We start from the raw sequence: 134434 nt of genomic DNA on the forward strand, positions 1-134434 counted from the left end.
ATTATGGATTTTCTTTTTCGAATTTAGTTTCATCTTGTCATTGTCAGAACACTCTTCAAAATTGAGTTTTTTATTTATTTAAAAAAAATGATGCAATTTGGTAAATAATGCGGTTTCAATATAATCATGATTCTAATATTGGTTTTGTAACCGTTGCTATTGAAAATGACGGTTGTTTATTCAGAAATCAAATGTGCATGTCTTATGCAAATTAATTAACATTTCTGTAAATTAATTAACACTTATATAGTTAATACAAAAATTTATGAAGATCTAATGGTTAAGATATGATATTCAAGATCCAATGGTTAGGAAATAAAATATGAGATAAGATGATGTGAAATGAAAAAGAAATAAAAAATAAAGAGGGGAAGAAAGAATGGGTCATCAGGAACACACCGGGATTTTGTTTTTTACACACTTGATACTATTATAAAAATTTAGAGAAGACGATTTTAACCACACTATGAAAAACCACTGAATGAGGTCGTAATTGATTAATGATTTTGTTTTGGGTTAATTTTAGATTAAAGTATTTTAGGTTTTGACTAACCCCAAATAAAATCACTAATCAATTATGACATTGTTTGGTGGTCTTTTATGATGAAGTTAGAATTGTCTTGTTGATATCTTTTTAATTGTATCATGTGTGTAAAAAATAGAGCCTATGTCCCCGGTAACCCTTTCTTTCCCTTCCTTTTCTTCTTCCATTTCTTTCTCATACCATATCAGCTTATCTTCCCTCTTATTTCTTGGCCAATAAATCTTGAATTTTATATCTTGACCACTAATCTTCATAGAATTTTATGTTGACTTCTATGTATATTAATTTTACTTTTGATTTCTTGAATAAACAACCGCTATTTCCAATAAAAATTGTTAAAAAGTCAATATTTAAAATCACAGTTATGTTAAAACTATGTTGTTTTTCAAATATCTATTTTTATGCACCATTTTATCAATATTTTTACTATTAAAAGGGTAAAATACCCTCAAATTAGGGGTGGGGTAGCTGACCCAATCAACAAAAGTGTTTAAATTTTCAATATTTCTTGAAGTATATGCATTCTTTAATTAATACTATAATAAAATAATTAATTTTCTAAAGTTTGTCAATAAATAATTTAAAAATACATTAACATAATTTAAAAGCAATCCATAATATAAAATAGCATACAATAAAAATATAGTCGTTAAGAATATGATTGCTGAAATATAACTATCATAATATTTGAATTTTAAAAAAATAATTCAAAATAATCGATTCAAAAAATAATAATAAAATATTCATGGCTTTCTGTTTTTAAGAGCATGGGTGTGACAATATTTTTTTTTACAAAGTTAACTAAAATTACTTTTTAGGTATTTTAACTAAAAAATTAAAAAAAAATCATGGACATGGATGCTTTAAGACTTCATGGTGCAAACTTAGAAAGTTCGCACAAATATTATCTAAAATACCTTTGAATCCACATACAAGATAGAAACAATTTAAGAAAGCTACAAAAAACTCGACCTAATAATTACTTAAATCAAGGAGCTGAAGTTATTGAATGAAAAACCTCAACCCTTTAATTATAAAGAATTAAGAACTAGAAGTATAAGAAAAAATGTTACAAAGACAGTTAATCTTCGATAAGTCCTGAAGAGTTTGATGAAGAATCAAAAGTGTGAACAACCTCGCCTCACATAAAATATTATTTTTGAATAATCCAAGTCTTCCCAAAAGATTTCTAAATAAAATAAAAATAATAATTATAAATTAACTAGAAAAACAATGCAATCCCTGTATAATAGCTTTTGGGCTTTACTATAAGACCTTCTCAAACTCTAATTGTTACAAAATTTAACCCTACAGAAAAAAAGACTTTTATAATATTCTGAAAAAATTTTAGCCTCATTCAAATATTGGATCTAAAGTTATATTTATTAGAGTAAAAATATGTATTGAAAAAATAAACCAAAAACCGCTTCTAATGCCCTTGAATAATAATGATTATTTATACATAAAGAATCCTTGCAAAATAAAGATTGTTGCCTAGTTAATCTTCTTAAAAAGTAAGTAATCCTTAAGGATTTCATATGTAATTAAATCATTCTTTACAAGAATGCACAAATCATATGGAAAAAAGTTTTTTTTCAACTTTTCTTGTTTGTTGGTATATTTTAAAACTTATTTTAAATCCATCATTTTCTTTCGTCTAGATGAGTTACTGGATCTACTATATATGAATGCAAAACTTGAGATGTATAGTTTCTATACCCACTAAGATCACAACAAAAATTCACATTTAGCTTTAGATATGACCAAAAAAGTACACGAAGGTCCATTCTAACAAATTTATAACTTTTTAACCCAAACATCGTGACCTAGCCCATTAAATTTATTTTTGATCTTTTTAGTTTTAGAACTTGTAATAGATTCAATTGATACATCTAATGGATTATTTAATGATGTTCGTTGATTCTCATACTTATTAATGATTAACTATCTCAGTAGTTTTTTTTTTTGTACTTCTAATTCTTGATTTTTTTTAATTAAAGATTATGATTTTTCATTCAATAACTTTGATTTTTTCATTTAAAACCTTCAACTAATTATTGGGTTGAGTTTTCTATCAATTTAGTTTTAATTTTCTTAGCTTGTTTCTATTATATTTGTGAGGTATTCTTTCCTCGCATCACTCTCTCCATCTTCCCAAATTTTTTTACCATGGTCATGCTAGGGCCAATAATGTTCACTCAAGTTCCTGAAAGGGTAGTATTGCAAGATTTATAATAGTTAAGGTGTAACATTGTTGAGATTATAATTATCAAGGACTAAATAGAAAACTTCAATCAGTAACAAGAATAGTTTTTTCTTTAAGAAACGAGGCTTAAAGTATTAAACCCTAAACCTCAAAAAATCCCAGAAGCCCAAATGTTGATAATCTCCCTCTGTCTGTAAATTGTAGCAACATCAAAATGGCAGCAGCCATGAAAATCCTATTGTCCCAGCAGGGTAGCCGCAGGTGTTTGTGGTTGCCCAGCTCCTATTTCCGTAGATATTTTTGCTCTGAACCAAAACGACACCCAGATCCCTTAATAATCGAACCAGTCTCTTACCCAGTAAGATCTGAACATGAGAGCCAAGAAAATTCCCAAGAACAAGAACAACAGCAGCAACAACCTCCCAGAAGAAGAAGTCAGCAAGAACAAGGTTGGAGTCGGGAGGACTTCCGTTACATGAAGGACGCTCCTCCATCCATTTCAATAACCCCAGTGTCATACGCACCACGGGTTGCGCCGCTGCCGGAGGACAGGGCTCAAGGACGGGACGCACACAATGTTGATATGGAGAGAGAGAGGATGAGGATTGAGGCGCGGAGGAATCTGGGGAGAAGAGCTTTTAAGGTTGTGGAAGAGGAGGGAAAAGTGGTGCTGCCTTTTCCTAGATTAATCAAGCCTGTTAAGAAGGAAAAGAACCCTCTTTTTGACTTGAATGAGGCTATTAAGCAAGTCAAGGTCCTCTTTTCTCATCATTTTCGTAGATAATAATTTATTTACTAAGAGTTGCTAATTTGTGTAGTAAATTGTTGTTCAGGCTAATGCCAGGAATACTTTTGATGAGACTGTTGAAGCACATGTAAAATTGAGTATAGATAAATCTCGATCTGACCTGGTATGTTATATCATTTCTTCCTGTGTTGTCTTCTTTCTCTGCAATGGATTTCAATGTCTTTTCTTATACACATTGCAGATAGTTCGCGGCACCTTGGCTTTGCCTCACGGTGGTAAGAAGGTAGTTTCTTTTTCTTAAACTTATTCTGGACACGGGTCTCTGTTCATTTTAGTTTTTTGATCATACCTGACAACTGTTGCAATTGTTTAGACTCTCAGGGTGGCTGTCTTTGCTGAAGGTGCAGATGCAGATGAAGCAAGAGCCGCGGGAGCTGATATTGTTGGAGGTGTTGAACTTATTGATCAAATTGCAAGTAAGAGGACAATCCTGTTATTTCTATATGGTGCATTTTTTAGTGTTAATGATAAGAACAACTGAGAATTTTCACGGCTATAATGCCATCTCTACTATGCGAAATTTGAGAGGGTTTGAAAGTTTCTATGTCTAAGTTTCTTCTAGCGTGTCCCTTTTGGGTCCTTTCTTCCAGTTCGATTGGTTTCTATTTCTTATGTTTCATTGAATACTGTTATTCCTTTTGTACAAAACCAAGATGGAACCATCTCACCTCTCTCTCTCTCTCTATACTGAATCTCAATTCGAGATATATTTTCTGACTAACTAAATCTTGGAATTTACACAATGCAGAAGCTGGCAAGATTGACTTTGATCATTGTTTCACGACTCCACAATTTTTCCCTCGCATTGCTAAGGTCTTTACATCTGAATTGTTCTTGCAAATTATTTGATTGGTCAAAATTATGGCTTGTTTGTTTAAACAATTTTTTCCCTATTCACCAGCTGGGGAAGATTCTTAATCGTCAAGGTTTGATGCCTGATCTTAAAGTGAGTTTATCATCTTTCATGCATCATTTAATGCAACTATCATTTATTAATGATCACTGATTTGTGCCATTCTCTTATACACTTCAAATAATTTCTATTGTAGCAAGGTACTGTTGTCAGTGATGTTTCTAAAGCAGTAAAGAATGCAAAAAAGAATCAAATTAAGTTTAAAATGGACAAAACAGCAATTGTGCATGTGGGACTTGGAAAGGTACGCTTATCTTGCTCCAAGACAACTTCATTTTAAAGGTATGTTCTCAAAACTGAGTTTGGGAACCTGTTTCCCTTTTGATGTTGTTACAATGCCATTCTGCAGGTGAGTTTTACAGAAGAGTCTTTGCGCGAGAATGTAGGTGCATTTATGAATGCTCTTCTGCAAGCAAAGCCTGCAGGCTTAAAGAAGAGTAAGCAGCATTTGTTCTATTGTTGCGTGTCATTTTTTGTTTGTGGGGTAAAATGATCTTGGGTGCATTATGAAATTAGGTGAATGCTCAATGGAAATATGATACCTTATCATGTTAGCCAAGAAAATTCAGGATCTTGAAATTATAGGGAAGAGGTGAAGGCAGTTTTTGCAAAGCTGTAATCAACCATTCTGTAGCTGGTCTTTGCCAGCTAGATGGGTTTTTGCCTCAAGCAACCCTAGTTTCCCAAACATAGGAATCCCGTTCCTTTAGGAGAATTAGTTTCTTAATGACTAACATTTACATGTCTTAGGAGTGTGCTCAAATGATTGTAACAGTTATTTGACGGCAACATTCCCCTGTTTTTGTCTGCTCTTCTTTGTGTAAATAAAGAACAGTTATGGTGCTGCCTGTTGCCTATGGCCAATACATTTTTAAGTATTTTAACAAAAATATTTCTACTTTCTCACAGCTTCCAAATATGCTGGATACGTCAACTCTTTCCATATTTGCAGCACTGTAAGCGTATAAACCCTTTTCTAAGTTACTTTGGAGTACTTCTTGATTGATTTTGGACATGTGTGTATGTGATCTTTGTAGGTTTGAACATAAATTGTTTTTCGAACTTTAGATTTATTCCAACTGCCTGTGTTCATGAAGTATTGTTTCGTAGCTCTAAGTTCTGAAATCTGGAATGAAGAGAAAGTTAATCTTTCACATCAGATGTTTTGAAAAAAGCAGCTTAATTGGCACTTGCTTTTTATTGCACTAGACTAGAACATTGTATCTGTTCTCAAGGTTGCGGTTTTATTTGTTATTAGCATGTTCAATATAGGGGAAAGATGGGGGCCTGGAGGGGTATACACTTGTGTACAGATCAGAATTGTTTTTTTGAAGCCGGACAGCTTTTAGTTTGTGTCTCACAAAGGTTTGAATTTGTGAGCTATGGTTGTAGTTATGGGAACTAGGGTTGGTTAGAGGCCTGATTATGAAGAATTAGTGAGTAGGAACTTGAGGTTACCACAGCAAGAGAGAAATAGGAGGAAAAGCAAGAGCAAAGTTTCACTTGGGAAAAAGAAAAGAGAGAATATTCTAGGCTGCATCTCTCAAACTAAACCAAAATACTCATAATTTCCCTTTTTATTACTACATGGAATAGGCGGTGCTTTTACAGTTAACCCCTAGTAATTCTAAACTAATAGGAACTAGCAATCCAAATAGGAAAAGGAAAACTCAAATAATAAAAGACTTCTAATTGATATTCCAAATTCCTAATATACTATAATTTTTTAACAGTAGTAAGATTTCTAATTCAAAGTAAGAAAAATTCTTAAATTAGCCAAGTTTATGAGAAAAACTAGGATACACGGAATTAAAACTCTAATGTAGTAATTTAGAAACTTATTTCTCTTTGGATGCATCAACTATTGGTGTAGAGAGTAATGTTCTGAAGATCCTTTACCAGATATAGATTTAGCACGTTCACTGTCTTGTGAAATGAGAATCTTGTTTTTGTGCTTCTTGGACCAGCATTCTTCATTAAAGTTTTTACTTAAAAAAAGGCTTTGGCTAGTGCAAAAGGAATGGAATCGGAGGGCTTTTGAGCGGATGACCTCTCTAAATTGCTTTTGGTGTAGAGCAATAATAACACACACTGGCATCAAGTAAAAATACTCCCTCTGATCAGCAAAGAGTATCCTCTCCTTCACATTGTGTCCCAAAATATATGTTTATTATCAAAATTTCAAAGTATTAAATCTCCTTTCTCATTTGCCTCATTGAAAACTAAATTTCTAACACTTTTGTCTCCTAACTATTTGTAATTTCCGAGTAACAATGTTGAGGTTTCTCTAGAAACCCTAAGCTTTATTCTATTGTTCCAGTTTCAATTTTCTCCTGGTTTTAGCCTATATAGCTACAGTTATTTGCCTGTAGTATTGTTTTCTCTCTCCACACTACATCAAAAAAGTAAATATTCCTTGTGATTCACACATATAAGATCGAATCACAGACTAATGAAACAAAATAATATTGTGTTCTTAGTGTATTTAGTAGTGTGGTTGGATATGTAAAGTAAAACCCAAATAATGAGAAGTGCAAGCTGCTTTGCACAAAAACAATGAACAAAACAAGAAAAACCTTGGTGATGAGTTTATAAATAGGATAGGAGATAAATCTATTGTTAAATAGTGAACTAGGCTCGGCCAGTTGTTGATGATGAAGATCATACTGAGGCCACGAGCATGACTCCGAAGCATAAAGTAATAAGATTTGTACTTTTCATAGTTCGGACCTTTCATGGAACCAACCACATGACCAACCATGCGCTTGCTGGAACCATGCCACTAAAGGGGTCATCTTTAGTGTTGTGCTAGCTCACCTATTTACAAGTTCTTAACAAAACTAGTTCCTATTTACAAGTTCTTAACAAAACCATTTCTATATTGCTGAACTGCTATAACAATTGAATGCCGGTGTCCTCCAGTGATATAAACAGACATTTTGAGTGTTTTTTTATTGCATTGTAACTTGTTTGTGTATTTTTCTTGTTATATAAATAACCAAAGTGGTAAAATTTTTCACATTGATCACAACAACGTCAATAAGTTCGTGGTGAAACTAAACGTGTTTGTTTTTCACTAGCTTGCTTCAATTAGACAAATCTTGTTCCAACATCCTCCTATCCTGACAACTAGTTTGATTTTATTTGTGTTGTGATGAATATTTCGCCGTCATTTTCTCTCTCTCTATCCTAGGAACTAGCTGATTTGTCATGACTAGATGATTCTGCTCACATTCCTCCCTTTGATGGATTCTTTTCTGATGAATTCCAATTGGGATTTGATACTAGCGCCATTTATCTGAGTAGACTGTTCTAAATACTGGCTTGGTCATTGCACTTGGAGCTTATTTAGATGCTTGTATTTTGAAATCAGTGAATTTTCTTAGTACTCCACAATGCGGTCAAGTTTTTAAGTTACTGGCAATATCCATGTGAGGGGATAAGAGGAAGAGGGCCATGGAGATGTAGAATCTTCTTATTATACTACCAATGTGGAATGCAAGTCAGGAAAAACAAGGCAGTGGGCCTGTACAACTCTAGTACCATTTATAAGCTATGGGCCCCATCATCCAAAATACGTTTTGCTTCTGGGATTATTAGGCGTGAATGATATATTAGATAGCTTCCAGTGTGCTATCAGTTTCGAATACGGGTTGCAAGAATAATAATGTACTTGCAAGAACAATAATGTACTTCAATTATACGATGAGTTTGTTTTTTATTAATAGTTGTGTATATCTGCTCGCTCGCTCGCTTGTGTGTTTGGTGTTCTGTTCCACTGTTTGATTTCAATATTCTGGATGTCTGAGTGATAGATACATGCACTGTGTGCATATTTAGTATGTAAAATAAATACAGCCATACATGACACTGGTCTTTTCTTTTGGGCGTTTAGTTTTCTAACTAATTGAACCAATTTCCTTTGTTTCATGCAGATGGGGCAGGGATTCCCTGTTTCAATACAGTCATTATCCAAAGCTGTAGATTACTACAGCAAAGTGCACCTGAAGTGATCTGGTCCCAGCACAATTACAGCACTCAAACTTGTTGGTTTTTGTCAAGAAATTATTTGGTATAGAAAAGCTGATTTAGTTTCACATGCATTTCGTTCTAGAGGTTTTTTTTAAAAAAAATCGAAATCATTTTGTTGGTAGGCATAATTTTGAGTTTTTACAAACCAGACAGTTTCATCCGAAGTGCTGCGCTTGATGGAATAACCGGGAAGCTTTGCAATGACGGTCTGCAGTGAAATTGGCTGTGACGTTGGCTTTAGAATTGGTAATGGGAGAAAACATGGAGCAAGCTCTAGCGAGATTAAAAGATAGGCTGGTGGGTTTAATTTCGAGTCTTGAGTAATTTCTCAAATGGGTTCTGAAAACTGAATGCAATGAATTAATTTAAGACTAAGAGTCTTGCCTTTTCTCTAAGCTTATCAATTTGTTTTCCGAATCTAGTTTTCATTTATTTTTAAAATATCTTTGAAGGATGGCCAGAATGTAATTTCATGGCCATGGGGATCAAATCTCTCAAAAGAAAATATGGAGCAGAGGATTACAATTACATGACATATAAAGCAATGTCTCGATCTCTGAAGGGAGCTGAGAGTTTTGGGAAATAGCATGCTTAGCCCTTTATCAAACATGGGTCGGATAAATTTTGATTTTTTTTATTTAGAATTAATTTTTTTTGTGTGTGTTTTTGAATTGTTTTAACTCGTTTATATTAAAAATATATTTTAAAAAAAATATTATTTTAATATATTTTAAAATAAAAAATATTTTAAAAAACAACTCTCATTATATAACTATCCTAATAAATTACAAGTGTTTTTCTTCAAATCATTAACAATTATTTTCTCACAAGTTAATGATGTATAATTTTTATTCTTTGCATCAAATTAATCTTGTGAAATAAATAAATAAATAATTATATTGTAGATTATCAACTCGCGAGGAAATGATTTTCGATGAGAATTGGGTTCATATTTATCAGTTATATTATTAATTATTAAGATCGAGCGTTGCTATTTTCCTATAACCTTTTCGACCTTTTCTAGTTTTCAATTATTATTATATATATTTTTTATCTTATCGTGCTATTTTAAGAAATGACCCATTAAATTGTTGCTTGTATTTTGCCTAAGCCTAACTTCTTCAAAGCTTTCAGACCTTCGACTAGCCTCAGTGCCATTATAATATTCCAGTAAAGTAGCTGCAATATTTTCCAAATATTAATTAACTCTTAGTCTGTAATAAAAAATAAAGTCCCCGAGTGTCAGATGTCCCTTTTAATTAAATAGAGGTTAACTTGGTTATACAATATATGGATCGATAGATACTATATGAGTTAAATATAGGTAACAATAGCAAGACATGTGATCTGAATGATCTGGAATATAGTTATAGAATTTAGCCCCATCTATAATATAGTTCAAATCTTAGATTAGAGGGTCAAATTTGGTTTACATGTGTCAAGTTTTTTTAAAGAAAAAATTAATATTAAAATAATACTATTTTAAATTTTAAATAAAATCAAATGAGATTTTATATTGGTTTTAACATAGTTAACCAGATCTGGTTGGATCTATTCCCTACTCAGTTCAATATAAAACCTAACTCGAGTTAAGTCTAGAGTCTATAATTATTAAATTAAACTAATGAATTAGAAAAAGTTTTATAATCGTGATTTAAATGAGGTTTTTTTATTATTATTGAAAATGGAATGGCACTTTATGATTTAAAAAAAAAAAAACATTTTAAAAAATAAATTAAGTTACATTTTTTAGACATTAAAGCTTATCTTAGAAAAACAATTTTCTACACTCAATTTTCTAGGAATGGTGTCACTTATTTTTTATTTCTTGCAAATATATCAATTTAAACATAAATTAAAAATCACAATTACAAAAAAAAAAAACATTTTTTTTACTGTGTGCACACTATTTCCCTTCTCTAAAAACCACTACGAATAACACTGTTTGTTTATTTTATAATGAGTTATTTTTTATTTTTATCTCCAAACTTTATTTTTTTATTATTTTATCATCACACTTAATGTTTTGCATCAATTTATGTGTTAGGAGTACTTAATCAATGAACTATCATTAATTTTATAAAATAAAGTTTTATTTTATTGCTGGAACATAAATGAAAGAACAATGACCCGCATTAAGAAAAAATAAACAAACATTTTAGTTTTTACCATTTAAGAGACATGAAATTTTAGTTTAGTCCCTAAAGCTTCAACTTTGTACACATCTAATCCCTGTTGTCTTAGAATTTTATTTTTGAATCCTAAACTTTATTTTATTTATATTCCAGTTCTTGAATGTCAAGAGAGAAAGTTACAAGAGAGAAAAACAAGAAAAAAAAATGTTCAATCAACTATATTCCAATCATAAATTTTTTTTTAAAAATACATATTTTTGCTTTAAAAACTCATACTCTAATTTTGTGATTATATGATTAGATAATAAACCAGTGAATGACAAATCATCTGCATAGATAAAAAACGCGTTGAATGTTATAATAATAATAAAAAGGATAATGAGTAACACAAGCCTAAGTCTTTATTTTTAAGCTATGTGTAGTATTTTCTGGCATGTTTTTTATACTACTCATCATCTTTAACTTTTTTAATTTAATTATTTAAAAATTAAATTAAATTAATGAGATAATATTCACAAATTGTCTGATTATGCCATCATTTTATCCAACATTATAACTTTTATGATAATATTAATAATTATTTTATAAAATTATACATTAATTTAATTCACATAACTTTTTTAAAAACTTGTTACTAGGACTAAGATATTTATTTTATTATCAATTATTTATATAATTTTTTTGAATTAATTATTCTTTTTTTTATACTTTCACAAAACATCAATGTATGATTTTTTGTTCTATAAAATTATGATAAAAATTTAGATTTAATAAAAAAAAATCACGTTTTCATTCCAAAAAATGAAATATACAAAAAAAAAACTGAAAAATATATTTTTTACCTAAAAACATGGATCATAAAATTGCTATAAACATTTATCACCGGACGACATAAATCATAGAATTGTTATAAATATTTATTTTAATCACTATAAAATTATATACACCAGTAAAATATCTATGATAGTTCAGGAAAAGATTTAATTTCGAAATCCGAGAAGATTGAAATGTTCATCCACCAGGCTCAAAAAGACAAAAAAAAAGAAAAAAAGAAAAAAAGAAAAAAGAAAAAAGAAAAAAGAAAAAAGAAAAAGAGATATGTACTGTAAAGTAATAGTCAGTAGTCGGTGTATTGTCCGCGCCACAGACAAGGCAATGGTTCTCTTTCCACAGGCAACACAGTAGAAAGAAAACGGCTCAAACTCCAAAGCTTTCCAAAGAAAGTACTCCACGCAATAAATTTCCCTCCCTAGCTGGTATCAGTTTCTACTTCTAGGGTTAGGGTCTGGAAATGGAAACAGAGAATGGTGAGTATGGAAGGCAAGAACGCATTGCTCTGGTGGCCATTGTGGTGGTGGCTTCACTGACAGTGGCTTCCCTGCTGGTTGCATTTAGTTATTATTGCTATATACGTAACAAGCTCTCCAAACGCCTTAAAAACCACAGTAGTAAGTCCCCTTTTGTTTTCTCTTCTGAAAACCAACTCTCGCTCTTTGTAAAATTTGCGGCCTCTGTTTGGCTGCTGGAAAATGAAAAGAATTAGAGAAGATTTTTTTTTCTTCTGATTTGTTAAAGAAACGCTGGCATTGTTTTGATACTTTTATGTATTTGTACTTGGCTTCCTAATTTATGCTTGCAGTTAGCATTGCTATTTATTTGTGTGAGGATTCATCTTATTTTCATAAGCATCCAGATTTTCCCATTTTGGGTTAATTTATTTATTGTAATAACATAAATGTACATTTGTCCATTTTCTTTCAAGGGGAAGGGTATGAGGACAAAGGTTGCTTTACAGATCTCGAAGTTGTTGCCGGGAAAGGCCTTAACGTGTTCACATTTAAGCAATTGCATTCAGCTACTGGTGGTTTCAGCAAGTCGAATGTGGTTGGGCATGGTGGGTTTGGATTAGTGTATCGTGGAGTCCTTAGCGATGGAAGGAAAGTTGCAATTAAGTTAATGGACCAAGCAGGGAAGCAGGGGGAAGATGAATTTAAAGTGGAGGTTTGATTTTGATATGTTTATTTTCTGCCATGTTTGCCACCAAGAAGTACGAGGGAGGAGAATTTTTCTAGTTTGGTTGCGAATCCCTTAGAAAAACAGAAAATGAATTTCATCCGAATAATTTTGCAGGGTCTGGTTTAGTTCACCTCTTTATTGTCTTTCACACAGAGGACATTTATCCACACACTCACAAACACAAGCAAATGGGGGAAATATTTAGTAAAATTTATGCATCACGTATTATCCCCGCAAGTGCACATGCACATGCGCAGAGAGCCTCAAGTTTCTTTTCTTTTTCTTCCTTTTTTCACACACTTAGCTTAATTGATCTTTAATCTCCAGGTTCTAGTAAATAGCTTATTCATTGGCTGTTGATTTTTATTTCTAGGTGGAATTGCTGAGCCACCTGCATTCTCCTTATCTGCTGGCATTGCTTGGGTATTGTTCAGGTGACAATCATAAAGTGCTGGTGTATGAGTTCATGCCAAATGGTGGTCTGCAAGAACATTTGCATCGTATCACTAGTAAGTTGTCTTAATTTCTATTTGCGGTTGTTTAAACATTTCTTAAATGGATGATAGAAACGTTTGCTAGAGGTGAGGCATATAAAAGATATATAAGTTCTATCAGAAACAACAAGAAATAAAGACAACGCCAGCCAGTAATTCTTGTTATATGCCACAAGGTTTTGGATTACAGCTTTTGAATTTTGATATATTTTTATTGATCCCACCATCCACTTCCTGCCATTATTAGGAAAGCTTAAAGTAGAGGGCAAACAGGGTTAACGTACGGTAGCAGAAAAAAGGCTAGCCTAAGTAAGTGTCTAACTTATATGATTAGTTCTATTGAAGAAAAGTGACTTCTTATAAGAACAAGATTCTTCTTTTATATTATTTGGTGGCGACGCTGCAGTTGAGAGTTTTACATCTGATCTAATTTAGGTATGTCTTTGTGCAGCAGGAATGTTAGTCACTTTAGGGCCACATTTGGGACCAAACCCTGACCAAAGGCTTCAAAAATATTTTAGTGACATGTTTTTTATGTCATATGTACCGTATAAATACTTTGAAATATCTACTATTATGCTACGAAAAGACAAAATATTCTGTATGTGTATGTGTATGTAAATGTGAAAACATGTAATCTTATCTATAGTTCTTGAGCTAAATAAATTCCTATGTAAAAAGGCTTTAACTATATTTTTTATATAATTTTGTTCCCCTTGTTCTGCTAGTATTGGTTGACTACCATGCATATGCGAGCAATACTAAAACTTAAGAGCTATCTATCATCAAGGTACATGCACATTGTTTGGGACAAGTATGTTTTTGATTGCTCATATTCAACTTGGTCAATGGAGATCATCTACGAGCCTGGGCTTCACATTGGCTCTAGCAAAGCCCCTCCATGCTCTCATGATTGAATTCAAGCTGTCGGATTAGCTATAGCATAGCTGGTAAATTCACTTGATGTCGTAAGAAGCAACTAGAGATTGAATTCTGTTTACATCAAGGATGAGGGGATGGCGGGAGGACAACTGCCCTTGTTTTGTAGGCTAAGGCCCATCAGATACCCCAATGACAAAAGAACAGATTAAGATCAAATCAGGATCATCCACTGTGTTTGAGTTATCAATGCCTTGCATTCTTATTGTTCAAACTTCCTTAATGTGGGTGCAACGTAAGGCTGATTTTTCTGTTAATGTCGGACTCACTCTTCTAGATTATATATAAAATGCTTTTAGGAAAGTTAAAGAAAAGGAACTTTAAACCAGCTAAAAAAAAGTTATGCGTGATAAACCTAAGAAGTTTCTGTTGTCTGAATTTCCTGTAAAAAGGCCTTCTGCTGAAGACTTACATAAGGATTATGTTGGTTGAACATGCAGGTTCCAATACTGTTTCCATAAGTTTGGACTGGGAAACACGTTTGAGAATTGCCCTCGAAGCTGCTAAGGGTTTGGAATATCTCCATGAGCATGTTAATCCTCCAGTGATTCATAGAGATTTTAAAAGCAGCAACATCCTCCTGGACAGAAATTTACACGCCAAAGTTTCTGATTTTGGATTGGCCAAGCTTGGACCTGACAAAGCTGGTGGACATGTTTCTACTAGAGTGCTGGGCACCCAGGGATATATCGCCCCTGAGTATGATTTAATTACACCCTTAACATTTTCTCTACGTAAACGCATTGCTTATCTATCTATTGTTCTTTGAAGCAAAGGCTAAACTGTATTACAGTTCCACTAATTCAGTCCTTTTATTTTCGCCCACATCAACCAAGAAATAACTCATTCAGATGGTATTTTTATTTTATATGGTGCTGCATAGGTACGCATTAACTGGCCATTTGACAACAAAATCAGATGTCTACAGTTATGGGGTTGTTCTCTTGGAATTGCTTACTGGCAGAGTTCCAGTCGATATTAAGAGACCTGCTGGGGAAGGAGTTCTGGTATCTTGGGTGGGAATCTTATCTCTCCTTTACATTTAACTAGGGTGTAGTTACAGTAAAACAAATACTTGATCACATGATGATAAAGTGCTCGATCCTATTTATTTGAGATCAGATCTGTTTTGTACATGTATTTTAACTGTTTAACACATTCACCTGATCTGCTCGCATGCATGAAAGGCACTGCCACGGTTGACAGATAGAGAGAAGGTTGTGGAAATTATGGATCCGGCATTGGAGGGCCAGTATTCAATGAAAGAGGTTATTCAGGTGGCAGCAATTGCTGCAATGTGTGTGCAACCAGAGGCAGATTACAGACCGTTGATGGCAGATGTTGTGCAGTCACTTGTACCACTGGTAAAAACGCAGCGGTCAACTTCAAAGGTAGGAAGCTGCTCGAATATCCATGCAGACCGGTGTCACACGCCGCAAGACTTGGTAGAGAAAACATGAAGCTGGTTAAAAGCAACCATAATTAATGTTCTACAAGAACTTAGATTTGGTGTCCATTTAGGACATTATGTTGTCTTTGGTTTGTCACGTTAGAGGAGCTAGATTAGTTTGGATCTGTGGTCGGCGGCATTTGAGATGCTGATTCTCTCGCTTTGAAATACTGTGTTAAAAATGTTTCTCCAATATTTTGATCTCCGACCACCCTCGTAGTATGATTTGGAATTTGCAGAGTTTAATTAGTGCCTAGTTGTTCTTTCTCTGTCTGTTATCTTTTGCCATCCTGATGTACGAAGAGTTCGTATAAAAAGCTAATCTGTAACTCATTTTCCCCCTTATGTAATGTAATTATGGTTGCAGATTACATTAATTATGGTTGCTTTTAACCAGCTTCATGTTTTCTCTACCAAGTCTTGCGGCGTTTTGCCTTGAAAACTCTTCATTTCAGGAATTTTTTCAGCAGTTACACTTTATGAGATTAACGAAAGTAAAAAACTACATCTCTCACATACTACTATTCAGTGAGGTATCCTTTCAGATAACGTAAAGATTATTTTGCCTTTACAGCTTGAGATTAGTGGGCAAGATGGTCTTTTCACTTGGATTCATTTGCCATTGTTAAATTTACCCGGGAAAAGACGTCTTTTTACATTTTTGTTGCATAAAATATGACTTGATTACCCTTTAAAGTATAATTACTCCACGTTGGAAATTTTTTTGACCGCTCTGGTATAACGTTAAGCTTTGTGATTTTATTTTTTTTATTAATTTATTTTAATTCCATCACTTATATTTTTTTTATATTTTTTATTAGCTAATCCTGATCTTAAAACTTGAGTTATATCAGTTTTGAGTTATATATTTAATATGTTCACTTAGAATTACTCAGGTTTTTTTTTAATTTGTTTTTCAAGTTTAATTAGCTAGAATTTTAGCTTTGTTGTCTTGTCATTAATTATTTTTTTTATTATCTAATTAAGTTATACTATTTTTTTTTTTACATGTCTATGCTCTAAATTTTTTTTTTTTTTACTTCTGTAAAACATTTTTTTTTTCACCCCGAGCATTTTCTCTTTACGCTAATAAGAAATTGTACCCACAAATCTCGTAACAACTATCATTCGATCCTGTTTTCTCCAGTTTTGAGTAGACGCCATCCAATTGTTCCTTTTTTTTTTTTCCCCACCTCATCATTTCTGGAGATATTCCCTCGTCTCTCTCTCCTCTCAAAATTATAGGAAAAACATGTTGGAGGTCGCTTGAAAATTTTAAAGTTCAATTAAAACCTAATTTTAAGAAATTAAATTTAAATTTATAGTTAAATAAATTAAAAGAATAAAGACAAAAAAAATTTATGGTTACTATTCAAAACAATTAAAGTTTCAATTTATGCATTATTGATCACCGAAGTTTTAAAATTTTATTTTTTGATCGTGAACTTTATTTTTTTAAGTTTTAGTCCATTATTGTTGAGAGAATATAGAGTATCTAGAAATGGAACAAAAGAGAAAGAGGTCGGTCATGTAGATCTCAGTTATGAAAAAAATTGATTTTGATTTCAATGTGTTGTTGTCCATAGAAAAGTTTATTGAAGGTGATTTGAATTTTTCATCTTTTTAGAAAAAGTAAATTGAGGCTTAAAAAAGTATTTTTGATCCGGTTTAATTGAGTTCTTAGACCAATTGAGGGTTTTTATTGTTACAAATGGGTTTAACGAGGTCTTTATGATTTGTTTTTAGATTTTTACATGTGACAACAAGTTGAAAAATGAGTTTTTGAGGTCTAAATACTTGGGCCCTGTTTATTTGCTGGAAAGTAGTTTCATTTTGGAAAGTGAATTCCGGGGAAAGTGAATTCCGGGAAAGTATTTTCCGATGTTTGGTAGTGTAATGAAAAATAAGTTGGAAAACACTTTCTAGTATTTGGTTATGTCATGGAAAATGAGCTGAAAAGTAACTTATTAATGTTTTATTTTTCTCAAGTTTATTAAAATAATGAGGAACAAATCTTACAAATTAAAAAGTTGAATGAGAATGAAATTGAAAAAAAAAATATAATTTCATAAATTATCTCAAATAAAATAAATAATAATCAAAATAATAGAGATCAAATTTAAAAAATTAAAAAAAGATGAAAGATGAAGAAATTAAAATAATAATAATTAACATTTCATAAATTATTTCAAATAAAATAAGTAACAATCAAAAGAATGAGGACCAAATTTGATAGATAAAAAATTTCAATAAAAAAATGAAAAGGAAAAAGTAAATAACAATTATAAAAATAAGAACCAAAATTAATATAAAAATTAAATTTTAAGAGATGAAATTGAAAAATAAATATTCAAAACAAATTATATATATCAATCAAAAGTTTGAGGATCAAATTTGATATAATCAGCAAATAATGACATTTCTAAATTTTTCACAATTTCCGGAAAGTGTTTTCCGCCCAAATTATCCAGGAAAACACTTTCATGAAAACCAAGCTAATTTTCTTTTGACTGGAAAGTGTTTTCTGTTGACCAACTTTTCTAATAGCAAATAAACACAGGAAAGTTTGGAAAGTGGTTTCTCGGAAACTACTTTCCAGAAAACAAACACAGCCAAAAGAAAAAACACTTTCCTGAAAACCAAACCAAATTTTTCTTTGACTGGAAAGTGTTTTCCGTTGACCAACTTTTCTAATGGCAAACAAACACAAGAAAGTTTAGAAAGTGGTTTCTCGAAAACTACTTTTCGAAAAACAAACATGGTCTTGAACACCAATTTTCAAACACCTATGACGGTTGAATTTTAAATCAGCAAACAACACGTTGTTCATCTTATTAAAAAAAAATTAGAGTATATGATGCATGACGTGTTGATTTAAAACGAAAGTCTTTTCAATTATTTTTAAAATTAAAATTACATCATTTTAATTTTTTAAAATCAAATCAGATTTTAATTCCATCACAAAGATAAGTTTTTAAATTAACTCTTACTCAATTGAAATCCACCATGAACATAAGCCAAATTAATAAATCACGCCGGACACATAATTATTAGAATGATGATAACCATTGCCTCGTAGCGTAAAGCAGATAATAACATTTTCATTCCATTAAGAACAATAAAAAAGGAAGAAGTGGTGATTATTAGGGCTGGACGAATTGAAAAATACCATTATGACCTGTTCAGCTAGTTAATTAATTAATGGGTAAAACAGAAGATTGGGGGATAATTATTATTATAATCCCTAATTGATAGCTAAAATTTATTTTTCAGTTTATATACTTCTATATATACATACATATGTATCTTTTTCGCCATTCCTAAAGAAATAAACAGAAAAAACTCTTGTGGGTATCATCTCAAGCTACATTTTTAACTCGAGAAGGTGCTCGAGCAATATAGTATAGCATATGAAGTTGTGCTATATATCTCGTTGCCCCGGCACCATTCGGAAGGTAAAATGCATGCAAAATGACTTCCAAAGACGGTGCTGCGCGCGGCAATTCTAGGGTAAAATGCAAAGTCACTTCCAAATATGCTGTTGCATTGCATGCACGATGATCTTGATCGGTGTCTGTCATACAGTCATCTGGTTTTTATCATAGGATTTTAAGTGAATGAAAAACGAGATGCATGCATGAATATCATTTGCTACACATACAAGACCATCATCAACACCATAAGAGTACTCCATGTAATGTAACAACATGCACGGAAGTCCCATCGCATTTTAATCATCATCATGTTGTATTGATGCCTTGAGCAGTTTGGGTGGGATCTGCATTTAATTAGTTCTTGTTCTTGTTGCTGGCAAATGTCAACCTGTTATGTCCTTAGCGTTGCGGGAGAGGGTTTTCGTAGGCATTTTCTCCTTGATTATGTTTAATTACTTGCTTGTTTCTATGCTCCAATTAATTCGCCTTTGAAATATTCCCCCCCTCCAACAAGATTTCCATCTCTTATAAATATATAAATATTTGTGTATTCTGAAAAGTCTACGTACAGGAATAAAAGCGGTGATGGCGTTCCATTTTCAAAGCCGCTATATTCTGACTTCTCGTATCTTGTTAAGTAATTGATGAATAGACGGATGTGTATTTATTAATGTTATTTCGCGAGAAAAATACGTGCCTAAGGGTATTTTATTTAATAATTTAAATTTGTAAGTTGAGATAATTTTTTGATATAGTATTAAAGTCTTGATGACCAAGTAGTTATAAGTTTGAATCTTATCATTTTTATTTATTTAATAAAAATTAAACTCAAGATAATATAAATTTATACAAATTTAAAGTTTAAAGAGGACAAATAAATTTAAGGGTGTGTATTAAAAAATAATATAAATTATTTCTTGAGATATTAACTATTTTAAATTTTTATATTAAAATGATTTTTCAAGAAGAAAGAGAAAAAAATCCTTTGGTTTTTTTGTTTTTATTGTTGTTTTGTAAGGATCTCTTTGCTTTTCTCCTTTCTCTACCTAGAGTTTTTGTTGACTGCATAACAACAAAACGCGGTTAGGCAGAAAAGGAGGAAACTCTCAATGTCCTTTGTTTTTCTCGGTGATATCTTAACCTAAAGCTTTTCTTCGAGGCATAGTGGAGGAAGAAGTCAACCACTCGTTAATTGCTCTTTACATCAAGTAGTGATCAACGACCTTATCATGAGCATATGCAGGGATCTTTCGATGGTTGACATACGGATTGATTGCAAGCATATTTCTCCATGCAAAAAGTGCTAAAGCACGCGTTCGGGCAGCAAAGTTGGAAATCTAGATAACGTTTTCACACCAGGCTTTAATTTTCCCAGGACGTGTGGATGTATTTCTGCATGGATGTGTATAATATGTGCTGTGAGGAACAAGTGCTTAAAGAGTTATATTATCATCAATATCACTCAAATAATGGTGTTTATGAGAGAAGTCAACGATTCCATCTCATGGGTCCAAGCAAAAAACTCACATTTTCTACTAGTCGGTGTGTATGATGGTTACATATATGGGTTAATTAGGAATTAATGTCCTAAATTATAGAAAATTGTATTTCTTTTTCCTTGTGACTCTGTCTGTGTGTATATTTTTCTACCTGTTCACGCATTTTACTGCTGTCTATATAAGGAACTCTCCAGTCATCATATGCTCACACCCCATTTTAGTAACATAAGCCTAGCTAGCTTGTTAACTAATCTCAGTTACAAGTAAGCAAGCTCTATTCGCTCGTCATGGGCTCTACTAAATTCTTTGTTACACTCTGTGTTGTACCGCTCCTAGCATCCTCCTTTTGCAGCGCACAGCTTTCTGCCACCTTTTATGCTTCGACATGCCCTAATCTTCAAACCATAGTGCGTAATGCAATGACGGGGGCTGTCAATGGCCAGCCTCGGCTTGCCGCCTCTATCCTCCGCTTGTTCTTCCACGACTGCTTTGTGAATGTGTGACATCTCTCCTTTTAATATCTTTCTTCCCCACCTTAATTGTTTAGCTTTCTTGGTTTGAGATTAATTAATTAATTCCCACCAAGAGTAAAAATGGGATTAAATGTTCAATGAGCTGCTCTCTAGCTAGTCTTCGAGCTTGCTTATATATATATATATATATATATATTAACTTTTTAAAATAATTTTCTTTAATTATTTCGTGTTGTTGCAGGGATGCGACGGATCTATACTACTGGATGACACTGCCACTTTCACGGGTGAAAAGAATGCGAATCCCAACAGGAATTCAGCTAGAGGTTTTGAAGTGATTGACACCATTAAAACTCGGGTAGAAGCGGCTTGCAATGCCACAGTTTCCTGCGCAGATATCCTTGCACTTGCAGCCCGAGATGGAGTTGTACTGGTTAGTTTTTTTTTATCAAATTTTCTGTTTTCTATCTAGCAATACTACTCCTTTTTCTTTTTTCTTTTCTTTTTTTGGGGTTTTGAGCTATCAAAGTTCAATTCTCAACACCGATTAATTAAAGAAAGTGAACTGTATACACAAATTCGTTCTCGGTTGACTATATACACAAATGCATGCACGCAGCGAGGAGGACCATCATGGACAGTACCACTTGGCCGGAGAGATGCAAGAACAGCTAGCCAGAGTGCAGCCAACAGCCAAATCCCATCACCCGCGTCTAGCCTTGCGACCCTAATCTCCATGTTTTCTGCCAAAGGCTTGAGTGCTGGTGACATGACTGCGCTCTCTGGGGGTCACACAATTGGCTTTGCCAGATGCACCACATTTCGTAACCGCATATACAATGACACCAACATTGATGCCAGCTTTGCCACTACTAGAAGGGCTAGTTGCCCTGCTTCTGGTGGTGACGCCACTTTGGCTCCACTCGATGGCACTCAAACCAGATTTGATAACAATTATTACACCAATCTTGTGGCCCGCCGTGGCTTGCTTCATTCAGACCAGGAGCTCTTCAACGGAGGTTCTCAAGATGCACTTGTCAGGACTTACAGCACAAACGGCGCTACCTTTGCTAGAGATTTTGCTGCTGCCATGGTGAAGATGGGGAATATCAGCCCCCTTACAGGGAGGAATGGAGAGATAAGAAGGAATTGCAGGGTGGTGAATTGATTCTATCTACGTTGTTTAATTTTGTTGAGATAATTATGTTGTGAGTTTGAATAATTTGTTCGCATTATTGAAGTGAAGATCTCTAGCCAAGTCCATGATGTTGAAATCCTCTCCCGGGCATGGTTCTGATGATCGTAAACCTCAAAAGCTTTTGTACTCACAATCCATCAATGAAAATCAAGTACTATAATGTACTTTGGTAAATGAGACCTAATCAAATCCATGAGAAACTTGAACAGTTCAACGTAAGAGATTTTTCATTTTTTTTTTAAAAAACACCATTTTAGTTTTTTTTTTAATGAAAAAATGAGCCTTTTTATTAAAAAAACAAAATAATATTTTTCATACAATAAATTCATATCTTATATAGACTTATACCGTTATACGTTAGGTAAAGGGTCCGATAACTATTGGAGGAAAGCTAAAGGCTCCCAATACCTGCAAGACAGCAAAGCTATTAAGGGGGTTTATTGGAGTCACAGCATTTATTTTTTAAAATATTTTTTTATTTAAAATTACATTAAAATGATTTTTTTTATTTTTAAAAAAATATTTTTAACATTCATAAATTAATATGGTATAAAAATATTAATTTAAAACTAAAAATTAAAAAAAAATTAAACCTTTTTTTAAATATTTTAAAAATACAAAAACAAATAAACCCTCTAAAAGTTCTCTAGTTATGAACTTGCAAGATACGATCACCTAAACTAAAACTGTTTATTATATGCAATCACGTGACACTTTAATTTTTTTTAATTTAATGTGGGTGTCCGGATCAGCTTGCATGTACCTCGACTAATCCTACAGGTCCTGAAATTAACGACCATGTAAGCCTTCAATGACCATCATATAAGCAACCACAAGGCTCGAACCTGAAATTACAGAAGAAGAAAACCTCTTAATCCCAAACACTTTACATGACACTTTAATTTAATATTACTGTTTGATATTCTCATTTCTTTCTCCTTTTAGATATTAGGTCTAGGCTGGGCAACCTTCCTAGGCTAACAGCTTCTTGTCGTAATAAATGATGTCTTTGAAATCTTGCCTTCAAATTTTGAAAATCACGCTACTATATATGTTTGATGAGTCTAACCACTCCTTGAATCTTTTTTTTAGTATGTATATATTTAAAGAGGTTTAATTACAAAAGAGATTATAGAGATTGATAAGATATCTAGACAAATCTATTTTTTTATGTTTCTAATTTTCTATTTAAAAATACTTTTAATTTTTTTATTTATTTTATTATAAAATTCTAATCAAATGCAAATTAAAAGATACTCATTAATGGAGTTCAAATAACCGTTTAAAAACAAAAGTCTTGCTTCTATATTAAAATGTGTCTTCCACCTTTCTCACTTGCTTTTTGAAATTATATTTCAAATAATATTTTATAAAAAAATTAATTTTTTTAAATAAAATATTTTTTTTATGTTTTCAAATTAATTTGATAGACTGATGATAAAAATAATTTTTTTTAAAAAAAATATTTTAATATATTTCCAAGTAAAAAACACTTAAAAAAACAATCACTACTGTAATCTGATAAATTCCTATAATTTAAATCTTCGGTGTCTGAGACCAATTGTTTTTTCCATATAATTTTCTTAAGGAAAAAAAAAAACATTCTTTTAAAAATAGATTTTTTTTTCCTACAAAAATAAGGCGGGGATTCATGCTTTCAAAACTCCCATACGTACCATAAGATCACCCCTGAAGAATGGTCTACATGAACCTATTAACAATACCTTTTTATTTGTATTCGACACTTGTAGGAGTGAGGGAGTAGTTGTTTATACGACCATGGAGTTATTCTGCGAACAGGATGACAATTACCAGCTCGTTAATATAGAGGATGCACAAACAACAGTTTCTAGCTCAATTTCTTCCCACTGAAACAGTCAATGCCATGCATGACCCAGAAAAATGGAGAAGCGTTTTTACCTATGTTAGTAGATCATGCTATCCCTAACTTCAGGAGCTCAATCCACATGTTTTTGTGTCCTAAACTTGTATTCTTATTCTCAATTGAGTCCTAAACCTACAGAGGTTATCAATTTGATCCCAAATGTTTCAAAATATTCTCAAATCAAATCTCTCTGTTGATGCACATCAATATTTTTGTCAATTTTTCTTCAAGGTGATGCCATTTTAATTCATAAAATATGCACACTAGACTAAAATATATAGGTTTGGGATGCTATTGAGAATAGGCATACAAATTTGGGGAAAAATCAAGGTTTCCCCAAAAAAGAAACTACGCAGCTATCTCAGATGAATTTAAGATGTCCTGATCATTAAGATTGTTATTATTAAAACCATTTTCACCTCAACCCTGTACTCTCGGTTTCTAAAGTTTAACCACCACCAAGGTATTCGGTTCGGTAAAACTAAACTTGTAAATATGTAAATTTTCATAAATCAATGTAACAGACATATCATATGTAATTCAATGTTGCTTCGTTACAGACCTGATGTTATCCACCATTGGTCTCCTCAACAGTTGTTGTGAGAACCTCATCGCAGTAAAAATCTTAAGCCACCCTTGGAGTGACCGTTTTATTGTCCTCTCCCTGGTCACAAAATAGCATGGGGGAGAAAAACTAGGAATTTATTTGCTCTTCTGACTATGTAAGTATGACCTCTTCAATGATGATTTGAGGTTTTGCTTCAGCGATGAGCCTAGGCAGAGCTCGTGACCTCGTTGATAGCATTTGCCAGATATCCAACATTGCCAGTGGTAATGCCTGCCATGCTGCATATGTATCCGAAAATTAGCAAGCTTAAAGATCCGCGTGCATGCACAACACACATCAAGACCAGGCATAACCAAGAGTAGATGTTAGTGTAAGATATTCATGAATGGGAGCAAACCTTATCCGACCATTGCGGGTCATATAGATATGAAATTCTTTTGTCAATCGGTCAACTTGTTCAGGAGTCATCCCACTATAGCAAAACATGCCAATCTGTTTGCAAGAAGCAGAATGCTTGGTATATACCGGTAACAAATAGAACAAGCTGGATATCAAAATGAACTACCAATATAGAGTCACGGAGAAATTAATAATTAAGTTAGAAATTCTGGCACACCTGATCAGTGATGTGCTTCCATGACAAAGGTGAACCCAATTTCTCAAGATTTTCTCTTAGCGCAGATCGCATTCCAATGATGCGATCAGCCATTACCTGATCAGAATATTGTTGGTAACAATCAGGTTCCTTTCTTATCAATAATATAAGAAAGAAGTACTGACAAAATTTAGGTGATCTTTAAAATGAAAGTGCGGGGCTGATAATTCTCTTCCAAGTGTGTTTAGGTTTTTAATCCTTTTCCTCTTTTCTGTTTTCAGGCTTTCAAGGCATTTCCTCTCAGATGCATATAAACAAATCAGTACAGATGGATGCTGCACTGCCAAAAGTCATCTCTTTGGCAGTCATGAAGAATCTTAGCATCAAGTTGCAGGTGAAATGTGAACAAATAATCATTCAGCATTACATCGATGAAAGAATTGGTGCATTCTAAAATTTTTACTCCATGGCTGGATCGTTATCTTTAATGCACAAGTAGATCTCAGATGCAGACATTTCCTCATGTGCATACAAAGTTTTAAAATACCACCATGCTATAATGAAATGAAACAAAATGGTGGGGGGAGAGGTGGGGGGGGGGGGGGATCCAGTGAAAATAAAATTACCTTCACTTCCTTGAGCCACAACTTCTTCAACTCAGGATCCCCAAGGATAGTTGACACAACAAGTGCACCATGAACAGGAGGATTGCTGTACATGGGTCTAGCAAGCTGCTGCAATTGACTCTTTACAGCCACCGCTTGTTTCTCATCTTCACAAAGCACACTGCAGGCAACATTTAACAGGATTAACCTTAAGATGTATGAGGGAACCCTTGCCTCTGAACCACTTTCAAAAAAGCTTCAGCTGTTCACTTAGATAACAAGTAACTCTAAAATTTATCTGAATATCAACATAAACATCTCTCATGTTATAATGGCACATTTGTTTTTTGCTTGTCGCAAATCTAGTGGTTTGACTTGCACTTTGGTTTGTTTCATGCATGAAGTCCTACATACTCAAGGAAAGGACAGATAACTTAGAATTTGTACAATTCATTATCTGTAGTAGAGACACAACAGCAGAGACCTTCGATTGTGAATGTTGTATATCAATCCCACTTTTATAGCCATAAACTACGCGAGAAATAGGAAGAAACCATTCTTCAAAAAAGATAATCCATGGGATTTAGGAAAACCCTTTTTTGTTATTAAACATGGCTTTCGATAGATAATCCCACAAATCTGGGATCATGACATTCATCAGATATAGGCAACCAATACATTATCTTTTAGGCAGGATGCTACAATTGATTTCATAAGAAACATATATAGTTTTCAAACACTTCATGCTAAAAGATCATGTCCAAAATCCTGCTAACTCCTGGAAACATGCAAAAGTCAGACAAATATGCACTTAATGTTATAAATTCCTCTGCTTTTGTGCAACCACCCTCTGTTTTTATGTTATAATTTGTAATGTTCCATTCTCTTTTGATAAATTAGCCATGAGCTCTTGTTTACATGGGTAAAAGGCGCCTCCCTTCAAGCCTTTCTTGTTTTTTTTTCATTACAAAGAGATCAAACTTGAGACCTCTTGGAAGGAGTGGGGGCATGAGTGTCAGTTGAGCTGCAAGCTCATTGGCTTTCAAACATCTACCTAAAGGCATCTTGAAAAAGAACCAGTTATTAACCCCATCAAAACATTACAAATTTTTGTCCAAAACAAAGAATAGAAGAGGAAAAACAGTTGCTGCAGCAGCACCTAATGCATGTATTCCGATGGTAGGAACACAATACCTGAGGCATCCTACTCTCTGGCCATAGAGTCCCATATTTTTTGCATATGATTGGGAAATACCAATATGATGACCGTCCTGGAGAAAAATCCTGATGGACTTTGCATCTCTGTCTGGATCACCACTAGCGAAACCTTGATAAGCCATATCAAAGAAGGCAAAATGACCTTTAACCTGAAAATTACATGATGCTTGATGTCAAAAAAAGAGGGGGGGAGGGGGACAGGAGAGGAAAATCATGAGTAAAAAGGCAAAAAAGTATTTACCTTGAATTGGTGTGAGATCTCTCTCCATTGTTCTTCTGATGGATCAACTCCTGTAGGATTATGAGCACAGGCATGAAGTAGAAAGAATGAGCCATTGGGAGCATTCTGCGAAGAAGATATGTGTGAATATTCATTTCACATAACAAAAAAAGAGGTGACTAGTAATGAGGATATATAAACATATCCTCATTACTAGTCACCTATGTAATAAGCAGGGGACTGAAACAGAACATGTTAACAACGGGGAAGGAAAAATAACATGTTTAACTTAGTCAAAAGATCAAAATCTGCCTCACACACCTTAATGTCATCCATCAGGGCAGAAAAATCTAAACCCTTAGATTCTGGATGATAGTAATGATAGGTCCTTTGAGGGACCTGAGCATCTCTCCAAATGTTATGATGGCTGTTTAAGTCTCATGTTAGAAGCCCATAACTAAGCAATTAAAAAGGAAAAAAAAGAAGCTGGAAAACAATTTTTTAACTTTATGGCTCATTCTAGTCCATCGCCATAATAATAACAACGTAAAGAACACTAACTTGGCCCATGTCGGGACCGGTATGTAGATCTGGGAATCAGGACGAAAGCGCTTCTGAAAGTCTGCGAAAAGTCTACATGCACCGGTACCAGATAGAGATTGCACTGCTGCTATCCTTTTGTCTTTAATGAACTCAGAATTCTCTCCATATGCCAACTTCAGTGTTTCTTCCACCATGTTCACACTACCTCCCATTGGAAGATACTCCCTATCCAACAAGAAGCAAAAATATACGATCAATAATCAGTCAAAATGATAAGAAAACTAAACAATGACCGACCTTTAATAGGACCTTAAAACTGTTTTGTTCTGTAAAAGAACACAACAAATTTTTAGACAGCAGAGGGGAAAAAAAACTTTTAAAACAGAACTGCCAATGAAAGATGGAACCACAAACAAGCATGTTCTCAAACTTCTAATAATCATGGTGGACAGCAACAAAGAATTGCCAAATCTTGGAAGAATGCACTTTTATAGTTTTCTGGTTTATATTAGCCAGTATACCTGCAATATGCCACGATGCCTTTTTCACAAATCTTTTTATTTAATTATGCAACGATCAAAATAAATATTCATAAGATATCCAACAACTTTGATTCTGGAAAAAAAAATTCTTTAGTTAAAATTCTCATTTCTTATTCATGTATTTCTTTTTTATTGACCAAAATGTATCCTTTTTATCAACATCATAAATATTTGAAAAGCAAGTTCTGATATAAAAAATATGCTTTCATAATTTTAAGCAGCTATATGATAAAGAAAAGAATAAATACTTTTAAAAAATTAAATAAAAAAATTACTATAAAAAATAACAAAATAAATATTTTATTTTTATTGAATATTTTTTAGCAATTTCTTAAAAAAAAAAGGGTCTATTTTATGAGCTTAAAAGATCAATGTTGCTTAGCAGCCAAGAAAGAAGAAATTGACATGTGATAATGCAAGAAATGCAGAGGCAGTAAGAAGCAGCAACAGTTATTGTGCAACAGCATGAGATTTGAGCACGTAAAGATAGTTAGAGCTAGTTGTTATTGGTTAAAAACTGTTAATGGTTAGTTAAAGCAGTAAATTGATAGTTAATGAAGTTAGTTACAAGCCTGCATATCATTGTATATAAGTTCGAAATAAGGAACTTGTAAGGCAATGAATAACATTGAATGATTGTATTACTGTTAATTCTCTATCTCTCTCAATTTTCTTCTAATTCTTCCTCAATTTTCTTCTAAACAATTGTCAATTGTTTGTTAAGAAAAGATCCTTAACAATCTACATGTTATTAGGTTCATATATAATTATTCATAAAGTAATTATTAATTACTAATTATTAATATTATCATAAAAAACTCTAATCTTGTTTAAAAATTATGATATAATATGATTGATTTTTAAATACTATATTAATAATTTTATTTAAGGAGATATTTATTTTAAATATATATAGCAATTAAAAAAAAAGGGGAATAGCCAAAAGAATCAACCCAGGCTCAAGCACTTAGCTTTAAAACAAAAGATTAGGCTCGCACACCTTATTTCTATTTTAAAACTAAGTTGACATGTTAGTTCACCTAAGTTTTTGTGTTTTTAAAAATAAAAATAAAAACAAAAAAGACAACTTGTCCTTCACTAAAACAAATTCCGTTCACAAAATCAAAATCAGGATTATTTGAACCTTAAAACCTAAATTTCAAAATGTTTTCACCTAATAGCAAAACAAATACAAAACATTTTAAAAACCTCAATAACCCCATTTTCAATTCCATAACATGCTCAAATTAATCTAAAAATTCAAAATTAAATCAAATCAAAACAAACTTCCTGGATTTTGATATACTTTTTCTGGCATGGTTCAAGACTCAAATCATCTACATAGACTTCTATTCTTCAAGACAAAAAAGTTGTCCATGCACTTTCAGTTTTTTTTTATCATTATAATTATAATTATAATGTTTAGTATTTTAATTCTTTAACACAAAAAAGTTGACCCTCCCTTGAACATTAAGTCAAAGTACAATTAGTACTTGAACTAAGAATTCTGGTTTTCTTTAAATTTAATGTTTATTTTTAATTTTCAATTTACGTGTTTTAAGGTTTTAATAGCAAAGAGAGACCAGTTGTCCAGGCTGTAAAAATTTTGAACTTGATCCAATCATCAATTAAGCCAAGCAATTACATTGTTGAGTCGGTGGTGGATCATTGCTTGGACTGCATGGTTAATTACAAAACACTTAAAAAGAAATAAAGATAATAAAATTAGAAAAACAAAATTAAGGATATTGCAAAACTTTTGTAGATATCCTCCATATTTTCTTCAATTTAAACACGACCGAGTTTAAATATCTAAATCATAAAAGGGTACAAAATTTATAATCACCAAGTTCCAAAGACTGATTAATCGTACAAAATCCATTATCTAATTCATCCAATATGTGCATTAATCTTTGATAAATGGCAAGATTCATGATAAGCTAAATCCTACGTCCATATCTCTATTAGTTAGACTAAAATAATGGCAGCAAATAATAAATTATTCTAAATCAAAAATATCAACGTGACTGAATGAGATTACAATAAATAATAAAAGAGAAAACCCTTTTTTTTTACCAGAGACAAAACAAAAACTTCTTTTATATTATTTTATTTTGTATAGAGTGAGAGCTATCCTGAATTAATTCTACAAAATAGTCATTGGCAATGGTAGTGCCATGGTGGCGATAATAATTTCTTCCTTTCTTTTCAAAAAGTTACATTATAATAATGCTCCACGTCTACTCTCACCATCTCCACCATGACCACAACAGTTACGATGGTGAATAGTTATTTTGTGATAACTATACAAAGGTTTAAAAACATACATCCACTATGAATGTGAACTACAACCTGATGTAAATCATCAGTATCATCATTCCAACTTCTTCTCAATGTATTTATTTTTTTACATTTGATTTTTTTTTCTAGTTTTATCTTTTAATATTTGATTGGTTAGGGATTCAAATTCGTACAAACTTATCGTTCTGTATTAGTTTTTTTTTAAATATTGTTTTTGTGATTATCTTCAATTTCTTTTCTATGTATTTATCTCGGTCTCATGATCAAAATCACGGATTTTGTATGTATTTTTTGAATATAAGTTTTTTTTAAAAAAAATTTGTTCGTGTTTGATTTTTCAAGATATTATTCTAGTTCACACACACATAAATTTTATTTTTCAAAATAAAAATATTTATTTTTAAATAATATTTCTGATTTGTAAAAACACATTAAAATAGCCTGTATACCCGATATATTTTTATACAAAATAATTACAACCCGCAACAGCGCGAGGTGGTGCAACAGCGCGGAGGTGGTGCAACAGAGGTCATGACATCTATAATCATGATGACGACTAGTATATAATACTAGCTATTCCCTCGTGATGGATTTGATTTTAATCTTTATTCTCTTCATCTTAAAAAAAAAAAAGTCAAACAAAATTTTGAATTCATTTCATTTCGAGATACTTTTCGAACATATCATTGAAATTAAAATGATATTCTAATTCCTTATTATTCATTCCATAATATTCTAGGTTTGCTATTCCGGTATCTAAACAACCCAAAGAATTTGCGACATTTAAGGGCCTAAGTCAAAAGTCATCCTCCCTTTTAATAGCTTTTGTTTTTATTTCTATAGATAAATAGTGAGTTTCAACATCTAAATAATTCGGGTGATGAAAAACCCACCAAATTCCACTTGATCTGACCAAAGTTGGTGACATAATAGAAGAAAAAAAAATTGGTGCCATTCCCACTGTATTTTTATTTCTATTTTATGAGTTGACCATAGTGTGCTTGATATATCTCAATAGAATTTAATATTTTAAATACTTTAATTAATTAAAAGCCAAACTAATTTGAACTTAAGAAATGAAAATAAATACTGCAAACTAAACTTGATGTTGCAGAAGAAGCAACTTTTTTTAGAAAACAATCGATAATTTTGGAAAATAAAGACATTTTATTAATAAATTTATTAATGAGTAAGATAAAAATTATTTTATACAACAAATTGTGTATATATAAATAATTTCATGAACTTCTAAAGTTTATAAGATTATCAAAACCATTTAAATGCTCGAAACTTCTGTTTTATATTGTACTGATCATAAGAAAAAGTCGGTGCTGTGGGACCAAATGTTCGAGAATGAGTAAAAAATCAGTGATAAACAATCCTTTCAGTAAATAAAAAATGAAGTTAAATACGCTTGCAGAAAAAAGAGCTACCTTCTTTTTTTTTTTTAGTTGTGTGCTGAGTTTAACTCTTGTATTTGAGATTGTGATAATGATTATGATTTAAAATGTTTTTTATTTAGAAATATATTAAAATAATATTTTTTATTTTTAAAAATTATTTTTGATATCAACGTGTAAAAACAATCTAAAAACATAAAAAAAATTATTTTTAATAAAAAAAAATATAATTTAAAAAAATATAATTTACACCACGTTATATAAAAGTGTTTCCAACATTTCATATTTGATAGAAATAGATTCGGGTATTCTTGTTTATAGTGACATCATCCACACCAAAAAAAAAAGTCCTGTCTTTATTTTTTTCATGGAAACAAACCAAATTGAATCATCCGGTCATTTTGCTGATTAAATCTGGTTTGATATCATGGTTTAATTGTATTTTTGAAAAAATTTTAATTTTTTATTAGATTTAATTTTTTTTTTATTTTTTTAGATTTTTTTGATATACTAATATTAAAAATAAATTAAAAAAACAAAAAAATATTATTTAAATATATTTTTAAATAAAAAAAATATTTTTTAAAAAAATTCAACAAAATACCAGGATTTCAAAACTCGAGTGTAAAAGTGTAGATGGCTTATGAATGGAAAAGAGAACTGTTCTTTATATCTGACACTTGAAAGCACGACGAGAAGAATAAATTAAAGATGGGCGACTAGAAAGAAGTGGCCAACTGGCCTTTGATTGGCACCTCCTATTGCATGTGGCCATGGACCAGCAGCGCATATATATTTGAATAATTACCAGAATAGAATCTCAAGTATAGAAAATAACGCAAAATAGACAAATATAATTCTATTAACTAAGAGTAAAAATTAATTAATATTAAAAATTAAATGACTCACATGTTCAAGTTGCCGGCGATCCTCCTCTCAGCTTCTCTGACGCATTGGAGAACAACTGGTTTTCCATTGTCATCTCGATACGCACCCTTTATCACCATCATCAAATTAAATCTTTCATTTAATAACGCATATCAATCAATCTCCTTCTTCTACTACCAATCCAAATAATTAGATAGAATAAAACACGCAACAAATTTCAGCTTCAATCTCAGTTAAGAGGAAAACAAGATATAAAATCATCTATAAATCTAATATTTCTCATTTCAGATTTAGTGAAAATTAATACTTCAAAAAAAAAAAACATCCGATTCAATCCAATCCAACAGAGAAGAAAGAAAAGAAAGGAAACGAAAGTACTAACAACTCCAACATTGACTTTGTCAGGACTGGGATCGGCGAGAAAAGCTTCCGTTACACCAAGAATAGGATCCTTGGGAGCAGGCTCAACGCTTTGCCACCATGACGACGAAGAAGAAGACATGAATCTCGTTCCTAATCTAATTCGCACATGCTGGCGACAAGCCATCGCTTTTCCAAACCCTGCCATTTTCTCTCGATCTTTGGATCTCTTCGATCGTGCTGCTGCTGCTGGTTATCAAGTGGTTGGCAAATTTAAATGGTGAAATGAAAGGAGTGCAGGTAGAAAGACAAGTTGCCTAAATGGTTACGCTTACCTTGAACTGCGTGAGAACGGAGTCGTGTTTTAAAGAGTTTTTAATTCTGAAATATATTAAAATAATATTTTTTATTTATTAAAAACATTTAAAAAATTAAAAAAAAAACACGGGCACTCGCTGCAAAGACAAATGAAACCTTTAGCTTTTTCAGAATTGCTATTTTATCATTTCTGGAATATTTATCCTTATGTTTTGTTTCTTTTTCTGTCACATCATTAACGGTCCATCAACAGATCTGTCTATATCTATTATCACATCCAAAAAAATAATAAAATCCAGGAGCAAAATCTAACTACTAGGAAGATCATTGAGTATATGTTTAATGTTTTGGTATATAATGCCCTTTTCATTAAAATATATTTAAATATTTTTTTATTTTTAACATTAATATATTAAAATTATTAAAAAAATATTAAAAACTATTAATTTAATATTTTTTTCAAAATAAATATATTTTTAAAAGACACGTAAACATAATTAAAAATACAATACTTATCAAAAATCAACTTCTTTACCAAATAAAAGAAATTGTCATATTAAACTTTTCATATAGATTAATAAATTAATTGATATAAGCGAATCATTATTTTGAATTTATATTTTTAAAAATACTTTTTTTTAATTGCACGTCTCTTACAAAATAGGTATTAATGAGGGATATTGTAAAAAACAAATACATGATTTAATTCTTGGTGATACAGTTACTTTGAAAAAACAAAAACAGAAAGCAAAATAATATATTTGGAACGTAGGGAAGCATTATTTTCCTTAAAAACCCAAAAAAAAAACCTTGGAAAAACTCGGCTCGGCTGACTCGACGGGTTGATCCGGCAAAACCTTGGCAAAAACCCGATTGCAACCAGTTGATTTTTGTTTTTTTATTACTAAAACGATGTTATTTTGATTTTTTTATAAAAAAAATAATTGACTCGAGTGACTCGGTCAAAACTCGGAACTCAGACCTTGGACCGGACCGGGTCTAAAACCTATGCTTGAAAAGAGAGGGAAAGGCAAGTTGTACACGTTTAATCTCCATTTCATGATAGTGATAGCATTTGCTTGGATTATTATTTTTGTTGTTATATAGTGTATATGCCTGGGTGGGTATTGTTGAAAACAACATGAGATAAAAATATAACGGATAAAGTTGTGAAAAAACTTTGGCATAAATTAGATTTTTCATGACTGTGTTGTGGGTTGTTGGGTTATGTGCTAGATGGGTTCAAGCGGGTGGCTAGATATTAGTTTCAAAAAGCAAGTCCCCGATAAATACGTTACTTTCCATGTTTAAGTTAATAAATATAAAATAAAAAAATAATATAGAAAAAATAAAAAATAAAATAATTTTGTAGGGAGTGCACATCTGGGTATAGCCTCTGTATATGTTGGCTAGAAATTGGATAGTCTGGCCTGCCTTTGGCTGTTAATGTACAGACTTTTATGTGCCTAGAACTTGTGTGACATAGATCTTGTTTGGCAGTATGGTTGCGGGTGCTTTTCAAATAACTTTTCGTGTTAAAATTCATGTCAATGATGTTTTTTTATTTTTTAAAAATCATTTTTGACATCAGCACATCAAAACGATCCAAAACGTATAAATCATATTAAATTTTAGCAAAAAAAAATTAAAATATTTTGGAAACGCAGGTTGAACCACGTTCCCAAACGCTTCCCTATTCTGATACCTTTGCATGACCGACGCTTCCAATATTTCTGGTTTATGGCCTAGCTTTCTATAGTTATCTATAGCTTTGTGTGGCCAATGATGGGGTTTAAATTTTGCTCGGTGAATGGGTGTATTCATTTACACAATTCTTGAACTTTTTTAATGGAGAAAGAGACATGTTATTGGTGGATTTGTGTACTTATCAATGTTATCTATGCTTTAAGTATATGAAAAAAACCATTGGATGTTGTGTTATAGATTGGATTTGTGACTCTTTAGATGTTGTGTTATGCGTGTCATTGATGTAAATATTGGTGATGTGTAGCTGTAGAAAAAATTATATACATGAAAAGTTTGTGTATGTTATTCCGGTGGATTTTAAAAAATAAAAAATACATAAAAATATGTGTTAGAGCAGAATTAAACACGGGACTAGAATATTTTTTTAATTTGTGTCATCTCCAACCAAAATTAATATAAAATAAAAGTGAAAACGCAAAAAAAATTATAGCATTTTATATCATTGACAAAAAAATAAAGGAGGAGGGGTTTTTACTGTACCTCTCCTCATATAATACTATTTACTTGAATAATATTTTTTCTCATTTTTTTTTCTAATTTATGTTTTTTTTTCTTTTTTTAAAATTAGATTTATTGAAAATTAAATTTCATAGTTTTTTCCAATTTATTCTTATGAAATTATCTCAAACTCATTACCGACATCACAAGTTTAACAAATTAACTCATTGGCTCGAGTTTTTTTTCCTTTTCTTGATTAATTTTTTTTATCAATTTCATCTTTCAACATTATGTTGATTGAAAATTAAATTTTGTAATTTATTTCAGTCTGCTTTTTATGATGTTATCCTCATTTCATGACTCGAGTCATAGGTTTGATGGGTTAATATTGGTTGACTTGAGTTGTTTTTTTTTATGTTTTTATTTTTATCTTTAAATACTGGGTTTATTGAGAATTAAGCTTTATAATTTATTTTAATTTGTTTTCTATTAGGTTATATTGGTTTCATGACTCGGATCATGGATTTAGTAAGTTAACTCGAGTTGACTCAAGTTATTTTTTTTATCTTTTTTTTAATTGAATTTTTTAATTCATCCTTTAATATTGGATTTATTAGAAATTGAGTTTCATAATTTGATTTGACTTACTTTTTATAAAGTTATCATAATCTCATGACTTGATAAGAGATTTGACAGGTTAACTCGAGTTAATCCAAATTGAACAAATATATTATTGTCTTGATATTTATTATAAAAAATCTCATCTTAAATAATTGTATTGATTCAAATTATATTTTTACTGGTCATCCAATTTGTTTTTAAACCTGCTAAGATAACCGAGTCACATCAAATTAATTTTTATACGGTTTTAATTTTTTTTTCAACTAGAAATAATATTAACAACACCTAAATATTTTTTTAAATTTTAAAAAAATTTGATCCAACAAAAGCGTCATGCAAGCCAATGATATAGTTTATAATCTAAATAAAATAGTACCCGCGAGGTATATATGTAACACTTTTTGTCGATAAGCACCGTTTCATGTCACTTGGTCGAAATTAACAATAAAGTAAAATCTGAACAGGGAGAGTGGCAATAAGAATCAATCCTGGAGCCAAAAAGTGCTTCCTTATATTCCCCCGTCTTCTATTTTCCCAAATAATTGCTCATTTCCTCGCGAAAAGAATCAAGAATATATCACATGCGATGCGAGTAGCATCAGCATAGTGAGGTGGTTTAATTGCATCCTCCTCACAAAATATTATTTATTAAAATAATATTTTATTTTTTTATTTTTTTTAATCTCATTCTTTAATGTTAAATTTATTTTTTATTAGATTATCACACTCTTGTGACACAGATTTTAGATTTATCAAGTTAATTCAATTGACTTGGTTTTTTTTTTAATTTTTTTTTTTAATTTTATCCTTTAATATTGGGTTTGTTGGGAATTAGATTTTACGATTTATTTTGTTTACCTTTGATTATGTTATTTCAGCTTCATGACTCGAGAATAATGCTTAAAGGATTAATCGTAGTAAACTCGGGTTGTTTTTTGTGTCTTATTTTTTATTGAAGTTTTTTTTTCTGATTTCATTATTTAACACTAAGTCGGTTTGGAATTAAACTTTATAATCTGTTTTGATTTGTTTTCTATAAGGATATCTTAGTCTTATAACTAAGGTCGTTGATTTTGGCATTTTAATTCCGGTTAAATTGAGTCTTTTTTATTTTATTTCTAAAACGTTATATCGATCTCATGACTTGGGTTATTAGTCCTTCAACATTGGATTTTTTTTATTGGGTTGTTCTTGTCTTATGACCGAGGTCACGGTTTTGATTAGTTAACCCAATTGACTAAGTTTTTTTAATTAACTTTTTTTCTCATTTTCATCATTGAATATTGTGTTTGATTGAGAATTAGATTTCATGATTTGTTTTAGTTTGCCTTTTATTGGGTTATCTCGGCCTCGTTATCTAGGAATAGTGCTAATGAGTTAACCCCGGTTGACTTGGCTCATTTTTATGTTATTTTTTTAATTAAAATTTTTACAAGTTTCATCATTCAACATTGGATCTAATAAGGGTGATTGAGTGTTGAACTTCATAATTTGTTTTGATATGCTTTCTATGAGGTTTTCTTAAACTCATGACTAAAGTTGTGAATTTGGTAGGTTAACCCAAGTTAAATTATGTCATGTTTTTTATTTTCTTTCTATGAGGTTATTTCGGTCTGATGACCCAGGTCATGGGTTTGGTGAATTGACTCGAGTTTCTTATGTTATTTTTTTAATTGATTTCTTTTTTAATCGATTTGCTTTCCATGAGGTTATCTTGATCTTATGACCCGGGTCGCATATTTAACTAGTTAACCCATGTCACTTTTTTAAGTTATTTTTTAGTTGATTTTTTTTCAATGTTATCCTTCAACATTTGTTTGATTGAGAATTAAGTTTCATAATTTATTTTAATTTGCTCTTTATGAGATTATCATAATTTCATAACTCGAGTCACATATTTGACTTGTTAACCTGGGTAGACCCATGTTAGTCCAATATATTGTTATCTTAATATTAAAAAAAATATCATCTTTAATTTTTTTATAGTCAAGCTATGTTTTCATGGGTTGTATTAATTGCTTTTGGATCTGTAAATTCTACCGGGCTATATTGGGTCAACTCTCATACAATTTAAAATTTATTTTTCCGCTAGAAAAAAAACTTTAGCAACACCTGGATATTTTTTTTACATCTAAAAAAACATTGACCTGACCCGCAACATAGCATGGGTCAATGATCTAGTTAATATTACACTAAATATTTTTTTTTAATTTTATCCTTTAATATTAGATTTTTTTATTAGGTTATCACATTCTCATAACACGAATTGCGAGTTTGACGGGTTAACCTAGTTGACTATGATTTTTTTTTCTTATTTAACTTTTTCCCCTAATTTCATCATTTAATATTGAGTTAATCAGGGGTTAGGCTTTATGGTTTTTTTTTTTTTTATTATATTATTTCGGTCTCATGATTTAGGAATAGTGCTTAACGAATTAACTCGAGTTGACTTAGGTTGTTTTTTTTTTGTTTTTTAACTGAGTTTTTTTTTAATTTTATCATTTAATATTGGATTAGTTGAGAATTGAGCTTCATAATCTATTTTAATTTATTTTATATAGGGATATCTTGGTCTCATGATCAGGGTCGCGAGTTTTGGTATTTTAACCCCGGTTAAATTAGGTCATTTTTTTTAATTTTCTTTCTAATAGGTTATCTCGGTCTCGTGTCCTTCAACATTGAATTTTTTTTTTACGGATTTGATAAGTTAATCTAGTTGATTTAATTGACTTTTTCCCCTAATTTATTGAGAATTAGGTTTTATGATTTATTTTTGGTTTGATTTTTATAAGATTATCTTGACTTCATGACCCAAAAATAGTGCTTAACAAGTTAACCTTTATGGACTTGACTCATTTTTATGTCATTTTTCTAATTAAAGTTTTTACAAATTATATCGTTCAATATTGGGTCTGACATGATTGATTAGGAATTGAGCTTCATGATTTGTTTTGATTTTCTCTTTATGAGGTTTTCTCAATCTCATGACCAGAGTTGCAAATTTAGCAAGTTAATTTGGGTTAAGTTAGGTCCTTTTTTTAATTTTCTTTCTATGAGGTTATCTCGGTCTCATTACTCGAGTCATGTGTTTAGCGGATTGACTTGGGTTGTTTCTTATGTTCTTTTTTTAATTGATTTTTTTAGCCTCATCCTTCAACATTGGACTGATGGAGAATTAAATTTCGTAATTTATTTTAATTTTCTTTCTATAAAGTTCTTTCGGTCTTATGACCCAAGTCACGAGTTTAACAAGTTAACTTGAGTCGTTTTTTTAGGTTCTTTTTTTAATTGATTTTTTTTCAATTTTATCCTTCAACATTGGATTGATTGAAAATTAGGTCTTATAATTTGTTTTGATTTGTTTTCTATTGAGTCACCATAGTCTCATAACCCGAGTTATGGATTTAACATGTTAACTCGAGTTGACTCAAATTAATCCAATATGTTGTTATCTTAATACTAAAAATAGATATCATATGAAAAAAATTTTAGTTAAACTATAAAACTCGAACCCTGATTTCTCGATTATCGAAGATGTGAAAAAAATACATTACATTCACATTTATTTTTTCATGTTTAAAAAACTAATCAAATCAACTAACTAGGTATAAAAAAACTAGAGGTGCTCAATGATTCACTTTGGAGTAAGACTTATTGTATTGTGGATTGTTATAATATAATGATGCTTTTGCCCTTCACAATGCAAGCTAAAGAAGTGCAAATTGAGGGGCAAAATAATTATTTCACTGGTTCAATTGATATTATCAAATTAAATGGGGGTAAATCAGTCTCTTTATATTTTATTGAATAGTAGAATTACTAATTTACCCTTAAAATTTTAAAAATATTAACTAGAGGCAAGGTGGCTTTTTACTTCTCATCTTTTTTTGCAAGATATAATTACCAAACTACCATTGACATTTTTATTTCCTTTGACTTACTTACATTGATGTTTTCATCGTTTTATTATGGTTTTTTTTGTAATTATAAAATAATCTCAAGGGAAATTGAGTTTTTTAATATATATACATATGTAACACCTAGAAGGAGCCGAGCCTTTTGAGTAGAGCATGCGGGCTCCTCCGCCGGCCAAACACTACTTTACGCGGTGACATTGAAAGCGCTTCATTGAGGGTTTGCTAGTGGCAGAGCATATGTTGGCAGCTGACCGTTGATGTGGCCTTGGTGAGTTTTTTCTTCTCCTCCATCTTTTCTCTCTCTTCTCCTTAATAAAATACAAAAGTTTTCTTTTCATTTGTTTTTTGTATACAATTTGATCATCATATTTTTATTGCTATTTTTTTAATCTTTAGCAAATTAATTTTTTTCTTCATTGTCACCCCTCACCATTTAATTTCATTTAATTCTTATTTTAAATTTTCTCATCATTCTTTTAATTTCTATTTTTTTATCATTTTCATAATTAATTTCTGTTTTCAATTTCATCACTCAACATTTAATTTTAATTTATTTTTATGTCAAATTTTGTCCCATTTCCCCCCTTCAATTTCGCCCCTCGCCATTTGATTTTAATTAATTTTTATATCAAATTTGGTCATCATTTTTTTAATCTCTATTTATTTATTTTTATCACTTTTCTAAATGAATTTTGATTTCAATTTATTTTTATGTAAAAATTTGTCTCATTTCTTTTTATTACTATTTGTTTTGTTTTAGATCATTTTCTCGTTGCTTTTTTCTCTTTCTCCAAGTTCATCCCTCATTATTTTCTAATTGATAATTTACTTCATTATGTTTTAGGTTTTTCCTTATATAGGGTTCGTTCCGGGCTCATGACTAGGGTCATAGGGGTTAACGAGTTAACTAAGGTTGACTCAATTTTTTCTCTCACTTTTCTCTTTATAGGGTTATCACAGTCCTATGCCCATAATCGTGGGGTCAATGAGTTAATTAAGATTGACTTGAATCTTTTTTTTTCTATTGATTTTTTTAAATCAATTTTCTTTTCATTTTCGACCTTAGATATTAAGTTATTTGATAATTGAGTTTCATTGATTTCTTCAATTTATCTTTGACAGGGTTACCTCGATACCACAACAATGTCACATATTTGACATGCTGATCAGTAGGGGTGATTATTTTCGGTTCGGTTTTTACATAAAAAATTAACCAAACCGACTTTATTAATTTTAAAATTTTAAAACCGAAACCGGTTCAAACCGACTAATTTTGGTTCGGTTTGGTTTTTGTTGTACAAAAACCGGTAAACCCGAAAAGCAAATTTCGGTGCCCAGTGCCCACAAACTACAAGCAAATCTAGGTTTTTGTTGTTCAGGAAAACAGATATGCCTAGTGCCCACAAACTACAAGCAAATCTAGATGTCCAGTGCCCACAAATTACAAGCAAATCTCGGTTTCTGTTGTTCAAAAAAACAGATCTACCCACAAACGACAAGCAAATTATAACATAAAAAAACCCCCACTAAATGCAGAGATGAACTTGAAATGGAGTTAGAATCTTAATCATCAAAAATCTATCTTTTTTGTTATCTACCCATGTAGTTTGATTAAAGTAAATGTTGATGCAGGGGTGAACTTAAAGAGATGAGAGATATAGAGAAAAGGAGGGGGGCTATGGGGAGAGATGAGAGGCAGAGAGAAAAAGGGGAAAAAAAAGAGGGGCTGTGAGAAGATGATGAGAGGTAGAGAAAAGGGAGGGGCGGCGGCTGCTGAATGTTACTTTAGGTCTAGGGTTTTTTCTATTTATACTTTTTTTTTAAGTGTTGGCAGGGTTGAACCGGTTTGGTTCAATCGGTTTCAAACTTTGAAAACTGAAACCGAATCGAATCAAAACCTTTTTGTGATTTTTTAATCAGTTAATTCGGTTTTTTTTTTCGGTTTGGTTTTTTCAGTTTTTTTTTCAATTTTTTCGATTTATCGGTTTTTTTGCTCATCCTTACTGATCAGGATGAGCTCAAGTCAGTTTTTTTTACCTTTTTTTTTGCCACTTTTTTTTGTTAGTTTCTTTATTCTCGTTGTATTTTTATTCATAATGTCAAAATTATGCAACTTTATTACATTTAATCAAGTTAATGATCTAAATCTTTTTTTTTTTTTTACTTTTTTATAAACATTTAGATCACCTTAACATCTTTTTTTATATGATGTTTGTTCGTAGTAAAGCAGAGACACCTATCTAGTTGATTTCGATTTGAGAAGCATTTCCTTTGTTTTTTTTCAACCATGTATGGCAAAAATATCTCTTGAATTACCAATATATATATATTTGAATATTTTTATGAGACTTGATAAAAAAAGAATCTTGATTTATAGACCTTCCAGCATTACTAAAAAATAAATAAAAAGGTTGCATGGTTGGAGTGTGCGTGAGCGAGTCAAGCAAGAAATATCCACAAGCTGGCACGTGCAAAGCCGTGAGAAACACAGTTGCCTTCCTTCCAGATTCATTAGACGTTCCTTGTGATTCTAGCAGAAGTGCATGGCTCAGAATTCGCCAACTCAGCATTCCTCTAAATTTCCCCTCCTCAAAATTTTCAAAATAATCCAATTAAATTAAGTACTAAAAATATCCCATTAAAAAAAGGATGGATCATCGTTCCCAGCAGCACCCATATTTCCTCGAAAGACCGACAGTGGAGAAAGCTCTCCAATGGCCCAGTTAATATCTCCTGTATGCACAGATGCACTTAAGATTAAAAAACCATCTAACGTTTTCCATATTTCTTCAAGAGGAAAGACCGCCCTTTATCATAATAATTCCCGGAGTGTTTTGAACTCTAAGAGAAGAGATTTTGGCAGAATCAGGGTTGCAGCCAACAGTTCAGCCTCTGCAGATGCTGTTGCCGATGATTATTACGCGGTCTTAGGTCTCGTACGTACTTGCCTACCTGCTCTTTACACTACTTTTCATTTCCTTAGTTACTGTTTTTCAAATAAATATAGCAATCATAACCAAATCCGTCTTAATATCCAGAGATTATATATATATATAACCACGTTGTTGATACTGATCATCAGTTGGTGCCGTTGGCTTATTGTTATTTTTATTATACATTATTATTATGTTGGCATGCATGCAGCTTCCAGATGCGACACCAGAGCAGATCAAGAAGGCTTATTATAGTTGCATGAAAGCATGTCATCCAGACTTGAGTGGCAATGACACAGATACCACAAATTTCTGCATGTTCATCAATGAGGTCTATGCGGTGGGTTGTTCATCCAGTATTGCTTGCGCTTTTTGAAAGATTTCTAATTTTTTTATGCGTAGCTTCTGCTGTTATTATTGTTAGTATTATTAATATGGTTTGTTGAAGTGCCGCAGGTGCTTAGTGACCCTTTGCAGCGCATGATCTATGATGAAATTCATGGCTTCGCATTGACGGCGATGAATCCTTTCTTTGATGATTCCAGCCCAAAGGATCATGCCTTTGTTGATGAGTTTAGCTGCATCGGTAATTATAATATATAGTTGAACTTTTTTGTTTTGTTTTTGCGTTAAAAACACATGATTAAATGCTAGTTTTCAGTGCCATTTAACTAATAATTTTATGGGATGTGGGTGCCAAATAAGATACAAGCTTATTGGCCTAGTGAAATATCCCTGTGGAAAACAATACTCTGGGATATTGCATGACATAGTTTTTATGGTTTCTGGGAAGGGATTTTTGTTACCCAAAATTAATTAGACCTTAATCAATAATTTTTAAGGCTGATATCATTGACTATGCTGTATTACCTCCAGGATGCAAAAATTGTGCCAATGTGGCTCCTGAAGTATTTGGAATTGAGGAAGATTTTGGAAGAGCCAGAGTTTACAGTCAGTGTGGAAATCTTCAATTAGTCCAGCAAGCAATTGAAAGTTGGTAAATATCCTGTATTTATCTGCTCCTTCAATGTTGTTATGACATGTTTAAAATAGTGCTTTTAATTAACTCGAATGAAATGTTATGAACAAATTCTTTCAAATTTATCTGCACGTCTGACAGAATCCTATATCAACATCTGAGCACACAGTGCTGTTAAGATGACTCGGGATTGTTAATTAACTTGTTGAAGGCTGTGAAGTGGAGACAGTTTCTGTGCCAGATGCTTTCACATTTTGCCCACATCCTTCTTGTTACATTTTAAACCTTGTATCTATATGCTGAAAATGATATTCTCAACTGACCAAACAGATATTGCACCTGTTCTGTATCCACTATGAATTAAAAAAAAAAAAAGGGCCGTTTGGAAGAAAACCAAGCAATCTTCGAACCAATCAATGGACTCTTTAACTTCAACTATTTATATGACAACAATTTTAAGTTGTCCTGTTTGGTAACAGGTGTTAGAGTTTTGTGAAGTAGTTCATTGTGTAATAGTGAGTGACTATAGTCCTGCTCGGAGAAATTGAAAGGTTGCAAGTTAGGTAATTAAAATACAATTTCTTTTTGTCAATCAGCCCGGTTGATTGCATCCATTGGACTTCTGCGGCGCAGCTTTCTTTGCTTGAAGATGAAATGCGCAGAGTAGAAAGAATAAATGTAAGGCACGCAACCACTATATAGTTTCTCCTTTGAAATTTAGTTTACTTCTCTACCTTCTTAATCTGATGTGAACATTTGAGTTGCTTAGCTTGAAAGCAAGCACATTTGACTTAACGGGCTTGAAAGTTTCTTAGAGTTGAATTTAAGAAGCCTGAAGATTACAGCAAGACTGCATTATATATCCAGATCCCATGCAGCAATCACTTGAGCGTCCCCTAAATTGTTGACGATAATATAATTTGAAAGAGAGAATGAATTTATGTATTGAATGGTATTCTACGTTCTGATAGCAGCTGTGATAAAAACGGTAGAGCCTAGTTGCTTGGCTTGGCTTATATTTTTTATTCCAAAACCTATTACGAATTTGAAAACTAATGGATGGTGATTGTGTAGATGAATGCTAAAAGGTGAAATTTCTCTAGAGGACAGAATAATGCACTTCTGACATCCAGACTAGGGTAATGTATACACTATGAAAAATACAAAGTGGAGACTGCAACAGCAACACGACCCTTCTCCAAATCAAGTAATTTATGTAGAAAACCTGAACCTGTGTTCTTTTTACCAGAACACAATATGTTAGCAAAATTAACTTTGACCTTTGCGTTCAAGCCATGCCCTAGTTCTGTCCTAGTCTACAATATGTTCCGTAATTCAAGCTTCCATACTTATAGCTTCTCTGTTACAACCATACCTGCATATCTGACCGACTGTTATGTGTGGTATTTTCACCTTGCCAGTCATTACAATATTGAAACTTGGACTGGTTTGAATGATTATCAGGTTGCACTGATGCTTTCAGGAATGGGATCTGCAGGAGCAGATGTTTTCAGAATGGTAAGCATGCTACTTATCTTATTCTTGCTACATTTTCAGCTTCCTGATTGGTTTGATTGCCACATGCTTCCTTGAGAATCTCACAAGATAAATTTGCAGTGAGCTTAGATTAATATCATCACATGCAAAGAGGAATAATCTTGTCCTTTTCCTTTAAGAAACAGAATGGTGTATAAAATCATGTAGAGAAATTAATGTTGAAGTTTTCAGTTACTTTGCTATATTTCTTCATCACCTGAATTGTCCATATCTGTGTAGGAACGCATGTAGAATTATTGTAATTGTTGATATCATCATAGCGTCACTCACTGCTTAGGCACTTATGCTGTGTTTCTAAAATGAAGATAATAGATGAAAGTAGTACTTGCTACTTAGACAGCTGCATTCCTAGAATGAAACAATGACAATACTGCACTACTGCTCTAGGGCTTGAAGTTTGCCTGCAGTCTGAGATTTCTGAATATTTAACCAATGGGCACGGAAGAGGTAATATTTTTCTGGTGCTAAAAGAGTCATGTACTTAGAGATATGGTTCCACCAAATGTGTCTTGGCCTCATGGGCGGGAGAACTTGGAGATGGTTCTACCCTTCAGTGGTTTTTGCATAAAATGGCTGCACTCAAGACTCAAACCTGAACTCCATATGGTTGCAACCCCAAGACTTTCACCATTGCATCAGACAGTTTCCCTACAGATCATGTTAACCATATCCACTTAACGATTTTCTTCTTATTTCGCTTGATCATTTTTTGGTATTTAGAACTTATCGCAGAGGAAAGTGAGAGGTTGAATTTGGGAGTCGAGCTGTAAGTTTTTTGAAAATAAATGGAATTTCAAGAGGCTTTTGCAAACTAATTAATTAAATTTATTTCCTTTATAATTTTTTTTTCCTCTTTTTAAGAACTGATCTCTGAATTCTTGAGTTGATTGCTTCAAAATCCCTTAAGGTATCATAACCGTTTAATTGCTAATATATTTCACTTTGTTATCACTAGTTGCTGAGCAGCAGCTATTAATTTACGCATAATTATGTGGCAGGCATGTTCTCGATGGGAAAAGAGGCAAGCAAAAATCTTGGTAGGAACTCTTTATCTTTTCTCCTTTATCAACATTCATTTAAACTTCCATGTTATTGGAGCAATATTATGTGAAAACCAATGAAACTTCGTCAAAAGCCTATATGGCTGAAGATATCACGTGTCAAGTAGGAAAAAGAAGGCCTTCTGAATCTGCGACTAGCTGTCATTTAAGTCTTTTAGATATCCCAGTTGGAAGAAGGAGCTCTGAACTGTCATTGCAGTAAATCAGTAGTTGTGCTTGCATGTCTCACCTTGTACCCGCTCATTTATCTGAATGGCAGAACAAGCGGTTAAAAACAGAATAGGCACTGCGCCTTCGGTTGAGTGATTTTTTCTAAAACTGGAAAACTCTTAATGCGCTGTTCTTAAATTGTTGAAAATAATCCTGCGGAGAGACCTGCTTGAGTTGTTTGCACTTGGTGAATTTCTCTCTGCGCTGATATGGGAGGGGTGGTATGCTTGTGTCACAAAACAATTTGTGATCTTGCGTTGCTAAATGATCCTGAAAACGATTTGTGAATGATATGCTCAAATAAACTGTCCCATCCCATATGCCACAGAGATATGGTCCCTTGAATTGAATCAATGATCCTCCATTTAAGAGCTCGTAACTCACACTACTTCACCAGACACTGGCCCTTTTTATGAACTGTGTAATAATACAGGGAAGTAATTATGATAAATTTAGGAAATTAACTTGATTTTTCCTAAAAGTTTCTGGATGCTTTGATTAAATGAATTGTCTTCATGAGTTTGAACTTTACATTGGTTGCGCATGAGCACATATTCTGGCTATCGTTTTGGTTCTGGCCAAAACATTTCCAAAGATTGTGACGGCATTGTTAACAGCTCTACTACGTTTGCTGAATAGGACTCCTAAATTTTTTGCAGGATCAGGCTAAAATAAGGATGATGAAGCAAAAAGATGTTGATAAAAAGGGGTCTTACTGGAGCGATCTCTGGGGTAATCCAAAAGAAAACCAAAGTTCAGGTAAGCGGATTGGTAAAAGCAAACTGATAACGTGACACTAACCTATATATTGCTCTTTATTTTCCACACCCTTATATCAGTGCTAGTATATAACCTATTAAATTATATAAGCTAGGACTTCCCTTTAGAAATGCTTGATTTTCTCGCGTTCCAGCAAATTTCGATGAACAAAATGCCAGCTTGCTGTGTTTTGGTTGTCACAAGTTCTATATGAAATGTTTCGTTTAGTAAAATAAGAAAGCATGTGCTCAAAGCACAATACTGAAACCATATATATATGATGATGGAAGCTTATTCGGCACTATAGTGATTGTAGAAGAGTTTGCAATTTTATGTTTTTGGCATGAAACAATGATTTTGAGTATGTATTTACCACTAATAAAGAATTATTTTAATCTAAAAGTTTAAATTATAAAATGAGATCTCATAATATAATTTATATTATTGTCTAACACCGTGCATGAATTATCTGTCCAAATGTAAGTTTTCTACCAGCCTTTCTTCAACTTCAAGTAAAACCAACGTTGACATGGTGTTTGATGCAGAGGAAGAAACCAAAGAGAGAGCAAGAAGAGCCGCAGCAGCAGCTCGAAGATGGAGGGAGTACTCAAGGAAGGGTGTTGATAAGCCTCCCGCTTATAAACTTCCGGAGGCAATCTCCAATAATGAGAAATGATCAGTAAATAGCATATCTTTCCACTCCACTGTAATTAATTAGCCTATAGATTACTGAAGAATCATTGATTCTCTTCCTCATGAAACTATGATTGATACCATGACTCTGTCCACAATGATTATTGAAACTGAAGTTGATAAATGAAATGGGAAGAGGTTATTTATGGAGCAATTGTTCTGGATAGTGGTTTCTTCTGTTGCACCAAAACAATGCTGCTGTGCTTCTGAAAAGATCATTTACAGAAAAGCATGATCGGTTGCATCAAAACGCAGTGGTATCCATGGCCGTGCTTTGCTCAGAAGCAGTGGTTTTACTTCTGTTACGAAGCTCTATACATTCAGTTGCATCATGGGCTTTTCATACAGTGCCCTGGTTTCATTATCTGATTGGCAATTGGCGGGGGAATGAGCGCCTCAACAACTTCCAGGAAAAATCGCACACCAAGAAAGCTTTCATTCTATTTCCAATTTCCATGTCGTCTTTCAAATGCAACTACTTTTACACAAGAAGCCATTACAAACAATGGAAAAGACAACAAAAATTATTGCAGAAAAATTATCCTGCACTACCACAGTATCCAGCAAATATGCTCAACCAAATCAAGGCCTTGCAACTGTACATTATAAGTCATCTTCTGGACATTATAAGTCATCTTTTGTAGGCCTCCTTCTGAGATTCTGTCATTAAGAAATTCCATCCTAACAATGCTGCTCCGACTGCAGGCTCAACCTGATCATTTAAAAAGAAAAATACCAAAATGGAATCTGTAGTACTCTAAATAAATAACAATACTAGTCTAGCAAGATTAAGATACAAGTATTCTCCCATGTCTGAAAAGAAAAGTAAGAGTTATCTGAAAAGAAAATGAAAACCGATGAAATTGAAAAAACAGTCGGCATGTATTTCCATATACACTGGCATTCATCTAACTGCACAAGAAGTTCTTAATATGAAGTTTTCAGCAATGCAGGTTTGTGCCCCTACGTTCGCGAGCATATAGATAAGTTAATACGATAAGTGAAATTTTATCCAAGAATTTTTAGCAAAAAAATATACTAGATCAAGCATTTCAAGAAAGTTTAATAAGGGCTTCCTTAATTAACATGGATTTAGTTTATTTGATATGTGGAAATTTTTTTCCAGGAAATTGATTTTATGTCCAATTTACTAGTTGAATAAGTTTTAATAACATGGTTATTGTGTTGTTTGGATACATTACAGCCAGGATCCAGCCTCCTATGGGTGTTGTCTAACCCACATGGCTCCCAACAGGAAATGCAGCTTCATGGTCTGACAGGATTTTGCTTCCCTTATTCAGTAGACAATATCAAAGATAACAATTACTTGTGAAATTCGGGTCATGCTACAGCAGCACAGCCTTTTCTACATGGGTTTTTGTTCCACTCTCTATATCCCTCTGTCACTCTTAAAGACTCAGATAATTCGCGTATTTCCAAATCGCTATTACATCTGCTATTCCACATTCAATCTCCATTCATAAATGGTATCTCAGCAATTTCATAGTTTCTATAGGAGATATTTTCTGCAGTTAATTCTTATAGCCACACTAATTTAGTTAGGAGCAGGAGGATGTATCTGGAAACATGATAGGTTGGTTAATCAGAAAAATTCTCGTTGGAACAAAGTAAAATATGGTTACCTTTGGGTGAATTGGAAGAACCCCAGGGTAGCTTTTAGAAATGTGGTTTACAACTTCTTTTCCTATATCCCACCTCTTATTTGCTTCTAGAACACCGCCAACCATGACAAGGGGAAAAGAAGCTTTTCCATCTGCGACGATATTTATGCAAGGTCAAAATGAGTCCAAGAAATACAAAGAAAATATGTTAGAACCATCCCGAGAGATAATAGTTTTTAATTTTAAATAGGATATATACATCACACTTAGTGAACAAGCTTTCAAAAACCCTGAAGGCAATACACACGGTTCATGTAAGGATAAACAAAGCAGGCACTACATGAAAATCAGCACGTCAAAATCACAATCTAAACTAAACTTAATTTTCCTAGTAGTGAGTTTCCGCATTATCCAAACTGTATGATAAAAATCATTGATTTATTAACTAGCTTGAAGTAGACTGTATTTTCACCAATCCATCCAGCCCTAAAATAAAACTGAAGGTTGGGTACAAATCTATAAAGCCTGAAATCATGGCAAGTCATTCTTTCCACTCCTTGTGAGCACCAACATTTCACCACTGCATTGTTGTAGTTTTAATGATATGTTACTTTGAGAAGCAACAGTTGCAAACACTCAATACTTGGATACTTTACGTGGTTCATTGACAACCTTATAATCATATTTCAAATGATACAAAAGAATTTATTTGTGCATTAGTTTTAGTTGGCAATGCCACACCTTCACCACACAAGCCGAGTCTTTGAACAACAGCTTTTACGCTCAAAGCCAACTCCTCAACTGAATCTTGCAAGATCTCATGAGCAACTCGGTCTCCTGCCTCTGCACAAGACACAACGACAGGAACAAGAGCTGCAATACGAGCCCAAGATGGATCTGCATAAGTCCACCTAAATTCAAAGAGAAATCCAGTATCTTATTCAGTAACATATCTGATTTTGTCAGTGTATCATAAGAACAACATGTCAGAAGTCAACCAGCCAAGACATCAATTGATTTTTCTCCAAATAGACTTCCAAGAAAAAAAAATCCAGGAACCAATTCTGTACTGGAAAACTATAATTCCATCAAAAAATTACAAAGGTCCATAGTCCATACATGACATGAACTGCATTTACATGTCACTGGAAAGAAATCTAGTGAACCCCATTTAATATTTTCTTATCAGAATATTGGACAAACATGAAACATACTGCCAATGTATTTCCACAAACATGTGATGTCATTACATGAACCAAGAACCATAAAGGACCAAATGCTATGAAAAGATAGGGATACAACACAGAACTAATTTTTTTTTCCATAGGTTGTTTTGTGAAAGAAAAGGGTAAGATGCAAAAAGAGTGCCAAGTAGTCTCATCCATTGGCACTTCAGTAACGAAGGTCAGATTAATGAAACAGACCTTCAGTTTTTTACTTCAAAGACAATGAAGATAACTGTAAGAGTTTTAAGCTTTGAAAACAGTAACCGCTACTTATAAGAGTTAAGATGACAATGGTGTTGTGTTGGAATATATACCCAATAAGTTCATCAGGGGAAGAAAGACCAAGTGTCTGCAAAATATTAGATGAAAGAATTGTTACAGGACCACGACCATCATAAGCCCTTACTATTGCTGTTAATGCCTGGGCAGCTATTCCATAACCACTGCAGGAGAATAAAACAATATCATGTTAAATTCACTCAAGAACAATAATTATATGTGAAGAAACAAAAACGGTTATGAATCCTATTGTAGCTATCATTAAAAACCTTCAAATAATCTTGTATCTAACTATTGCGGATAATTTGAATTCTTACCTTGGGAAAGAATAGGAAAAATAGAAGTAAAAAAAAAAGAAAAAAAGAAAAAACTATTCTCAAATGGTATACTGTGAATCATCTAGTAATGACTAAAACTAGAAGAAATTAATTTAGCATTGGATGACCAGATCATTTAGAAAGACAGTTGATTTTATGCACCGAGCTCTTGCCAAATGCATTTGACGTTTAATCACCAAGTTATTTAAATGTCAATTCCAGCCTCCTATTTGTACTAGCTAAAACTGTTAGGTTTGTTGAATGTTACAATCTCTATTTCTAGGTAACAGTTTCATGATAAGAAAATAAAATTGTATCAGAGCGAAAGAGTACATCAATGGAAGGAGGATATGATATCCACTTCGAAGGAAAATATAATTAAGACAAGTACATTCCAATCATGTTCAGTTAGCTAAAGATTCCATAAAAGAGGGAAAGTTAAATTCTGAATTACTAGTAGTTTTATCAAGAACAAAAATTTCTTGCATCTCTGGGAGCAGGAAATTCATGCTGCCTAAAACATGATAAAGTTTCATGCTTCTAGGCACTAAGTAGCACTATAAATAAAGAACATTTTTCATTGTTATAATGCCTGTGATCTTCTTGATATCATTTTAACTTCCTTTTCTTCAATGCTCAAATTCTTTTAGTTATAATACCCTCATGTTACTATGTTTCACACGAGAGGGGAGGGGGGAGAAATGAAGGCGCATTCTAGCTTATATACCTTCCCCAATCACCAAGGACCGGCCCTGCACCAGCAGCCCGAGCCTGTCTACCATCTTCTGTGAATCCAAAAGCAATAGTTCCTGTCCCAGCAATCAAAACACACCCATGGAGCTTTCCCATTGTGCCACTAGACAAAGCTGCAACAGCATCATTCTGAACATACAGCTTCACATGAGTAGGGAATATTTCCCTGCAGAAATCAAAGAAAAGGAAGATATGACAAAAGATTATCAAATAAATACTAAAATCAATGGATAACCAATCATAGGGAACAGCCTAAAAAGATTCAAAGCAATTCTGTGACTGTACAGACAAGAACTAACAAGATAACTGAAGCTGCAAGATGCAAAGCAAGAAAGCTCCTTGTAGTGCAAGGGAATTTTAATTAGAGGAGCAGAAAACACATGTAAATTAAATTTAAAAAAACTAGAGAGCAAATTACCTTAGCCAATTTAAAACTCTTAGCTCATCAGTTGAATGATTAACGCCGGAAACAGATAGACAAACAGCTCGAACTGCAGAGCGATTAGAACCCGACTTTAAAAGAGCATCAGCCATAACTTGCTCCAGCGTCTCTCTAGCAGCAGTTTCTGATCACGAAGCCAAATATCTCAAAGCCCATTAATAAAAAAAAATTGCTAGAAAATGCACCACCATATATATTATATAAAAAGAAAGCTGACCGCCAACGCTGTTGTGATTGGAACAACCGGCGACGGCTCGAGCGAGAACGGGAAGAGGGTCGGGAAAAGGATCAGAAAAGGGAAAAATTGGCATGCAAATGCAAACGGTAGACGTAGTTCCACCGTCCAATCCTAAGATCACCTCCCTGTTACCCAACTCCCCAATTTCATGTTCGAAATCCCATATTTCCCCATTTCTGTATCTCTTCTTCATCTTCCCAACAAGGCAGTCGCCAAAATCTTGCTACTGTTTCTTTCTTCTTCTTCTTCTTCTGACAAGAAGAGAAACTGACATTCAAAACACTCACTACTACACAACTACTGTATGTAGGATATAGATAGTAGTTACGAGAGACCAAGCACTCCTACCACTACTATCTCTATATTTCTTCGAATGTCCCATCAAGTTAATTTATTTAGTTGCATGTTTATTTTGTTGGGTAAACTATAATTTAGTCCCTGTCTCTTTTTTAATTCAGTTTCCTTTTTCTTTGAATCCATTCATTGGTCCCATGACCATGGCTGAATATAAAAAGGGATCACAGGCTATGGTCAAGGGACCGATCTATGAATCTTAAGATTGAAGAAGCTGACATGCAAAATTAGAAGAACAGGGACTGAGCTATAATATACACAAATAAAATTAATTCGGACGGCCAGAAGAGACAAACGCAACTTGCCGAATTGCATAGCGTTAGAAAATTGGTGAGGGAGGATTTGAATTTTCTGTTTTGTGGGCTTGTGATTCTGCTTGTCTGTTCTATTTCTTTTTTAAAAGGAAAAGGAGGCCGGAATCTAAGTTTGAATGCTATTGTTGTTTTGTGCATGGATTACACAATGACAATACTATGACATTTGTTCGTTGTCCAGAGCGAGCTGGCGAGCTGGCTTCGGTGGCCTGGTGGATGGTCACTTAGACCTGCAAAACAGGAGGAGATTCCTTCGTTTGATGTAAGAGCCTGGCTAGTTTTATATTTCGGGAGTGTTTTAAAAAAAATTTAAATTTTATTTTATTTTTTTATTTTAAATTATTTTTTTTATTTTTTAAATCTTTTTAATGTGCTAATGTCAAAAATAAATTTTAAAAAATAAAAATAAAAATATTATTTTGATACATATAAACAAAAAATATTTTGAAAAGCAACCGTTATCACAATATCAAACGGGCAGTTAGTGATCTACATAAGAAGCAAGTGTAGTATTTTGAAATCAATGTAAATTAGATGGAGGGTCAATGTAATAAGAATTGTTTTCAAAATAATTTTCACTTGACATGAATCAAAATAATATTTTTTATTTTTAAAAATTTATTTTTAATATCAACACATCAAAACGATCCAAAAACACTAAAAATAAATTAATTCAAAGCAAACAAAAAACTTTAAATTTTAACAAAAAATAACCTCAACCTCAATTCCAAACGGGCACAAAACCTCACCATTTTTTATATCTTGTTTGTAGAGTATTTTTTTAGGGTGTTTGAGATAGTGATTGCGGTTACTTTTTAAAATATTTTTTATATGAAAATGCATCAAAATAATATATTTTTTTTATTTTATATATCAACACATCTAGAAAATCAAAAAAATTAATTTGAAGTAAAACAATTTTAAATTTTTTGAAAACTCTTATTGAAACAATGTCCCATGAACACATAATCACCAAAAAATAAACTTCTTAAAGAAAGGAAGACATAAATAAACCTTGGTTAAGTTATAAAGTCAATGGCTCTCTATATGTGTGTGTATATTATTTTTTGTCTTAAAAACTATTTTCCAAATTTTCACTAGCCATATTAAATTGTTAGTTCTTCTTCTACTATTATTCTCTATTTTCTATATTTTTTAAAGTTGTTTACAAAATTCTGAAAGCAAAACCGGAAATGATACCAAAGGGGTTCATAATTTAAATTCTTGGAGGTTGGGAGTGAACAGGGAAGAAACAACATTATTTCTGACAACTCTGTTTCCTGGATTACATGATTTCATGATTCCCTGTTAAGAAGCAGAGAGTGACCTAAACTACCATGGATAGCACATACAAGTGAGCAATTATTGAGAGCAAAACGCTTGGGGTGAAAGAAGGAGCACCCATCTCAGACCTCGAAAATGGACTTCAATTAGCAAAGGAGGATTTATTATGTGTGGAGCATTTATGCAGCAAAAACATGGTGGAACTGGTGATCGAAGTCAATAACAAATGTGCGGATTTCCATCGGAGCAAGTTCCACCACCAGTTTTGCAGGATCAACAGGTCCACCCCTCAGCACTGCTTGTTTTCTTGATGATCCTTCTGCTTTCCACACAAGCCTCTTTTTCTCCATTTCAGCCCTTTCTTGATTGGCAGATAAGCTCATTTCTGCAGCTTTGCCGATCTGAAGAGAAATGGGGTTAAAAACTTATCGAGATGATACTAGGACATTACATTTATATGTATAAACAATTGATGCCTGGTAGTAGTGGGGGGCAGGAAACTATTTTTTCTACCTTCTTTTTCGGGAACAACTTTCTAAGTTCTACGCTTGTCATCACTGAAAGATCCTTGTCCTCTCCCATCTTCAAATATTTCATGAAGCCAAGAAAATAGATTAGAATTCAGGTCATAAACGTAGTGGATGATAAATTACAATGAAATGCGATCAATTCTGCTAAACATCACTGCTATTTCATAGAAGGATAGATAGCTTCAATTTAATTATAGAAAGATTGATTGATAGATAGATAATCATTTTTCTTAAACATAGCTGCTATTTCATAGATAGATGGGCTGGGACTACTGTGAAAATTCGGGAATCTTCTTCTTCTGAAGAAAAAAGGAACCTGTTGGATATTACCGTCACAACAGAGCATTTAAATCAAGATGTTCCTGTGAACTCCTTGTCTAAAGAAGAAATTCATAATAGGAACTGATTAAACCTTGTTGATAGGATTATCTGTTGGATGGTATACCAAAGTTAATCATACTATTAATAAGGAATTCAGTCTAGTGATTGAAGATTTCCAAATGCATTGCGCCCACTGGATTGGCTATAGTAGGAACATCTCTTTTGGTGATGTTCCGGCTCACAAGGCAGACTAACAATATGCTACTTTCTATTCCAGAAAGCATTTATGATTTCTGCACAAATTTCAGGTAATAGTTGCAACACCAGGGAGGGGAAATTGTTAGCCTAGATGAAATAGAAATGTTAGAACCTGACCACCTAACGTACCTAGATTCTATTAAACATTGAGGAAAATATTGCTCATGCAATCAAAACAGTGGTTAAAATATAGAAGAACAGGAGCCTCGTATGATAGAAAAATATCTACACTCTACAGAATTTTGGTCGGTGAAGAGGCAACATATTTATAAAATAAGCACTGAGATGAGAAAGCTAAGATATGTAAAAAAAAAAAATTAAAAAAAAGAAAGAGAATGAGTACATACATGACAAGGGAAGGTCGAGATGACACCTATTGAGAATAAACTAAAGGAGGAGGGCCTTCGAGATGGTAAACATCCAGCATTAACCCTGTGGATTAACTACTTCTAAAAGGGTATGAAATTGAAGTATTGGGAGCGGACAAGAAAGGAAAAATCTCTACAGACTGAAAAGACATGGACTGGAGTAAGAGATTGATTTAGAATCAGAATCGCTAAAGAAAGTTTAGCCCATAGTAGCACTAAATGGAAGAGGTTAATCCATGTGGCCAAACTCTTAAGATTGATGCCCAGTTGAGTTGAGAAGTCTGCCTAATGTTTGATGAAAAATTGAAAACAGAAAGCCTCAATGAATATGAAGATGCTGAAACCTTATTCCTGATGAAATAAATGAGGTGCTAAAAGCAAATGTAAGACTGGAATAGAAGAGAGATTAAAACCTCATATAAATGAGCTAAACGGAGGAGAACTTTTCCATCATCAAGCTCCTGCATAATTCGGTGAAAGAGAGAAAGTATGTTAGAAAAGAAAAATGGAATATCAAGTTAGAAAAGGAAGTGTTAGAAAAAGGAAGCTTGCACGTTGTCTTTTATTGTCTCTATTTTGGAAAAGAAATTATGGTCTTAAACTCTAGAAGACTGTTTGCCATTCCTTATCTGTATCTTATGAGACCTAAAATGTTAAGGAAACAGTAACAGTAATCTCGTCACCATAAATGAAGCTTCAATACCTGGAGAGTTAAAACTGCCACATTATCAGGCAAAATGTAGGAAGAATCAAAGCCAGAAAATGTGGTCACATGAGAATTCATCCAATTATCTCCATCCTGCCAGAACAAATTACGTTACAGGGGGGGGGGGGAATCCATCTAATTATGCTTTTCTATTTTGATTATAATTTCACCTCTTCAGAAAACGCAAGGAGGAGGGGTGAATATATCTCCTGGCCGAATGAGCGACGCCATTTAGCACCTTCTCCTATAGGGTCAATTCTGTAATAATATTTTCCTTGAATCTGCAAATCAAAGAGTAAGTTAGAGCTAGGTACTAATTTCAGTAGTTTTATATATACTTCATACTGGACATGTTAAGGAGGGTTTTTGTGCAGAGGTCAATGGCAGTTGTCAATTTAACGGATTCTTTAAAGGATAGCCACAATAATATCTTACAAGAACTTGAAGTTGCTATTTGGACCATAATGACATAGATGAGACATGTTAACAGAATTCCAATAGTTTTTTTTTTTCGAAAAAAAGAAAGAAGGTAATCAATCATATCACATCAAGGGAGGCCGTAAAAAAAAAAAAAAAAAGCTCATTGCCAGATTGGGTTCCAACATCAGTCAATTTGCTTACCGTCAATCCCTTGCATTGATCAAGGACACATACTGTTTCATTAAGAGCCTCCGCAACACCCCTGGAATCATCCAGTAGCAGTCTCCTACATGGTAAAGGGAATCTCCAATAACATACATGCAAAGAATGATATGGCCAAGAATTATACCCATTCATGTTTTATTCACACAATAGAAGCACAACTCCTTGATGCAAGTTCTTATGATCAAAGTGACAATATTCAAGGCAAAGACAAACAGAAGGGCGTGATGGGATTTGGCAGAGATCAAGCTAGTTCCAGTAAAGGGATACACTCTATGCAGGCTACAATTCCACTCTTACACGTTGGCAATAAGGAGAAATTTGCATCCAATAAATGAAGATAATCTTGTATTTCCAAGCGGCAGTAGAAGTTTATTGTAACCGTCATTGTTCTTATCTTTAGTTAGTAGTTATCTATTAATAACTGTCAAATGTAACTCTATTTATTGTAGAATATTATGTCTGGTAGATTATGTTGTAATGAAAACCTGTTAGTTATTTGGTGTGATTCCAATATGGGAGTGATTCCCTTGAGTGGTGTGAGGCTACTTGTTTCCTATTCCTTGTAATTATTGTTTTCTGCAATAAAGTTATCAGAATTCTTTCCCCCTGTCAATACTTTTCTGCTGTGTTATATACTGTGTTCATTAGTTTACAAGAATTGTTCCAATCCTTAATATAGTTTGGCATTACTCCTACACTGTATTAAGCGGCAATTTCACTCCATTCCATTACATAATGGCCTTGAAAAGAATTCAAATCTGATCCTATCAAGAACAAGCTCACATAAACTGTTTTTGTCCTTGAGTATCCTATTAACCACAATGGCTACTTTTCAAGACAGTCAAGAGAATTGCTCATGAACCATAAGATAAATGAGCATTGGAAAGGTGATTACATACCTATGGAGCATCAGCTCTATTTGTCCATCCACCAGACTAGATCCTCCAAGTGCTCGATCCACCAGAACTGAAAATTCCTTCTTGTCATCTTGGAAATAAATTCCAAGATTAATCTGAAGAGACAGTGTGAAATGAAGCATAAGTTAAAGGAGGGGGGGATATTACTCCCTGATAAGCAGATGACTTTCCAATGGCATGGACACCGCAGAGATAAATTCTATAAAAAAAAAACATATGGATACCATTATAAAGCACATTGCACAAAAAATCAGTAAAAATAAATTATACACAGAACCACCAAATTCTTCCTTGGCATTCAAATCCCTCTCTCCAAATTAGTCCTCTCAAGTTAGATGGAATATAATTTAAAAAATAAAAAAGTAGATGGAACCAATTATCTTGCTCGGGCTTTCTTGCTTGCTTGCTATCTATCAAGGCCCATAGATTGTCTAGATATATCACTGGCGGAAAAGGAAAACCGACAGCCAATGATCAGTTATTTAGTCAAAGTGAATCAGAGAACTTTCTTGTTATGCCTTGGCTTAAATCTATTGCTCGTGGCTGTTTACTGCTTGAATCTGCCTCAAAGATTCGGAATGCTCCTAGACTAACATATTCCCAATTAGATAACGATGCACAAATTTTTGAACTAACAAAATGATGGCTCCATCTCTCTGTTTTGTAATGACAAAGCTATTATCAACACTGCTTGTAATCAGTTCAACATGACAGAACGAAGCAATTGAAATTAATAGGCAATCTATCAAGAAAAAATTAGTGAGGGAACAGTTTGTAACTTTTGTAGAGTATAAATATTGCTAGCTAATATCTTTCTTAAAGGCCTTAGTAATAGGTTGTTCCATTACTTGCAAGATAGCCATGAGAGACCTCAATGCATCATCTTGAGCAGGAGCTGTAAGGGTACTGAAGTATATATATAGGTGTAAGTCTGTTTAGTGCTAACATAACACAACCTCCATTCATCTCCTCTTCTCTCTTCTCTCTTCTCTCATCTCCTCTCTCACACCTACCACATCCACCACACACATATCTAATAAAGAAAATTCAACTAATTAAAACTGTAAGCAAGACACAACACTTTTTGAGATAAAAGATGGATAATGTGTAAGTAACATACTGGGTAATAATTTCCAGCAAATGGTTGATTCACTTCCAGGTCCCAATCTGTTCTATAATCACGAATCTGCAGAATAGGTGAATTCTTTAGTTTATTCGGTGCTCACAACAATCAGAAATAAAAATCAACGCAAGGAAGCAAATAGTCCAATAACAGGCTAGCATAAGCCAATGGTTTGGATTAATGAATCCTTCCATTCAGGAATGTTCACACCTATTTTCAAATGAGAGGCCAAGACATTGTTGAGAACTGATTAAAATTTTAAGCCAACAACCATTCTGAGCATGAATATTGAAGCTAGGGTACTATATGTGTTTGGCATTGTGGTAGCTTTTGCGGTTGCAGTTTGAAAAAAACTGGTTTAAGAAAAGCTACAAATTTGAGATGAAAAGCAGGTTTAAGCAATGAAAACCAAACAACTTTTCAAGGTCAGCCTAAATGCATCTCCAACTGCACTGCACCGCACCACAATGCCAAATGGAGTAAGTAAACATAACAACATTTTACCCTTTTGATAAAATCACGTCCATTAGAATCTGTGTAAAATGTTTTATTGGTTTCCATGGTTGTTGTGATTTGAGTTGCAACTTCTTTTCCAATTCCATCTTCAATGGGTATGGGCCCAACCTGAGATGGCAGATACTGTAAGTAAAACCTCGTGAAAAAACTGCTAGTCAAAATTAGGCATCCATCTGCTTCACTTACGATAAACTCAACTTCAACATGCTCTCTCCCCTTGTATAATCTGGTGATCTGCATGTGTGTAAAGCATGTAAATTAAGGGTAATAGTGATCTGCATAAATGTTAAAAGCATAGTTCATTAAGGGAAGAACAATTTATCACATGATTGCCTCAATCTCTTCCACTAAACAAAAACATTTCCCCCCAAAAATTATCTGACAAAAAATGCTCAGCACTTGAAGGGAAAAAATAAGTGATTGGAATTGGAAACTAATTTTTCTTTATTATGTGATGCCAGGCATCATTGCATGAATTCAAGTTATGTTAACTGCCATTTCATGTAAAATTACAGAAGGTTATGATAGCATTGGAACTTTCTGAGGAATAACAATGGACGAAGGGTTTTGACATTTCCTTGTAATACATTCGAAGGAAATGTAAATTTTCCTGCAACCATAGACCTAATCCAAGCAGGAGAAACGAGCAGAACAGCCAAACTTCTAAAATTAACACCAAACCAGCAGATTCCAAGAAGTTCTACAAGCATACAGAACTAGTTTCAAAGACTGACAGTTTCTTTTCCGGTCGTGGAATTTTACAGGTTTATTCATTCAGAAGTGGCTTCATTGTTTTTGAAAATGACATCATTCTTAATTCATGTTCAATATTTTCATTTCCTTCATAAATTTTGGTGAGTGTTTTTTTAGTGAAACAAAAGTAGGGTCTGATGAAAGAAATAAATCAAACATGGACAGTAACCATGTGGCCGAAAACACACCTGATATATCCATTGGCTGACCTGTTGATGTACTTCATCTAAAACAGGTCCACGCATAACAGTCAAAGGAACCTGAAACTTTTAACACCGATTAGAGCACCACAATTATTTGTTCCTGTGGATGAAAGCATGTCAGAAGGAGCACTAACCTGGGATTCAGGGTTTATAGGAAATGTTCCATTTGGACGGAAGATATATGCCCCAGAATTCTAGAAAAATTGCAATAAAAGGAATATAAGATATTGACTTGGAAATGGGTAGTCTAACAATTAGATTTAATTGAGGTCATGAAATTTCAGAATGAGAAGACAGAAGTTGAAAGATGAATTTCTGCTATGCATGTTTACCTGTGGATCTTTATCATTTCCAGTTCCATTGTATCCAGCATAAAAACTGAATGTCTGTTCAACTGATTCCTTAACCTTCAAAGTTGGAACATGTGCATTAGAAACATATATTTTAGACAATCATATGATATATGATAAGAAAGCTTCTTAAAACACTGGCAACAAGAATGCCAGAACAATTCTAACTGCCGTGAATTTATCGGGAAAAAACAGAATAGAGAAAGTGGACAGCAAGTTCGTTCATCACATACTGAGCTTCTGCTGTTAACATAATTAGCATGCTTGATTTTATCTGCAGAAAATGTAAGCTTCAAATTTCCTTGGCCAACTTCAACAGCAGATTTCTCACTTCTTAATGTGTATACAGATGATTTACTCGAATGAGCACCTACAAATGCAAGCGAAACATTTGGCATAGCAAATTAATATCAATAAATTTTATGAAATAGGCTTCAAGTTTGTGCTACTTTGCAAGCTTATTGGAAGCTATAGTAACTAACCTGCCCTTTTGGCACTTGAGATGGAATAAGTGCTGAAACCAAAAGGTGGAACAGAAACTGTAAACGCAAGCCAATACTTAGGCGTCTCCACTGGGGATCTACCCAAGTATGCATTAACATGTGAGTTCCTCAAGCCCACAAAGGCATCTGCTATTGGAATAATTTGTGACACGATTTCTCTTTTCTCAGAATCATGCACAATAACATTTTCATTGAAGACCTACAGTAGATTAGATACTGTAAGTCATAAGTAAAAAACAGGCCAATCTACTTTATTAGCCAAAGTTTGACGTACTAATTACAAAGGTGTTATTTAAAAAAATATGATCTCTGCCCAAAAGCAATGATGCATACTGCTCCAAAAATAACAACCCCTTCTCCAAATACAAATAACATGAGACCAGATGCACAAACTCCATTTGTGGTATACATGATGCTTGCATAACAAGTGTATGTGAATACACTCATGCATATATAAATCCCATAAAGGATGACTACCTTTAATATTTCAAAAGTTAAAGGATCCAAGAAACAGTTACTTTCGAGAAAATTTAATACACAAAACATTCAGCATTTTATTTATTCTCACACATATTGCATGGATCCCCGGTTTAAATCACGTTAAACCACACTGATGAGATTATTTCCCACAATTTGACAGATTAGACTTTCAGGCAGATAATTAGTAGTCTACCATGGAACCATAGTAAGGACTCCTGTATTTTAATCATGCTAGACCTTGCAAATTATTAGTTCTGCAGGTTGGGATGTTTTTTATGGAGTAAGGCCCATGTGTGAGGGAAACAGTTAAATCATAATGTCAGCCAACATTTTCATAAGTAAAGTTTTTTCAGTGGATTTTTTCCAAAAATATTAAAGGAAACAGAAACAGTCGACAAGAATTAGCAAATCACCATCTTAAAGTTCAACAAAAAAGAGATAATAGAACAGAACTACTCACAGGAAATTGAATTACATCATCCCTCGCCCATCCAAGTGCATTGTAGACAACAACAATCTACAATGTAAGATTCATAGTTGATGTATTTCAATGTAAAAAGTTTGTGGTTAATTACAATGTTGAAGAATGAGATATGTTCTTACCAAGTTTCTCCCTTGAGATAGATCTACTTCTGATGCAGGACAGTAACTAATATTCAGAAGTGGGCACTGGGAAAAAAGAAATGGAAGATGTGAATGTGAAGTCCATTTTGGTTTGATTTTCAACTTCAAAGAAAGAATATTATCATTCATTTTATGCAGAGTTTTTATTTATATTTTTTTTTACCATCATTTTATGTGCATTGCTAATTTTCAACATTCAATGATCAAAATCTTTGCCCTTTTCCTTAGAAAAAAAGGAGCAAATATCACAGAAGCTACAGTAGATTAGAGTGTAAGCCACACATTTTTATTCAGAAGTTTCAAATCAGTAACTGATTAACCCATTTGTCATGGGCTCATTCAATGTCTGTGTAAAGATGCAGTACATGATAGATACCAATATCATTATCATATGAAACACAATTGTCCTATGTACTGCATGGAAACGTAAAAGAAGATGAGGAATGGAAAGGGACACAAAATGATTCATTCATAGTAGCAACAAGCCATTGAATTGTAGGCTAATAAAGCTGAAGAGATTACGAGTTTTTGCCTGTTGAAATTTAGTAGTTGACCTCTGACATCCAGTATGTGATGCAGACTCCACCAAGCAAGCAAGTGAGGATGCAACTAACTTTTCAGCCTGCAAGGATTTAATGAATTATCAACTAAATATTTAAAGAAAAAAGTGGAGAAACACTATTACCATGAAAATTGAAATGGTTAAATAAACTTTTTCACCTCTGTGTAGCCAATTGACAATCGTTTTGCATAATCATTAGCCACATGTTGCTTTTCTGTACCAGTAACAGCGTCATGATGCTGAGCAATGGCAAGAGAATCTGCCAATGAGTCTGTGTTCGGTCCTCTATTGCTCCTCCCATTGTAAAACTCTAATTGTCTTGCAGCCTGAGAGAGAGTAGATTCATTGGAAGTACAAGATTATAGCCTGAAAACTCTGTTGTGCCAAGGCAGCATATAACTTTTAACAAATCAAAACAGTCATCTTAATGAATACCAAGTAGTAGCCACTCATCATCCTGACATAGCGTTTCAAGGCAGGTCTGCTTGCAAAGTATCCAGTCCAGTAACCATTTGCACGATCTGCATACCTGGAAGGGCACATGCTTCAAGTTCTAAGAGTTGTTCAAAGTGAAGGAATAACCAGCAAATGAGTTATAAAAACAGTCAGGATTGAGCTTACGGGAAAAAGTCCCCGGTCTTTACTGGCCAGTGCTCATTTGTAGCATGTTTTGCATCAGTGTAAATGGATGGTGTAGAATAGAGAGCATTAACACGTCCATCCTAGAAGCATTCAGAGAAAACCATGTAAAAGTGACAAACTCAGAAAACAAGATAACATAGAGATGCGTACCCATAAGGGGGTGCAAATACACATCCTTACTATCAAACCATTAAATCCTGATCATGAAAAGCACAGGTGAAAAATAATCTGAGGCATCTAGCATTATCCCTTGAGATGACTTCAGCATGACACAGATGATGTTTATATTCATAGACTCCTCAACCCTGATTGGTTTGATGTACGAGCGTCAGCCTTAAGGTTCCACTGAAATGGAATTTGTACCTTCCAGTGAGATGATTAAAGCTTTGACGAAGAGACATGTACCTTTTTAGAAGATTGCCACACTACTTCTGCATATAAATGCCACAAGGCATTATTTTGTTTAGTAATCACTAGTTTAACTGGCCTAATTTCATGGATGAACGAATTATCTAACTGAGTCATGGATTCATTTGACCCAAAGCAATATCACCATTCACCGCCCTCATAAAACAGAAAAAAAGCCAAGGCCACAGTTACCATTTTGTGGAAGTGCTGTGGACATGAAAAGCATTGTGTGATGGTAATTATGGTATAAAATCAGTCAAAAACCTACTGAGAAAATAATAAGGAAAACATACCATGTTGACATAATGAATCAGCTTGTCCATCTGTCGGAACCATGAATGTGCATACTGATACTTAAAATCTGTTCCCATGGTCCACATTATATGATTTGTTCGTGTTATATTAGCCTGAGAAAAGAGTAAATTATGTTAGAATAACTAACAGAGGGCACTTGTGAAATGATATACACAGAATTTTAAACTGAACTTTCTCCATAGCAAACCAGAACTTTTAACATTTATTTTCAGACTTGGGTTTAATAAATACAGACATTATAGGATAAAGTTCAATATTTGTTTTGTGTCATCATAAATAACTAAAGATTTTAACAGATCACCATTTTACCTGTGATACTGCAGCAGCAACGAAGTCATCGACTCGTTCTTGAACATTGTAATCAAACAAATTGATGTCATCCTTCAGAGGATGAGCAAACAAAATTAACACTGCAGACTAGCGAATATTCAAGGGATTCAAAAACAAAGGATCAGCTTTTTCTTATGCTTTACTTGAACAACAGGTGAAGGGTCATTGACTTCAAAATAGAAACCACCAGGAGGAGGCTCGTAGTTTTCTGGGAAAGCACCAGCAAAAATCTACAACAATAGAGCAAGAAGATAAGGGTGAATATGAAAGAATTTTTCTCAGCAACAACGCATATGGAACAGAGAAAACTAAAGATTAATCTCTATAGGCTATAACATAACCAAAAGATTGAATTTTGTGTGCAATATGCTCATCTAACTCAAACCACTTATATGCTGATAAGCCTAAACCTATACATTTTGTTCACCTGTGCAGACGAACCAAAACTCTTGGAAGCCTGCCAGACAACTTCAAGACTTTTCTCATTTTTACGCTTGGCCCGGTCTTGATAATCTATCCGGCCAAAGAAAAGAGAGTCGAATCCAATCTACACGAAGATTCATTTAATCCTTATGCTGTTATGAAGCTGGAAAAATAAAACCAAAACAGATACATATGTACAATCACACTCATGCATACACACGCACACGCACAAAGTTTAGAGGTCTAAATGAAGATAAGGATAAATAAGTTTACTTCCGCTCCCAACATGTAAGCCTGCACCGCAGAATGACCAAAAGGATCAATTTGCCAACCAACTCTTGGAGTCACACCAAAATCCTTTTTGATAAACCGATGCCCAAGAGTTGTCTGGTCAATCATGTCAATATAATGTGTCACCGCTTCATCGTGCATGCACATCCCCCCATTTCTGCAACACAACAAAGAAAGAGGCATCATCAGGAGCCAACTCTTCATAAAATGAATAACAGCTTGAAGCATCCCATACAGCAAGCAAATTCAAGGTATATGAAGAATAATCAGAAATCAACACTTGATTGAGACTTAGAGTAAGCTGAAATGCTGAGATCAGTGGTTGTAACTGTGTGCTTTACATGAATTCAAGTTGACCGGAACTAACAAGTTGCTTGACTACATGCTGCATAGTCTCGCTCTGATCTCTCCACCACCGTTGGAAAAAAGCCTATGCATGTGAGCAAGGAATATCAATAGTTAGATATTCGCTATCAAACAATTTAAATGCTATTATATAACATAGGGATTATTAAAATTTCCTATGGCGCTAATAAGAATCAAAAGTCTTACTTCACTTTTCCAATTTGAACTGCCTATTGTTCTATTATATTCAGGTGGGTCCCTTCTTCTCTTGAAATGCCACCATTATTGGAGTCTATAAAAGCTAGGCTAATGCTCAAATGCCAGGCAATACAGAAACATACTCCTAATCATTCATGAACTTTTGAAACACTAAAAATATAAGCCAAAAGTTCACATCTCAATTTTGGAAATGGTGGAAGATAATTCAACTCTTTGCTTCATCTCATCGCAAAATCTTCATCAAAATTAGTAAATAGGGAATGAATAATACTTGCCTGTTCAACATAAATGAATTTCCGGTTCTTGTCAGCCAACAGCGCAGGAATAAGAGAATCCAATACATTTTGCACACAAGCACCCTATAAAATAATTATATTTTTTTTAAAAAAAAAGCAGCCCATCAAAATTTAAGCCTCCCTCAAGTGAAACATATCACATTAAACAAAAAGAAGAACCAGAAAAGGAGTTATGATCTTAATTACTTGGATAGAATTGTTAGAACCAACATAGTACTGATCAACAGTCTTCAACCAACCAACATCATCATGGGTGTGAGCGACCAAGTGAACATTGATCTTATCTTTCACTATACCTTGTGAAGTGTTATAAACCATGTACTTGGCTTCCACCACAAATAATGAGCCACCCAGCAGCAACAGCAACAAAACCACCATCAACACTTTCATCATCTCCACTTCCAGCGAAGTAAAGCTTGGAGAAACAGCAGCTATATATCCCCTCTCTCGCTTGATCAAAAAAGTCGTTAGTTTCTTGGGTTAGAACTTGTACTGACAAAGAGAAGAGGGATCCGAGTCAAGCAAGCATTCTTTATTATTTCTAATTTCTAGTTAAGTGGGGCTTTCTTGGATAAGGCTAAAAGACTTTTACAGAGGAGACTGTTTTGTCTTTCCTCTACCTGGCGAAGGTTGCTCTCTCCACTGTAGCTGCATCACTTAAAATATTATTTCTTGAATAAAATAAAAATACATAATGCTAAGTTTAATACTCTTAGTTACTCTATTTAATATTATTTTTTGCTCTTATCCTTTGGGTTATTGAGAATACTTTAATTCGTCCTGACCTAATGGATAATTAATAAACAAGTGAGAGCCGGTGATGAACTAATATATCATTATATTTTTAAAAATATATATATATATTTATTTAAATATTTAAGAGTTTCAAGATCTATTAAAAAAAATTACATATACTAGACACCAAATATAAACTATAAAAAATTCAAATTAATATAACTGAAATATTAACCAATTATGTAACATATAATTCTTATTTTTAATTATTTTAGCACATCAAGATTAATCATCTCATTTTTCTCTTCCTTTTAAAATTTAAAGAGAGAATTATATGGACACCCGAGCAGCTAGAGGAGGCAAGCAGAAGCCAAACCTTGTAAAACATTTTAATTTTTTTTATTTAGTATTTAAATATAGAATAGTATAATATTTTTTATTTTAAATAAATGAGTTTTTTAATAATATATCTTGTTATATTAATTTTGACCTCCCCTCTCAAATATTTCCAGCTCCGCCCTGCGAGCAACAATAACCCGAATAATGTTTCTTCTTCTTTTGTTTTTAATTATTTTGTTTAATTTATTTTTATTTATTAAGTTATAATTTTCATAACCAATGGATTTTGAGAATAATCATATGCTTTAGTTATAATGTAACATGAAAGGTTATTTTTATTGTATATTTAAAAACTTTTATTTTTTTATACGATCATATTAGTACTAATACATTAGATCTCATCAGAACTTCATAGTTAAATGTGGTTTAACTCTAGAACAGTCGGAGTTTTACTCGTTCACCTAAACTCATAAAATACGCTTTTCAGAAAATAAGTTTCCTCAACTCAAAAAAAAAAATCTAAAAACCTTTTGCCCCCTCATTCAAAATAAATAAAATTGAAAGGATATGAGTAGTAATAATACAGTGTGAGGGTGCCAGATCAGCAAAATGAGCCATGCTTAGTTTGGATTGCAATCACAAGCTAATCGAACTGCAACAAAATTATCTCCTTTGCAGGGAGAAGCACGAACTGTCAGAGTCATGTCATTTGGAGTTAAAACAATGAGCGTTCGAATCTTCAAGAGGTAATTACAACATGAATCTCAGGTGAAGTAGTCATCAAGGCTTGCATTGCATTCAATCTATAATCTTAAAGATACGATTTATATTATTATTTGATTATAAATTGATTGCAATTTTTCTTTTTTCCGAGCACTAATCGGCCAGATGATGCTGCATGCAATTCTTTTACAACGTCTGGGGCAGGCAGATGATCTCCCATGTCCCAACATATGTGGAAGGTAATCAAAGTCTATGGAAAGCATTGATTTCCATGGGGGCAAGCTCCACCACCAGCTTGGCAGGATCAACAGGTCCTCCCCGCACCATCTTGGATTCTTCTCCGGCGGAGCCTTCTACTTCCCAAACCAACCTCTTCTTCTCCATGTGGCAGGTAAACTCGATTCTGTCACTTTAAATATCTGGAGAAATCGAAAAAAGAACATTGCTTTGATATTAAAAATTAAATGCTTAATGTTTACAGTGATAGAAGCAGCAGGAAGGTTTTGTGATAGAAAGTCTGTGCATAAGTTAGAGAATTTCTGACAAGTTATCCATGAATGAAGTTGTTGGTGTACTTCCCCCAGTGGTGGAACCCTGCATATATAACAGTTAAAGAAACCTAGAACCAAAACAAAAACATTTGCATTTGCCTTCAATTGCTTGTTATTTCATAACTGCATGAGTTTACGATAACTACTTGTTACTAAACAATGCAAAAATTGATTTAAGTATTAGATGGACACAGTTACCTGGTATTGGGGTTTTATGGAAATCTATTTAATTTATTAATAAGAATTTATTTCTCTTTAATATTCATTAAATATCTTATTAATAAAGCTAACATTTAATTAATAAATCTAAAGTAAAAATAAATCTCTTGAGACAAAAATATTTTACAAAGAAAATTATAAAGTTATTATAATTATGAGATTCTTATTGCATCAAAGTATTATTCATAAATGTTATTGGTCAACGTTCTATTAAGATTGAACATTAATTAGAACTATTGAGACTTATACATAGTTGTTTTCATAAGCTGAAGTATGAGGGATACTTGTAACTAATATGTAAATGCTTATCAGATGACATGTACAGTACTGAACTAACCCACATGAGAATTCCATATGGAGAGATCACATGTGTCTATGAAATGACTCATGTTACGGTGTGCAAGTGATTCTTAAATTTGAGATCACTGAGTTTTTTTTATATAAGAAGTGTTATGTTTTGATGTTGCTATACATTGTCCTAATAAAGGATAATAAATAGAGCAAATATTAAGTATAACATGAACTATAAGAAGGTATTTAAGTAATCAAGAGAGGATTTATCACCATATGTGAATTATAAAAAATATTTTATATGTTCTCAAATAGTATTTGATTGTAAATTATTGCGCTAGGTGAAATGAGATTTGAAAATATTTTAAAATCTTATTCTAATAATTAATGACTATGGTGATGAAAATAAACTTCATTTAACATAGTAGACACATTTCTTGTTATAATATCTAATTTGAAACATTGTTGATGAATATATAATAATTACACTGAGAAACTGATCACTAAAAGATTAAGTCAAATCACTTATGACTTTCCTAATATTTTGGGGATCATGACATGTTGCTAGATATTATACTTGATCTTTAAATATAAACCAATCAATTATTGAATTGATAACAAATTAATTTGTTTAAATTATTTAATCATCTTTTATTTATAATTTTGATTTATATTTGGACTAACTTATTAAGAAACCTAATAGTTCACATACATAAAAATCATTGATCATAAATTAAAATGAGATAATTAATCAAGTGTAACTTGATTATAAATAAGTTTTAGAAATTAGGGACTAGAGTGTAATTTATATAAGAAATTACAATTCTAGACCTAGAAAAATCAAGTAGGGACTTGAGTAAATAAATTTCTATAATTGTCCTGAAATAATATACGTGATATTATTCAGCGGAAAAATTAATATTTTGCTATTTATAAAGTTTTTAGGTTTTTTTTATAAATATAATTTTATGTCTTTTATTTTCTACGTAGTTCACGATATAATATAGAACACTTGAAAAACACAAAAGAAAAGAGTTAGCACTTAAAGGTGTAGTAATTTTGCTTTTCTAAAAGAGTTTAGGAGATTTCTCACTAGTGATTGTGTTGATAACTGTTAGAAACCGGATAATTAAACAACTTTTAGTATGCGATAACTCAACCTTGAAGTAATTCTTTAAAGCCGAAAAGAATATATAATCTTTAAATATTACTCGTACAAAACCTAAATAATCCTAAATCTATCAACAAGAATGTTGAGATTCCTAAAAAAATTTAAATTTACTATTTCTGATGTGGGTATATATTTTAAGAAACCCAACATTAAGAACATATCCAAGTGGTGAAGAACAATGAATAATGGAAGAGAGAGTACTCAGCATGATCTTTCTTTTTGTTTTAACTAAGAAATGAGTGATGGGTTTTGTTCTGTAACTTCTGTTCGGTTCCTAATCTTCTTATCAGGGACAAAGTCCAGGACCAAGTGCTGTTTCTAAGCTAATCTAATAAATATAGAGTAATTTATGGTGTTTAGTGAGTAATTAATAATATTTTATTAATTAATTTTTATAATTTATCTTGTAAAAATAAAAAATATATAATTATGATAGAGAAGTTCTTGTAAAAATATTTTTATTATTTTTTATGAGTCATTAATTTTATATTATTTTTTTCTTTTGTCTATTTATTTTTTTAAAATAGATCCAAAAAATAACTAATGAAATATAATTAATTACTCTTTAAATACTATAAATTCACTATATATATATATATATATATAGTGAATGATAGCCGTTAATAGGATTTAAATCGAAAGTTGTTAAATTTAACTCATATATTTCTGTCAATTCAAAAAAAGAGAAAAAACATCAAACATTTTGTCAATTCAGCCTAATTGGACTGAATTGTAAATAACATATTCTCAACCTCTATATGGTAAATCCATCACATTTTATTTGCAATTTAGTCCGATTGTGTGGAGTTGATAAAAATGTGACCAATACAGGGTAAATTAAATAAAATATTCTCCATAATGGACTGATTTATCGAACTGACGCAAATACAAGGGCCTCCGATAAAAAAGAATAATCCAAGCGCAAGAGAAAAATCCAAAGACACTCTCCGTTTTAGTGACAGTCAGGATTCATATCCGATTATTCGACGACATAGGATTATAAATTTCGAAGCTTCAAAAACCCTAGCTAGCCATAGCTACTTCAAATTTCATAAACAAAAAAACCACAGCCAGCCCAGCCATGGAAGATAGTTTCAAAGTTCGAGTCGACAAGACCTTTGGCTCTCTCCCCTTTTCTTCTTCAGCGATACAAACCCAACAACCATCCTCCTCGTTAAGCTCTCTATGGTGTCTCACTGACGAAGAAATCGAGCGAAACCAATGGAATCGAGACCACAAGGGTAGCCCTGAAACCGAAAGCCAACCCCAACCATACTTTAGTCCAGAAAGACTCGACGATAAGAATTTGAACTCTGAGATCGGAAAAGACCTTGTTGATTTAGACGACGAGGACGAGGACGACGAGGTGGAGTCGTCGCGTGCCTTGAAACTTAAACCTGAGGATTGTGATGACGAAGAATGGGACATCAAGAAATCTATTGGCCTGGATCGTACTCTTGATTACGAGGTATTAATTGTTGAGTATTGTATGTCTTTAGCTGCTGCTTTGTCTAACTTCTTGAGCATGGGTGCATACATGCATTGTATAAATAATCCATGCCTGAAGGTAATCTAAGCTTTGGTCCCAACATAAATGTCATGTTAACTCTACATGCATGTGAGTGGGAAAGGCTCGATCGATGTTGCTTGAGGATGATTGGTGATGATTATCAATAGGGATTACATATTTTTTACTCATATAAATATGCTTGTGGATGGATAATTTCATATGATTTGCTACAAGTTACAGACGGTATTATGATTTTCTTTCTTTGGCAGGAAGAGGAAGATCATTATGACAAAGTGGCTGTTGGCAGGGAAGGGGCTGGAGATGATCGCCTGTACGTGACCCAAATGAATGATTATGGTAATGATGTGGATTCTGGCGATGTGATGCCCATGCCCAGTTCATTCGGGGATGTCACGAGGGATCCGCGTGCTAATCACCTTGCTGCAAAAGTTAGGCTACTGGAAGATGCAGAAGCGGCTAAAAAGATGGATTCTTTGCGAGTTACTGTAAAGGAAGATATCAGTGTATCTGATGATGGTAATCTGAAATCCATCCTGAAGAGGAAGGATGTTCAATCAGATTCCAAGTCGATTAGCAACCACTTGGATTCAAAGTTACAAAAGCGTGTCCGGTTTGATCCGGAGTGCAAAGATGGTAATGATGAAGAGTCTGGTGGAGTTGAAGACACACAGATGGAAACCACTGATTCGACAGAAGAAACACAGATATATCATTTGCCTCCAGATTATCCTTCTGGAATTCCAGATTATATGCGAAATCCTTCCAAATACACGCGCTATACTTTTGACTCGGCAACCAATGTGGATGAAGAATCAAACCAAGAAGCTTACATGGACTTCCTCAAGATTCTGCAGAGACCAAATACAACAGAATCACATCCAGATGAGGTTCCTGTTGATCTGTCAAAACCTCTCACCTTCATACCAAAAAGGAAAACCAGTGGTGCTGCAGTGATTGATAACAGCATTGATTCTAAACAAAACCAGGATGATGCCAGTGAAGATTTCAAGCTTAGGAGAGGGTTACCTCTTGCGATTGCAGCTTTTGATGACAATGATACTGAAACTTGTGCCATGGAGGAAGATAAACCGGAAACAGCAGCTGATAAAACTAATTCAAGCAGACCAGAACGCCAGTATAGGTCAAAGGCCAAGTCCGAGACATGAGTTAACCTGCACCTCCCTGATTTTTATTTCATTGAAAAACTGGATTTATCATGACATCTTACTATGATTCCAACTGAAGCACTTGTATACTAATAAAAGTTTCTAACTTGACTATTTGTATGCTAATAATGTGCTGGTTTATAGCTCGCATTTTATTTTACAATTAATGCTGCCAGATTACATAACATTGGCGTCAACATTCGGGTAGCATAATTTGTCACGGGTAAATCTTCACCTCTGTTGAGGATTGGCCAAAGAAGAGTTTTCCTGCCACAATTAACCCTCAAGAACTTCCACTGCTCGCCGCTCCCCACCTTGGGCAACTCTCTACTTAAAATCGAACTCAAATATACAAGACAGCTATGTACAAATTGCACTAGAATCCCTCATAATGCTAGCAGAGTTATTATATGTGCAGTGCATTAGGAAATTCATCCAAAGGTTGACATATGTGCAGTGAATGAGTAGCACAACTTGACTTGAACATGATACTAAAATCAAATGGGCCACTCCTTGAAGCATTGGCAACAACCCCGCAGAATTTTAAGCAAGACAACTAGGGAATGACAACTTTATACTACGGCATTGTGGAAGCAGCAAGTGAAATCTTAAATTTCAAATATATAATTCCAAAACATTTATAAAAGCACTATGATATAAATTTCCTTACTGCGAGCTACAATGTTAACACATGGCTGTGACCCTTGACAACTCAGAGTTTAAGTTAATATGAATCTCACTGGAAAAAAAGAGAGGATGTAATGGGGCTTGTAAGCTGCATCAGTTAATGCTTTTCAAAAGGCAGCAGTATGATATAACCTGTGTTGACCGATTGTCACATATACACTTCCTTATAGCAAGGCAAAATCACCCGGCGTGTATGTCAAAAGAGCAGGACGGTCAGTTTGGATGCACAAAATCAGCTTGACCAGCTCCCACTACAACAAGCGCTTCCTACAATCGGCTGCACCACAGTAGCATGGCATCTGAATTATTTTTCCATCAGGGCCAGAGACGCTATCCAGGGCATAGCCATAGTCATAAGTAAGCTCCTATAAGCAAGCAAAAAGGAAAAGCAAGTTAAAATAGTAAAGAGATGCAAAGGATTCATATAATTATGTAAACGCAATAAACAACGAACTCATTAACCTTTAAAGATGAAGGTCACCCATAACATCAGGGAAAAAACTGACCAGAAGATGTCTTTTAGAGTCAAGCTTCTTATTAAAAAGAAAATCCAAATGACTTCATACGGATACAACCAAGAGGACCAAGACAAAATTGCCTGTCAAGTAGTTCCATCTATGAGGGTAAAACACCATGAATCCTTTCAAAGCTAGGCATCCATCCAACACATTATGCCACAAAGGTTCGAGGTCTTTTTTAGATAATTACTAAAATCCCCTTGTAAGAAAAATTGTACCCAAAAAATCTCATCGAAATATTTTTCTCTATCAAACCCTAAAACAAGTTTTTCATATAAAAAAACCCATAATCTAATTGTCACTTAACACCATTAGTCCATTTGATTTTTTTTTATAGAAAATTTTATTTTGGAGTTTTACAGATTCATCAAGATTTCAACGATTTGTATAGAAATAATTTCACAAAGTTTTATATTCTGTATTTGTAAATCACATTTATAGATATAATATTTACATGTAGATGTACAATTATATAATTTAATAAACAATAATTGTTTTCCTTCAAATTGCAACCATAATTTCAACAATTATTTAAGAAAACACCTTTATTTTTCCAGTTGCAGTTGTCTGGTTTAAGGAGAGAAAAAATTATTTATATAGCCCGTGTTATAAAATACAATATGCAATTGTAAATATAATATAGATATTGTAAATATAAAATTATAGATATATAATCTTGTACAATATTTTCTATATAAAATCCGTTACACATTTTTGCATTTATTCTAAAATCCACAAACAAATTTTTGCATACCAAAAAACTCAAATGGGTTAAAGGCGTTTAGTGGAAATAAGATGTGGTTTTTTTGGTATACAGATTTTAATCTGGGGTATACAAAAATATTTGATGGGTTTTATGGAAAAGAATTTTTTTTACAAGTGGGTTTTAGTAATTATCCCTTGATTTTTCAAAACCATACTTTATTTATTCTTGGGTTTTGAAATGCATTGTTTTGAAAAGATATACAAACAACCGATAAAAAGTTTTCCGCAAAGACCTACCACAATCCCAACCATGCTAAAAAAAGAGAGGATAGAAGCTCCTATGTTTTGTCCAATGTCACACGATGGACTTATAGTAGTATGCTTTGTGTCCCGATTCCAGTCACAACCATACTCTACCCTGGTTTTAAAATTGTCCTATGAAATTTGCATTCCCAAAATGATTGCAATTCCAGTTTTTTGTTTTCCAGCCAAGCTATTTTGGGAATGAGAATAACAGTTTTCCTCCCCTTCCAGGTGGCCTACTCCATAAAGATACAGTACCTAACTATCCTCAGCTTGAGGGAAACACATAAAAAACAGAGCAAGAGAAATAGTGAATAACCTGCATAGGAGGTATGTTGTCTGCTGCAAATAGCATCACCCGAGCGAGTTTGACATCATGATGTGAGCTTAGGACACATTGCACGAAGAGATTGGGCTCACAACTATGATTGATGAACCTGGCAATATTTCCAGTGGAACCTGCATCAATACAAAACTCTGGAACACTTTCAGACTTCTGATCATCTCCATCAAAGTTGTTAATTGCTGGTACTGATACATCTCCCAGTCGCCTCTGTTCAAAAAGAAAAAAAGAAAAGAAAAGAAAGCATCAGCAGTACACATTTTGTAGGGAAATATAAACAATCACAAAAAAAAAAAAAAACATGATTGGATTACTGCAAACACTAAAGATAAAGTGTCAGAAATGATGAATAAACTTTATTCCACAGAAATTCCAATGATATGCAAGAGGAGAAACAGATCCTATGTTATTAGAAACTAATATGTGCTTAACAAATCCTCAAACTTGAATAATGATTAATTTCCATGCCATTAGTAATTATACTTGAATGTAATCAACATTAGCTCCAAAGACAGTAAAAGGTGGATCAGTCACCAAATATTTTGAAACAGTCCAATAGAGAAGAGAAACAATCTTTTAGATAACATTGTCAATTTGGCTGAGGTACTCAGCTACTAAACAGAACTTCAGCCAAACTCCCATTTACCGGACATCAAATGTTGACTGTATAAACTAGGGTGTCACTCTCACAGTGCCGCACCATGTTAGTGTATGTTAGTGTAGACCATCTCATTAGAATCAATAGTTTTCATATAAATATTAGCTAATAATTGTCAATATTTATGTAATTAAAGTGTAAATAGCTTTCTATAATTAGAGTAATATTATAGTAGCTGATTTTGTAGAATGTAAATCAGAATTATTTATATTAAATGAAAGGGACTCTCATGAAAAAGGGTCATTCAACCAATTTGACATGGTATCATATCTTCACTTTTAAATTTGCATTCCACTATCTTGTTTTAGTTTTTCGTTGGTTTTCTTGACTAGGTAATCATTCCTAAATACCTAGGACTCTGGTTCTTGGATTTTATTTTTTTTATTAATGATTGTCTTTTCTAATTTTGTTGTGTTTTTCTTTGGTTTTCTTGACTGAGTAATTAGTCTTAGATACCTAGGGCTCTTAGGCTTTGGATTTTCTTTGATTCTTGGTTGTCTTTTCTGGTTTTGTTGTGTTTGTTGAGAAGATGACATCAAACAATTCTGAGTTGCTTAGTGTTTGATTCACTAAAAAATATTATTCAGTTTGTGAATTTCAGTTTCAAGTATTTGTCACGAGGAAAGAATTGTGGAGTCATGTAAATGGGAGTGATCCAACTCCTAATAATTCTACGAAGTTGCTTAAACGGAAGGCCAAAAATGCTCAGGCAATGTCCTGAATTTTAGAGTTTGTTGACCCTTTTATTGTTCTTAATCTAAAGTCATATAAGATAGCATAAGCTATGTGAGAGTACCTAAAAAAAGGGTTTGCTATCAAGAAAACATTATTAGAAGTTTTCAATTAAAAAATGACATTTCTAATTATTCCCAAGTCAACATTTCCATCTAGGGTTACTACTTTGGCTTTCAAAATTTATAGGCAAAATATATTGATATTGTTTATGCCAAAGTGCCCGTTGAATCTCTCTCTATTGTTCAATATATTTGTGACCAAAATAAGCACGATCAATTTTCAATGAAACTGCAATCTAAATTTGAGATTATTCACTCAAACTTAATGAATTGAGATCTTTTGCCCTCCTTAGATGTTTGTTTTAGGAAATTACTTTGTGAAGAGCAACGTCTCCTTACACAAGGCATTTTCAAGCAAGAAAATTATGTTACGATTACTATTGCGGCTCAAGGAAAAGGAATGAGTAGGAATAAGAGCAGTATACATTGCTATAGCTGCAAAGAATATTGACACATTGCTAACAATTATAGAAAAAAATTATGCAATTATTACAAACATCAAGGGCATATTATCAAGGAATACCCCACTCATCCTCGAAACCATAAAATCAATGCTTTTCAAGTTGTGGTGCCTGAAAACTCATATACAGCAGCTGAATCTAGTATTCTTGCTCCTGAAATGATGTAACAAATGATTGTTTCAGCCTTAGAGCTACAAGGTAATAATACTAATTCTCAATTTTGCCTTGTTGATTTTTGATTCTGTTGCTTCAAATCATATAACCAACTCATCTAGTATGCTTAAAAATATGCATAAGTATCATGGTTCATCACAAATTTAGATTGCTAATGGAGGTCATATACCTATTACTAAGGTCGGGGGTATCAATCCGACTCTCAATAATGTGTTTGTATTACCAAAGTTATCTACTATTCTTATTTTGGTTGGTCAATTGGTGGAGAATAACTATGATGTGCATTTTTCTCGTAATGATTGTCTTGTGCAGAATTAAGTGTTAGAGACAATGATCACGAAATGGCCTAAAGTTGAAAGACTATTTCCGCTGCAATTTTCAATTTCTCATTTTCTATCTTTTGCTTGCACTACTTTTCAAAATAAGGGTAAAGTATGGCATAAGTGTTTAGGCCATCCAAATTCTATTGTTTTGTCTCCTTTGTTAAACTCTGGTTTATTAGGAAATAAAGATCAATTTTCTTCCTATAATGTTCTCTTTTATTGTTCCACATGCAAATTGAGCAAGAGTCAAACCCTTCCATTCACTTCCCTTAGCAGTCGTGCTACAAATAGCTTTGATATTATTCATAGTGATGTTTGGGATATTACCCCAATTATTTCTTATGCTCATTACAAGTAATTTTTTAAATTTATTGATGATTACAATCGGTTTATCTGGACATATTTTCTCCGTTCAAAGTCTAAGGCTTTCTTGTTTTCAAGACATTTTTTGCCTAAATCAAGACTTGATTTTCTACTTGTATTAAGGTATTGAGATCTAATTCGGGTGGAGAATATGTCTCATGAATTTCATAATTTTTTACATTAGAAAAGTATTGTCTCACATCTCATGTCCTTATATGTCATAACAAAATAGGTTCGTTAGGCGTAAGAATCATCATCTTTTAGATATTATTAAGACCTTATTGATTGAGTCTTTTATACTATCTAAATTCTAGGTTGAAGCTTAATCTACTATAGTTTATTTAATAAACAGATTGTCATCTCAAGTATTGAATTTTGATGCCCCATACTATCATCTATACAATAAGTTTCCTAACTATAATAATTTGCATACTTTTGGTTGTGTTTGTTTTGCCCATTTGCCTACTCATAAATGGCACAAACTTTCTGTTAAGTCTGCTAAATGTGCTTTTTTGGGTTATAATGTTTCTCACAAAAGTTTTGTTATGATATGAGCTGTAACAAATTATGTATTTCTCAAAATGTTGTTTTCTTTGACTATCAATATTTCTTCCCTACTCAAGTTGAACCTTTCTCTGTTGCTCCAATTTTTCCTAATTCTGAGGATTTGTCATCTTTTGAATGATTCAAGCTAGATATTGTATATGAAAGACGTCGACCAACTTTACCCCTACCCAAGGCTGCTCCACGACCTGAGACTGCTCTTGAGGCTACTTTTACACATCCTTATAAATATGTTCTTTGGCGCTTTACATGAATATCCCATCCCCTTAATCGATATGGTTTTTCTACTACTCTATCCATTATTAATGTTTCATCATGTTACAAGTTGTCAAGCATAAATGTCAATAGAAAGAAATGTAGGAGAAACTTTAGGCTCTTCAAGATAATCATACATGGGAAATTATTTATTTTCCTCCAACTCTTAAGCCCATTAGGTGTAAATGGGTGTACTCAATTAAGCTTCACTCTAATGGAACTTTGGATTGATATACACAGTTGGTTGATTATAAGAATAAGCAAGAGTATAAAATGGATTATAAGGAGACTTGCTCTCATAGAAAAATATGGCACCTTTACTTGGTATGTTCTCCTCTACATCAGTGTTGTGTAAGTTGAAGAGGTCCTTGTATGATTTGAAACAGACTCCCTGGGCATGGTTTGACAAGTTCCTATCTACCTTGCTTTGCTTCTTTTTTATGCAAAGCAAATATGATTCCTCGCTATTTCTTTGCAAGTTATCTACTGGTTTTCTTATCCTCCTTGTTTATATGGATGACACTGTCATTATAAGAACTGATTCTTTATTGATTAGCAATCTTCAACATCATTTTCAGGATTGTTTTCACATTAAAGACCCTAGTTCTCTTCTTGGGATTAGAAGTTCATTCTACTTCTTCTGGTGTGTTTTTGCATCAACATAAATATACTCAGGATTTGATTGCTTTGGCTGGTCTTAAAGATTCTTCTCCAGTGGATATTCCTCGGGAGGTGAATGTTAAGTTTTGACATTGAGAGGGGGATCTTCTTCCTAATCCTACTCTATTTAAGCAATTAGTTGGCAGCTTGAATTATCTTACTATTAATCAGCCTGAGATATCCTTTGCAATTCAGCAAGTCAGTCAATTTATGCAATCTCCATGTCACTTACATTAGGTAGTTGTTCACCGCATCATTTGATATTCCCTTGGTTCTTCTAGTCATGGTCTATTCTTCCCAGTTAGTTCTTTTATTTGCCTTGTTACCTTTAGCGATGTTGATTGGGTAGGATGCACATCACTCTGTCACAGGTTGGTGTATATATCTTGATGATTCATTAATATCTTGGAAAAGTAAGAAACAGGATTGAGTTTCCATATCTTAAGTCTTTAATATAAAGCCATGCCGACTACTTACTCAAAGATTGTTTGGCTTTGTGGGCTACTTGCAGAAATTGGATTTCTCTATACTACTACTCCTCCTCTTCATGCTGACAACACAAGTACTATTCAGATTGCTGCCAATTCTATTTTCTATGAGTGTACCGAGCATATTGAAATGGGTTGTTATTCTATTTGAGAAGTCATGGATACTAAAGTTATTTCTCTTCCATATATCTCCATCAACCTTCAAATCACTAATGTGTTTACCAAATCAACGACTCGCTAACACCATCAATTTCTAGGTGGCAAAATGATGTTTTTTAATCACCCAACATCAATTTAAAAGGGGATGTTAGGGTGGACCATCTCATTAGAATCAATAGTTTCCACATAAATATTAGCTAATAGTTATTAATATTTATGTCATTACAGTGTAAATAGTTTTTTTATAATTATGGTGATATTATAGTTAACAGCTGATTTTATGGAATGTAAATCATGGTTTCCATATAAATATTAGCTAATAGTTGTCAATATTTATGTAATTATAGTGTAAATAGTTTTTTATAATTGTGGTGATATTATAGTTAATAAAAGCTGATTTTGTAGAATGCAAATCAGAATTATTTTTATTTAATGAAAAGGATTCTCAATCAATTTGACACACCAAATTACTAGGATGGGAATACATATAAACAAAAAAGAAAAGGTTTCCAGTTGGTTATAGTACCTCTCTTCCATCTAGCCCCCTCATTGTCTGCAAGCAATCAATGTCAAAAATATAATTGTTCTCGCAGACATGATCTGTGTCTTCTGTTCTCATAAGTACCCCTATGTACTCACAGACAGGTGCCCCAGCAGGTAGAAAGTCCCATGATCTAACAGCCCATCCTTTCTTAGGAGTACGGAAAACCTGTTGCCATTAACCAGTAGCAATTTAGAAAAAGTGATAAATCAACTTGACATAATGGAAAATGGGATTGGCATTCTAAGGAAATGAAGATATAAATGACACCTCAAGACGATGCTTGATGCCTCGTTGAGATGTTCGGTTCACACAACCAGGTCCACATCCACAACCAGGACCACATTCAAAAACAACAGCCCTGGCTTCAATTAGCCTGAAGGTAAAAAACAAAACAAAAGTACTATCATGCAAGAATAACCAATTAAACAACCTGTAAAGGACTTTAAAATATAGGATTCAACTGAATTCTGTAAAATCCATGGTTAAATAATGCTCACCTGCCACCATGACAATTAACATATGGAAAATAAGAGCCATTAAGTTTTGCACAAGCACAAGTCCTTGGATCCACACAAGTCCCTTTGCAGTTGCATCCAGACACATTTGTAGGAAGCTTCACATTTTTTGCAATTTGAAGAGACTTGCGGTAGGTATAACCTGAGATTTTCAAGGATCCAAAATCACAAGATTAATTCTAGCGGCATGGGTTGAAGCTATCTAGAACTTCTTATGGGTCCCAGCAGACCACTAGGTAAGCAAGAGCCTGAAGCCTTTTAAGCTGGCTCTGCCCTGGCGTATAGGCACAGCCACACAGCAGTCCAACTGCCCAAGTAAGAAACAGCATCCCATTTAACAAGTCTTGGATTGGGCTTAGCTTGACCACTAAACACCAACGCAATCCATTTTTATTTATTTGAACTAACTTTTTCAATACTTTTATGTTTTTTTTTAACAAAAAAAAGAAAATTCACAAAGATTGAGGCTTGTCCTAGAAAATCTAAGGTTCAAGTAGGGCCAGGTATGAATGCGGTTTCAAATGTAGGCTCAGCAGAAGAGAAGCAAAAAAAATTCCTGCTCTTGGATTAGGCCTATTAATGGATCTGACAAGGAAATGTGAGAGCAATGGAGCAAAGAAAACCAAATCCTCAACTAGCAAAAACTTATAATTAACTGTGGCAGAGAGCTCCTTTTGTCTTTAAAAAAAGGCCAATGACCTTTTAGGGTCCATCCAATTAAGTAATTTCCCAGGAACCAAGGTCATAGAAGGCCTGATATTATGTATTAGTAGTGACCTCTCAACAAAATAGGGAACCACATGCATCACAGACAGTAAGAAAAATGACATTTCTTAGATCTTTAAACATATCCATCTTTTAGCCTTCCACAATTTTAACAATGCTTCATATTAGCCAATTTTTCAACTTTTCATTTTCCAGAAATATCATTTAATTTGACAACTATTTCAAAAGCCTAAGCAATTTTTTAGCATTTGATCATGAGTTATATGTCATCACAAAATGTAAAAATGATGAACTAATACATCTTCCATAATGTTAATATTAATTAGTTTTTTTAACCTTTCCATTATTCACATTTTATTTATGTCTTAAGTTATCTTTCATGTCTTTCACTTATTTAATCCTTTCTACGTTTTTCAAAATTTCAACCTTTTAAAGTAATGCATCCTTGAACGTTTTTTTTTTTTAATAAAATCTTCTTCATCTCCATCTCTAAGGTTTTTTTTATTAACTTCTTGCAATCTTGAAAACATTTTTAATGTAAAGGACAGGCAAAAGCCTAGAAATTCCCTCTAAACTCTTTTTTTTTACCATTCTTTTAGATCTGATTCTTTTAATCATACACAAAATAAAATGCCAAAAGAATAACATTTTTCATAAGCCGTGACTTAAAAGGAATTTTAAGGAGGATTAATCTTCTTTAAATTCCTTTTTTCGTTGTCTTTCAACCAACCGATTGCCTCTTAAACAAAAACTGGTTTAATTTAATAGTTTTTAAGATAGGAATGATATTCTTAAAAAGTTTATTAATTCTTGAATTTGGATACAGAATCCATTACAAGGCTAACAGACCGAGTTCTATCAAGAGATGGAAGGACAACATTAGAAAAGCGAAGCATAAGGGCCTTATGGATCACAGTGAACTTTTAAGAATATTCTTATAAAGTCCCTCAAAGTTAGGGACAGTAACTTGTAGTTAGCCTAAAAGATTTTAGTCTTAAACAATGGCATTGAGAAGGATACCTACACCAAATGTGCATCCAATTTGTTGCTGCATGTGGAACTAGAACATTTCAAACTTGTCTACTTGACAAGCGCTTAGAGAAAAATCTTATTTGAGCTTTTAAATCAGCATATTATATATTAAACATATATCCTACTGAACATTGGATTAGAGTTACTAATGAATAAAAAAGCAATGGTCTGCAATGCTTTGACTGCAATTGCAACTGTGATTTAAGACTGTTAACTTCCACTTTCACATTATATGTAGAATAGTAACAAATTAAGCCAATAAATGTAAGAGTTTAACTTGCCTGACGGCGCAACAGGTGGATCATCAACCAAATTTGTAGCTGGAATCGGGACATCCTCTTGACCTCCACTAATATCCTCACACACCAACCTTAACAAATTAAACAACAAAAACTAATTATGCCTCATGGTAATGCAAGTACCAATGAAATTCAAGTATATAATAGAATAATATTCTTCTTATACCCTCGTATTTCAGCAACAGATTGGGGAACACGTCCATAGCTGAATTGAACCTGTCATAAGAGTGAATATATGTTCAACATAGAGTAAACGATGTATTCTGGAATGCAGAAGTGGGAACAAAGTGGTAAATAGAAGCACTACTTCCTATGAGTATGAACAGAATCCTTGAGTTGGCTGTGAAGAGTATGGAGAACAGTATCCAAAAGATACTCCATTTTTATAAGCAACATCCAATAAAAAAAAATAATTGAAATTTAGGGAACATCCAGGATATTATGCAGAGAAAATACATGATGGTTGAGAGAAGAAGCATCACTGGAGTATTATATAATCCAAAATCACTACTAAACACGAAACCATAATGAAATTTGTACTTTATGTTGAAAGATGAGGTGAGACCTATCGAGGATTAATTAAGGGACAACCTTGAAGATGCTTTCAACATTGTCCATGTAAACTTATGAATGCACCGGTGACAAGTGAGGAAGAATGCTCAAATTGTAGCGCTGAATGGGAAGGACGGGAACCAATGTAGCCAATTATCTAACCAAAACTAAAGAATAGTGGCACTTAAAGATATCAATCTCATTATGAAAATTTAAAGTCAGCCACAATGGGAGAGGAACACTGATGCAGTAGGAATTTTCCCAAAGGAAAATTAAAGAAAAATCCCAAAACCTACCTAGCTGATGCTCTAGAGAACTCATGATATTTGTTTAAGGTCAGGTGGCCCCAGAAGCAACATGAGCTGGCACTTTGAATGCTGAACTGAGGTATTACAGATGGTAATGAAGCTGACCTCACATAATTTTCATGTTGGCTTTACGGAGTGTTTAGGAGTGTGGTAGAGATTGTTTTTCAAAGTTTTTTTCACTTAGAAATACATTAAAATAATGTTTTTTCATTTTTTAAAATTCATTTTTGATATCAGCACATCAAAACGATCCAAAAATACTAAGAAATTTAATTTTAAGCAAAAAAAATTCAAATTATGACGAAAAACAGATTTAACCTCAATGTCAAACAAACACTTAATAAGGTGGGTGACCCAAGTGTGTTTGGAGCATCTTAAACTAAAATGTTGGATGTCCCAAAGGTGTATTAACATTGGATGCATAGCATGTGCTTTGCAAACACCATTTGTTTACAATATTCAATCACCAAAACAAAATACATATTTGGATTCATAGACAACCCCTGTGGTAATAGCCTAGAATTGGTGCGCACCATTTGATATCAACATCTGGGAGAGTGTTGCCAGAAAAAATGCTTTTATTAAACACAAAGGCAACAAAGAAAGATATTAAGTAGAGCCTATCGAGCAGCAAGACCAAAAAGCTGCAGGAGCCTACACTGCAGCCACTTGTAGTCCGAATCAGACAAATTTAAATATAAAAAAATAATAGCCCTACTGGTATCTCTAAGAAAGAGATTTTGCCAATGAACAACAGTCGGTAAAGAAAGCAGAATATTCTGTCTTTTGATTTGGAAAGGAAACATAAAAACCTGGTTGGTGGTCAGAAGTGGCTGTCCTTCCAGCCGCCTCAGTCGATACTTAAACACAGTAAATCCAGATAAACCTTTCTCAGCCCAGTATTGAACAACCTATAAAAGCACATAAAAACACCATCAGCAGATATCAGAATAAGTGATTGCTTTCAACACATGTATAGGAAGAGATAGCAAAATACAAGAGGTATGCATGAGAAAGGGGAAAAGGGCCATGACAGATCTCATAAATTTTATTCAGTTTTTTTCTCAAAGCTTGTTGCATGGCACAAGGACACAGACACCATGTGAATTAAAGATGTACCTTGTACAAGCCATCATAGGTGTAAACTTTGCCACAGTAGCTGCTAGCACATTCATGGCCTCGAACAACTCGCACAGGAACACATTGCTCCACACAATTCTGCAATTAAATGCAGAACAAGCAGTAATCGAGCAATGAGATTTTAATTTCAATGCCAAACTACAGGACCCCACATTAGCATACCACCCCAATGCAAGTGCATGCATGCATGGAGAGAGAGAATGAAATGTCAGTTTAATAGTCTCATCTCGATACCCTTTGAGTGTGGTGTCTACATATGTGTATACACATGCATTCATGGAGAGAGAGAGAGAGCGAAATGTCAGTTTAATAGTCTCATCTCGATACCCTTTGTGTGTGGTATCTATGTATACGTATATACACATGCATGCATGAAGAAAGAGCAAGAGAGAGAACAAAATGTCAGTTTAATAGTCTCATGGAAAACCATTTGTGTATGGGCGTCTCCATACATAAATGCATACATACAACATGCACATGCACCCATGTGTTTTTGAATTCAAATCAAGACAACCTCTGCTGTGTTTCTCTTTGATACAACATGCACATGCCTTTACTTCAACCAGAAGCGATCATGTCAGCACAACACTAACAAAAAGAATCACAAGAAGACGCCACAAAATGGTGAAAAATATGTGGGGGATAGTGAGGATCAACTTTTTGTCAAGTAGCAAAGAGGAGTTTTTTTTTTAATGCTGACATGGCAGGTTTAAATCCCATATTTTCCTTCCCAGTTATTGCTCTCCTATGTACCAACAGGGAAGAGGGAGACAAAGCTGCTAATACAAACCATACACGCCTGAAACCCAACCCAAATTATCCAGTATACCCATTTGCAAGACAGCATTGGTCCATTGATGCAGACAAAGTGACTTTATAATTAAGATCTGCAACTGCAGACATCAGTTTTCAAAATATTGAGAGAAATATTGTAATATTCAAAGGAAATAAACTTTTAATCCCAAACTAATTGAAGTCAGCTGCAAGATCATTTCTTCATTATGTTCCGTTAGGTGCCAAATTTCGATGAATTGTAGTGATATTACATCCCCTTCACCACTTCAATGCATAATGTTTTTCTGCCTACCTCTCCCCCTCTCTCAAACTCAAATCTATTTGCTCTTCCACTTTGGTGCATCCGTATGATTATAGTACATGTGACTAAACCATCTCAACATCCCTCCCTCAATTTACACTAGCTTATCACAAGTTAGCAACACTATCCTCCAAGTTTAGTGTTCATTTACTATCCAGTCCTCTCTTGAATTTCCATCCATCTGTATTAACGTTATCATGTCAATTATGATCAGTTATGGGCATGATAGTTCTTCACTGGATAATGCTCATTACTTTGCATGATCAGCACCTACATACTTGATAGCTGGACCCGGCCCAAAGAATGGCCCTAGAACATTAGAGAACATAACAAGACTCAATGCCCTAATAGAAATTTTGAGCATCCAACTTAAAAATTTAAGCTAATGAGAGTAGAACCAATATTTCAATATGCCATATAAGGCTATAACAAACTTTACACATTATTAACACAGGAAAAATATATAATATAGGTACAAGTTCACATACTAATCATGGAAGAGAAATACACATCAAGGAGGTTTTTGGATTAAGTTAATTGCACCTTCAATGCCAAATTACCACGCTCCAACTTTTGGTCACGAATCTGACGCTTATTTCCAGTTAAATCATGACCACCTTGACCAGTATAGATAACATCCTCAGCATTATCCAGATCATCCTCGTACATCCCCGAAATAACAATGGCTACAGCAAGTGGGAACATATAGTTATGGTACACCTGTAAATTTTGAAGGAAAAATGGTTGCCACATCAATTCTTATCCTGTAATGTACAAATTGGTTCAGTCAAGAATCCTCCAATTACTAGTAGTTATTGATGTACAAGATTTATAACATCACAGTGTTGTAAGGAAATATGATATTACACCATGACTAAGCTATAAAGCAAAAAAACTTAAACTGTTGGTAGCTTAGCATAGATCGTCCAAAGAAATGTTGAGAAATGTGGAGGGATATGATAACAATATCATGCTTAAACAACATCTTACATTCTGAATGACAATAAGTTTGATAAATAAGTGCATGAAGATTACCATGTGGAGAACTAGAATCCTCCATATGAGAAGACTATCACATCAAAATCAATACAAAAGGGCAATATAATCCCATCAAATATCTGCTACAGAAACTCCTAGAAAAAGCTCCAGAACATTTTCAAGAAACTATTATATTTCACAGTATCCACCAGGCAAGGGAATAGTTTTAACAAACATTATTTCCAATCCATCCAAATACATCAAACAACAGCAAGCATAATATCTCCATCAAATAGGACCCTCTCACAGAGCAAAATCTACCAAATTCACAAAATAAAAAGTCCTCCTTGCTCAGCACCGCCAACCTCTCCCCACAAAAAGCAAAGATTCTATTCCGTATATCATAGGACAAAGCAAGATGGGAATAAAAAAAAAAAGATGACCATACATCTCCCTTCTGCCAAGGCAAATAGGAAAGAAAAAGAATAATGGTAACAGTACAGATAAAACAGATGCTTACCCCTTTCTTGTAGAACTGTCCCATATAATCAATTCCGTTCAGCCAGTGGCTATGAAAACCTACAGCAACCATTTCAGCTCTGGAATAGAACCGGTGCCCAACATTGATACCTGACAGTTAGACCCAAAAAATCACTTCCCAGCATGAGGCAGGTGCATATTTCAGAATCATACATGTTATAGGAGATGCTAAAAGTAATTTTCAGGTTATTGAAGTCAAACAAAAGTATGAAAGTGTGAATGGTCAAAAGCAATAGAGATACAAGTTACCAACCTGGAAGATCACCAATTGTTTTCTCAGGATACATTATAGCATTAGCTTCCATCATCTGCCAGAATTTTTCGTTTTGAAGAGAAAATGGAGATTATTTCCTAATTACAAATAAACAAAGCATAACATCATGTTCTTCTACAATCAGTCTCATTCAATTTCATTGCGAAGAATAGAATTTTGAAAGAAAAAACTGACAAGAAACGTCGTCGTCATCATATCTATAACGTCAAGAAGCAAAGATGATAATTTTTTGAATATGGATATGACCAAGAGATAAACAGTAAATAAAGAAAATTGATTCAAATTTTATGTGATTGAAAAGCTAATATATATAGTGATTTTGATTAGTGAATTTTAAATCAAGAATTCAAAAGGTGCACAAGTTAAACAAAGAAGTGCCCAATATTCATCCATTTATGACCAGTATAGCAATCAAGAAAGGTGGAATTGCACCTGAGATGAATTGTTCATAAATAGTAGTTCTATTAGAAGTAAGACAAATGGGTAGAATTCTAAAAAGAGTCAAAGACTCGTTGAATCTTCACTTACCTTGGATATTGCCTTTAAATCAGGACGCTTGGATTTTTTCTTATCATCTTCAGCTGTGTTTTCTTTCTGCACCAAAATTGTGGATTAGCATACATAGGAGAAAATATGCAGTGTTCAAATCGCAAAACAACATTTCAACTTGCTACTATTAATTGAAAATCAACAGTGCAAATATATGTTAGAAAATGTTACAAAAGAACATTTGGAAATGCAGAGTTAAAGAACAATTCAGATCGTGAAATGACAGCAAAGAGATTGATTCAACTATGTTGGTATCAGAGTCCCAATTTAACATTCTCAATGCTTTAGAGCACAATCAATCACTTAAACGATTCAACTCCAAAGAAGTCCATAGCTCCAAGAGATGGATGTGGTATGATGATGCAACCAACAAAAGAAAATGTATAAGTTACTTTAATTTGATTTAGATTTTAAGGTTGCTTGTAAACCTAGTCAATTTACGAACTCCTCTTACTTGGAAATATTAATACTATATAGCAATCTTAGCTTAATTACAATATCCATCAGGAGCATCAAGTATTTATCATTTCCCATTTCCTATTTTGTTTTCTATTTCCAACTTAGTTTCAGACAACTAGGACTTTTTGGTGTCCAGTAAAGGAAAACTAGTATGTGTGTGATGGAGGACTTAGGAAAACAGAATTTAAGTATTCTGGTTTAATTCTTCAACTCATCACAAGAATCCTCTAATTAATAGACAAGATTTCCTTGTGCAAATTGAATCACCAAAGGGCCTTTTTTATTAATAAAGAAAATAAATTACACACGGCAACCAGTGCCACCTATTCACAGGAAATGGCATCAAAATAATATAAGTTTCAACTATAATTAAAAAACAAATAATCAACAAAATTCAGGAAATCCTCGGTATTAATAAAGGAGGTTGTCGGATGCACCAAAAATACAAGATTCTCAAAAAAAATATCCTTCAAAAAGGAAAAAGGTTGATACTTCTTCCACTGGAACTCTTGCTTTGTTCCCATCAACACCTAGATAATCAGCACAGGGAGCAGTCTGTATGAAACTACACCTAACTCTCAACCCTGCTTCCATAAGACCTGTGATTGTCATTCCTTCAAGGAGAATAATTCCTTCACTCTTAGCACCATTTCTTCACAAAGGCTCCATTTTAAAAATTAGACAAATTTTTACATTTTTATTGAGCTCCATTCGAGCCTTACCATCCTCATCCAGATCCTCAGCCTGCCTTACTGCTATAATATAAACAAAAAAAAAAACTGAAGCTCTCAAATATACTGCCCAAAACCCAGATTCTACTAAACGTTTGGTATTCAAGCAAGAGCTTACCATAGCATCTCTATCCCCAAAGGACCTCAAAATAGACATGAAATCGCATGGTGAGAGGATCCAAGACAATAATGTTTCATTTCAGGGCACTCTAATGGCATAACAATGTAATTCCTCGGGTGATTACTTGAAAGATGCAAATTAAGAAATGGTTTGTGCAACTTGACAAACTTCCGCGTATGAAAAGTAAAAATGGTGAACAAGAGTAGCAAATTAAGCAAAAGCAACACAAAGGCCAGAAAAATTAGCATAACTGAAGCAAAAGGCAGAAGGAGAGGCTAACCTTGGATTTATCAACTGATTTTTTTGAACCTTTAGAGGTCTTTTTTGAACCTTTAGAGACGTTTTTATCAACTTTCGCTTTTGCACACCTCAACTCTTCTTCCTATGCACCATAAAAAAGAATGTGAGCTCCTCCCTCAACTCAAATTATATATAAAAAAAAAAACCATGAAAACAAAATCTTCAAAGAATAACACAGAAACAAGCCATGACACTAAGCACACAACAAAAATCAGGCGAAACAAGCAGCCCATTATGAAACCACTCAACCCAAAGTGGTTTTAAAGAGAAGAATACCTGCACTAACTGTAGATAAAACTTGTTAAACAACCTCAAAGTGTCCTTAACTTTAACAGTAGCACTTTTCTCCGTCACCACATTACCCACACCACCAGCATCACTTAAAGTCACCTCCTTTTGCTTTTCAGTTGACCCCAAAACCTGATTTAGCAACTTTTCAGCCATTACAACCTCCTCCTCCTCGGTCACATTAGCATTTGATCTCTTTCTAAGGTTTCCTTTTTCTTCTTGCTCGTCTAATATCTGCACTCTCTTTCTCACCAATCGTTCCTTCTCTTCTCTCTGCTTGCTCTTGATTCTATCACTCGTTCTCCTCTGTGTCTCTGTTTCTTCTGTCTTTTGCTTTTCTTTTTTGCCATTTTTAGCAACCTCTTTCCTTTTCGGTCCATTGCTCACACATTGCTCCACCATTTTCACCTCACAAATCTAAGAAATAATAAGACAGGGAATCAGAGATTCAACCACAGAAATATTTTTATATTGAGGTTTTGATTCTTTTAGGGATTCGAAGGAAGCTGGAGGGAGGGAGGGAGGGAAGCTTGCGCGTGAGTTTGAAAATATTCAGAAGTGACGACTTGAGGGCATCTTTAGGTTGTGTTTGGTAACGCCGTGGTGTTTGTCAAAAATTTAATGTTTTTTCTTAAGAAAATAATTTTTATCTTATATTTTTAAATTGATGTACTGATATGATATAAAATATAATTTTTTTAAAATAAAAAAATATTATTCTAGTACATTTTTAAATAAAAAAATATTTTAAAAAAATTGCACTCCAAACATATTTATAATGGAAAAACTTAAAATAATAAACAAACTAGTTTTTTTTATTTTTTGATAGAAAGTCTTCGTTAATTAGAAAAAAGTTTATTAATAATACTTTTTAAAAAAATATTAATATTAAATATATTAGAATAGAAGTAGCTTGTTAAAATAATTTTTTAATTAAATATATATATAAAAAAAGTTATATTTATATTATTTAAAAAAATTATTAAGCATTTTAAGATGTATATTGGAATTTAAGATGTTATGACTGTGAGCGAAACAAGAAAAAAAAAAGGGAGGAAAGTTGAATTTTTAAAGTATTTTTGAAAAAGTTTGAAAATTTTTTATTTTTTAAAGAAAAATTTTATATTAAAAATAATTTTTAAAATATAAAAAATATTATTTTAATATATTTTAAAATAAAAAATATTTTAAAAAATAACTATTATTACATTTTAAAAAAAAAAGAACAGGGCCTGTTAATTAATTAATTACCTCGAGAACTGTACGATACGATTCTAGCGCGAGCGGTGTGAACAGAACTGTAGCTTCTTTTTTTTCAATTTTTATTCTCCCTCCCATTTCCCGTTTCTTCGCGCGGGAGAGAGAGACCCTGGAGGACAAATATAATAATAATAAAAAAAAAAAGTTTAAAAAGGCAGGCAGCATATTGGAGCCGGGGATCTGCTTCATAGAGGAAAGAAAAAACAATACTAAACTGTATGGATTATTTAAATTAATATTTATTGTAATTATAATTTATATTGAGACATATTACTATAGATAATAATTTTTTCAAGGTAGAAGTTCTTTTGTCCGATATCCATGTATTAGAGATAATAATTTTATAGCTGATAAATTTTATAATAAAACTAGAGATTTTCACTTATTAAAAAATGTTGTTATAGAGATGTGCTAAGTAGGATAAGTGAGATGTATAAGATTGTTTGAAATTGTGATAGCGATTTTAATTTAAAGTAATTTTAATTTAAAAATATATTAAAAAATTATTTTTAAGATCAGCATATCAAAACGATTTAAAAATATAAAAAAAATATATTTTTAACAAAAATAAGTTAAAATTTAAAAGAATACCAAACAGGCTCTATAATAATGTAAAGACCTCAATCCATGTTAGAATTGTTTGTCATTGTTTTTAATAAATATGGTTTTTTTTGTTTAAATTAATATTTTTAAATCATTTTAATATAAAAAAAAAAAAATTTTCAAGAATGAAAGATTTTCATTAATTTGGTCATAACTTTACAAGAAGGGCAAATCCCATTACACAACTTTACAAGAAAGGGCAAGCCCACGGCAACATCAACTGGTCGCTGGCTGCCAATTGCTACAAATATAGTGAAATTGAGGGCTAACTATCCCTATTGTGGCTGAGCAGGGAGGAGAAGAGAGGAGGAAAAACAACTACACACAAAATTTAATCTTTAGATAGGCCTACTCCGCAGGCGCTGTCAGGGCTGAGTTCCATTATGTCAGCAAAAAGAATTAGAAACCACCTCTTTCATGAATCCATCAAGACACCCGAGAATCTAATCTCTCTGTCCATCTGTGATATTGGACTCCGTAATGCTCTTGATATTGCAACTCGTGGTAGGCTAGTGGCAAGCAGCAAAACTCCTGAACTTGCGTGCAAAACCGCTGCGATGCTTCTCAGGCTTGCATTTCACTTGAGGAAATTTAGGCACTTCTGATAGGCTAAGGACTTGAATCTGTCTCCTCTTTTTCTCTGTGATCACGAGAAAACAAAAACATTAGAACAACATACTTGGATCTTAATTACAGTGCAAAAGAGATCGAAGGAAACATAAACAAGAGAAAGAAAGAAGTCACTAACCTTTTCCAATATTCTCATAACTTTCTTGTAGTTTCCTTTTTGCCGAATTAATCCTCAGCTCAAATGAGACTTTGTCATCAACAATTGCAGCTTTTGTTGATGTCTTCTTATTGGACTCAATAGTTTCAGCTTTTGTTGATGTCTTCTTATCGGACTCGATATTTTCAGCTCTTGTTTCAGTATTTGTATCTTTAGGAGCGTTGTCCCTGTGCTTATAGACCTGCTCTAAAACCTTCATGTCCTTGCCCTTGCCGTGCTTTTTCTGCATGATCTGCACCGCATTGAGGTTTCCGGATGATCCTTGAACACTTTCCGCACCTGATCAATACGAAACAAGTCAAGTTAGTTGAAACAAAAACCATGATCAAATATGATCGGATCAAGTACGTAGACAGACAGACAAGTATGACTCACCTTTATGATCACCCTCAAATCCACTGAAAAACACTTGTTCGGACAGGTCAAAAAAGGAAGCTTCAGCAGCCATGAAATCTTCCTCATCGAAAGGAGGGCAGGCAAGCCCCACATCTTCTTCCACCAAGTCTTTTGTATTCTGATCAGCCACCATTGTAGACACAGTGGGTAAATTCTTCATGCTTATGTAATAATCTCAGTAGTGCTGCAATGAGAAAATATTAAAGCATGTCAAATACTCACACTGCTCTGTTTTGGAAAGAAATCAAAGCTTCCATATATACAACATATCTACTCATCCAAAACTAGGGCTAACATGATATAATTTTTCCTTTATCCAAAACTAGGGCAACTGAACACAACTGAGGAAATCACAATCAAAATTCACTGAACCTAATTCTTAATCCTTAATGTAACCCTAATTATGGCACGTAAATTGCAAATAAAAAAAAAAAAAACAGAGAGAGAGAGAGGAGTACTTACTTGTAAACGCAAGATAGAAAAGATAAAGAATAATAGAAGCAGGTATTACTTAAATATATAGTGATCAAAGTAGCTCAGCCATGAGGTCCGAATTCATAAAGGAAAAGGCTTGGATTTCAAACTCTTAAGAAATGGCGGTTTCCGAGTTGGTAAAGGATGTGTTAGTAAAACTCGTCGTCCGTTACGTTCTTTATTTCTTCTTATTTAAACCAATTGGACCAAGCCTCCCTGGCCCAGGTCCGCTAAGCCCTCGAGTCTATGTGCCTGGACACAAATTATTTTTTTAAGAGAATCTTTTTTTTAGGCTCTATCAAAAATACTACTTAATTTTGACATCAAAAATTAAAATATTATTTTTTTATTAATTAAAATTAAAATTTAAAATATATATATATATATATATATATATAATCATACGTTTACCGTGGATTGAGAGTAATATTACTTTATTTAAGCAGTGTTTTTTGTTAAAATTTTCCTTTGATGTCGCGAGATGAAAAAAAAAAGCATCTCTCTTTTATGTGTTTCTTTCTGCACCACATTTCCTTTTTTTTTCTTTTCTTTTCTGCACCTAAACTGAAATCTTTCTAGTCAACACCTTCAACAAGATCGGGAAAAGGAAGAGCAAAGCAGATAGAAGAAAAGGAAGAAAATGAGTGGTTTTGACACGTGGGTTGCTTACGTGCAATTAGAGGAAACATTGTTTGCCATATCATTCAAGTCATTTTGGCATCCTTTTTACTTTTAGGCATAGTTTTTAAATATGACCCGGTGGTTGACCCGGTATAACAATTGGATCATGGGTTAGATGGGTTGAACAAAAAAAAAGAATTCCAACCAATGCAACATGTAACTTACGGGAGATGGAACTGTATGGATATACGAAAACTAAGTGCTGAAAAAGTCAAAAAACAAAAATCCCAAAACCACACAACTCACACATGTTGAATTCAGACTGCTAAAAGAAGTGATCAATCTTATTGGCTTTTTAATTATTGATTTCTTCGTAGTTAAGGACTTGAAAAGGTTGGCTTTTCTCTTAGTGTCCTTGCAATTAAAGCCAATAAAAACAAACACTATCACACTTATTACTCTTTGTTTGGAACCAATGCTACTTTTTCTACTTCGCTTGTTGAACAAGAATTCTTTAATTCAAGATCCCTTTGTGCCCAACAACCCTCAACTCCTAAATCTTATACAAGACCCCTACAACATATCTCACATCAAAGATCACTACGAGCCTTTTCCTATAATGTTTTTGTAGATTCCGAAAATTTTATAGTAGATCACGACGATGATAAATCCGGAAGGCCTTTTTAAAAGAGACCAATTCAAAGCAAAGTATGTAGCCATAAAAATTGGAAAGAGCGATTGAGAACAGCTGGCTTAACCCATAGAAAACCAGAAGGTTGGCATTTGATGTTGCTACAGACCAATAAAGGTATGCAAGTTGTAGACACAACCCATACCCCTCCGGCCCTCCCTCATACAAACTTGGCTTTTGTTGCTCTTTGGTTTTTGTTTCTTTATTCTAAAAAGTAAAATTGCACGGTCTTGATTCCTGGTTTTGCAACAATAAAGAAAACCCCACAATTTCCTCACTTATTGCATATCATTTTCATTCTTAAACCAGAATTTTAATCTTCTATTTGACAGCAATGGAAGAGGAGGTGAGAGATAGAGCCATGACTCTCAGCGAGTTAGTAATACCTTTTCCAAATGAAGAACAAAAAATTGAAGAGATAACAACAACTTAATCTTACATTGATTTGCAGATCTGAAATGAAGAGAGCCAAACAAGTAAAAAGCTTGCCTTGAACTTAAATTCCTCTGACCTTTTTGTACCGCGGATGAGATTACTTATATATATATATATATATATATATATATATAAAACTTAGTCATGTCTCAACCGGGTTTACCCGGGTTGACCCGCCGAGTTGACTGCGTTTTACAGGGCCAAATCCCTGACCAGTTTTTTCATCAACCCACCCCGGTTCCAGCCCCGGGTCAGCCGGGTCCCAGGTCGACTCGTCGGGCCGGTTTTTAAAACTATGTTTTTAGGGTGACATATGTATGATGATTCTATCTGGTTTGATATCGGTTTGATTTTCCTCTTTTATTGCTCTCTTCTCCACCCCAACTTGTGTGCTGCCCCCTAAATAAATGACAGTTGCACCTTCTTATTTTTTCTTCAAATTTTGTCAGTATTTTTTTAGTTTTAATTTTTTTATTTGAAAAAATAATTTCAAATTAGAAATTATTTTTTTATTTTATCCTCATTTATTTTTTATTCAAAATTTTCTTGTTCTTTTGATCATATATATATATATATATATATTAATTTAGATGATTTATATTTTTTTGTGATTCCTACTTTAATTTTTATTTTTTTATTGCTATTTTTTTACTTTGATAAATTTTTAAAATTATTTTTTTTATTTTATCATTCAACATTAAATTAATTAGGAATCAAGATTCTTGGTTAAGCATGTGTATGGGATTTCACGGTTTATGATATTGGAAGATTAACCGAGATTTAAAAGTTTTGCCCGTGTTTACGTTGTTTTTCATGTTATTAAATCAAGATTGTAATTTTTTTATATCTTTAAATTAATCAAACTTGTTGAACTGAGTCAACTCAATTACTAAAGCTTCAAATTTCTTTTACTTCTTTAGAAATCCTAGCATTGCCTTGGCTTTTTTCTTTTTATGTTCAAAAAAATGTGGCCTGCCCTGCGATATTGTGCTAACTACTGATATGGATTTACTTGAGTTATTTTTTTGGTTTTTTTTAACGAATGTTTTTTTCACTTTCGACCATTGCTGTTTGGTTTTATAATTGGAATTTCTAACTTGTTTTCATATGAGTTTTATGATTTTATTATAATTTTATACCTCATGTCGCGAGTTTTGTAATGTAACATGGTTAACCCAAGTCAATCCAACGTGTCGTTGTCTGATATATTTTTTTATCATCTAATCTATCTAATGTGTTGTAATTTAAATATTTTAAAAGTGTTTCGACCAATATTAATTAGATTTTTAACTTTCTAACACTTTTGTATTTTTTTAAGGTTAAAATATGGTTGGACATGTGGTGTATTGCGAGTTAAAAACTAATATAATTTGTTAAAAAGAACATCTCTGTCACCTCGGCTTGCATTAGGAAGAAGGTGAATGAGTTTGAAACGTGTTTTTTAAGAATCTATTTTTTTATTGAAATAATTTTTTTATATTTTTTTATTGTTTTGATATGTTGATGTTAGAAATAATTTATAATGAATAGAAATATATTATTCTATGTATTTTTAAGTAATTTTTTTTTAAATTTTTTTTTTAAAAACACAACATCACCACAAAAAGAAATACCACCTACCTTAAAAGCAAGAGAAATTTAAAGACATTTTTTAATTTTTTTTCCATTTCGTTTTTTTTTTTATGTTTTTTTTTAAATTATCTTTGCATCTTTTATTTTGAAAACATTATAAATTGCAACAGTTTTTCTTCATATAAAATTTTTTATGTTTTCTTTATAAGTCCACGATAACCAACAGGCATGCCACAAGCCCACGACAGCGCGCGGGCATGACATCTGATATACTCTAAATGGAGCACATAAAGTTATATTCAAATAAAGGAATTGAAAAAAATAAAATGTAGTGACTGAATTATAAGTTATGCAAATTATAGGGACTGAAATATAATAAATGCAAAAATACACTGTAAATGAGCCGCAAAACGTGAGTTTATGGATAATGAAATTTCAAAAGTGAAAAGCTAAGTTGTTTTAGTATTTTTAATAATTTGTTAAAAAGTACATATGTTTGTACCTCGGCTTGGATTAGGAAGACATACCGTGTTCGTAGGACTAGAGGGTGTTCTTAAAGATAAGAAACGTGTTTTTTAAGAATTTATTTTTTTATTTAATTTATTGTTTTGATATATTGAAGTAAAAAATAATTTATAAAAAATAAAAATATATTATTTTAATATATTTTTAAATAAAAAACTTTAAAAAATAATTTTTTTAAAACATGATAACAGTGAGAAATTTAAAGAGATTTCAAAGAAAATTTCATTGAAAGAAAGGAGTGGCGGTGTTACTAGACTAGAGAGGTGCAGCGAGAGAAGTTACATATATTATTTTTCTTCGTGATTTTTCAAAGTTAAGAAAAAAAAAACTTTCCTTTTTTACCATAATTTTTATGGATGAAACTTGAGATTTAGACTAATCCTTGTTAAAAAGAAAGAATTTAGGTGGAAGATGCCTCCACATCCCTTTCTTTTTAATTCTCAAACTTGAGGTTATGACCTAATGGTGGAAGGGACTTGTTCCCTTTCTCTGCACCAGGGTTCAAGCCTCACTGTGCACGCCTGTCATCCCTGCGGTGTCTTAAATGTTTACTGGACTTGCAAGATTTTCAGTGGGCCCGGGGATTAATTGTAGTGCGCATAAGCTGGCCCGGACACCCCGAGTTACCAAAAAAAAATTTTAAATTAAATTCATGGATGAATTCACTTGCGTTTGGCAGTGTGTTTCTAAAAAAAATTATTTTATTTTTTATTTTTTAAATTAATATGTTTTTAATGTTTTTAATTATTTTGATATACTGATTTTAAAAATAATTTTTAAAAAATAAAAAAATATTATTAATATATTTTTATAAGTTAAAAATATTTTAAAAAACATCACAATCGTGGTGCATAAAATCAGGAATTTTAAAGACCAGTGGCTGAAGTTTACAGAAAGCTAATCAGCCATCTCTTTATTTTTGTAAACAATACGGATTCCGGAACCCAAGGCAGGGCGCGATGGGCTAAGCCTAAGAGGAGCCATGGATAAGCGAAGCCGAGCCCCAAGCGCGCGAATGAAGGGTTGAATGTTCAACCTCCTAACACCCTGTTCAACCAACCGTTCATAGTGCTAGGCTACACAAAACGGCACGGACACCACTCGTCTCATCTCTCTCTGTCGCTCTCTCGTATTCTTGTGGCGTCCCTTTCTCTCGTAAAAACCTAGCCAATCAAGAAGGAGGAGGATAACACTGGAAAAAAAAAATAGAAGACCTCTCTCTATCCTTCTCTGTTTATCGCTTTAATTATCTCTCGGTTTCTCTCTTTTCCTCTCTCGTCGCTCCCTTGCTTTGCTTGCGCGTTTAACACACCGAGCAGCCTTCACTCTTAATTTAAGTGGTGCTCGTTTCTATTCAAGGTATTTTTTCCGTTCAATTATTTAGGGTTTTTGCTATTTCCAATTCGAAAGACCTATCTTTTAATTTTTTTATCTCAGTTTTTACATGTCTGGCTTTTCGATTTTTGCACCACGGGTTGCATTGTTCGATGAGGATGATTTATTTTAATTTCGGATTCTTTATCTATAAAATGTTGTATTGAATTCAAATATTGAATTTCTAGATTCTATATATTATTTTTCCAATTATCAATGCATTATAGAACTTTGAACTTGTTTATTAATTGACTATTTAACTAATATTTGAAGTAATTTTGTATTTTGCCTGTGGATAATTACACAGGTATACTTAAAACATGTTGCTTTAATCTTCTACTGAGGATAGGATTGATTGTTGACATCTTGTGCTGTGGTGAATGGCGGCTGATCAACGAAGAAAACGGCTTAATGGTGCCAGCCTTGCTGGTTGTAGTTCCCGGGAGCCGTACAGAATGAAAAGGAATAAATCGAAGAATGGTTTGAATGCAAAATCTCTTATTTCTCTTGAGTGGGATGGCAACAGAAAGAAGGTTGTTGCCAAAAAGGAGCAAATTGGCATTAGTCAGAGAGATTTGATGCCATTTGTTGATTCTGTTCTCCACTATCATAATCCTTTGGCAGATGTTTTTGCTGTTCCTCGAGAGATTTTTGAGCTGCAGAATTTAGCAGAGGTCCTTTCCTACGAGGTGACTATAACTTGTGATCATTGTTTGTAGTTATTCATGTGCATATTTTTTCCTTGCTTGCTTATTATTATTATTTTTTTAATGCCTCCATGTGGAACCTTATGCAGACTTGGCAGAATCATTTATCGGAAGATGAGAGAAACTTTCTTAAGCAGTTTCTACCAACAGGACTAGGCACGGAAGAAGTTGTGGAAGCATTGCTTGCTGGGGACAACTTTCACTTTGGAAATCCATTGCTTAGATGGTAAGTATTGGTATTTGATACTATTTTTTTTTTTTTTTTTTTTTGGGGGGGGGGGGGGGGGGGGATCAACCACGACCTTTTTTGGAGCTCTTTGGAGATATGGCAATACAGATGCACTAATGAATTTTGATTTTTTTCCTGTGTTCTCTGGTCAAGGCTTTATGTAGGGATCCTCTGTTTTCTCTTCCATTATCTAATAAGCTATTTCCATGTGATATTGAAGGTTTTCTTTCCCTCCTTTCCAACAATGTCTTCTGATCTCATCTTGTTTGGGCTTGAGCATATATATATAAGAAACAAAATTCATACTCGTGCTTTTTAGCCGTACAGAATTTTCTTTCCTGTTACTTGCTGATTTTTTAGAGAAATACTGTCATGTTCTGAATTTTTAACACTAAAGAAAGCTGCTTGACAGTGGCAACATGGAGTGGTTTGAATCTTTTGTATTGTGGCATCAAGTTTGTTGATTCTCGGTGCTTTATCTTTCTTCTATATTATATAGGGGTTTTCATATCTTATAACTGCCTTGCATGTTCTTGATTTCTGGCATGACACTGATATGTTTGGGTTTCCTAGTATCAGAAAATTTAAAATAAAAAACTAGGAACTCTATTGTGGTTTCTCCTGAAGCTGTATATTATGAACATAAGATCTTGTTTCAAAGTTTGATTAGACTATTTATGTGGAAAATGTTGTTGCAGGGGTGCTTCACTTTGCTCTGGTAATCTTCACCCTGATGTGGTTCTTTGTCAGGAACAGCATCTAAAGGCTGATAAAAAGGCATTCTACTCCAAGTTACAAGATTATCACATTGAGTAAGGCATACTTCTCTGATTTTGTTTCATTATTTAACTAAGCCGTTTAGGCGATGTGTGTTCCCTATGTTAACAATGTTTGCTTAATTTATTGGTTTTCTGCTTGTGGCAGCATGATAACATATTTGCAGAAGTTGAAGGACACGTGGGAAAGCAGCAAGGATCCAGAAAAGGAAATTTTGCAGAAGATATGGAGGTTTGTACCTGCTGCATGCTGTCCCTTGTATATAAAGTCTCTGTATTATGCGCAAGCGAAGCAAAACATTGTACTGGCATAGCCATCTTCCTCAGCTGTTTTGCCTTTATTATGCTTAACTACTCATTCCTAGACTCTACAAAATGTCATGCTCAATAGTGTAGTAATGGGAAAGAAGATTTTGATCCCATCGTGTGCGTTAAGGTGAAAAAAAAAAAAAACTGAGAGCTGTACAGTTGTGGAATGTCATGTAAGTTGGTGGAAACTGGAACTAGTTTTTCTACTGGATTTGCGAAGCTGGTTAATTATTAGTGGGGGGTTTCTGTTGCGTAAAATGGCAAATGTTTCAATTCACCTGATTATAATTAGATGTTTGGTTTTGCTGTATCTAATGACACCAAAGTCCCTTTTTTTTTTTCTGGTGAACTATTTGCAATTTTGCACACTTTATCCATTCTTTAATAAAGGGAAATTTGAGGAGGATTTAAATTATGCATAATTTTTCATTCATGCTTCCCTAATTACACTTGCATGCGCCATACTTTTTGATTACTTGATTGTGTTCCTGCTTTTCGCTATTGAAATACATATTTTCATACTATTATTGCTTCATTACTTTGTTTGGAATGGTTCGGAGATAACTTTTAAGGTTTTAAATCATCAAATTATGCATTTGATTTTTGAAGAGTTTATGCAGCAGTTTCTTCTTATCATAGAGTCTTTTATCAAGTTAATGAGGCTCTTGGACTTCTTCATATGATATTTATGTTCACATTTGGACATTTTTTTTAAGGAGGTCAAGAAGTGATGCAGATAAAAGAATTTCCCCTTGCGATACCGAGTCTAAATTTCATGGCACTGGGGAGAATGAGTCGGCGACATCCGGATCCTGCTCCTTGGTTGCAGAGGAGAAAACATCTAGCAGCGATACCCAGAACTCTCATGTAACAAAGAGTGGAGAGGTTCAGAAAAGGTAATTAAGTTTTCCTCAGCTAGTCTTCCTTGCCATGCATTTGATTGTTATTTCTTGAAGTTTTCCAAGGTTTAATTAAGTGAGGTTTTTTCATTTTCTAAACCAACACTTCTTCTATCCATGAAATACAATCTAAAAATTTATTCATATTTCTATCATTACAGGTCCCTGCTTGTAAAGGTTCAATACCTCTATTGTTGTGTTCATCAATCTTTGAAAGATAAACATTGTGAAGATACAAGTATAAAAAAAGGATAAAAATATCTCTGTTATTTTTAGGTATCTTGCTTTACAGAGCTTCTGAAAATTTGAAAGGATAACCAAAATCTGAACTCTGTTTGAGGATCACTACTAGATTCCTGTATCACTCTCCCCCAGAACAATATCAATTAGCTGATTTGGTTTGAGACACATCTCTTCTGATTTACTATCTTCTGATAACCTTCTTAAAGAAGCCCACTTATCCTCCCGAGGCTATGCCTCTACAGGCTCATGTTGGAACCCTGTTTTGATTATCATGATTGTTGCTAACATTAGCTTCATTATATTCTTTCATGGAGGGTGGAGACATAAAAGCCTTCCGTATTCTTATTCTTGTGCTTTTGTTCTCCCGATAAAATTCATAGTATCCACCCCCTTCAACAACACCATCCTTCAAGATAAGTAAATAATATATTGAGATGCCTGTAGCTTCTGTATTTGCTTTTGGAAAGTGCTGGTTGGTTTGATACAGACATTCTGGGCTTAATATCTTTTTCTTAATGTTATTCTGAGCTTTATGATTTATTTCTCCCTTTTTGGTGCAATGCTTCTAATATCTTTAGCAGGTTGCAATTTGCAGTGGCCTTGCCTCTTTTCCAAAAAATAATTACATAATGGGCAGGAGATCTTTTAGATCTTATGTCGCACCATTTGTCTTGCATTCCCTGCACAATTGTGTAAGAATCTCACTAGTTGCCTTTGGTGTCAGGATTTGTGAGAAAGGCTCCATGAAGGAGAAACTGAGAAAGTCGTTGCTTGCTTCAGATGATGCAAGACCTGGAAAAGGAGACAAGCTACGCAAGCGCAACATCCACCGTAGTGACGGTGCTAAATATATGTCATACTTAAAGGTTGGTGTCTTTGGTATTTCTTAGTTTGTATGAAGTACTTTAGTATTTATTCTTTACCTTAATGGCAGGATTCATCCATCATAAAATTCTCCTGTTTGTCAAGTTTTACGTGTCTACACTTTTTACCCTGCATGCTTAGGTGACCACCACAATCAATGTTTACCTAAAGTAGTAACCAAGTCAAGTGATGATAATCTCTCTCTCTTGCATATAACAACAAGGTTAGAAATTTGCAAAATGTTGGAAATGTGGAAACTACATGTGATTCTTCTCCTCATCTTGTTTTTAATTTTTCTCTCTTTTTAAGGATTTTGCTGATAACCTGCATTTGATATCAGATAAGCAAGAAGCAGCACCAACTTGTTAAGAACATGAAGCAGTCTGGTAAAAGCATTCAATCTAAGTCTCTTAACTGTGTGTTAGGTGACCTTGATACTTTGCATGTACAACCATATGAAGAATTCGTGAAAGAGGAACAGAAGAAGTTGCAGGAGCATTGGTTAGTTGTATATTGTTGGACTGCACTTTCTTTTTACGGGCACAAAAATGTTTGATTTCTTCTCAAAATATGATTTTGTTTTATGCAGGATGCAATTGGCAAACAAAGATCTTCCTGTAGCACATGCAATCTGGAGAGAGAGACAGTTTCAGAGACAGGAGATAACCAAATCTTTGGAGGAAGAGATAGAAGGCCAATTAAAATATCCAGTGGAGGTCTGATATTCTGGCCTTGTGTATTTTTCCTTTTCGCCCTGGACCAGTGGGCTCGTATCATTTTGTTGCATGTCCAGTGCAGCAGAATTTGTATGACAGTGAAATCCTAGAAATCTTCCCTGTTCTATATTTAACTTGTTTGGTTCCTGAACCAGCATCTGGAGAAAGATGGTCATGAGACTCTGCTTCAGGATCAGAGCGATCAATGTGCAGACCAACATGACACCAACATGGAGGTTTAATTCTCTGTCCTCATATCAACCCCCCCTCCCCGCCCTTTTATTTTTTTTGCTTATCACTCAATTATACAGCTAATATCATCTGCTTACCATCAGAACCTGTTTAACCCAATTCTCATTGTTGAATGATGGTTGAATTCTTCCATACTTGATTCTAAGTTTGGCTTTTTTGTCATTGTTTTTTCAGGATAAGCAGGAACAGAACCATGAAATTGTGCTTCAGGATCAGCAGGAACGGAACCATGAAATTGTGCTTCAGGATCAGCAGGAACGGAACCATGAAATTGTGCTTCAGGATCAGCATGATCATGGATCAAGAAACGAAGAATCCAGCATTTCTGATTATGGAGATTCTGGTTCAGGCTCCCAGCAGAATCAGTCCCCGCAACATCTTTCCTCCCTCTCTGTTAGCCAGGATCTTAATCCTATAGATATGAAAATGGAAAATAATCATGTCCATTTGAACTCTAATTCAGATGAAGCTTCTCCACATGTATCTGAGTACTCAGGGACCATGCACATCGGAGACGCTTCCATTGATCAGGGAGTTCCTTTCTCTTCTGGTGGAGATGTCTGGTCAGCAGTTAGCATACCCAACTCATATTATGATCCCACTGCAAATCATGAATACACATCTACTGGTAGATTGTCACTGCCACATCAAGTTAATGAAGAACAATGCTCCCAGTTGATTGATTTGGAATCTGAAGTGCATGAAGAGGAAACTGGAAAAGATTTGTTGCACAGACAATCTGATGATGGTTCTTTCAGTTCTTACCCTAACCATGATCGTAGTGGGTTGCTTCAATCTTTGTTCAAAGGTCAGGTAACGTTACCCTACCATAATGAACAAAAGCCAACCGGGTTAGATTTTCAATCACCAAATGATGCTATAATGCAAGATGGTCAGTATACAGGGCATATCCAGGGGCAGCTTCAGTCCTCGCTGTCACTTGAACAGAGACAGAAGAATCACATTGAGGATTACATGCAACAAAATATATCAGAGGACATTTATTCAGAGGGAGGAGGATTCTTGATTCCAAGACAAGGACATGCTCCGCTAGTCAATCTGCAAGAATGGAATGTTAATCCTGTTCGCATGCCAGCACGGCTCCAATCCCATCCAAATGAAGATGGTTTGTTAATCCAGAACTGGTTCTCTGGGGAGCATCAAGTTCGCGGGGACTGGAATGGTGCAGGTGGTGTTAGTGTCTCAAACCAGAGCATTGGAAGTAATGCAGATCAAAGCCTATTTAGTGTTCTATCCCAGTGTAACCAACTGCACATGGCAAGCCCCATTAACCAATTACGTTCAGGTAGCCCCACCAACCAGCGTCCAAATGGTACCATAGATTCAGTGGGCTCTGCTGAGCAGTTTGTGTTGCCGAGGGCCTATGGTATGGTGAGCGGGGTTACCCCCAGGGTCAGTAATGCTTTACCACAACCAGCTCATCCACTCGATTACTTTAGCGGGCGTGACACTGCTAGTTCCCTGATGCCTGATGATATGGGATGGATGGCTTTGCCGCAGAATTCTGTTTTACATGATCCAATGGGGAAGCCATACTTGAGGTCGTGGAACCGATGAATATCCTTTCCCCCTCATTTTTGGTAGGTGAAGTACAAGGTTATGATCATGAGAAGAAATGCCAGCACAAGATGTGCCTTCATAGGAAATCGTGACTTGTTATCTATTATAGGGAATTTTGAACTTATTGCAAGGTTTGCAGAAGTGTAGAAGCTTGTGACAAATTCTGAGATAGGTTTTTGTACATACTTTATACGAGAGCCAATTCAAGCACCATGTAAATATCCAGATGTTAGATAGGCAGGTGAGAGCAAGGGCAAGGAAGGATCGAAAAAGATTCTGATATCTTCTATCTGGTATGTAAGTTACACTGCATTTTTTGTTTCCAGTCGCATTTTTTTTCTTTGTTGACCGAGAAACATCTTTCAATAAATTTGGAGGCTGGAGGCTCTCACATCTTTGTTTTTTATTCACCGGTTGATTCTTTCATTGATTGCAAGCTCAATTTACTTGCAATCCCAACTTTCAAGAGTTTTTCAAGATCCATGCTGTAGTCTCAAGTAGCTCAGTAAAAAAATAACATGGTTTTAACAAAATGATTTGTTTTGTTTTGACGAAGCATACCCTTTTTGTTTTTAATTTGCGAAGTTCTAACATTTTATTTGTTAATTATAAAAAAAAAACAATTTATTTATTGTCAATAAATACTCTTTTCATTGAATTGATGTTATCTAACTTAAATTGCTGTGATTTTTTTTTTCCTTTCAAAATAATTTTAATCCTATATTATGTTAAACTGTTTTAATTTTAACTTCTTTTATTTGTAGAGTTTGTATAAAAAGAGAGCATTTATTCGTATAGAGTTTGATTTATTTTTTAAATTTAAAATAGACAAAGCTGTGCTCCATTTTTTCCCCTACCAAACTATTTTGAAAAAAAAAAAAAACTCGTCTGAGGGCGATTCCCTTGTTGGTTTCACTATTAGAAATCTCAAAATCACATGCCCTCGACAAATACCCTATGTGATGAGGGTGGAGCATTGAATAATAAATGGTGTTGAATTTACCTTATGATTATTGATATTTTAGTAATTATATTAAAATTCAATATTTATATAAACTTGATATTTGTTATTGTACGTTAGTTTTTAAACATTACATTGTATACCAAAAAAAAGATTAATTAGTGAGAAATTGAACCTGCTTTGAAAAGTTGATGGGAAAAAGTATTTTCCCTGTCTTGAACCTAATAAAAAAGGGATGGCTTAGAAGTTATTTAGAAACAGAGTAATACTTAAAACTTCTGAAAAGATTGAGAAAAAAATAAAGCTACAGCTTTTTGTTCAAATGTAATATTTTTCAATTTAAAAAACTGAAAAGCTACTTTTCTATTTTTTAAAATTTATACTATGTTTATAAAATATATTTTAGAGGTTTTTCATAGTTTTTCAATACAAGTTTTGTTTTCCAATTGAAAAAAAAATGAACATTATAATTTTAATTTGAATGAAATAAAATTGTTATTCTACAATTAGATTATTATAAATGTAAAACATTAAGGTAATTATTATAAATCATGATTTTAATTTCTTATGAAAAATATTCATAATCTCGATGTATTTCTTTATTCAGTTTTACTTTCTACAAATGAATATTTTTAAAAAATTTTCATTGAAAAAAAAAAAATCATGTTAGTGAACACATCGTTAAATGTTTTGGCTTCTTTTTTTTTCCTGATTAAATATCGCCTGAGAAAGGAAAATATTGATATCAGTAAAGCTATAATTTACTGACTTCTACTATTTGACTTTATTGAATTAGGTGTTCTGGGTTTTACGTATATTTGGTATTACAATGCAATATGTTTTTTAAAATCATTTTAATTAAAAATATATTATAATAATATTTTTTTTAAAATCAAGAAATAATTTAAATAACAATTTTTAAAAAATAATAATTGTAAGGCAAAAACACTCACTTAGTATTGAACTTGTCTCTTTGCATAATTCCGCTTGGAGCACTTGGTACTCGTTAGAGCATGTGGAACTGGAGGAACAGGAGCATCTTCGATCCTCATTCTTCTCATCCACGCAAATACATGGCATTTGTACTCAGGTAGAGGAACTTCGTCTAGCTGCCATGGAGTCTACTGGAATCAAGGTGAAAACAATGATCTCTTGGACGCCTCCATGTATGGACTGGGTTAAGCTTAACTTGAACAGATCCATGAGAACTTCTGCGGTGGTGGTGCTATGCCCTTATGCTGGTGGAGTGACTAGAGATGCCACTGGTTCTTGGCTTTGAGTTGCTCATAATAAACACAGGTGGATTCCGTGGCTAATTAGATTGATTTAATATATTGTTATTTTAATATTTTTTTAAAATAATATTTTTAAAATCAAATCATTTATAATTTAATTTAAAACTTGAGTTAGATTTAATAATATTGTAAAAAAAATTATTTGAATATTAATTTTTTACACGTAATTTTTTCTTATGAACAGTTTACCGTGGAAAATTATATATAGTTTGTTGCAAGTGGCTTCTGTTGAAAAGAGCGTGGCAGGTTAGGAGTCGTCGTATTTATGGAGAGGCCAATCATTGTACCGATTAGCTTGCCAATCATATGCTCTCCGGTGCCTTCGCTCTGCTGCGGAGCTGATTTTTATTTTTCATAAAAATAATATTTAGATATGACAAACAAGAAAAAAAAATATGATTATTGGATTAAATAAATTAGTTTTATTTTAATTGAATAATAAAAAAATAAACAGGATCAAATTTTCAAAAAAAAAAATTCACAAAAACCTATTGAATTTTTAATTTTAAAAATGAACAAATGATATAGTTTAATTTTTAGTCTATTAAATACAAAATGATAAAATGGAATAAAAACACTTAAGATATTGGCTTTGATCAACTTGAGTTAACATGATAAAATTATAACCTCGGTAATCAAAAGCGAGCCAACCTAGATTATCAAGTTAAAAAGAGAAAAGAGTCGATGAATCATAAATAAAAAAGAATTTTTTTTTTAATTATAAATAACAAGATTTGTTTTATGGAACATATATATATATATCAATATTAATGGATTATATCTTTCGTTAGACTTCCAGACTTATCTTTTTTTAATTATATATAATAAGATTTGTTTTATGGAACATTATATATATTTATTTATTTATTAATTATATCTTTCGTTACACTTCCGGTCCCTATATTATTAGGAATGGGACTGCTACTTTTTTCGGTGTCAACAAAAAAACTTCATTGTATATGAGCTTTTATGAGTGTTTTATTGTTAAGTATAGTTATAGTTTTTTCAACCATTTGTTTATTCAACAAATAAATAGCAGTTTTATTTATCAATATGTATGGTCTCGAACCATCAATAATGATTTTTCCACAAAATTCATGTCCCCAATTACAAGATCGAAATAACATGATATAAAAAAAAATATCAACATATATTAACCATTTAAACCAATGACCTAAATCATTAGATTCGAAGAACCTTATCCAAAAAAACCATGAAGCCGAATTCTCAATTAATCAAATATTAAAAGATGAATTTGAAAAAAATAATTTCAATTATACAAAAGGATTCAAAACAAAAAATAACAATTAAAATAATAATGATCAAAATTATAATATAAAATAAATTTTATATTTTATTGAATGATGAAATTGAAAAGAAAATCCATCTAGTGAAAAAAAAAACATTGAAAAGAATGAATATCAAAATTGACATATAAAATAAGTTTTATACTTGATCAAGGGTTGAAATTGAAAAGAAAAATAAACATAGCAAAAAGACTCAGAAAAACTAAAAAAAATAAGGATCAAATTGGTAAAAATAATATACCATTAATTTGGATAGAAGGATGAAACTAAAAACAAATAAAACTTTTACAAGATGACAAATTAAAAAATTTAGAAATCAAAAGAATTAGGACAAAATTAAAAAAAAAAACCGTAATATATGATAAATTGAAATTAAATAATGAAATTGAAAACAAATAAAACATCATAAAAGGGTCAAGAGTAAAAATTAAAAATCAAAAGAATAAAGATTGAATTTGAAACATTAACAACAAAAAGGATCGCGTTGTCATTTTAATGGGAGGAGAGAGAAAAGAAGAAGAAAAAAGAGAGGAGAAAGGCTAATAACAGATATCATAAAAAAGAGGACCATGCTCACATTTTAGGGGGAGGAGAGAGAAAAAAAAGGAGAAAAAATCCATCGGCGACAAATCGACCACCCATCACCGATATGCAATCATAAAAAAAAAGGACACGACGACGCTTTCAACAACATGACAAGAGATCATTTTTTGACCCCGGAGACGCTGCATGCACCGCTTGAAGGGTGCAGGTGCCCCCCACACTAGCGTGTGCCACACACACTATCTACTTTTTATTTTCTTTATCTATGAAAAGACTTAGTTGTACCAAGCTGACATGATAATAGCGAAAAGATTTTTGTGGAAAGATAAAAAAAAAACATCGAGGTTAGTTTTTATTTTTTTGACTTCCATAGGTATTTTGGTTGTTTCATAGTGTGTTTTTTTTTTATGTTCAGTTAAATATCAAAATACCTCTCATCTGACATGATAATTATAAAAAATATAAAAATACAAAATCATCCTTTTTAAAACTTTTACTTTTAAAAGCATTTTTATCATTTTACCTTGCTTTTGAAATATAAAAAAGACTTACTTGTATATGATTAATTTGATAATAACTAGTACATGAAAAGATTTTAATATCCTTGATATCGATATTTTTAGTTTTTTTAACATGAAAGATAAAATCATCATATATATATAAATAAATAAATAAATAAATAAAAGATGATTTTTGATTTTGAGGTGCACGTGAAATCATTTCATGTTCTAAAATGATGAGTATGATTATGCAATTTTCAGTATAATCTCATTATTTTTTTTAATTATTCAAAGTGAAAATCTAAATCTTGATTGAAAACAAAAGAGATCAACGGTTTTCGTGTCTTCAACATGTCATCAAATCAAAATCTTGGAACTCGTCACTGCCAGTCGTCACTGCCAGGTTTACTTTAACGGTACGAGTTAAGACCGTTTGTCTATTCCGACATCGATGATAAACACACACACACACACAATGAACACGGTGACAGGTAGAAATTAAAACAAAAAATAAAATAAAAAGAAAATATTCAACATAAAATAAAGAGGGCAGTGACAAAGATTGTATTTGTTTGTACTTTTAAAATGTTTTTTTTTAAATATTAATATATTTTTTTAAAAAATTATTTTAAAATTAATTTAAATTTTAAAATTTTAATTTTAATAAAAAACAAGTTAAAACTAACATACAAATCAACCCGAAAATCAATCAATCAATCATAGAAAGCTGGGCTGCCATTTGCCGACAGCCATTTCAAATGGTTGCTTGCCACCACAAGGTGAAGTGGGGCAAAAGTAAAACAAGACAAACAAACACAAGGGGACAGGCGGACTTGTTTGTAGTTTTGCCCGGCGTTCATATCTGTACACCAAGGTTATCAATTCGATTTTATTTTATTTGATAAAAATATTTTATATCAATTTAAAAAATAAAACAAAACAAAATAATTTTTATCTCATTTCAAATTTCAGTCCGTTCCAGATTTTTTAGTTAAATTTTAACTGGAATATTCCGGTTTCATTCCACATATTCCGTTCCGGTCTTGAAAAGTTATTGAATCAAATTGAACCTGGTTCAATTTAATTAATTAAACCACCCAAGTATAAAAACTTTTTTTCATTACTATTTTTAATAATAATGATATTAATAATAATATTAAAAATTATTATTATTATTTTCATTAATAATGATATTAATTTTTTAAAATTAGATTTATCACTAATATATATAGTTTATATTCATGTTGTTTTTTACATGTTTATACTTTATAGGAATTTGAACAAAATAAGAGATGCTTTACATCCCATTAGCTTTGATAACATTGATCTAGCTTTATATTTAAAATATTTGTATTAAAACATTTTACTTTCATAATATTTTGATATTTTGTTTAAGTTGAATTACTTTAAGTTAAAGATCTATTTAATTTTGACTATTTAGAAATATTTTAAATTTTAAAATTATATTTGTTAGACATTGTGTTTGTATTGTATAATTTATAATTAATTTATTTTAAATTTAAATTCTATTTGTTGAATATATATATGAATAATATAACTCCAAAATGACACTTCAAAATATTCTAAAACTTAAACATTTCATTTCAATTAAAAAAATAAAACATTTATTTAAGCCAAATTAACAACCTTGCTCTATATTCTCAGAATTGTTTCGATCGAGTCCCTCTACAGTAAAAATCAGAAACTGAAATTTCCCCCCGAAAAGGACGGGTAGGTTACAGCCTTTGTCGGGCCTGTTTTACGTTACTGTTGAGCAGCTGTTTTATTTTTTATTTTTTCTTGTTTTACATTATTTTTAATTTCTGTAAATATTATCTTGAAATATTTATAAATACAAATAATTTAAAAGATAAACTCTTGACACATTTGCAATGAAAGTTAATGGCCTAAGCAAAGTGAAGTGTGTATGAGAAACTGGCAAATTAATTATCAAAACTGAAAGAAACCGAAACATACCAACCCCTTGGTTTTTTTTGCCTTTGATTCCAAAGCCAAAGCCCAAGCCAAAGCCAAAGAAGAAATAGAAGGAGAAAAGAAATCCTATTCTTTGCTTTTATGCACATAATCTCCTTAGCTTGACACTACCTTCTTTCTAAAATACCCCAACACTTGTAGTATATATATACAGGTTAGGGGTGTAAAACAAGGCAGGTTTTTTTGTTTGTTTGTTTGAAGAAGGGTTGGATTTGTTTTGGTTTTGAGGGAGAATGGAGAGGGAGAAGAAAGAGGTGATCAAATTGGAAAGGGAATCAGTAATCCCAATTCTGAAACCAAAGCTCATCATGACCTTGGCCAACCTCATTGGTATGTTTCTGTTTCATCTCTTTCCTTAGTTTTTCTTTATTTATATATGGAGTAGAATTATGGGCTGCCATTGTTTTCTCATTTTTTCTAATAGTTGGGTCCATTAGATTAGATTTCAGTTTGTTTCTGATGCGAAAGCGAAAGAAAGCGAATGTGAATGCGTTTTCTGTCTAATTTAATCAGAACAGGAAGAGGGTATGAACTCAGCCTTTGCAGGTAACATTTGTCTGATTGAGTCTTTGAAGGTTTTTGCAGAACATGGCTCTGACAGGGCGGAGTTTGTAAAACTATGTAAGAGAGTCGAGTACACCATACGAGCTTGGTATCTTCTGCAGTTTGAAGATTTGATGGTACTGGTTATTTTTTCGTCGTGTTTATTCAAACTATGCATCGCAATAACTTCGTCAAATCAAGATGTTTTAACGTTCATATTGTGTCTCCAGCAACTGTATTCTCTCTTTGACCCTGTGTCCGGGGCTAAGAAATTGGAGCAGCAGAACCTATCTCCTACTGAAATTGATGTACTTGAACAGAATTTCCTAACTTACTTATTTCAGGTATTGCACTTGTTCTTCATGTCTTTTTTATGTTTCAGGTCGGTTGGGTGGGCGGGCTTGTAAAAACAGGCAACACTATCATAAGAAAAGGATATTAGAGGTTGTAATGGTTAAGAAGGGAATAAGGATGGCCTTCTCTTTTGAAAAAGAAAAAAAGCTAGGACATTTTTGCAACTTTAAACTACAATCAATTCAAGAGAACCAAATTGGTTATTAAGCAAGACATGGCTAAGAATCAAACAAAGATGGGAATAAATCCACTGTAAACTCTAATTTCGTACTTGTTCTATAAAAAGGTGATGGATAAGAGCAACTTCAAGATAACAAGTGATGACGAGATTGAGGTTGCACTCTCTGGACAGTATCTTCTAAATGTTCCTATCAAAGTTGATGAATCCAAGGTTTTTGATCTCATGCCTTTAAATAATTTCATTTATAAGAGATGCTTGCTTTTTTCAACATTTTTTGTGCGCATCCCATGGATATGTTCATTCATCTTCAAATCTTCCTGTTCCACCATCCTTTTTTTTGCTGTGCAGCTTGACAAGAAACTTTTGAAGACGTACTTTGCTGATCATCCTCATGAAAACCTCCCAGACTTTTCTGATAAGGTATTGCACTAAATTGAACATAAAACTTCATGATCATTTAAAAACCTCTGCACACGACTGCCTTTGTGAGTATCAATCAACACAAATTTTCCCTGTTCTTGTGTTTGGGAGAAGGGGGATGCAGGGAATAATTTGATGACTGCCATCTCCAGTTATCTGATCTCTTTGAGCTATTGTTTCTGTTTGTGGGATTTGTTGGTTTCTCCACATCGCTTTGCACATGCCCTTATCTGTTGGTAGCCTCTTGATACCTGTGCAGCATGTGAAATGGTCGGCTCCTGGTCACATGTCAAAACCTTCGAAAAGCACCCAAAAAGATGAAAAACACTTTGGATAAGCACTAGCAACCGCATTACCAAACATTCCCTATTATGCTTGCATGCAATTTTATTCAATATATTTGCCATTGCAACTTCTAAATTTCTTTGATTTTCTGCACCAGGGCTTGCACTTTGCACTTCACTTCAATTTTAGAAATAATTGATGCGAACTGTGAGAGTTTAAGGTTAACTAATATTTCTAAGTCTTATAAAAGCTTAAAAATATCTGAATCAGTTTTGGATAGCTATACCATGAAGAGGGATTGCACTCCTAGAGCCAATTCTTTCATGTGAATTTTGGTCTTAACAATGCATCTTCATTGTCGCGTCTCAAACAGCTGCCATGAGTTTCATTATTATCTTTTACGCTTAATGCTCCACTTTGCTCAAGTTTTGATCACTATCGTCCTGGAACATTGCCTAAACCAATTGAATTTACATTCCAGCAATGACATGTTGCAGCAACTTCCTAAATTCTAATACCATTATGTACATGGAGCATAATTTTGTGATTGACTTTGCTGTTGTCTTGGGTTGTGAAATAAAAGATAATTCTAAAACAGTTTCAGTTGTAAGTGTCCAAATATCTTTTCTCTGCTTCTGCCATTTTGCACTATTTTCTTTTCTATATGAGAAATAAAGTCACTGCTTTTGGTACCAGAACCTGTTTCCTGGCCTTGCATAATGTTGGATCAGATGGAAATATTAGCTTTTAAGATTTTCAGATGATGAAGTGACAGGCTCAGTTTAACTCCCGTGAACTCTTCCTCTTTTGTGAAATGAATCATCTTCTTTCTGAAATGCTAGTCCGGCAACAGGGAGTCATACTATAACGAAAAAAATATCCAAAGCAATTTCAGTTTCAAGGATACCTTTTGTTTATCTATTTATGTATTTTGGTAAAACTTTGGATGTAGGGATCTAAGCTCCTTAACTTTATTTTATGCTTATTGTCAAATAGTTCATTTCAACTTGTTTGTGTCTTTATGAAGGTGATGGCTTTACTGGGTGACATAGGTTAGGGAATTTGATTTCAGTTTTTCCTGATAACTAGAACCTTGATGAATGGTGCAGGTTAAGCCACCTGACCAATATTGACCTATGTGATGCAATAAATTCCACAATGTATCAGACTCTGTCCCATATTATCGTGGTTGAATGCTCTTCACTGAATTGACATGTATTAAATGAAAGGCAGATAGGTTTTAAAGTGATAACTACAATACTTAAAATAGTTGTTTTCTTTTCTTATTATATGCCATTCAAGGAATCTAATCTTTATTATCACTTGTTTTAGTACATTATCTTTCGGCGTGGGATTGGAATTGATAAAACAACTGATTATTTTGTCCTGGAGAAAGTGGACATGCTCATTGGACGTCTTTGGGGATCTCTTTTAAGAGTAACTCGGTAAGCAATCTCCTGCCCATGATGTAAAAACTTAATTGTATCTAAGATATGACTGGACATAATTTTAGGGAGTCGAGATCTAAAACAGTTTGCATCTTTTTATATGCAAATGCATGAATGGTATTTACCCATATCAAATGAAATTAAAAAAAGATCATTTTCTTAACAAGCTTTAATTGTTACCAGCAGCACTGTTGATCAAATAGCATGGACATATGCAATTGTTTGCTATTAATGTTCCTAAACTTGAAGTGACTGATTAAAAAGGGACATACAGCATGTGATTTACTTTCAATGAGAATACCGTTCCCTTCATGATTGGCAATCTAAATTGTTTTATTCATTCCTTTCCTTTTTTAATTCTTTCTGGGTTTTATGGTGCTTGCAGGCTAGACAAAATTTTCGCAAGAAAGCCAAGGGGACAGCATAAGAAAGATTTAAAGAAGAACGATGACCTTAACTCCGAAGAAGATCAGGATGATTTATTTGTCGAAAGAATCCGACTGGAAAAAATGGATTTAAGGTTATGTGATGTTTTATTAAAGAAATCTCTCTCTCTCTCTCTCTCTCTCTTCCACTCTCATGAACAGAAGTTTGAGAAAAGTGAAACTAAATGATCAGTACCTGTGAGTGTATTACATCTTTTCCGCATCATGTCTTTTTTTAATCTCTTTACTGACTTAAATATCAGTTAATTTCAATATAAATTGTAATTTAGTTCTGCAAGTATACTAAGTTGAGCCAAAAACAACATTCTGGTCAAGATGCTGGAATTTAAGCAAAAGTTGGAACCTTGAAAATCTTACACTAGATCTGTGTCTGTTGTTATAGGACCTTAATCATGGTTGCATTTATATTATCTAATAAGTTACTATGTCTTTTGTTGGGACAAATTGGGAAAAATATGTTATAATGAATGACAAAAGGCATGTATTTTAGTTTTATACACTCAATGTCACAAACACCTGAGAAATGTGCTTTTTAAGTTGCATGTATTGAATCTCTTCTGGTTATCTTATGCCATGACATTCCTACTTATACTTTGTCTCCTCCAGTGTTAAAAATTTGCTGAGAAAGACTACAATACAAGAGCCTACATTTGATAGGATTATAGTCGTTTACAGGTATTGCTTATTCTCATTTATCAAGAAAATTATCAAGGGTGTGCTTCATATTATCCTTTAGGACCTGCATTCCTAAAAATCCTAGTTTTCACTTCGATATTTCATTTCATCATCCTTTAGACCTCTGTTAAGAAACCATTAAGGATCCAATTTGCAACTAACACTTGCACACATGTGCACATGCACGCGCGCACACAATGTTTTAAGGCAGAGCATTTACCATAAATATTAAGGATGCTCATTAAGGATCTTTCCTTTTCATATGGAATCACGTAACTGTTTTTTTTTTTATTATTATTAATCATGATATCTAATTTATTGACATGAATGGCAATTTTCCAGGAGAGCAGCTCCAAAATCAAAAACAGAACGAGGGATATATGTGAAACATTTCAAAAACATTCCAATGGCTGATTTGGAAATAGTTCTTGTGAGATACTAACTGCTTTCTGCTTCTCTTAGTTTTAATTTTACTTTCTATTTGTTGCCCCATATTCAAGACATCTACTTTTGATTTCATGTTGAAACATCATTTCCTTTTTCAACAGCCTGAAAAGAAAAACCCAGGGTTAACTCCAATGGACTGGGTCAAGTTCCTGGTTTCTGCTGTAGTTGGGCTGGTGAGTTTTATGAATGAAGTCGCTTCAGTTGACTGCACTCTGGCTTTCAATCATTTTGTTCAAATGCACTCAACATGTCTTTCTTTGCAGGTTGCTATGTCTGGTTCAGTTGAGATGCTTAAGGCTGATCTTTGGGTCATTTTTGCTGTCCTTTCCACAGTTGTTGGTTACTGTGCTAAAACATACTTCACGTTAAGTCTCCCTCCCTCTCTCTCTATTCACTTTCTTCACCTTTTTAAATTCCTAGAATGTCCTTATGTGTTAATTTTTATCACTTTGCATGTGGCAAATTGGTTGTGCATCTAATGAATGGTTCGCTGGAAGATTTAGATTGCATTCTGCACATTCCTTGTTACATGTTATCATCCTTCTTTTCTTTCTTTGATTTCCCCTTTTCTTTTGGTTCTTACGGTGGCAAGAGCAGGACTCAAACTTGAGACCTGCTCACTGATGTGGGCCCGTGAAATAGATTTTTTAGGAGTGCATATTTTAGAAAGAAATGTTAACTTCAATTTTGTTATTTTAGTTTCCTTTCGGTTTTCCTATTTTATTTGTTGGGTGCCGCACCATACCTAGATTGGCAGTTTTAAATGTTGAACATTGAAAGAAAAATTGAGATTTCTCTCAGAGAGTGGCGTCTCTAGTTTGTGATCTTGTTGGTGGTTCTACATCTCCCACTCTCCCAAATTTGATAAGGGTGAGTACCCTTTAGCTAAATGCCCACTGGTCGTATAATCTTATTTTGCTGTCCCATAACTGCTATGATGACCTATGCAGAATTTCATAAGGATTTGCAACAGTTTAAACCCGTGACTCAGCTTGCCAATTTAATTCAAAATGCTATTTTACCCTTGGCGTTTCATTTATGGAATGCTTTTGGGAGTGCACATAATTTGGTGTATGCACTCTGGCTGGAGGGGATTGACTTGTTGCAAATTCCCTCATTGATATTTGTAATGCCAGGCTTGTGTTTATTCGGATAAGGCAATTTCTTTTTTCAGATTTTATACTCACCTTCACCTAATTTTTGCTGTCCTGACTGTACACTGCAATTGTTATTGTCGCTTCCCATTTCAAGATTATGTTTTCTTAGCTTGTCTCTCTCGTGGTGTGTTTCTTGATTTAAATGTCCTTCATTCCTTTCTTTTATTCCTTGAGTTTTTTCTTTTGCCAGTAATGACTGATGTGGCTATTGTTTTTTCAATTACGTGCAGATTTCAGCAAAATATGGCTTCATATCAGAACTTAACAACACAGTCCATGTATGATAAACAACTAGATAGTGGAAAGGGCACTCTTCTTCACCTGTGTGATGATGTGATTCAACAGGAAGTGAGTTTCATACAACATGTTCACTTTTTTGCTCTTTGCAATAATTTCATTTTTGTTTTATTCAATGAGCTATATAATGTGTACAATGGTTCTACTCTCTTTTGAAGGAGATAGCTGTAACTATTCATAACATGCAGTTGACTAATTAATTTGTTTTTTGGTTATCCCTTTAAAATAACATTTCTTGTTCGGAGTTGGGAGAGGGAGTGGGAGTGGGGGAAAGGAGACTGGAGATTTATTCGTAATCAAGATTCAAACTATCACCTTTTCATTTACAAATTCTCAATTTTTTCATGTGGATGTGCTGTTTTAGTAGGATTAGATTATAATGATGCAATTACCTTTATCAGGCTTCTCGTGCTTCATATTCACTCATTTTACATTCTGAGCATGTTTCTCGCGCATCATATATACAGATCTAGACGAGTCTTCTGTATGAATGTAGATGAAAGAAATGCCATTTTTTTTTTAAAACAAAAGTGAAAACCAAATTGATACTGAAGAGAGAATATTTGCAACCTGTGAACCCCATTTCTGTGAGGACGGAGAATATACTCCAGAAATATTGAGGAATTGCTTCTGAAGATTTTTATGAAGTAATTGGTGTCTTATATGTGAACAACATCCAGGATTGGGGATTGTCTTATAGTTAACTATGCACCAACAGATGCTTAAATTAACTCATTTTTTAGGTCAAAGAGGTTATCATGTCCTTCTTTATATTGATGGAACAGGGCAAAGCTACTAGGCAGGTATGGATCACTCCATCCTCTTTCTTTCTTTTTTTTATTGCTCTTGATTATTGGAGGACAGAATCTTCCTTGCACCATTTTTAGGTATAACTTTGTTATACTGTGAAACAGGATTTGGATTTGCGTTGTGAGCAACTGATTAAAGAAGAGTTTGATGAGAGCTGTAATTTTGATGTGGATGATGCAGTTGAAAAGTTGGAGAAGCTGGGCATCGTTGCTCGGGTAAGAAACAGTTCTCCTGACTGAACTTGGTAGATCTAAATTGGAATTTGCAAATTTATCTTAGCTAAAATGAAAACTTTTCCGTGCACACGCTTACAACTGACGTTGACATCACTCCACATATAGACATCCTAGAAGGATCAGTTGGATAAGCAGGGCTTTTTTGCATCATCTGAATAAGCTGTTAAAAGATCCTGTTACCCAACCAAAGTCTTTCAATTTGTTGAGCCTGCAGATGGTTTTTATGGAGTTATACTAAAACATAGGACCATAGGGAAATGGACCTATATATCTGAAAGATGATTGGATCAAAAGTTCCATTTGGTCAAGCATCAAACTGGACATGGTGCATTTGGAAGACACCTTTTTTAAAATCATGCACGCTAACAATGTCACGTCTGGTAATTTTTTGAATTTTAGAACATTTTTGCTATTGGATAAACCCACTCCTTGGACCAGGCATGAATTTTCAATGCTATCTTCTGTGTGCGCAAGTTGCTATCGGTTTCTTTTGATCAGGAAGTAAATTTTTGAATACAGGATTCTCTTGGACGATATTGTTGTGTTTCGCTAAGACGTGCTAATGAGATTATTGGCACCACAACTGAAGAGCTCGTTCTCAAGGCACAGCAGGGTGTTATGACTAATCCTTGATGCTGTCCGTGGAAAGATGCGTTTTCCTATCCACCACCTATTTCAATCCAGCCTCTTTCTAGGTGACTAGGTCTAATAGCTCAAATAGTTATCTGCAGTTGTCAGCTGTGCTTACAAGCATCGCTGGTCAGAACTTGGATGTCCTAGTTTACTTGACTGCTTTCCACGCTATTTCGAGCTCCAGTTTCCTTTTTCATCAATGCAAGTTAGGGTCGCGAACCAAAGAACTCCTCTGGGGAGGGAGGACATGGGGTGCCAGTGGTGCCTGGAGCTCATTGGCGCTTCAGTTCTGTTAATATTTGTAAATGTTGAATGCATGCGACTTCTCAAATCCCGAGGAAGGTAGTTTTTGCACTTGGTTTCGGCTTTTGTTGAAGGCTTTTTATACTTGCTCATAAAACCATTGCGGGCTTAAATACTTTCATGGTGCTGGGTTATTGTCTTCGCGGCCATCTGCATATAATTTAAGTAAAAGATGAACGAAATTTCCTTTTCAGTTTGGTCTTTCCTTTTATTACATTTGGGTATCGGAAAAACTGAATATGGCACAAAATTCTTCATCAATTGATCTGAAACGCCAAATATTTATCCTTGTCATCCGAGAATAATCGGTGAAAAAAATGATTTACTAACAAATTTTTACACTGAATTTTCAGACATATAATCAGAAATTTGTTGAACTTTTTTTCGAATATAGGATTGTTGTTCAACAGAGTGTAACACGCATCAAGCAAAATCATGTAGTAAAACACTAGTCATGAGTGGTCGTTACTAAATCCGGTTGCAATATATATATATATATATATATATAGGATATTTCGAGTCAGGTTACGCTTATCGTATTATATCGTGAGAACAGAGCTTGCAAAACGCAGCTATTCCCTCAAACTAGAGACCATTTTCACGTTACCAGCTAAACCACCAAGATAGTGAAGTACCAAATATCTAATCTAATGTTACGACAGAATCCTCAAAACAAAAGGGACAAGTGGCCGGCAAACATTTTCCCGCCGAAGAGAGCGGGCGTTGGCATTCATTCTCCAACCCCTTAGATTTAAAGATATATAATTAATTAAGGCATTCGTTTATCAAATAAAATATTTTGTTTATCTCTAATCATAATCATAATGGGGAAGAAGAAGAAGAAAGACATAATACACTTGGAGAAGGAATCTGTGATTCCAATTCTCAAGCACAAGCTTATTGCTGCCTTAGCAAACCGCATTAGTATTGGTCTGTTTAATTCAATTTCCCATCTTTTTTTTTTATCAATGCAATGCATGGATGCATGGATGATGGATTCCAATTTGGGTTGGTTCATTCACAGAACGTAGCAGATCTGATGTTGATGAGTTCCTGAAGCTCTGCCAGAGAGTTGAATACACAATTAGAGCTTGGTACCTTCTGCAATTTGAAGATCTCATGGTAACATTATTAATTGGTGAATATGTTATAGAACTCAAATCTTTAGTTTGTTTCTTTAAAGAAATTTGTCTTTGGTGATCAGCGATTGTATTCCTTCTTTGAGCCTATTCATGGTGCTAAAAAACTGGAGCAGCAGAATCTCACTCCTGAAGAAATTGATGTTTTTGAACAGAATTTCTTAGCCTCCTTATTTCAGGTGTGTATTGCCCGCAACTACACTTCAAAGATTTAAGAACAAAAAACAGAAAATGGCACGATTCCAAACCGGCATCCAGGGCACTTTCCCACCTCTTTCTAGCAAAGAAAAATAATGTAAAAATCGTAACCAATACCTGAATCTAGCACGCACTTTTCATGATTTAGTTGTTTATTTCTTGCAGGTGATGGAAAAGAGTAATTTCAAAATTGCAACTGATGAGGAGATTGAAGTTGCACTCTCTGCACAATATCGGCTTAATCTACCAATTGTGGTTAATGAAAATAAGGTCCATCAGTGCTCCGGCCTCTTACGCACACATCTACACATGACTAGTTTAGAAGTTTGATGATATTGTAATGGCATTCTTGAATGCAGCTTGACAAGAGGCTTTTTACAAGTTACTTTGCAGCGCATCCTCAGGATGACCTTCCATGCTTCGCTGATAAGGTAAAGGCTAAATTCCGGCTTGAATATTTCTGAGATATAAGGGATTTTCATTCTCTTTCTTTAAATTTTTATGTTTGATGATTTCATTTTTTGAGTAAAGCAATTTTTTCCCACAACCACACGACGAAGAATCATTGCTTATTTTTTCGTAGTTCATAATCTTTCGACGCGGCTTTGGAATTGATCATTTGAATAGTTACTTTATCATGCCGAAGATAAATACCATCATTTCCCGTTTCTGGAGATGTTTTCTAAAAGTAACAGGGTAAGTAGATGTTTGCTTGTATTATATGCAAGAAAACATTGATTTTCAAGCTTGGTTCTTTATTTTCCCTAATACGAACTTTAATTTTCTGTTTGTAGGTTAAAAAGACTTTTCTTCAGAAAGCGAAATGCGCATATTACCGAAGTTCCAAAATCTATTGAAATCAGCATGGATAACAGTGATGAAGGTTTATATGTTGAACGAATCCGCATCGAGAAAATAAAACTCAGGTTAAGAACTGGAAGTTAAGTCTGAATTTGATTTATCAATCGGTTTAAGGTATTTGCAACCGGGACTCTTCATGTGCTTCTATTTTTCATATTTTTGGCTAATATCTGAAGCAACAACATAATATAAACATTCTAAGTAAATTCTGAGAAGCAAGAAGGAATATGCAACAGAAGCTACCTTAGGCTTATATATTGTTCTATCTGTATTCTCTCGGTAGTTATGCTAACATTGGATGGCACAAGGTGCAGTGGCAATTTGTTTTCCTTAATCTGTGTAATAATAGATGAAGTGAGGATTTTATTTCAGTTATACCCATTAATGGATATAAATAAATGCGTTGTGATTGCTGAATCTTCTGAACATTTAAGAGAATGAATGAACGATTGCCCTGATCACCTGGAAGGAGCACATATTTTGCTGAAGTTACTTTCTAGATTTCTGATGATTCTTGCTGATTTTTGTCATTTCTCTTCTTTTCCTGCAGCATATCTAATCTCCTGGGCAAGGTTACAATCCAAGAACCTACATTTGATCGAATAATTGTTGTTTACAGGTGTATTCATCATATACATTCTTTCTCCTGTTTTGTTTGTTCAATTCTGAGCAATGGTCAGGGTGGTTGTACAGAACCATATTCCTCAGTTACTAATAATCAATTTGCGCTGTTTCTCATTGTTGGTGTGAGCATGAGAAGTAAGAAAGAGAAAATCATTCTTACATAACTAGTAAATTAGGACTAGCATGAAGAATTTGTTTATCCTAATTAGTTCACTTAATTTACGTTCTTCTATTACAGTTTTAAGAGAGCATGAAGAATGAATCATTGTTGTTTAAAATAACGTAAATCTGCAGGCGAGCGAGTGCCAAAAAAGCAAGAGCACGGAATATTTATGTGAAGCATTTTAAGAGTATTCCAATGGCTGATATGGAGATAGTACTTGTGAGTTCCCTGTTCACTTGCAGTATTGTTGTTGTTACCATCATTGTCGTCATCGTATTTGTTTTTTGGGGGGGGGGGGGGGGGGGGGGGGGGGGCTAGGAGCTTCTCAGAAATGTTTCTGAATATTGACCTTGTGCTGGAACTCTCCTTTAACAGCCAGAAAAGAAGAATCCTGGTTTAACTCCAGTGGATTGGGTTAAGTTCATTGTTTCTGCTGTGATTGGACTGGTCAGTCTTAGCATATCCGTGAATTGAATGAATACCCTTTTCTTTGTTTTGACCTTCTGGTCACGTTAGCCTTACGTTCTTTTTTTCATTTTGCAGATTACTGTAATTGGTTCGCTTAGCAATCCTAAAGCTGACATCCGGGTGATTCTCGCTATCCTGACATCAGTGGTTGGTTACTGTGTTAAAACATACTTCACGTTAAGTGTCTTCTTCTTTATAATCCTTGTCATTCTTGTAGTAATAGAGAATCGGTATCCATACAGAATTTCTACTAAGCAAGCATTCAGTAAAAATGTTAAGTGCTGAGGCAATCTCTCATCCGATAGGCATGGGAGGAATTTATTTAGAATTCTTGCCCATAATGCTTATTGACCTTACTTTACAGTGGGACTTTCTCAGAGACAGAAGGAACATTGAAGAACGACTAGGGTGGTCAACTGATTAGGAAATATCTGGTGCAATAGGATCTATGCCATACATTCATTACAAGGCCATGAGCAATTGAGTTATGAAGGCTAACGTTTTTTAGTTTCCTGCAGATTCCAGAATAACTTGGTTTCATATCAGAGCTTAATCACACAGTCTGTGTATGACAAACAACTGGACAGTGGAAGGGGTACTCTTCTTCACTTGTGTGATGATGTGATTCAACAGGAAGTAAGTTTTTGGCTAATCAATTAATAATTTATATCCAAATTTACCAAGTCGTAATTTCTGAAAGATTCTAGTACGTTTAGTCTTTGAGTTTTGAATCTTTGTGCACAACTAAAATTTTCAAGAGCTCTGCTCTCAATGGAAATTGCACAGAACCAAAAACTTATCATTCTGCCACCTTTCTTGTGCAAAGACAGCAGCATTCTTGTAGAAAATTATTTTATAACAGTAACTAGCAGTTTTGAAAAACAATGGTTAGGTACTATATAATGCTAACAGAACCCAATAATTTGAATGTGCAGGTAAAAGAGGTGATTGTTTCATTCTTTATCTTGATGGTACAAGGAAAAGCCACTAGACAGGTACAGATTACCTTACAGTAGATTGTTTCCTCTCCTTGCTTTTATGGTCTCTGTATGTTGTGAGATTCCTTAGGGCAGGGCGTTGCTGGTTCATAACTTTGCATTGATCTGAAATAGGAACTTGACCAGCGTTGTGAAGAACTCATTACTGAAGAATTCAATGAAAAATGTAATTTCGATGTGGATGATGCACTTCAAAAGTTGCAGAAGTTAGGAATTGTTGCTAAGGTGAACTTTTTTTTTGTTTTCAAATTAGTTGAGACATCATTCTATCAGTGTGTTTCCCAGATATATTTTTCGGTAATTCAATAATTGACAAGAGAAAGTTGAACTCAGGATCCTGCCGGAAAGTACGCATGCACAGACTTGAAGCATGCTAATGAGATAATCGGAACCACAACAGAGGAGTTGGTGCTTAAAGCCAACCAAGGTGATAGCAGTTTTGGACGCTGAGGCGGAAGTGAAGCTCTTCTGATATTTGAGAAATCTAAAGAATCGATGCACTAGGCTAGCTACCTGATCATTTGGCTCACAAGTTTCTTCATGCATGCCAAACTCAGGTGCCAACTTTGGCGTACTTTTTTCCTTGGGGGGTTTAAAAACTTCCCTAAACATTAAAATGAATGTTTCATACTTTAGGCATTAAAAAGAAACGAAAGGAAAACCAGAAATGTCCATGGCAGTCAAGTTTGAATTTGAGCTTCAAATACCATACAGCGGTTTCTTCCAACCACCATACTAGTTAGGATAGCCAGCACCGGAAGCATGATTCTCTTCAGATTGTTTTCGATGTATGTGAGGTGGTTGAATTGGCAAGATGGAAATGGTGTCAACTTTTCTAAGTGTGCTTGAATTTCCAGATCTCATTAAATGATTATAAACAAAGGGGATGAAAATATTTCAGCAAACCCACCACACAGAGCTATGCGTGCATAATTCATCACAAGAAATGATTTTAGTTGAGCACTAACCAACCACATGCTATCAATTAACTTATACCAATTGAAAAAAAGAAAATCCATTCCTTCATACTATGACCATTTTGTAAGGACAAGAACTCTGTACAATGCTCCCTTTTGTGTACCTCGCGTCACAGTTGAAGGTTCCGTCTGCTTTACTACCTCAAAAAGCTGTGAAGTAATTCTGCAAGAAAAAAAAAGGATAGTGAATTTTTTTCAATAGGTTAAGGGGATGAAAATCTAGAGTGTTCAAACTACTTGGAGTACAGAAAAATATTAAAGCAATGAGATCAAGGACACCATACCCAACATTAATTCTGGAGATGATCGTCGAACCATAATCCAGGCAACAAAAGTTCCAAGGGAGCGTCACCTGTAAACAACCCAAACCAAAATCTGACACGAGGTTAATCCTAGATTTTAGTTCCCGAGACTTTGATGCATGCCTGGTAGAATCAGAAAATCTTGGATTTGTCATCATTGCAAAAGGCTTGGTTTAAAAAAAAAAAAAAAGCACCCGATGGACAAAAAAATCAAGAAAGTGACTCACCTCAAGATATGTGTGATGCCCCATATCCCACATGCGTTGTGAGGAATTTGAATGGTATATAAATAAGCACCTATGCACAATACTGAGTTGGCTTAATGGAGTCTAGTCAGTCTAGGATTCTATAGGTGGTTCTCACCCCCTCTGAGGGTGTATAGCACTTTGTCCTAATCCTGTCAGGTATAAGCAGCAGCTATGTCTGGCTGTCTGCCCATCTCCCTCCCGTGTTGGAAGCCTGAGATCCTTTCAGGAATTGCGGTTACAGTTTCTCCAGGTCCCACTTCAGAGATGGCAGCACTGAAAGTAAGTCAACTGTGCTTCAGGATTTTATCTATTCCAGTTTCTCAAGAACCTGCTTCATCGATGGCAACACTGATTGTAACCGAGTCTGCAGTGCATCTTGAAGCAAGCTTCATGGTTTTAGTTGTTTCAGTTTTTCAAGGACCTGCTTCATGGATGGGCGCACTGAAAGTGAGTCTACTGTGCAGCTTGAAGCAAGCTTTAACATTCCCAACAAATTCTCATTAGGTCCTGCTTCCCACAGTTCTGGCGCAAAGAGCTCTGAGGAGCGTCTCTCCTTGATCAACAACTTGGCCCAAGCAACAATATTGAAACCGTTACCATACTCAGAAAATGATGGATCAAGAGACTTCTTCCCTGACATCAATTCCAACAACACAACCCCAAAGCTATAAACATCTGACTTGTCAGATACCCTGCACGTGGTTGCATATTCTGGTGCAACATACCCAAATGTGCCTGCTACATCTGTAGTGGCATGGGTCTGAGAAACTTCTAAAAGTTTGGCCAACCCAAAGTCAGACAGATAGGCGTTAAGCTCCTCATCCAACAGGATGTTACTAGGCTTGATGTCACGATGAAGAATGCGGGGTGCGCATGAGTAGTGGAGGTAGGCTAGAGCTTGTGCAATATCAAGAGCTATCTTGTGAATCACTGGCCACTGTACATTTGTGTCTGGCCTGTCATGTATGAAGGTTTCAAGGTTTCCACCAGAAAGATAGTTGTAAATTAAGAACATTTCAGCCTCTGCCACATAATACCCAATCAGAGTCACAAGGTTCTTGTGTCGAATTCTGCCCAATGTTCTGATCTCTGCATCAAACTGTTGAATGCCTTGAAATCTGCCAATGGAGAGCCTCTTTACGGCTATGAAGTAACCTGGGACCAATTCAGCTTTGTAAGTTGACCCAAAGCCACCTGTACCTATCAGGTTTCTCATACTGAAATTCCCAGTAGCTCTGACCACACTATCATAAGTCAATTCAGCCGGAGCATCTGCAAAAGTCACAACTACTTTTCCCCTCAAGATAGAGAGTCTCCAAGACTTTTTCTTGCCATAAAAACTGAACAAAACTACAACCAATGATACACAGAGTACAACTGAAGCAGAAGTCACCACTGCAATCAAAAAGGATTTCTTTCTGTGATTGCGCCATTTTCTATCTCCATGTGACTGCTGAACCTCTCCAGGTGGTGTGTTGGAGGATTGATCCAAGCACTTATCCAAAAAAATATTCCCTCTAAACCAATCACAATCAATTGGGTGTTGAAGGTGGGGTATATGACCAGAGAGGTTATTGAAAGAAACATTTAGGACAACGAGACTGGAAATATTCGAGAAAGGTGGAGGTATCGCCCCAGAAAGATCATTGTTATTGAGTAACACAATCTCCAGGTTCTTAGCGCTCGTCAAACTCATAGGTATAGATCCTGTTACAGCATTATGAGAAAGATCCAAAACTGTAAGAGAGGACAATTGACCGAATTCAGATGGAATTTCTCCTGTTAAATTGTTCATTCCAAGAAGAACTGATCTCAGAAACCTCAAATTTCCCAACTCATTAGGAAGAGAACCAGAGAGTCTGTTTCTTCTCAAGTCTAAACATCGAAGCATTCTCAAGTTGCCAATACTGGGAGCTAGAAAACCACTGATCTCATTATCTGCTGCTTCAAATTCCCTTATTGGTAGACAATTGAGAAGCATATCTGGTATCTCACCTGATATATGGTTCGCACTCAAGTTAACAGAGAAACTCAGCAGATCATTACAGTTTGAAACTAGTTTACCAGGAAGAGACCCGGTAAACCCGTTACTACTCAGTAACAATCTGTATGAAGTTCTATTTTTACTCACCAAGAATTCTTCTCCCACCGAGAACGAAGGCAATGAACCGACAAAATGATTCCAACTGAAATCATGGACAATCACGAAGTCTGCACCGGCCATGGACCCCAAAAGGGTATGGGAACCCCAAACAGGAATGTTAGCGTATGCAATCTGTATATCCTCCACATAAAAAAAATTAGGATCTTGACCATAAGAGATTATGCTAGTATCACAACTGCCTTTTCCAAAAGTTGGAACAGCACCGGATATGTTATTCTGACTAACATTGAAATACATCATGCAAGGAACTTGCAGCTGCATTGGCAGGTCACCAGTCAAATAATTAGAACTCAGATCCAAGAAAGTAAGGTTCTTGCACATCACCAGCCCCTTTGGCACAACACCTCTGAGAGAATTCTGCCCCAAATGCAAAACTCTCAGCGAGCACGAGTCACTCCAATTGTCAGGCAACCGCCCATCAAGATTGGCCCTAGGCGCCCACAAAATCTGCAAACTCGGAAGCATCAACACCTCCTGAGGAACACCCCCTTCAAAAGCATTGAATTCTAATCTAAAACCATCCAAGTTACCACCAGTCCCCCCATTATCACCAACAAAATTACTTGAATTAGTCAATACAAGAACAGACAGTTTCCTGCAATAACCCAACTCCTTGGGGATGGTCTGAGTCAAACTGTTAGTAGAAACATCAAGAACACGAAGTTCCGGAATCTGACCTATCTCTGCTGGAATGGGACCTTGTAGAATGTTCCCATCAAGCAACAAAGTCCTCAAGTTCTTGCAATGACCAATATCCTTTGGAATATTATTTTCCAAGAGATTATTAGAAAGCTTCAAGTGCCTTAAAAACAAGCACTTACTTAAACTAACAAGTTGCATTCCACCAGTCAGCCTATTATTCGACAAATCAATAACTCTCAACTTTCCAAAACCAATCAAAGTAGCAGGGATATCACCAGTGAAAGAATTAAAAGACAAATTAAGGAAGCGAAGAGAGTGAAGGTCAGTGCTTATCTGTTGAGGAATCTTGCCCGAAAAATTGTTCCCTTGAAGCTCCAAAACCTCCAAGAAGCTCAGCTTGGCGATACTACCAGCTGGGATCTCACCGGAAAAACAGTTGTGAGAAAGGACAAGAGTTCGCAGGTAGGGCAAGTTTTGGATGGACTCCGGCAGAGTTCCAGAAAGGCGAGTAGTGGAAGTGCCAGAGAAGTTCAAAGCTATAACTACTACTTCTGTAGTAGTGTTAGAAGGTTTTTGACAGGTGACACCATACCAGGTGCAGTAATCAGGATTGGTAGTCAGGTTCCAGGAGGAGAGAAGATTTGAAGGGTCCCCGAGAACTGAATTCTTGAAACTTAAGAGAGTACCACTAGTTGAGTCATTAAAAGAGAGAGCTTCAGCTGAAAATGTTGCTGCTAAGCCACCAACAAAGAGAAACCAGGCTGCTGCTACTACTACCATTGTTGACTTTTGAATGATTTTACAGATTTGAAGAAGAGATGGGATGGGATTGATTGTTGGATGGATCTAGAAGAAGTGGGGAGAGCAAGCTGAAGAAGAAGAAGAACTCTAGTCTACTCCCTTCTTCGCAGGAACAAGACAAGAAAAGCCGGCGTAAGCCACGGGGTTGGCTTTAGTTTTGTTTCTGTACTTTAATACCTTGTTTTCTTGTCTTTGCTTTGTCACCCGACATGCATCGCTACCATCTCATAATTTGAAATTGGTCAAAAAAAAGTTTCAAAAAGAAAATTTCAATAGCATTTGGATTTGGATTTGGATTTTGGATAATCAATCCCATTTATATCCTCACTACTGTTTAATTAATCGCTGGTTTAAAAAAAAATAACCATAGACGTTAGGGTTGAAGTAGAAGTTTTTTTTTTTATAATAATAAAATATTTTTTATTTAGAAATATATTAAAATATTTTTTTAATTTTTTAAAATTCATTTTAACACCAACATATATTATATATGATATAAAAAAATAATTTAAAATAAAAAATTGAAATTTTTTGTATGTGAGTAATTAGATAATGTAAGAGTAATTGATATGGGCAAATTATTAAAGATGATGACATGTAAGAGGGAGGACAAAATCCATAACATTTTAGTTATCGTCGTTCTAGATTTGTTTTTTTTAAAATGATTTTTTTAGATTCCACAAATCTCAGATGTACTGAAAATTTATATGGTCGTTAATTTCAGAACCTGTAGGATTAGTCGAGGTGCGCGCAAGCTGGTCCGAACACTTATGTTAATTAAAAAAAAAAGATAATACATGACTAAAAACTTTAAAAAACTTATTTATGAAAAAAATAGCATGATTCTATAAAAACTTGTTTAAATTGTGTTATTTTTTAAAATAAATATACAATTATATTATTTTGACAAATTCTTTTAACCATTGTGCCAATTTTTTTTTTTTAAAAAAAGGAGACTCTAGATCTGGCATGCAAGGAAAAGATTCAGTTCAAATTAGAATTGAGAAGTAGTTCTTGAAGACTAGTAGTCAATGTGCCAAACACTCATCTCTTAAGCTGTGGATGGGAAAGCTTCAAGAAATGCAAGGAGATCGAGTTTAAGCTAATTCTCTGTTTGTCACTCACAGGACTGCATGCAAAAAGCTATGATGGTGGCCAAGGAGGTGCTGTCGTCAACTTTTTATTTTTTATTTTAAAAATTATATTTAATTTTAAATTTTTTTGATACAATTGTTGCGGATCCTCCTAGCAAAACTCTTGTTGAGGTAGGAATTGAGCAAATGTTCTTGTGTTTGATGTAGGGCTAGTTGAGATTGTGATTGTGATTGTTTTTTAAAGTATTTTTCATGTTGAAATATATTAAAATAATATTTTTTATTTTTTAAAATTTATTTTTGAAATCCGCGAATCAAAACAATTCAAAATATATAATAATAATAATTTTTAATAAAAAAAATATTTTTTAATTTTTTAAAAAATACAGGTTGGTCCGTATTTCGAAACGGGCTATAATGGTATGGGGTTTTTTTATTTAAAATACATTAAAATTATTTTTTATATTTTTAAACTTAAGATATCAAAATCATAAACAAAACAACGAAAAATTCAAATTTTTCTAAGAAAAATTAATTTTTAAAACAGCTTTCAAAAGCACGAATTCTCTGCGTTCAAATCATCCATATGTGTACTCAAAATGTTCCTCCTTGCTTGCATTATAAATCGTCATCTTACGTGAAGGGAAAAAAGAAAAAGAGAGAGAGAGAGAGCATCTGGAGAGGCTTTGGCAGTTAAGAAATAGATGCGATTGAGCGTCGAGATGTCTGCGTATGAAAGGACTTTCTGTGACTGTGATTTCTCCTTGACTGGAAGCCTGTTGGATCGAAATGATTGCAGCTATCCTGATTCCTGCCTTCCTTTTCATTTGACTATTTGGGTCCCTCTTTCCAAGAAAAACTCTGTGGCTTGAAGGTATTTTCGGTATACTTTCATGGCTCCAGGAAATAAAATCTCGCATTTTTAACACTCTCATTCCATTTTATTTTATTTCTTCAAGTATTCACAATTTATTATTTTCTTGCAGGTTTATTTCTTATTCTTACAGATTTGCACTCAACGTTTATAGCTTTATAATAAATGGTTGGTTTACAACTTTTACTGTAATTTTTTTTTAACCTTTTATTTTATTTGATTCGTATATTTTTATATAACTTCTTTCCTATGTGAAACCATCGAGTGAATCAGCTGGCAAGTGTTATTTTAGGTTGATGCAGATTTTTTTATTTTATTTTTATAATTAAAATTTTTATAATTTTTAACATTTAATATCAAGTTTGATATAGACAACTAAGAATTAAGCGATCAAAGTTGCAGGTTTGACAGTTTAACTCGAATTAAATCAAGTTATTTTTTTATTTGTTCTATGAGGTTATCTCGGTCTTATAATTAAGATCATGAGTTTTGACGGATTGACCCATATTATTTTTTATTGATTTTTTTAAATTTTATTTTTCAATATTAGACTGATTGGAGATTGAGATTTGTAATTTATTTTGATTTGCTTTTCATGATGTTATTTTAGTCTTATGACCCA

At 33.6% G+C, this 134434-nt stretch overlaps 14 protein-coding genes and 1 long non-coding RNA gene across 28 annotated transcripts; 9 read left to right on the top strand and 6 right to left on the bottom strand.

Moving 5' to 3' along the window:
* The first annotated feature begins 2858 nt into the window (after positions 1-2858).
* Positions 2859-8920, top strand: LOC7466300 (uncharacterized). Of its 6 annotated transcripts, none has more exons than XR_002977927.2 (11): positions 2861-3504; positions 3584-3661; positions 3740-3781; positions 3872-3974; positions 4307-4371; positions 4460-4504; positions 4608-4715; positions 4821-4908; positions 5381-5427; positions 8407-8543; positions 8626-8920. XR_002977927.2 is itself a non-coding variant. In XM_024585856.2 (11 exons), exons 1-10 carry the CDS (start codon positions 2965-2967, stop codon positions 8482-8484), a joined length of 1194 nt encoding a protein of 397 aa, XP_024441624.1. In that variant the 5' UTR covers positions 2861-2964; the 3' UTR covers positions 8485-8517; positions 8626-8920. The 6 variants fall into 6 exon arrangements, 3 of the variants coding, with proteins under 3 accessions (XP_024441625.1, XP_024441624.1, XP_024441623.1); XR_002977928.2 differs by having other exon boundaries at positions 8653-8920; XR_002977929.2 differs by having other exon boundaries at positions 8657-8920.
* Positions 8921-11764: 2844 nt separating this feature from the next.
* Positions 11765-15783, top strand: LOC7466301 (probable serine/threonine-protein kinase PBL7). The gene is made up of 6 exons (XM_002320380.4): positions 11765-12086; positions 12401-12639; positions 13028-13163; positions 14528-14786; positions 14971-15103; positions 15275-15783. The coding sequence occupies exons 1-6, from the start codon at positions 11930-11932 to the stop codon at positions 15545-15547; spliced, it is 1197 nt and encodes a 398-aa protein (XP_002320416.2). The 5' UTR covers positions 11765-11929; the 3' UTR covers positions 15548-15783.
* Positions 15784-20663: 4880 nt separating this feature from the next.
* On the top strand, positions 20664-22315 carry LOC7466302 (peroxidase P7). The gene is made up of 3 exons (XM_002320381.4): positions 20664-20967; positions 21185-21376; positions 21563-22315. Exons 1-3 carry the CDS (start codon positions 20758-20760, stop codon positions 22109-22111), a joined length of 951 nt encoding a protein of 316 aa, XP_002320417.1. The 5' UTR covers positions 20664-20757; the 3' UTR covers positions 22112-22315.
* Positions 22316-24497: 2182 nt separating this feature from the next.
* LOC7466303 (aspartate aminotransferase, mitochondrial) lies at positions 24498-33615 on the bottom strand. The gene is made up of 10 exons (XM_002321037.4): positions 33289-33615; positions 32928-33013; positions 27794-28000; positions 27554-27659; positions 27254-27358; positions 26989-27161; positions 25816-25975; positions 25211-25306; positions 24992-25086; positions 24498-24872 (listed from the first exon to the last, which is right to left on the bottom strand). The coding sequence occupies exons 1-10, from the start codon at positions 33472-33474 to the stop codon at positions 24800-24802; spliced, it is 1287 nt and encodes a 428-aa protein (XP_002321073.3). The 5' UTR covers positions 33475-33615; the 3' UTR covers positions 24498-24799.
* Positions 33616-42973: 9358 nt separating this feature from the next.
* Positions 42974-48665, top strand: LOC7458008 (chaperone protein dnaJ C76, chloroplastic). Its single transcript, XM_024585503.2, has 9 exons — positions 42974-43263; positions 43472-43600; positions 43717-43846; positions 44137-44257; positions 44836-44917; positions 45704-45757; positions 46795-46833; positions 47727-47826; positions 48372-48665. Exons 1-9 carry the CDS (start codon positions 43042-43044, stop codon positions 48500-48502), a joined length of 1008 nt encoding a protein of 335 aa, XP_024441271.1. The 5' UTR covers positions 42974-43041; the 3' UTR covers positions 48503-48665.
* Positions 48666-48923: 258 nt separating this feature from the next.
* On the bottom strand, positions 48924-53847 carry LOC7466304 (uncharacterized). The gene is made up of 7 exons (XM_002321038.4): positions 53376-53847; positions 53135-53282; positions 52691-52882; positions 51682-51810; positions 50883-51052; positions 50163-50293; positions 48924-49231 (listed from the first exon to the last, which is right to left on the bottom strand). The coding sequence occupies exons 1-7, from the start codon at positions 53587-53589 to the stop codon at positions 49151-49153; spliced, it is 1065 nt and encodes a 354-aa protein (XP_002321074.1). The 5' UTR covers positions 53590-53847; the 3' UTR covers positions 48924-49150.
* Positions 53848-55258: 1411 nt separating this feature from the next.
* On the bottom strand, positions 55259-68138 carry LOC7458009 (probable alpha-mannosidase At5g13980). Of its 2 annotated transcripts, XM_024585098.2 has the most exons (29): positions 67663-68138; positions 67456-67539; positions 66958-67046; positions 66599-66773; positions 66330-66449; positions 66046-66132; positions 65882-65953; positions 65551-65664; positions 64829-64929; positions 64643-64736; positions 64366-64533; positions 64178-64267; positions 63625-63690; positions 63482-63538; positions 62521-62740; positions 62272-62408; positions 62021-62095; positions 61823-61882; positions 61674-61745; positions 60919-60966; positions 60721-60840; positions 60214-60279; positions 59076-59188; positions 58153-58237; positions 57702-57812; positions 57529-57624; positions 57239-57286; positions 55862-55930; positions 55259-55749 (listed from the first exon to the last, which is right to left on the bottom strand). In XM_024585098.2, exons 1-29 carry the CDS (start codon positions 67867-67869, stop codon positions 55528-55530), a joined length of 3066 nt encoding a protein of 1021 aa, XP_024440866.2. In that variant the 5' UTR covers positions 67870-68138; the 3' UTR covers positions 55259-55527. The 2 variants fall into 2 exon arrangements, with proteins under 2 accessions (XP_024440866.2, XP_024440867.2); XM_024585099.2 differs by lacking the exons at positions 67456-67539; positions 67663-68138 and having other exon boundaries at positions 66946-67046.
* LOC127904263 (uncharacterized) lies at positions 56218-56792 on the top strand. Its single transcript, XR_008057263.1, has 2 exons — positions 56218-56360; positions 56527-56792. It is a non-coding gene; the product is annotated as an uncharacterized LOC127904263 (long non-coding RNA).
* Positions 68139-72461: 4323 nt separating the features above from the next.
* On the top strand, positions 72462-74331 carry LOC7458011 (uncharacterized). The gene is made up of 2 exons (XM_002320383.4): positions 72462-72973; positions 73285-74331. The coding sequence occupies exons 1-2, from the start codon at positions 72587-72589 to the stop codon at positions 74200-74202; spliced, it is 1305 nt and encodes a 434-aa protein (XP_002320419.4). The 5' UTR covers positions 72462-72586; the 3' UTR covers positions 74203-74331.
* Positions 74332-74787: 456 nt separating this feature from the next.
* Positions 74788-92682, bottom strand: LOC7458012 (histone-lysine N-methyltransferase, H3 lysine-9 specific SUVH4). Of its 3 annotated transcripts, XM_024585619.2 has the most exons (15): positions 92098-92678; positions 91802-91903; positions 90190-90255; positions 89641-89695; positions 89368-89477; positions 88413-88589; positions 86753-86851; positions 86446-86544; positions 84940-84989; positions 84756-84844; positions 82699-82858; positions 82469-82574; positions 82184-82366; positions 76735-76968; positions 74788-75254 (listed from the first exon to the last, which is right to left on the bottom strand). In XM_024585619.2, exons 1-15 carry the CDS (start codon positions 92509-92511, stop codon positions 75141-75143), a joined length of 2058 nt encoding a protein of 685 aa, XP_024441387.1. In that variant the 5' UTR covers positions 92512-92678; the 3' UTR covers positions 74788-75140. The 3 variants fall into 3 exon arrangements, with proteins under 3 accessions (XP_024441387.1, XP_024441389.1, XP_024441388.1); XM_024585620.2 differs by lacking the exons at positions 74788-75254; positions 76735-76968 and adding an exon at positions 78612-78824 and having other exon boundaries at positions 92098-92682; XM_024585621.1 differs by lacking the exons at positions 91802-91903; positions 92098-92678 and having other exon boundaries at positions 89641-89738.
* A 1406-nt stretch (positions 92683-94088) lies between these two features.
* On the bottom strand, positions 94089-95776 carry LOC7458013 (uncharacterized). Its single transcript, XM_002321043.3, has 4 exons — positions 95618-95776; positions 95135-95339; positions 94721-95038; positions 94089-94612 (listed from the first exon to the last, which is right to left on the bottom strand). Exons 2-4 carry the CDS (start codon positions 95313-95315, stop codon positions 94482-94484), a joined length of 630 nt encoding a protein of 209 aa, XP_002321079.1. The 5' UTR covers positions 95316-95339; positions 95618-95776; the 3' UTR covers positions 94089-94481.
* Positions 95777-100543: 4767 nt separating this feature from the next.
* LOC7461928 (uncharacterized) lies at positions 100544-107829 on the top strand. Of its 3 annotated transcripts, none has more exons than XM_024585072.2 (11): positions 100544-100832; positions 101155-101536; positions 101644-101780; positions 102482-102595; positions 102708-102791; positions 103585-103764; positions 104735-104876; positions 105215-105375; positions 105464-105590; positions 105746-105826; positions 106053-107829. In XM_024585072.2, exons 2-11 carry the CDS (start codon positions 101228-101230, stop codon positions 107418-107420), a joined length of 2703 nt encoding a protein of 900 aa, XP_024440840.1. In that variant the 5' UTR covers positions 100544-100832; positions 101155-101227; the 3' UTR covers positions 107421-107829. The 3 variants fall into 3 exon arrangements, with proteins under 3 accessions (XP_024440840.1, XP_052302963.1, XP_002320420.1); XM_052447003.1 differs by having other exon boundaries at positions 106089-107829; XM_002320384.4 differs by having other exon boundaries at positions 100546-100832; positions 106017-107829.
* A 6078-nt stretch (positions 107830-113907) lies between these two features.
* LOC7466307 (uncharacterized) lies at positions 113908-122452 on the top strand. Of its 2 annotated transcripts, XM_024585677.2 has the most exons (15): positions 113909-114354; positions 114610-114704; positions 114798-114911; positions 115208-115312; positions 115451-115522; positions 117140-117252; positions 117641-117775; positions 118308-118376; positions 118719-118806; positions 118925-118996; positions 119087-119187; positions 120211-120328; positions 121021-121080; positions 121192-121302; positions 121843-122452. In XM_024585677.2, the coding sequence occupies exons 1-15, from the start codon at positions 114258-114260 to the stop codon at positions 121954-121956; spliced, it is 1464 nt and encodes a 487-aa protein (XP_024441445.2). In that variant the 5' UTR covers positions 113909-114257; the 3' UTR covers positions 121957-122452. The 2 variants fall into 2 exon arrangements, with proteins under 2 accessions (XP_052303068.1, XP_024441445.2); XM_052447108.1 differs by lacking the exon at positions 118308-118376 and having other exon boundaries at positions 113908-114354.
* A 519-nt stretch (positions 122453-122971) lies between these two features.
* LOC7466308 (uncharacterized) lies at positions 122972-127549 on the top strand. The gene is made up of 15 exons (XM_024585705.2): positions 122972-123189; positions 123284-123381; positions 123464-123577; positions 123762-123866; positions 123956-124027; positions 124180-124292; positions 124391-124522; positions 125008-125076; positions 125376-125463; positions 125620-125691; positions 125788-125888; positions 126231-126348; positions 126648-126707; positions 126825-126935; positions 127044-127549. Exons 1-15 carry the CDS (start codon positions 123084-123086, stop codon positions 127158-127160), a joined length of 1476 nt encoding a protein of 491 aa, XP_024441473.1. The 5' UTR covers positions 122972-123083; the 3' UTR covers positions 127161-127549.
* Positions 127550-127552: 3 nt separating this feature from the next.
* Positions 127553-132034, bottom strand: LOC7466309 (LRR receptor-like serine/threonine-protein kinase RPK2). 3 transcript variants are annotated; one of them, XM_002321044.4, is made up of 3 exons: positions 128217-132034; positions 127972-128039; positions 127553-127850 (listed from the first exon to the last, which is right to left on the bottom strand). In XM_002321044.4, exon 1 carries the CDS (start codon positions 131821-131823, stop codon positions 128626-128628), a length of 3198 nt encoding a protein of 1065 aa, XP_002321080.4. In that variant the 5' UTR covers positions 131824-132034; the 3' UTR covers positions 127553-127850; positions 127972-128039; positions 128217-128625. The 3 variants fall into 3 exon arrangements, with proteins under 3 accessions (XP_002321080.4, XP_024441471.2, XP_024441472.2); XM_024585703.2 differs by having other exon boundaries at positions 127972-128062; XM_024585704.2 differs by having other exon boundaries at positions 127972-128112.
* Positions 132035-134434: the final 2400 nt, after the last annotated feature.

The sequence above is a fragment of the Populus trichocarpa genome, chromosome 14, assembly GCF_000002775.5.
Source record: "Populus trichocarpa isolate Nisqually-1 chromosome 14, P.trichocarpa_v4.1, whole genome shotgun sequence".
NCBI classification, from domain to species: domain Eukaryota; kingdom Viridiplantae; phylum Streptophyta; class Magnoliopsida; order Malpighiales; family Salicaceae; genus Populus; species Populus trichocarpa.

What these genes read in the sequence shown, in the direction of transcription:
- LOC7466300 (XM_024585855.2), top strand. Translation starts at nt 2,965, where the DNA reads ATGGCAGCAGCCATGAAAATCCTATTGTCCCAGCAGGGTAGCCGCAGG. An exon ending in TTTTCCCTCGCATTGCTAAG is followed by an intron (nt 4,372 to 4,459) that starts GTCTTTACATCT and finishes CCTATTCACCAG; the next exon opens with CTGGGGAAGATTCTTAATCG. An exon ending in TGCATGTGGGACTTGGAAAG is followed by an intron (nt 4,716 to 4,820) that starts GTACGCTTATCT and finishes GCCATTCTGCAG; the next exon opens with GTGAGTTTTACAGAAGAGTC.
- LOC7466301 (XM_002320380.4), top strand. Translation starts at nt 11,930, where the DNA reads ATGGAAACAGAGAATGGTGAGTATGGAAGGCAAGAACGCATTGCTCTG. An exon ending in ACGCCTTAAAAACCACAGTA is followed by an intron (nt 12,087 to 12,400) that starts GTAAGTCCCCTT and finishes TTTTCTTTCAAG; the next exon opens with GGGAAGGGTATGAGGACAAA. An exon ending in CAGGGATATATCGCCCCTGA is followed by an intron (nt 14,787 to 14,970) that starts GTATGATTTAAT and finishes GGTGCTGCATAG; the next exon opens with GTACGCATTAACTGGCCATT.
- LOC7466302 (XM_002320381.4), top strand. Translation starts at nt 20,758, where the DNA reads ATGGGCTCTACTAAATTCTTTGTTACACTCTGTGTTGTACCGCTCCTA. An exon ending in TCCACGACTGCTTTGTGAAT is followed by an intron (nt 20,968 to 21,184) that starts GTGTGACATCTC and finishes GTGTTGTTGCAG; the next exon opens with GGATGCGACGGATCTATACT. An exon ending in CCCGAGATGGAGTTGTACTG is followed by an intron (nt 21,377 to 21,562) that starts GTTAGTTTTTTT and finishes GCATGCACGCAG; the next exon opens with CGAGGAGGACCATCATGGAC.
- LOC7466303 (XM_002321037.4), bottom strand. Translation starts at nt 33,474, where the DNA reads ATGGCAGGGTTTGGAAAAGCGATGGCTTGTCGCCAGCATGTGCGAATT. An exon ending in CCCTGATGGATGACATTAAG is followed by an intron (nt 27,359 to 27,553) that starts GTGTGTGAGGCA and finishes TCTTCTTCGCAG; the next exon opens with AATGCTCCCAATGGCTCATT. An exon ending in AGATCTCACACCAATTCAAG is followed by an intron (nt 27,162 to 27,253) that starts GTAAATACTTTT and finishes TGTAATTTTCAG; the next exon opens with GTTAAAGGTCATTTTGCCTT.
- LOC7458008 (XM_024585503.2), top strand. Translation starts at nt 43,042, where the DNA reads ATGGCCCAGTTAATATCTCCTGTATGCACAGATGCACTTAAGATTAAA. An exon ending in CAGCAAGCAATTGAAAGTTG is followed by an intron (nt 44,258 to 44,835) that starts GTAAATATCCTG and finishes TTTGTCAATCAG; the next exon opens with CCCGGTTGATTGCATCCATT. An exon ending in AAAAGAAAACCAAAGTTCAG is followed by an intron (nt 47,827 to 48,371) that starts GTAAGCGGATTG and finishes TGTTTGATGCAG; the next exon opens with AGGAAGAAACCAAAGAGAGA.
- LOC7466304 (XM_002321038.4), bottom strand. Translation starts at nt 53,589, where the DNA reads ATGAAGAAGAGATACAGAAATGGGGAAATATGGGATTTCGAACATGAA. An exon ending in TCCCCTGATGAACTTATTGG is followed by an intron (nt 51,053 to 51,681) that starts GTATATATTCCA and finishes CTTTGAATTTAG; the next exon opens with GTGGACTTATGCAGATCCAT. An exon ending in TTCTTCCAATTCACCCAAAG is followed by an intron (nt 49,232 to 50,162) that starts GTAACCATATTT and finishes TTAAATGATCAG; the next exon opens with GTTGAGCCTGCAGTCGGAGC.
- LOC7458009 (XM_024585098.2), bottom strand. Translation starts at nt 67,869, where the DNA reads ATGATGAAAGTGTTGATGGTGGTTTTGTTGCTGTTGCTGCTGGGTGGC. An exon ending in TGATTCATTATGTCAACATG is followed by an intron (nt 64,930 to 65,550) that starts GTATGTTTTCCT and finishes GAATGCTTCTAG; the next exon opens with GATGGACGTGTTAATGCTCT. An exon ending in GACGTGATTTTATCAAAAGG is followed by an intron (nt 60,280 to 60,720) that starts GTAAAATGTTGT and finishes CCTATTCTGCAG; the next exon opens with ATTCGTGATTATAGAACAGA.
- LOC7458011 (XM_002320383.4), top strand. Translation starts at nt 72,587, where the DNA reads ATGGAAGATAGTTTCAAAGTTCGAGTCGACAAGACCTTTGGCTCTCTC. An exon ending in ATCGTACTCTTGATTACGAG is followed by an intron (nt 72,974 to 73,284) that starts GTATTAATTGTT and finishes TTTCTTTGGCAG; the next exon opens with GAAGAGGAAGATCATTATGA.
- LOC7458012 (XM_024585619.2), bottom strand. Translation starts at nt 92,511, where the DNA reads ATGGTGGAGCAATGTGTGAGCAATGGACCGAAAAGGAAAGAGGTTGCT. An exon ending in AACAATTGGTGATCTTCCAG is followed by an intron (nt 89,478 to 89,640) that starts GTTGGTAACTTG and finishes TCTAACTGTCAG; the next exon opens with GTATCAATGTTGGGCACCGG. An exon ending in GACAGTTCTACAAGAAAGGG is followed by an intron (nt 88,590 to 89,367) that starts GTAAGCATCTGT and finishes CAAAATTTACAG; the next exon opens with GTGTACCATAACTATATGTT.
- LOC7458013 (XM_002321043.3), bottom strand. Translation starts at nt 95,315, where the DNA reads ATGAAGAATTTACCCACTGTGTCTACAATGGTGGCTGATCAGAATACA. An exon ending in ATTTGAGGGTGATCATAAAG is followed by an intron (nt 95,039 to 95,134) that starts GTGAGTCATACT and finishes CGTATTGATCAG; the next exon opens with GTGCGGAAAGTGTTCAAGGA. An exon ending in TTATGAGAATATTGGAAAAG is followed by an intron (nt 94,613 to 94,720) that starts GTTAGTGACTTC and finishes TCGTGATCACAG; the next exon opens with AGAAAAAGAGGAGACAGATT.
- LOC7461928 (XM_002320384.4), top strand. Translation starts at nt 101,228, where the DNA reads ATGGCGGCTGATCAACGAAGAAAACGGCTTAATGGTGCCAGCCTTGCT. An exon ending in CAGAGGTCCTTTCCTACGAG is followed by an intron (nt 101,537 to 101,643) that starts GTGACTATAACT and finishes AACCTTATGCAG; the next exon opens with ACTTGGCAGAATCATTTATC. An exon ending in AAGAAGTTGCAGGAGCATTG is followed by an intron (nt 105,376 to 105,463) that starts GTTAGTTGTATA and finishes TGTTTTATGCAG; the next exon opens with GATGCAATTGGCAAACAAAG.
- LOC7466307 (XM_024585677.2), top strand. Translation starts at nt 114,258, where the DNA reads ATGGAGAGGGAGAAGAAAGAGGTGATCAAATTGGAAAGGGAATCAGTA. An exon ending in TCCTAACTTACTTATTTCAG is followed by an intron (nt 114,912 to 115,207) that starts GTATTGCACTTG and finishes TTCTATAAAAAG; the next exon opens with GTGATGGATAAGAGCAACTT. An exon ending in CTGATTTGGAAATAGTTCTT is followed by an intron (nt 118,807 to 118,924) that starts GTGAGATACTAA and finishes CTTTTTCAACAG; the next exon opens with CCTGAAAAGAAAAACCCAGG.
- LOC7466308 (XM_024585705.2), top strand. Translation starts at nt 123,084, where the DNA reads ATGGGGAAGAAGAAGAAGAAAGACATAATACACTTGGAGAAGGAATCT. An exon ending in TTGTGGTTAATGAAAATAAG is followed by an intron (nt 123,867 to 123,955) that starts GTCCATCAGTGC and finishes TCTTGAATGCAG; the next exon opens with CTTGACAAGAGGCTTTTTAC. An exon ending in TTCCATGCTTCGCTGATAAG is followed by an intron (nt 124,028 to 124,179) that starts GTAAAGGCTAAA and finishes ATTTTTTCGTAG; the next exon opens with TTCATAATCTTTCGACGCGG.
- LOC7466309 (XM_002321044.4), bottom strand. Translation starts at nt 131,823, where the DNA reads ATGGTAGTAGTAGCAGCAGCCTGGTTTCTCTTTGTTGGTGGCTTAGCA.